General features: G+C 36.3%; 2 protein-coding genes, 1 long non-coding RNA gene and 1 pseudogene across 3 annotated transcripts; all 4 read right to left on the minus strand.

Moving 5' to 3' along the window:
• Positions 1–5,894: 5,894 nt before the first annotated feature.
• On the minus strand, positions 5,895–19,832 carry LOC128265742 (T-cell leukemia homeobox protein 3). Its single transcript, XM_053001947.1, has 4 exons — positions 19,510–19,832; positions 17,396–17,805; positions 11,273–11,501; positions 5,895–6,661 (listed from the first exon to the last, which is right to left on the minus strand). Exons 1-4 carry the CDS (start codon positions 19,680–19,682, stop codon positions 6,460–6,462), a joined length of 1,014 nt encoding a protein of 337 aa, XP_052857907.1. The 5' UTR covers positions 19,683–19,832; the 3' UTR covers positions 5,895–6,459.
• A 17-nt stretch (positions 19,833–19,849) lies between these two features.
• On the minus strand, positions 19,850–57,586 carry LOC128265750 (uncharacterized; annotated as a pseudogene).
• Positions 57,587–60,962: 3,376 nt separating this feature from the next.
• LOC128264332 (uncharacterized) lies at positions 60,963–74,759 on the minus strand. Its single transcript, XM_052999763.1, is given in 7 exon segments — positions 60,963–61,591; positions 61,645–61,856; positions 61,926–64,478; positions 73,262–74,136; positions 74,216–74,401; positions 74,404–74,545; positions 74,607–74,759. Coding segments are annotated over 7 exon segments (4,365 nt in total). The 5' UTR covers positions 74,682–74,759; the 3' UTR covers positions 60,963–61,269.
• A 1,463-nt stretch (positions 74,760–76,222) lies between these two features.
• Positions 76,223–76,893, minus strand: LOC128264339 (uncharacterized). The gene is made up of 3 exons (XR_008268710.1): positions 76,759–76,893; positions 76,504–76,698; positions 76,223–76,442 (listed from the first exon to the last, which is right to left on the minus strand). It is a non-coding gene; the product is annotated as an uncharacterized LOC128264339 (long non-coding RNA).
• Positions 76,894–144,179: the final 67,286 nt, after the last annotated feature.

Raw genomic sequence — 144,179 nt, forward strand, 5'->3', positions numbered from 1 at the left:
TTTTTTTTACTCCCCCGAATTTTTAAGTCACGAGTTGCAACTGTTTTCGATTATTAATTTTTAGATAACAAGATACAGGCATAGAGGAATAAAATTATTTCAACTGGTACCTAATTTAATAAAATATTTAATATTTTATTCAAGCTTTTTTTTAAATATTTCTTGATTGTAAAATTGTGTCAAATCTTTTTTACTTTTCGCCCCTTTTCCAATGTCACATCCCGCTAATGAGTTATTTGACAAGGGTTAGAATACGCTGATTATTGGCAAGAAAAAGGTTCTACTTGTAAGATTTTAACCAAAAAAGGATACTTAGAATTTTCACAAACATTTTCAAGGTCTAAGACCACACCCAAAAAAAAAAAAACTGAAAGTTTAGTTTTAATAAGTGCGACTTAAAAATAAGCTACATACAGTACAAAAGTATAAGTGTTGATTCAATACTAAATAATAAAACCTCGAAACTTTTTAGTTTCATTTCTATACCGAAGGGACTTAAACTTGTATTTAAATGCCTTGTTTTAAATCTAAAAAGTATTGTATTTTCATCTTATTGGTACATTTTTCATCCCCAAAAGCTTAAAATTCTTGAAACAATAGTTTAGTTTTTATGACAACTTTTTTTGGGTGCAGACATTATGCTATCTAAATCGGCGCATGACTCCCCCGAAAACAAAAACTAGAGCTAACAGATTGCGGACAACGGAATGTGAACCGGACAAGCTAATGACAAGTTCAATCATTAGTTTTCAGCACAAATGAGCGGCGTAGCCATTAGAGTGCTGTTAGTTGTGGGTTCCTCCCCAGTCAGACGACGCGGGCCATGTACAAGACATGGGTTCAGGGGTGGAGTGATTAGCGCACTCCGCTTACTCCATTTTTAAACTCATTTAGTGTAGCGTTTTTAACGACTTCCATACAGAGGAAGGGAGACGGCTAATGACAGTTGTTCGCTATTGTTTGCCCACCGGAACAATGGCCGCCCTGTTTCTTTTTTATAGCCGCACTCATATGCGGCAAACAAGCTCGTACGTTAGCTGAAATGGTTTTCTTTATGACGTTTTTACGACTGACGGTTTGGACAGGGGCACGCAGTAATTATAGAACCCCCGAGGTACACATGTGTACCTGTGAGTTGCGATAGCGACTCATATTTATATTTAATTTAAATGTCCCCCGATGGTCGCTAATTATTCGCTGTCACTGTGCGCAGTGCATCCGCAAAGCAGCTGAACAACCGAGTGACTGACAGACAGCGAACTGTCCAACTTGTTGTCAACTCATTGTGGCCTCATCTCGGAAATGACTGCCATGGCGCAAAGAATGAAAAACTAATTTGAAAAATGTTCTTAGCTCAAAGCTTTGCGGCTCTACTGCAGACCCATAATGTCTGCCACCGCCCGCCACTTGTGGACTTAACTCCTTTTCAATCTTGCCATAATCCCAATTGACACGTACATGTGCAGCCGGACGAAGAGTCCTGGCTCCGTCGATTCGGATCCGGATCCGGATCCGGGGTATTTGTATCTGTATCTGGCGCCTGTCTTGTTGACCAACCGCATTCGTTTCGAGCTGTTCGTTTGTATTTTTCACACTCGCATCCACTTTTTGACTGACACACGCCCGGTCACCCCATGGTCACTTCCAATTTGCCTTTTCTTTTCGAGGGCTTCAGTCCGCAAGGCTGAAAACTTTGGCTGCATTTCGACCAGTGTCCATTCATACAGTCGTTCAGATATTTAGGATTTGACCCCATTTCCGCCGGAAACCCGAAGGCGTTTCATGTTGTATTACACTGAGTGGACACAAAAAGACTGGTGTTCGGCCTCTCCGCCCAAGCGCCTGTCCGCAAGTTTGCTCAATAATCAATCAAACCTGGGACTTGGAAACCCAAATCGGGATCCTGGGGCAGCAGCAATGGTAGCCAATTAGAGGCAACCCCACATGCAATGATGGGACCAAGGATTCAAACGAATCGGAAAACGAATTTGATTCGTTTGTTAGCCGCTGGCCACAAAGAAATAAATCCAAGATTGCCCAATTAAATGCAATTTATGCGGATTTCCAAGTAGCCCAGTTTCTCCTCTATATTGGAAGCACACACTTAAAGAAAAGAAATGTATTTACCTATAGACTTACATTTTCTCTAAGCTTTAAACAACGTTTGCTAGCAAAAAGTAACCTTTTGTTTGGTAATTGTATTGTACATACCAACAAATTTCTTCACGAAAATTCTCGAATTCTAAGCAAGCGTAATTCTAATTGTAAACATTAATTATTTAACAAAATTGCAAAAATATAACTTTTAAATTACATTGTTTTAAATCAGACAGTTTAATGTTTTGTTTTTAGAAGTGCATCCTTATCCCCAAGCCCAGCAGCGGCGAATGGCAATTTAAAAAGGTGTCTCCGCTGAAGCTCAAATAAACAGTATTTGATCGGCCGGCGTCTGCAACTTTGTTTGACTCCGTCTTTTATTTCCTTTGGCCCGAGATCGTTTACTTCCGCACAGGCGACCACCGGGCAACTTGTAGGAGATGGAGCTAAGGTCGGATTCGGCTCGACCTTAGCGCTAATGTGACAGCGGCAACACTTTAGAGGCGGAAGATCCAAAGGATGATGCCTCTAAGTATAGGGATACCTGACCAGCGGCGCCTGTTTGTTTTGCTTTCAACGCAAAAACACGTAATATATTTATAATGAACGGTCTCGGGACATTCGCTCGCTAATTGTTGTTAGTTTTTCATGGGCCGAGCATATGGCTGATTTTTTACGTGTATGCCAATCATTAGCACGTCGAAAGGTATCCGGTTAAGCCCCAGGTTTCTATTAAAATCGGTCTTCGGGGTCGAAGCACCCTGCACTGTCAATAAACATCGATAAATCATCTTCAATGGTCTTCTTGCACCATTTAAGGGTTGTAACATTGCCGTTTAACTGAGTAACAAACCGACAAGCAGCCTTCCCTTCACATCAGATTTTGTTATTGTGGGATTTTCAAGCCATTTTATACTTATTAGTAGTTAGATAACAAGTTTTAAAATGTGTATTTATTACAATAAATTGAATGCTTAATAATTTTCTGTCACAAAATATTAATAACAGAAATTTTGTGAGTTGAAGGTGCGATCGTCATGTTTTTTTACCTCGTTAAGAGGCGTATATATATTATATATATATATATATATATATATATATATGAATGAGCAGAAATCTATGCAAGGCTTATTTAATTATGACATAAATCTAATTTAACAACAATTAACAATTAATTGTTTAAAACAATTTTTTATAATTTCAAATAATATACATAATCTAAACATTATTGGTTTTATCCATAGCTATAAGGACGCAAAAAAGAAATCATTAGGTGCATTTGCAAAAAAAAACACTAAAATCAAAATTTCCAAGTATGTATGTTCTTATGTCAATTCAATGTCCCAAAAAAAAAATTCTCAAACTTTGATGTATTTTTGACCAAATCTGAAAAAAAGTTATCATATAACTTTTTAATGCGTCTTCTTTGCGTTTGCTCTGATTGAACTCACAAACACCAGTAACAAGTATTGCTTTAAAGGGGCAAAAATTAATTTTTTGGTAATTTGTTAGAAATACATATAACATATCTGATAAAATATAAATAAGTTCACTTTTAAATATTCCCATTCATCACGCTGAGACAAAAAATGTCTGTGTAGGCAAAATACCTGGATGAATCGAAATGAATGGAAACATTTAAAAAGTTATTTACACTAATGATTATTAATTTTTCGTCAAAAAATTCGTTATCTGATATTTTATATGTTGAAGGTGCGACCGTTACGACTTTTTTACCTCGTTAAGAGGTGGTTTTGTTTGACACACTTTATAGGGTCGGAGATGTTGCTTCTGACATATAATACCCTCTGGAAGGGTATAAAATACCCGTTCAGCGATATATAGTATGTACCCGTAGCATTAGTCGTTTGGATGTTGTGGGCGTGTGAAATTTGGCTTTTTTCAGCCGTTTTCCCGGTAAAATGCTCTAAAAACCTTATTTGTTGAATATCTTTTGAACGGATTATCGATTAGAGATGATCGAGATGTCATTGGACGCGTAATTAAAGCCAAAATACAAGAGAGCCGCAAAAGCTCCTCCGGTCCCAAGAGCTCCAATATAAGGACAACATGTTTTCGGACTTCACCCCCAAATGACTTTCCAAAACTCTTGGTGTGCACAAACTCTTATAAAACCGCTACCTTTTGATTGCTATATTATTTATTATTACCCTTGCAGAGGGTATTATAATTTCAGTCAGAAGTTTGTAACGCAGTGAAGGAGACATCTCCGACCCTATAAAGTATATATATTCTTGATCAGCATCACTAGCAGAGATCTAGCCATGTCCGTCTGTCCGTCCGTCTGTCCGTCTGTCGGCCCGTTTCTACGCAAACTAGTCTCTCACTTTTAAAGCTATCTGCATGAAACTTTCCCAAAAGTTGTCTTTCTATTGCAGGTAGTATATAAGTCGGAACGAGCAGGATCGGACGACGAGCATATAGCTCCCATAGGAACAATCGAAAAAATAAATAAAAAAAATTATAACTTTTCTGTTTTTTTTTTTTTTAGTTCTTCGACATATAGTTATGGTTAAATATTTCTGAATTACGGTTTAAATTTCATCAAAATCGGACGACTATATCATATAGCTCCAATAGGAACAATCGGAAAAAAAATACAAAAAAATTATAACTTTGCTGTTTTTAAATTTTTCTATTAGTTATTCGACATATAGTAATGGTTAAATATTTCAAAATTACGTTTTAAATTTCATCAAAATTGGATGACTATATCATATAGCTCCCATAGATACAATAAAAATATATAAAATAACTTTATAATAATTGAGCTGCAAATCATCATAGCTTCAATGTTTTTTGACAAATACGCAAGTAAATTATAATTTTAATGTTTTAAAAATATTTAATTTTTGCAATAGCTGCAAGGGTATATGAACTTCGGCTTGCCGAAGTTTGCTTCCTTTCTTGTTTTCAATACAAGTTAAATGAGGACAACTCCTGGTCATGGTTTTGGTGTACAACAAAAAAAATGGTATTAGGTCTCCTTATAACAGTAACAAATTAAAAATAAATTAAATTTCTTTGTTTTAAAAGTCCAATAAGTTGCCTTTTTAAAGAAGTGACAATAACTTACATCTTTAAATCGAATCGACACACTTTACTTAATTGATTTCGTAATCGGCACAAAGCTGCACAATAAAATCAGCCTTGTAACTAAATAAATTCAAAGCAGCGTGCTGAACTAGAACTAATAACTAATTGTTTTGGTAATATAAATAATAATAATATAAATAAAATAATAATTATAATCATTATTTTTAAACAAAATTTGTGAATTTAAAATGAATAACTACTAGGCATCCATGCAGATCGGAAATATGGGACACCGACTTGAGCAAAGAGACGTAAAGGAATATTTTTACAGAGCGGAAAAAATGGTCATGGTGGCGAGGTCTATTAAAAGGTGCTGTAACAACAACAACAGCAGCAATATGCGAATCGAGATGTTTTAGTATTCTTGTTTTCTGCTGTCGATCGTTTATTTTCCTACTTCTTTTCTTATTTTGGTTAGGGTTTGTAAATTCCTTTTAGATCCCAAGGCCCGCGAAGTCAAATTATTTGTATGTATGCAAAGCCAGCAATTACGAGTAGTAAGCTTAGAGACTTGATTTTGATCTTGATCGATCTTTCCCTCTGCACTCCGAATTTCAAAAAAATTTCATTCGGTATATTAATAAGACTCACGATACAGAAAAAACGCTGTTACAATTTCATTGTTTGAGAATTTCATATGTTACACACGATTAAAAAGAACAATTTTAAGTTTATATTAATTGATTTAATTATGTTTTTATTTTCATTGCTCTTCTGATTTGCTTTTCAATAATCATACATGTAGTTAGGGTTAATAATTTATAATACTAGGTAATGCCATTCAACTTAAGCCTAGAGACAAATATTACAATTACAATACGATTCTATATGTATATAATTTTGTGTATTAAATATGTTATTACTAGGCGTGGCTTCCTAGCTCACTGCGACGTTTTGAGATGCGGTTTGCTTCGGTTGAACTGGCGAATAATAACTAAGAGTCTAAATGCAGGACTACGAAACACAAAACAGAAATTCAAGATTCTACACAAACACTTAAGCGCTGGTCCAGGTCCACCTCCATCTCCATCTCCATATCCCGAGTTCGGTTAAGTAAGCATCGCTACAGAGTAAAGCTAGGTATTTACAGTGGGGCCTCGAGTCGTAGCCCCCTCCTCCTATGTACAGTGCGAACAGTCCCTGTTCGAGTGTCCGTTCATCCTAAACTATGTACAAAGCGAAGTGTATCACAAATAAACCAGCTCCCGCCAAAATACAGGGGCCGTCCGGCGATGGCAATGGCGATTAGCACCCCGCCGCATGCGATCCCTCTGCCCACGGCTGCAGTCCGTGCAGAGCCGCCAGGGGCGCTCCGTTCACACCCCCCTGGGAGCCCAGGGGCGCCGATGGGGGGGCAAAGCCCTTGCTGATGGCCTCCGCCTGGAGGGATAGCATCAGCCTGTTCGCCGCCTGCCGCTCCGCCTCACGCTCTTCGGCCGTCTGACGTCTGAAATCGGAGGATAAAAATGAAATTTTAAGTGAGCTTGTTAGTTTTAGTTTGTGAGCAGTAGTGAGGCTTACTAAAAAATGGTTGATTTAAAAACCATATTTCGGCCTTTTTTCATTGAACTGAGCAAGAAAATAAAATGAGGGCAGCATTAGATTAATATACTCATCGTTACTTTCCTTAATCTGCCTTTATTCTCAAACATTTAAATTGACCTCACAACTCTTCTCTAAAGCAACAGATAAATTACTCTTGAAACTTTTTATTTATTGAAACAAGAATAGAAGCAAAGTTAAAGCAATTATACTTCGATTTGTAAGCCTTTGCTTAAATTCTGTAATCAGTGGCAGATTGACTACTCACGACAATCAATATGTACGATGGCCGAACTAATTTAAATTTATCTGCCTAATGGTATCGCTTAATGTACATATTTGTTTTGGAAAACGCAATTCTGCTTCTCACACTTGTTAAATGGGGCGAGGCGATACAGGAGCTCATCAAGTCATTACGTGGTTGGCCTATTAAGACCATTTAAAACTAATCAAATCAAATATGCTGACTGCCGCACAGGCACACAGGTCCATCGATTGTGCTTGTTTTTGTGGAAAATTAATTTCGTTCCGAGTTCGAGTTGCGTAAATTGCATTTTAAATGCTTTGCGCTTAAAAGGGATTTAGCCCGCTTCCGCGGTGCCCTGCCTTCTGATAAATAATTCAAGGAGAAATTGCACTGCAGATGCACTGACCCTGTCCCGCGTTTGCGCAGCATTTTGATCTAATTGTGGCCATGGAGCGCACCACCACCACCACCGCCAGACACCACCTCCTCCTCCACCGATACTCCATCCACCCCCGCAGCACTAAGGGTTGCTTGTGCGCCATCTTGAATATTTTATGAGCTAATGAGGTTCTTGTGTTGCCGACTAAAGAGAAGGGCGGGAAGGGTTGCTCGCATTACAACCACAACTAGACAAGGCGAGCACATGGCAGACATATATCATAATTATGGTTTAATATGCTTTCATTACGGGTTTCATCAGCGTTGTCATCGTTCAAACTATAACTCGCAAGTGAGCTTCATTTAAAATACATTAGCTTGGGTATTTAGTGCAAAGTTTTGGGCACACAAATCGGTATAGCTGGAACGTGTCCTTAGGCCTGACTAGTGGTTCACCCAAGGATGAAGTGTGTAGAGAGCTTACGTTTCCTAAAGTAGAGCAATATAGAGCTGCCTATAACTGTGTTTGCGTACAATTTAATTCAAACCATTTTCCTTTGTTCCTTAACAATTCAATTGTCTGCTTTGGGGTGCAAGTGAGTTATTATGCGCCAAGCACTTCGCTTTTACTTTTTCGGCTTCAAGCTGGCCTTATCTGGCAACATTTTTAACAGCTACCACATAAAAAATTCAACGAAAATTGATTAAAAACTCCAAAAAGGCCAGGCAAACGAAAGTGGCTCTGTGAGCTCGGATGTGTGCGGGCTTAATTCGCTATTCGGGGCTGAGAGAGACACGAGTGTAATTTATCTTCAGTCACGGAGCTGGTAAATGTAACAAACGCTTTACAAATGTTAAACGTTGGTCTGTTGGCGCCATCGCGTTGATGTCGAAAGTTTTTGTTGCCATCCGCGATAAGTAATGGCCTGGCATTAGGCTAAAATGTTTATTAAAGCTCGGCCCATAAATCTCCGAAGCTCCCCCGCCGACTAAGCGCTCACCAAGGCCCAAACTGTCGCCAACGGAGCCAGCTGCTGTTTAAGACCTTTCCAGCCACGTCCTGGTAATTAAAATCATTTCACACACTACACGCAAACGACGTCGGCAAGTCGACAGAGAGATAGCAGCCCCAAAAAGGTCCTGCGGTAATTATCCTTTAAGACATAACAATTTAGCCGGACCATCAATTGAGTGCCCAAGGCGGCCTCTCCGAGCTCCCGAGGGACTGGCGCACCGCAAACTTGAAGATTCTTTTGCAGGACACGTGCCGACGGGCCCGTCAGGATTGCAAGTTAATTTACAAATGGCTCTCGCCATCGTAATTAATTTTATTTGATTTTGGGGCTCTGCTCGCAAAAACTTTGCTTTCAGTCAAATTGATTTTTGCTCTGCGGTCAAAGTTGTTCCTGGCGTGTGTGTAAATTTTTAATTAGAGAGCTTTCAGCAGGAAAACTTTGCATATGCTAGGCAATTAATATGAAGTTCTCGCCCCGCCAAGGATTGGCAAGAAACTGTGTAAGTGGGAATTTTGGGATGATGAACGAGCGTGTAATTAAAAAAGGTTTAGCGTCGTCTTGATTTATGGCCGGGAAACTAATTGAATTATGTTCTCCATGTGGAGAGCCAAAAAAATAGAGCCAGACAAAAGTCAGGCTGGCCATTTCATTCAGAGACACAGGGACCCAGCGCCCGGAAGTGAGCTACAACTTTTATTTCCCTGCTTTGTATCTGTATCTGTACCTCTATCTGCTTTGAGTCTGTATCTGCGTTGGTAGATTGCTTCTTCTCGTCTTTTTGCTAAACACATTGTCAGACAGTGACAGGCAACAAGAGTTCGTTCATTTGGCCGCGCAAAATGTTATAAATTATTGATACCAGGTTGTTGTTCTTGTTGAATCGAATCGCTAGATAACACTCACTATAAAGACAATACTCGTAATGAGGCAATCGCCTTGTCGCAAACGAGTTGCTATTTATTAGGAGTTGGACAAGAGCAAGAAACAACTATGAAATCTTTATATGTTGCCTAACAGAGCTAATTATTCAAATTACTGGCAAATGCAGCACAGGGTGCATTAAGCCATTAGGTGGGCACATTACACATTCCCTCGATATTTACGAGTAGTGCCGACTCGTAATCATAGGATAATGTGCCTTTGCATTTCACTTAACCGCAAACGAGCCGTGCCAGAGGTAGTTGCCGTTAACAAAATTGCGTTTTACATCATTAATTTTTACGAGCTGGAATAGGCCCAAAATGGCTGATAAGCTGGGAGGACTGGGCTCTAAAAATACCGACGCCTGCTAAGCGGCAATTAACGCGGCTTAAGCGAAGAGCCGCCCGCTTTCCCTGCTCCCTTTCCTGGGAAAGTTGGAAACTTTGTCCATTTAGACGCCATTTGCCATCGTCATTATGATTGCCTGTAATCGCATAGGAACAGCACGACTGTCCGAAGTCATCCGCTTAAATTATTTCATATACAAATTGTTTTAGTTGGTAGTAATAAAATAGAAAACAGTTAGTTGCACGCAATATCACGGATCAATGACCAACTTAATTTGACACATTTATTGGTTGACTAATTTCAGTTTCGAATAATTTGTCATTTGTATGTTTAATGTGATTACACATATTTTCGAATAGGGGCCACATAAATCTCCATCTGTTGGTTTTTGTGCGTGCTAAATAAAAGACTAAGCTTGATCCTTACAATAGACAAAATATTTCCCAGTTTAAAATAAGATTTAATATTTCATAAGATAAATTGCGCCTGTATCTAATTTATTACTGGGACTTGGAGGTGAAATTGTTTTAAAACCTAAAATTAAAAAATTATTTTATTGGTTTACCGTTTAGTTTTAGTTATTTTAGTGTCAGGCTACTAATAGTTTACCCGAAAATTGTAATTGAGCATAAAAACGTTTGACGACTAAACTGAACATTTGCAGAAAATCAACATTTTTATAAGTGCTTTCGGGAAGATGATACTTGAGTTTAACTTGGAAAATTTAGCTTTATTATGTATTTAATCCTCGTAGTTAGCTGGGAGCTAAAAATGTCATAAAAAACCTTGCCAATTAGCTTGTTTAACAAGAGCGCTCTTTGTGGCTATGATATGCAACTACCCCTCAACAAGCATCGTATATAAACTCCCCTTTTGCTGGAGCTGAGTGTTGTTCATTTAATGTGCTCATGCATATTGCATGAGCCGTTTACTCCCCGTTTATTCGCCGGCTCTGTTGATCTATGGTCTAGTTGGGGTATTCCCAAGCAAGTATTACACTTGTAACAATCATATAAAGGATCAGTTGTGCATGAAATTCCTACGAATAATTAGTTTCTGAATTTGATTTGTGGATTTTCATCCATATTTCCTCATTTTATATGGATAATTTTTTAGACTTCAGTAGATTTAATATTTACGTTTTTATTTCACCAACTTCACTTTACATTTTTATTTCACCAAGGGTAATTAATAAAATTTACTCGGAATACTGTAAACTTTATTTTATGATGAAAACAATAAATATAATACTTTATCTTGTTTTTGCATGACTAATTTAAGTATAGAGTTAAGTTTAAGTTATTGTTAAAAAGCCTCTATCTATTATCCTCTAAAAAATTCATTGAATTTCATTGTTAGAGTATTTCCACTTCGGTTATCTGTCTATCCAGCTTTCACATATTCATTCTCAACAAAAGCCATTTGTGCATATTGTAGTTTAAAAAGGCATGCAAACAAGAAAAGCGGAGAGCATAGAAGAGGGTAAGTGTCAAGCTGTCAGCACTTTCCAACTCTGAAAAATGGTAACTGCGCATGGGGATGGGTATTGATTTTCAGCCTCTAGCCCGGCGGGGGTGCGCAATGAATGGGGTAACTCGGCACTCACCTCCATTTGGTACGTCGGTTTTGGAACCACGTCTTCACCTGGGCATCGGTCATCTTGAGGCCGCGGGCCAAGGCAGCTCGCTCCGCGGAGGCGAGATACTTCTGTTTGTGAAACCGCTTCTCCAACTCGGCAACCTGGATGCGTGTAAAGGATGTTCGGGGCTTTTTTCGCTTCGGCGGGGTGCGATTCTGGTAGGGATGTCCGATCCGTCGGGCAATCGGGAAGGCAGCTGTAATGGGATAAATGTGTGAGTACTTAATAAGACTCGCCTCAGCCCAGCGAAAGGCCATACATAAACAGCATTTTTTCCAGCATTGGTAAAACATTAGCTTTAGAACCGATATGAAATTCGGTTATATTCCCTGCTAATAAGTCTTAAAGTTCTTTAACATAATTTGAATACATTTTTATTACGTTACTCGTATTGAAAAAGGGTTGAAAAGTATTAACAGGTAGAAGGAAGCGCTTTGCACCATACAATGTTGATGAGGCTCAAAAGCCGAGTCTGTCCGTATGAACGTCGAGATCTCGGAAACTCAAACAACCAAGGGAATTGCAGATTCTGTAATTCTTACGTCGCGCAAGTTTGTTTAAAAACGGGCCCATGCCCACTCTAATGCCCGCAAATCCCGAAAGTCTGTCATGTCAGTCTAAATCATGTTAGACCTTAGTTATTGTGTGTTTGAGTCATATCTACCAGTAGACACAAAAATATTCAAAATCGAGCTTTTATTTATAAGTAATTGAGTTATAAAAACCTCGGCCGGCGCTCTGCCTGCGCTCTGCCGATGATCGCTGATGTAGAGAGGCAGAACGAAACAAATGTTACCAACAGATGGCGCAACCTAAGCCCCCATTCTTTGGTGGGGTAATATTTAGTTTGCTTGGTAGCTGAGTAACGGATATCTAACAGTCGACGAACTCGACTTCAGCGTTCTTTCTTGTTTTAGCATTACAAATAAGTAATTCAGAAGAAAAGACAACCAATTTTTCGATGATTAAGAATATTGAAGCTATTCCAAAAATTAAATATTCTTTAACACAAAAACATATTAATTAGTATGCCCATATGAAGATATGATGATTTTCCGCTAAATTATTCGATCGTTCTTGTGCCAGTTTTTATCGTCCGATTTTAAAAACGATTTTTAAAAACGTTAATCTGAAATAATACTCTATTACTATGAAGTATATTCAAATCAATTGAAATTTTCCTATTTTTCCGATTGTTTCCATGGGAGCAATATGATATATTATTCAATGAAACGTAAGCCGCAATTCTGAAGTATTAAACCATTATCTCAAAGAATATTACACAAATTTAAAAAAAAAACAGCGATGTTATAAGCTATATGATATATATGTTATGTAGCTATACGATTTATTTGTCTGATCTAAGCGATATTAAAACTGTAGTTCTGAAATATGTAACCCATTACTGTCTTAAGAGGGTCATCTACTCTCAGTTTCAAGAAATCGAATTTTTTTTTAAATTTATTATTTTAATCTATATGTGTCTCGGAATAAGTCAAAACTTGAATCTTTAAATAAAAAAAAACTTTTCAAATCTATGCAGTAAAACTTTTGTAATACACACTCAATTTCTCGACTCGAGGGAATAAGACCGCCTTAAAGAATAAAAAAAAAATGTTTAAAAAAACGTAGCTATTATCTTTTTCCATTTATTTTCCCGATTTGGGAGTTATATGATAAAGTCGATCGATCCAATTTGTTCCAAATTATACACTACCTACAATAAAAAGACAACTCTTGCGAAAGCAATATGCATAAAAGGTTGCTGAAATCTGAGAGATTAGTTTGCTTAAAACAAGACGGATGGATAGACGAACATGGCTATAAAGTTTGTTGGGTCGGAAATTTGTCCTTTACTGCGTTGCTAACTTCTGAAATCATTGAATCTGTAGTTCAGAGCGTTACATCTTCTTAATATTATACAGATAAAAACTTTTTTTCTGATCGGTTATTTTCTGGTATTTGAATTTTGTAAATATAAGAAAAACCTTTCAAATTTTAAATGCGATTAGTGCGCGTGCATCTGTATATGTCTCCCCTTTGTGCGGTGTGTGTCCTGGTGGGCAATTAGCAAACAATAAATTCCTAGATAACTAGCCATTTCCGAAAGCCGCTTCCGGAGTTGATCGGCGGCACCTGTGCGCCTGCGAGTACTTAGCGCTGCTGGCTACTCGATACCTGTTCGCTGTTACCTGGTTCCTAAATGACCAAACACTCGAGCCCCGCTGTGAAATCAATTTGGAGGCCGCTGACTCGCTGCCTAATTGCCAAGGATTGAGGTTTCGGGCGGTGGTCTAGCAGGAGCCCTTATCGCTGCCTTTTGTAGACAAAGCACGCGACATCCATTTCCATTCAGGCTGAGTCATAAAGTCGCGCTCGTAGGACGCATAAGTGACCCAGTGTCCAGTCTGCATCCGATTCGGAGTTTCGGTCTGGATCTCTGGGTCTGGGCGCGAAACCGTGGCTCAGCCTGCGCTGGCGCTGAACCTTTTAAAATTCCTGCCAGTCGCCGTTGTGTGTGCTTTGTTGTTTATTGGGTGCGATAAGGCGGGCACAGTGCGCAACAAATTATTAAGGCGGTCGGCGGGCGAGTCGCTGACAACAACACAACACCAGCGACAATTAGGAAACCGGCTTACGGACTTACTCCGTATCGGCGGATGAGGTCAAGCGAGCAGTCGGGGAGAAATTGGTTGGCCAGTAGTCGTTGAAGGTGATGGACAATCACCTTCTTCACAGCCAAACCAAATTTAAACTTATAGCTTAGACAGCAAAACTGATTGTTAAATTATTCAAAAGTATTAACACATTTTAAGCAATGGTTAAGTCAAAACCAAATTGATAATGGTCATAAATGAAACCAATGATAAACTGCTCAATCAATTCAAAAAGCTACTTTGCGTGTATTTCGAGTCGTTTGCAACAAATACAAATGATACGGATAAACAAAGTTGTTCTAAATTTTACATTCATTAACTGTTACTAACGTTTAGTTCACTTTATACTTTAATTTTGTAGATGAGCTTAAGGTCAAGTGAATAAAATATGATGAACGAAACTGGGTTGACTAAATTTTCAATATTGTAACCAAGTAAACTTGGAAAAAAAGCCTGATAACAAAATGTTTTTCTTTTTAATGTTTGGCTTATTTTATGAGCTATCAAATACTAAATATCTTTAAGCACATTTACACTTAGTACATATTTAATTTAAATTAATTTAAGGAAATATGTTGAGCATATCTAAAATACACCCAAAGAAATTACTAAATCGCAAACATGCAATGATTTGCAGTGCCAATTTGATTTTTTCCCAATCCCATTACCTTACAAAATTTTGTAAAATATGAAAACCATCCAAGCTTATCGATTTGAATCCGACCAACTTCCATTGAAATTGAATTATGTTTATGGGCGTTCGAGCTGGCGTAGGAAAAAGATGGGCGCTGGGATGTCAGAAGACATCAAATGTCGATGAATGAATGGCGGGTGCTAAGCTGACAAATCATGCTTCTTATTGCGACTTTACTCGCAAACCCTTTTCGGGCTTTTTCCGTCCCAAGAAAAGCCATTTTAGCGTGCTTGGCATACATTTTTCAAAGGCTTTCGAGGCATAGGTCGAGAGGGTTGCCGATCATTTGAATATTTCAGGCAATATCAATTTCAATAAAAAGCCATTTATCGCACCACATAAGCAGCACCCTTAGGATTTCTCTCCTTACCCGCAGCTCAAATGTGTGTATCCTTTAAGGATATAACATACCCGCTTAAAAGGAGGGATAAGGCGCATAAGCATAATTTTATAGCTTTCCCGGCACCCTTGCTCAGGCATGCTTATTTATGATGTTTTCGCACAAGCTCAAGTATCTTTAAGAATCACATGATGGTGGGTGTGTGGTTGCGGCCAAGAAGTCTCAACTGAAGTAATGCAAAAAGCTTTTAGCATGCATTATTGATGGCGGCCTACGGCTCGACCTGGTTTCCTCCCACTTGGTTATTTTGGGCTTCCTTAGCCTTCGACCTTTGCTAGTGATGTGCATAATCATAATTGCATATCAATACAAATTTAAAAACCCAAAATAAGACCAATACTTAATGACATATTTGGGGTTTAATAGGAATGCATATGGCTAGTTCTTCTGTGAAGCCAGGAAAAGTGTGTTTGAGGAAAACTCCGTATATCTAAGTCCCACAATTACTGACATTCGTGTCGGCAACCACAACTCCTGTTCGGATTATTATGGCCGTAATGAAACTGCATTAGGGGACTGAACGGCAAAAAGTATTTGGCGCCTGCTGTGATGTTGTTTTCCAAAAAATAACGAAAGTTAACATGAAATGGTTATTAATCATATGTCGCTAAGAGCCCAGGCGGAAAAAAGGAGAGTGCTTTGAACGGCGAGGAGGGAAGGGATCCGATCCGAGCCCTGGGCGCTCGTTTGTCTTGTTAATGAAAAAAGCCAAGGCGCCAGCTTATCAGCCACAAGGCAAGCGACACAATAAACACAACAAAACTCAGACGACGAAGACGATGTTGACAAAACGAAACGCAACGCAACGCCAGAAACTTGGTTCACCCGGCGGCCTCATAAGTGTGCCTCTCGGGTTGACTTGTCCCCTCCAACTGACTGATCCGATCCGGTCCAATATGGTACGATCCGCTCCGCTCCGATCCGATCCGATCGGATCCCCTCCTCCGCGCACACATAAGTATGGATATGCAGCCCTCGGATCGCTGGCATTCGACTGGCTAATTAAAAGCTGACCATGTCAGTTGGACTCAAATGTGAAGTGCGGTATGTGGCGATAAATAAGCCGGCGAAGACAGAAAACTCACTCGCTGAGCCCTGCGACCGCCCAATGCGTAATTAATTCCTTTTCGGGCCCAGCGCGAAATTAAAAAGTCATGTAAACCAGCTCATTAAAATAACTAAAAAAAAAAGAGCGCACAGCTAACCAAAACCACTGGGCGGATGTCGGCCATAAAAGCCCATCAGATTGCCGGCAGCGGGGCAGCAGGCAGAAGGCAGCAGGCAGTTCCTAAGCAGCTTTTCCACATGGCCGAAAAAGGCCCGAATATTATGAGTTATAGGGCGAGCGACCCGCAGGATCCGATCTCCCGGCTACCGAGGCGTAATAAAATCAACGCCGTCTCATTATTTCAAAGGTCTCGCGCTGTGCCCGTCGCTTGTAGCTACAAGTGAAGCTCATAATGTAAACAAATTAACAAAGGGAGCCTGAGGATCCACTCGTACGCAGATGCAGGGCCCGAGGCAAATGCACATGGGGCTCGGATACAGATGCGGATACAGATTCAGAGCCAACGACAGATACAGATACAGATACAGGTACAGGTACAGGTACAAATACAAATACAGCTGCGCTGCGTATGCAAATAAGAAGGCGCATCTCATTCCTGTGTCGCTTCTGGGCGGTGGCTTAGCGTTAAGTTTTTAACTTAAGCTGCGATTGCGCGTTTGAAGGCAAACATGTTTTTATACTTTAGCATCCCGGGCACCCAAGTGTGTGCGAACACTGGGGGAAAACTCTCAGTTTGAATTCCGAAGTAAAATTCTTGATTTTAAGGGCGGTCTTCCTAGCTTGGTGGGTGCTATTTTAAAGTGTTCACTAACTAAAACCTTATGCAAGAACGAATTCACTGTGTTCTCGATTCCGAACAAATTTTAGTTTACAGTTTTTACTTTCACAGAAGTGTGCCTAACATTTTTCTACTTTCTTGGATTACAAATTTAAAAATATATATTTAAGAAATTCTATCCGCTGGCTTCGATTAACTATAAAGCCTTTGCTCATTATTTTTATTCGATCTACTTTCACTTATTTGTGGCTAGTTTTTGAGATGAAAACCCTCGTTTTTCTTTATGTGTCTGAGTGTGTTGGCCAACAATGACATGCCGACAGGCTTGTTGCCTTAAAAGACTTCTCTGATCGCGCTTATTTCGGGAACAGTAGCAATTGCCACCGCGGGTCATTGGGTGAGCGACAGCGAGAGATCTCGACGAACATGGGCCACCGCGACATGGGGCCTCGACATGGCTTAGGGTTACCCAACCCCCAATCCTGCACTCACCTGCCAGCCGATCCTTAACCGCCTGATGGGCCAGCGCCGCGTGGTGCAGTGGCGGTAGCGCCCAGGTGAGCGGCGTTCGCTGGGGCGGCACCCGCAGTACATGACCGCCGGCCGCCGAGGGATAGAGATGCGGATACGAGTAGAGGGCCGCGGCGCTTCCGTACGTCGAGTTAGCGATGCTGGTGGCCAGCTTATAGGCGGCCAGGTCGTGGTCCTCCTGCTGGAGCAGCTCCTTCTCCTCGCTCTTTTCGCCACTGTTGTTATTGCTGCTGGAGCCGGGACTGCTGGTGATCAGGTTGTGACTGCTGTGGTGGTGGCTCGTCTCGAAGGGCTTGGATAGCAGGCGTGATATGCTGAAGGGCAGGTTCTCGCTGGACGAGGAACGCGTCTGCTCCGACTGCAGGGATTCGCTGGGGAAGAAGGCAGATGAGATCAGAAACGGGGCGAACCAACTATATAGAGGTGCGGGCTCATTAAAAAGTGTCGCCTGATAAGCCGAAAAGACTGAGAACATTGGCTATAATTAAGCATGCTGCAACGCGGACCTGTCTCGAAACCACTAACCAAAAGCCCACGCGAGCGGATAAGCCAAGCCATCAACATGCAGAACGCATGTGCTCTCCACTGCGTATACGCAACGCGGCTGAAAATTAAGTAATTATGCAAATGCTGACCGCCGTTGGAGGCATTTAATACGCACCCATAAATCATCAAATGCCTTCAACTGAGGCACAAAAAACAAGTCACGCACGACATTTGTTTAATATTTCCAAAAAAATAAAAGCCCATTTGGAACAGGACTGGAATTGTATCGGAACAATGACTTTAAATCGCCATGCACACACACTTTCCAAAATCAAAAGTTATGACCATTTGGACAAAACTGCTATCTGATGCTCTACATTCGGTGGAACGCAAGTTTTATAGCACTTTTATGGCGATCTCTATTAAAATGTTAATCCGACAAACGATTTCGTCTTTGTCTGGCGTCCAAACCGAAGATCGAACTAAAGATCGAACCTCGAATGGACCCAAAAGGACTTATCACAGCGCGTTTTTGGCGCCTTACTAATGTGCGTTTTATCGTCGCCGTCCATTTAAGCCCTTCCCATCCATGGACTATGTAAATTCAGGGAGTTTCTTTGTGACTTTATGGGACATTTTGACATGATTCTTTTGATGGCATTGTAGTCAATTCATTAGTGTTTAAGGGGTTTGTTCACACCGTTCTTCAAAGCGAACAACAGAACCAATGGAAGCAGTTAGCAACGTCTGCTTGACAACCTGTCGGCTTGTTACCCGCTTTTGTCGGTGGATAAGGGAACCGTCGAATTGGATTTAAAAATTTAGGATTTGTGAGTGTGAATGGAGAAGACAATAAAACAGTGGGAGTCATGAACACAAAATACCAATTGTTAATAGCTTTGCCCTGCTGGTATACTGATTTCAGCTTTATAAGGGTAATATAAAACACTAAACTCAAATTTCTATGCTGTCCTATGTTCTTCCTTACTACGAAACGTATAATATTTTCTCTGATCGAAAAAGCCGCTGTCCTCCACAATATATATTACAAGTAATTAAACGATATAATTATTTAAATTGTTGGCTGCGGCAATTTGATTCCCATATGAACAAGAAACTATTTTTATAAAATTAGAGATAATTGTCATAACAATTTGTGCAATTATAAATAAAAAAAATGCCTTTCACTCCATTAAACCATTTTGGGGAATTTTCATACGAAATTGTTTCAGATTATGTATTTTTCCATTCAGAAAATAATTATTGGTTTAATAAGCGTATCTCTGATAAAATACTTGACTGTTTTTCTACATTATTTTGAACCGAAACCAAAGATTAACTTTCCTATTTCGGAAAAAAATAACTGAAAATGGAAAGCAAAAATGGAATTTAAAATCTGCATAAGTTTTTTAGGTACTCTATAAATACTCTTTATAAAAGAAAGTCAAAAATAAAAAAGCGCACAATACTATATTAGGAGCGCAATGAAATTAGGCTCAAAAGCTCGTGAAAGTCTTTAACTTTTAAGAAGGGGCCCAAATCCCGGACCGATTTGAACTTTTCTCAACCTGGTTGCCCACAATCCTTACCTCAATGGCGTTTCGGACTCATCGTAACAGCTGCCACCGTCCATATCCACATCGGATCCGCTGCCGCATGACATCCGGGAATCGGAGTCCACGTCTACGTGGATCTCCTGCTCCTCCACCTCGACGCCGTGCTCGTTCTCGTGCTCGTGGTCATCCTCCTCGTGACTGGACATTCTTGCAGCTAGTGGCGCCAATTTGGGGCTCTTCACTGCACTTTAAACTTTAAATTTTTGGCCGTAGAGTGTTTGAACCATAGAGCACACACAAAATGTTTGATTGGTTTGGGTTTGGTTCCGCGTTTAGGCACGACCCGTTGCGGGAAATTCCAACTGCGAACTATGGATTCACGGATTACGGATTGCAAATTTCGAGCTGGGAGCGGACGCGTGCTGGCGGGCGAATACGCTTTTCATAAATGCAGTCAAATTGTGCCGACGGACGCTGCTCTGCTCTGCCCGCTGCCAACTCTCTGTCGCTTGTTGGTGGTTTTTGGCAGTTGGAGTGAGCCGGAAACAAGTCAAACCAGTTATCCGCCGCGACGCTGACGACTCTGCCGACTTCCTTCCTAATTCGGTTAACGAGCCAGTTTGCCAGTTTGCCAGTTTGCCAGCTTGTTTGAACCTAACCTACCATAATACCACCAGCCCGTCTCTTCTGGTTGGTCCACCCTTATGAGTGCCGTCCCACTCAGACCGCACATGCGCCTCGTTGCCTCTCGCTCGGGGAAACAGGTTTCGCTCTGCTCGCTGATGGGCAGCACTGGTCGAAAAGTGAGGCAGGGGGCGTGGTCGTGGCCAACTGCCATTGGTCGGTGGCCAGAGTTTGCCCCATGCCACTGGGATCCAGTTTCCAGCTGGCATTTGCGACGACATTTTAAATGGAAAACGTTTTGCTTTTGGGGTTTTTTATTAGATGAGAGCATGAAGAGAATGTATTTTTATTTTGATTGTGTCTATTTTCGGGTTAGCCAAGCGTTTCCACTCTGCCATTGGCCATCTCCCTTGCTCTTTTACGAACTTCCCCAGAAGTGCGAGTGAGTCCGCTGTACAGAGATCGAAGCCCCTGCCGACTCTTTCCTCGGGAAGTGCAAATGTGGCAGATTAATAGCACAATTGGAAATAGCGTTCTGTCAGCTTGAGTTCACAAAGCAGCGGATTTCGGGGGCAGGGTAAGTCTGCCCCTACTTCCCAATGTCCCTGACTTCTGAGATCTTTATTAGCGCAAAGTGTTCTACGCGCTATCGCTTGGCTTTTGGCAGGCGGCGATAGCGATAAGGAGGCCCGAGCTTAAGCCACACGAAACCAATGCATTTGCCGCTGTCGTATACCCAAGCCATGGAAATGGAAATGCAAATTGCTTCTTCGGCGAATGCATCAGCTCAGGCATTTTCCACAAGTTCACCCAATGGATTAATTGACAGTTTTTCTTGAGCACGAGCCATGTTACTTCTCGCCGGGATCTCAGGTGTTGTTAGAGCCGTCCTGGCATCCAAATGGGAATGCCTGGGATGCGTGTGTGGGCTAGAAGCGATTGCTTACTCCTTTTTTATCAGCAAAGATGCGTCTGGTTGTGGAATGTGCAGTAAGCAAATGAAGTGAAAATAAAAAAAGCTTGGAAAGTTAGTCATGATTAGGCAAATCAAGTTTTCGCATGTAAAGAAGGTTTGAGTTCTTTTTCATAATGTTTAATGTATGCAATTTGAAATTGCTCTAGGAAAAAGTTATTGAAGTTGTTACGCATAAATAACAAGTGGTTGTGGTTACTTTCTGTCCACATTTCATAAATTGTAGTTTATAACTGCAACATGACAAATAAAATTGGTTCTATGTTAAAAAAAATTAATTTTTCCCTAAGGTTTTGCATTAATTTAAATTTGCAGCCAAATCAAAAAACAAAATATTTCTTTAGGTACCATTTAAACTAAACTTTACAACTTTCTATTATTAAGTTTTCCTTCAAAAGTTTGTTTTTATACTCTGTTTTTACTAACTCAGTCTTTTATTTTATGAAAATCAACCAATTGTAAAAACGCACCGTTCACTTAGCATTTTAACAGCCTAGTCCTAGAAATAACGGTATTAAAAATTCATGCACTTAACTGGCCATGTTTCTGTGTCAGACACGAAAAAATCATGACCAAAAATGAAGAAAGGCAATTACTGCATATTGAATTGCCCACGCACACATTTACACAGACAAACACCAACAAACACACACATCTCAGATGAAAGGAATCAGGAAAAAGTCACAGGCGACCTCTCATTTCCCCTCGTGTCGCATCGCATTGTCATTGTTGCTTTTGCTGTTGCTGCTGCTGCTGCTGCTGCTGCTGTTGCTGGTGGGCCTTGTAGTCGACTAATTGGATTTCATTTGAGCAACAGCAGCGCAGAAACAATTGCCATAATAAAAACAACAACAGCCTCAATCCATGGCAATTGTAATGCAATTTTAATGCAAAACGAGAGGCGGCCAACATTTTTATTGCATTTTTACTTTTATTTCACATAATAGCAGGCAACAACAATAACTGCAGCGGCAGCAACAACAAGGAATTGGTGCTTGGTATGAATACGGAATGATGCCCAGACCACCACATCGCCTCTCCAAGGGCGGGGATTGCCGGAGGGGGTGGAGGTGGTTCCGATCCCAAGACAAGAACGGAGATGGCGATGGGCGGTGGATGGTGGATGGTGGCTAGGTGGTGGAAAATTAGTATGCAGCAGCGCACTGCAGTCGGAGGGCAGGGACACCAGCAAGAACAGGGAAACTGTGTAGCAACAACCAGAACAGAACTTAGCTTAAGTGTATCTATACGTACACTGCAAAGCTAAGTTGCAGAGCGGCGGCAGAGGAAGTAATAACTCAATAACCTCTAAAATAAAAGCCTTTGAACACTTTTCTGCCTACCGAAAGATATGGTCTAACAAGTCCCAGAGTAACATGACAGACTTTCGCGATTTGTGGGCGTTAAAGTCAGCGTGCCGCTGCGTAAGTATCTCTGGAATCAGCATGTCGAGTCCTAAACCTCTAGATTTTATAGTTTCCGAGATACCGACGTTCATACGGACGGACATGGCTAGATCGACTCGGCTATTGATCCTAATCTAGAATTTATATACTCTATAGGGTCCAAAAAACTCTTTTTTTTCCTATGCCTTACTTTTTAACGAATACAATATACTTTTTACCAAAAGAGTAACGGGTATAATAAATCAATAGATGGTATCGACGGCCAAACCACAGAAACTTACCACAGAAACTATCGCTCCAGAAAAATAATTTTTTCACTTTTTATATTTGAAAAATATCTTGCAATATAGTTCTGGGAACTTGCTGGAATATTCACACTGCATTTCCAAAAAGCACGAGAACGATCAAGGTAAGCTAGGAAGTTAAAAAATGTACTGGGACACAATTCCATTTTTAAAATGGGCGTAAATATGAATTCGATATAACTTGCATTGTTAATTAGCGTTAAATAGAATTAATATTTGGAATTGTTCTTTTTTTTTTAGCCTGATACTTTTGATATTATTGACAATGGCCAGTATCGATTTTCAAACCTATCGAAAGTGCACACAATCGAGGTTTCTCCAATCGTATATATACGTACAATGGGTGTCAAAAAAAATAAATTAGATGAGGTAGCGCTAGGTAATGCACTTTTTCCAATTTAATAATTCTCTTGGTTCTAGCCCAAGTACAAAATGAGCCAAAGGAAGTCATCCTATGCTGTTTGACTCTCATTTTGAATTTGTTGATTTGAACCTTTACAATTTTATTGGTCAAGTCGCGAAGATGAAATCGGACAATTGGGCGCCGTCACAACTGATTGCGATCCGAGCTCGTTTTAGGGCATTTTTATCACTTCGGCAAGAACTTCGGGCGACAGATTCTCGCACTCGTGTCGAGTTTGGTTCATCCAAAACACAAAAAAAAAATAAATTGGAACGGTTAAATCGGGCGATCTTAAATCAGTGCAAATCGCCAAAACGAGAGATGAGGCGACCCGGGAAAGCCGCCTTCGGTTGTTGGAACCGCATTCCACTATGATTTGGGTCGAAAATCGTCCTTTTCGATTATTTTGCGTTCTTCGGTAGTATAACGCTTGTTCACTTGCAGTCTACATATGTCTTGTCCTCTAATGTCAAAACAGATTTGACGTTGGCGGCCATATGCAAAAATAAGAGCATCTTCCGATAGGGAAGATTTGTATACATAATAAAAAGAACCAGTTTTGGGGCAAGGCAACGATAGTGTTGTCGAAGCTATGCACTCGTGTTTCTTTGCTTATAAAGTAAAAATGCCGTGAATTGTGGATAATATTTTTGAACTCAAATAATTTGAGGCTTCAGAGCTTAAAACTGGTGAAGAAGTTTAAAATAGGAAGGTATTTTGTATTCGTTAAAAAGTATGTAACAGGTAGAATGAAGCGTTTCCGATTCTATAAAGTATTTTATTTCTTAAACAGGATTAATAGCCGAGTCAATCTAGCCATATCCGTGATTTCGGATATTATAAAATCTTGAGATTTCGGGTTTGGCTTGCAGATTCTAGTTGTTCTCTCGCAGTGCAAGTTTATTTTAAAACGTTTAAAACGCCAAAACATGCCATGTCACTCTGGGACATTGTAGAGATTAGGTGATGGGCTGTATATATGTGTTTTGGTCATATCTACCGGTAGACAAAGATTTTACAAATCAGGCTCTTATTTTAAACGGTATTAAGTTAATCGGCTCTGCTCCAGTTTTCACTTCCGAAAGATTCTCATGGAATCTAAATTCCCTCTGTTAATTCTCTGTTAACTTCTGAATAAAACACTCGGAAACTCCGCCAAGAATTAGGATGAAGGATTTAGATCCGCAAGCACAGAAATTAATTGTTTAAAAATACTTTGCTATAAGTTAAAATGCGAATGTTATTATTACCGTACCTTTAATATTTTTAAAGCAATATTACTAAAAAACAAGAAGGAAAGCAAACTTCGGCAAGCCGAAGTTCATATACCCTTGCAGCTATTGCATTAATTAAATACTTTTGAAAACATTTAAATTATGATTTACTTGAGTATGTGCTGAAAAACATTGAAACTATGATGATTTGCAGCTCAATTATTAGATAGTTATTTTATATATTTTTATTATTTCTATGGGAGCTATATGCTATAGACGTCCGATTTTGATAAAATTTATACCAAAATTCTGAAATAATTAAACATTGCTATATGTCGAAGAACTAAACAAAAAATTAAAAAACAGAAAAGTTATAATTTTTTTTCATTTATTTTTCCGATTGTTCCTATGGGAGCTATATGCTATAGTCGTCCGATTTTGATGAAATTTAAACCGTAATTCTGAAATATTAAACCATTACTATATCTCGAAGAACTAAACAAAAAATTAAAAAACAGCAAAGTTATAATTTTTTTCATTTATTTTTCCGATTGTTCCTATGGGAGCTATATGCTATAGTCGTCCGATCCGGCTCGTTCCAACTTATAGAAAGACAACTTTTGAGAAAGTTTCATGCAGATAGCTTTAAAACTGAAAGACTAGTTTGCATATAAACGGACGGACAGACGGACGGACAGACGGACATGGCTAGATCGACTCTACTAGTGATGCTGATCAAGAATATATATACTTTATAGGGTCGGAAACGTCTCCTTCACTGCGTTGCAAACTTCTGACTGAAATTATAATACCCTCTGCAAGGGTATAAATATTTAGTTTAAATATAACATATAAGAGTTTTTAAAATTTATTTTGTGGTTGCGTTTTAAAATCAGTTCGATTCCAGCCTTCAGCATTTTTGCAAATTTTTGTCCGTCCTATTCTAGTTTCCGAAAGAATTTAGGAGAGAGCGTCATGGTACAAAAAAAAAGTACTTTCCTGAGACTTATTTTTATCAAGCCTTTTGTGTTCGTTTATGGCAAGAAATGTATTTAACCAAAAAAAGTTTAAAGTGGTTTTTGTTCTTATTACGCTTCATTTAATATACTAAATATGCAAAACGTATTTTGTGGGGATCTTTTTTATGGTTTTTGGCAACTCCGATTCTCAACACTACTTGTGAAAAGTTTACACCACTGCCACCAGAAGCTTCCAGCACTGGTTAAAAAGAGGCTTTTTTTGTGACGGCCAATGCTAGGTCCTTTGATTTATGCTTTAAATTAGTGTACCATTAATGCCATTAGCTGAGGTACAGCGGGCCAAATTTTGATTTAAAAATGTAACTAATCAAAGGCCTTTAAGAATTGCCAGTCAGCTAATTTTTTTTGGCAAAAAAGGGACCAAAGGGAAACTCAATGGCAAATCCCCAAATGGATAAGGAAAATCCGAAAATGGTATTAAATTCACTTTCGAGTAAAAACTGCAACAGACCTGTATAACTTTGTTGTTATTAAACATATACGACATAACTTATTTTCTATTAAGAATAAAAACATTAAAAAGAAAACACATTTTTGATTTTATAAAAATCAGCTTTGTCTTGGTATGATTAGTCTAAGGCCTGAGAAATTTAGGTGTAAGGCTTACAGGAAAATGACTGCCTCTTGCGTCGCTTCGACAAAATTATCTCAGTGTATTTCGTGTAACTGCAGCCTTAGTTTCGGTTGTATAAGTGCTTTTTCCGCCAACATTGCCTGGACTTGCCACTTGACTTTATTGGCAACTTCATGGAATATTCAAGAGCAAAGTTTTGCAGAAGGGCCTCCGAATAATACCGCCCCAGGAGCCGCTCCTGCTGCTGGCACCATTGCCAGTTTCATTTGAAATGCATTTTTATTTGGCTCATATACAAATGGCGGAACATTTGGTAGTGGGGGATGGGGTGCGATCCAGTCTGGTGTGACGCTGGGCCTTTCGGGGAGTGGCGCAGGGCACTTTAAATGCCAATACTGATTATGGCACCTCCCAACCTCCATTTTTTCCTCGTTTAGCTGTCTCACTTTTTCTCAGGATGTCGCAGCCGGGATTTTATTTGCGGTCAGGGCTTGGCTATTATTGGTGACAGTTTAACCTTTATGCGAATTTCTGTCAATTGCATATGAACCAGTGAATACTTGCGTGAATGGCAAAGATCTTCCCTTAACTTTAAAATCTATGAAGTTGTGTTGATTTTGGGATACATTTTCAAATTGTTTTTTTGGAAACGATTTGATTTAGTTTAAAAATAAAAACTATATACTCGTCATACTTTATACGAGTCGATTCAGCCATATCTGTGCGTCCGTTCGTCTGTCTTTTTTCGATAGCAGGTAGTATAGAATTCGGAACGGGCCGGGTCAGACGACTATATCAAATAGTTACCATAATTAGAATCGAAAAATAAATGAAAACCCGAAAAGAAGCAAGCTTCGGTAATATTTTTTAAAACACGTAAATTATATGCGTATATATTAAAAAAAAACAATCAAGCTGTGATTATTTTGACTTCAATTATTCAATTGTTCGTATGGGAGCTATATGACATCGTTTTCCGATTTGAATAAAATTAAAAGCGTAATCTGAACAATTAAACCATTTCTATGTCCAAAAGAATTTAAAAAACAAGTAAGAAAGCAAACTGAAGCAAGCCAAAGTTCATATTCCCATGCAGCTATTACAAAAACTAAATATTCTTGAAAACATTAAAATTAGCATTTACTTGCGTATATTTTTAAAAACATTGAAGCTATGATGATTTGCAGCTCAATTATTCGATAGTTTTTATGGCAGCCATATGATATCGTTTTCCGTTTAATAAAATTAAAAGCGTAATTCTGAACTATCAAATTATTAATAAGTCAAAAAGAATTAAAAAAAAATTGTATTTTCTAAAATATTTAACCATAATATATTTCGAAGAATTATAAAATTAAAATTACCCTTGAAGAGGGTAGAGAGAGAGAGTCGATCTAGTTATGTCCGTCCGTCCGTCCGTTTCTACGCAAAATATTCTCTCAGTTTTAAAGCTAACTGCATGAAACTTTCCCACAAGTTTTCTTTCTATTGCAGGTAGTACATATGAACATAGGAACAATCGGAAAAATAAATTTTAAAAATTTCAAGCTTGCTGTTTTATAATTGTTTTTTTTTAGTTTTCGACTTATAGTAATGGTTAAATATTTAAAATTAAATTTAATCAAAATCGGACGACTATAACATAGAGCTCTCATAAAAACATGACAGTATAGCTGCCATAGGAACTATCGAATATTTGAGCTGCAAATCATCATAGCTACAATGTTTTTAAACATATAATGAAATAATAAACCATTTATTTACATTGAAAAACAAAATACAAAATTAAGAAGCAGAAAAGTTATAATATTTATCCAGATTGTTCATGGATCTTATAGTCGCCCGATCGTTTCCACTACCTGCAATTGGATACTTTTGGAAGTGTTTCATTCAGATAGCTCAAAAATTGAGAGACTAGTTTACGTAGAAACGGTCGGACAGACGAACATGGCTAGGTCGATTTTAGAACCCTAGTAATGCTGATAAATAATGTATATACTTTATGGGGTCGGAAATGTCTCTTTTACTGCGTTGCTAGCTTCTGACTGACTATAAAAAAAATGAATAATCATTATTTCCACTATTTGGAAACTCACAGTAAAAGTTCTTTGAAAGTGTTTACTCTACCAAAATATTACTATTTTATATAATACAATATATTTAATAGATTTTTCCTTTATCTTGTATGACAACTTAAAGAAAGAAATCACTGTTGCTGATTTTTTGCGCTGGCTTGAGCCAAGTTAACAGAGACGTGGGATGCCGTTTTCTCTTCTTTGAAGCTAAAATACCTAAACGACACACTCTCCTGACCACAAGTCTGATTAATTATTGATGCGTTAATTTATCGCTTGGCAAATTGTGAGGCCAATTGACTAAAACAAAAACACACGCATTAAGCCAACACGAACCATTTTGGGCAGCCCGGCCTAATCGAAGTTAAGTGTGGAAAAACGGGTCGAGGTTCGGAAAACAATCTCGTCGGTCTAGGACCGGAACATGAGTTTTATTTCACCAAGGGAAGCGCTCTCTCTATGTGTTGAGGGAAATCACTTAAGTGAACACCCACCCAAACACTGAACGGTGACGGAACTGCCGTTTTTCTGGCACAAGCTCTTATTTAAACAAGAAAGCAAACTTTGGCAAGCAGAAGTTAAAATACTTTTTCATCGATTAAAAAATTTATAATATTCAGTTCAACGACTATAGTTTGATTTTTTTCTTATTTGTATAATGACAATAAGTCTGCGTCAATAGCGAACACCTAGAGAAAAATCATGGTAAATCCAAATTTTTTCACTCTGAATTAAACATTTTAGCCCCGAGGGGTGTTGTGTTTAAATCAAAGTGTGTAACATGATAATTTTTATTTTAAGTATGGAAAAATTAAGTTTTAAATTAAAAATGTTAATATTTACATCATCATGTTTATACCCTTGCAGAGGGTATTATAATTTCAGTCAGAAGTTTGCAACGCAGTGAAGAAGACATTTCCGACCCTATAAAGAATATATATTCTTGACAAGCATCACTAGGAGAGTCTAATCTAGCCATGTCCGTCTGTCCGTCCGTCTTTTCGTCCGTCTGCCCGTTCGTTTCTACGCAATCTGCATGAAAATGTCCCAAACGATGTCTTTCTATTGCAGGTAGTAGGTACGTAAGTCGGAACGAGCCGGATCGTGCGACTATAGCATATAGATATCTCATTTTTCGTCACAAAATCTGATATCAGTTATTTAATATGTTGAAGGTGCGATCTTTCGACTTTTTACCTCGTTTAAAGGTATTTTTGTTTGATATCAGACATTTTTGTTTGAAACATAGGCAAAGAACCCCAATATTGTGACCATGGTTTTTACAAAAAACTTTTACCTATACTTCAGTACTTATTTTTATTTTGACAAGACTTAAAGCTTAACTAAGAAGAACCAAACTTCGGCAAGTCCAAGCTTATATACCTTTGCAACTATTCCAAAAAATTAACATTTTTTAAAACAAAATATTTTGATTTTTTATGCTTTTATGTTTTACAATCAGTTATTTAATTTTGTGATCTGATAATAATAAAATAAACATTCTAAGACAATAAAACATTACTTTGTATCGAAGTATATTCAATTTAATTGAAAAACAGCCAAATTGTAATTTGTTTCATTTGTTTTCCGATTGTTCCCATGTATGATTTAGTCGTCCGATCCGACTCGTTTAAACTTCTACTAATAGTTTTAACACTGATAGGCTAGTTTGCGGAGAAAGGAGTGGAAAAACAATCGGATATGGCTAGATCAACTCTTCATATGATGCTGTTAGGGTCGGAAATGTGTCCTTCTGACTGAAATTAAAATACCACTTGTAAGGATATAAAAATTAAAGAGAAAGTTATCTGTCCCTATAGAATATTAAAATTTGAACAACTTCGTTGTTTTTAAGATATTTGCTTAGTTTTAAATTTAAATTTAAAACAATAACATTTAACAATTATTTAATGAAAATGTTTCTTTCTTTAACCTGAAACCATTTTTTTTAGCTTTTTCCTCACCAAATTGTTGGTGGATACTTTTAGGAGGAAATTCTTGCCTAGGCAGCGTTAACTTCTCCAAACTGAGAAAAGTAGCCGTTTTCGTTGCTTAATAACTTTCGAAACATTCACGCAGAATTTGTTATATACCCAAAGTTGAGAAATCTCAAGGGCTCTAAACGCAAAAAATTATATTTGCAAAAAAAATATAAAAAACATAAAAAAATAATTTTTAAACTATTTTATTTAGACCAATTATGTGCATGCTTCGTGATTAGCATTCGACAATACCTTTTTAATGACATTTATCACTTGTCTGTAGCTTTACTAGTTTTGAAGTTGTAGAAGAAACTTTGTTTATAACGACCTGCCCGACACAAAAAAAAATTATTCCAGAATTTTAAAACAAGTCCTTAAAATTTGTTGAAATTAAGAAACGATGTAGATAATTTTTGGGTTCATTCGACGCGTATTTTGAATAAAATTAAAACTGTGTTAAAAAAATTTAATATTTTATCAACCCAAGCTCTGTAACTTAAAAATGTTTCCTCAACCAATCAATTTTCCTAATCGATACCTTTCGATTGGTGTATTACTTGTCACGATCGGACCGTCACAGCAGCTTTTTATTTCTGCTGGTACAAAATAGTAGTCTCCTATACACACTACATGTTCTTTCGTCCATAGTGATTAAAATCGGACAACGATATCATATAGCTGCTTGTGAACATGAAATCATAAAAATTAGAATATTGCTTATTTAAAATATTTAATTTGTTGATATATATCAGATATTTTGTTTGTTGAAGCTGTGATTGTCACGATTTTTTTACCTCGTTAAAAGGTGTTTTTGTTTGATACATTATAAAAACGGAAATGTCTGCGTTGCAAACTTTTGACTGAAACTATAATACCCTCTGGAATGGTATACAAATTTTATTATTTATTGGGTGTATAAATAAGTTGGTGCAGTTTTTTGTACGGAAGTGGAAGCTTATTTTATAAATTGGTTACATTTTTAAGCTTTAAAGTATTGTCTATCTTTCTGGCAAATCACAGATTCCGCGTTGAAAGAAGTCTGGCCTTTTTTTTAAGATTCATGAGTCCATCCATTCTTGGACTTTATCGTAGTTTGAAAAGTGCTGGTCTGCCAGGCCATGAGCCATCAATCGGAACCGATGGTAATAGGAAGGTGCAATGTCTGGGCTATACAGAGGGTGTGGCAGGACTTCCCATCAAAGTGATTCCAAGTACCTTTTACCAAACCGACTGACAAGTGGTCGAAAAAACGGCGTTCTAGAAGCAATTGATAGGTAAGTTTCCGAACAGGCTTCCATTTTACTTTGCTACAATCATAAGGGTGATACTAATTAATTTCGCACCCACTCCCAACGCTGAAAAAGTCCTGCCTTTTATACAACGTCCTCAGGCACTTATACAAGCTAATGTATGTAAATACTTAATTTCATGTTTGTTGCATGTATATGGGTGTTTTTAATAAATAACTGATTTTTTTCACGCGCCTTGTGTTGTTTTTTTGGCGCACTTAACAAAGGATTTTCTTTCGTTCACCCTTGTGTTTTCCCACTCGCCACACTGTATCTTGCCCAATTTTGTGGGTGCCGTTAGAGCTGTTTTATAAATTAAATATGACCGTGCGCAATTCCAGTCCAGGATTTGTGCCGCAAACGCAAATTTGGCGCAATTTTCGGAGCCGGGTTAAATGGGTTTTGTGCGGGGAGCCTGGTGTTGATTGTGTGGGTAGGAGGATTTCGTTGGGAAGATTCTGATTGCGATTGTCTGAATGTGTGACACACCGTTAAGCAGATCATTTGTAGGCAGTTTTTGTACGATAACGATTACAATTTCCGCACATTTCTCTGGGATTGTGTGCGATTAGCTTCCAAATTAATAAATCATTCCTGGCTTCTTTACAATGGGGGAGTCATGATTTTTATTCTTCTAAGTGGTTTTTTGGTGTGCGATTTGACCTGGTTGATTTTTCCAGAGGGTGCATAATATGTAGGTCATAAATTCACTGAACAGGAAGTCGTGCTATATACCGAAAATTAATTAGTAAACAACACCAGTTTAATTAATATAACCATCAGGTACATCAGGTATTTTCAAGATTAAATATGGTTAAATATTCCAGAATTACGCTTTTATTTTGTCAAAATTGGGCGACTATATCGTATATACAAAAAAAAAAATTATAGCTTTTGCAATTTTTTAATATTTTTTATTTTTATATTTTTTGATATTTAGAATTACGGTTTTAGTTTCATTAAATTCAAACGACTTTAACATAAAGCTATGCAAAATATATAATCTTGATCAGTAGACAGAAAATGTTGAAAGTCTAGCTACATTTTAGAATTAATTCAGTAAGCAAGTCCCCTGTCGGCGCCTTGCCGCTGCTCTGCCGGCAAAACACTATCTTATGGTCATAAGATAGGGCCGTGGTGATCGCTTGTGTAGCGAGACAGAACGAAATATCTGGTGGGTGGGGGTTCTTCACGCTCTTAGCTTTTACACAGTGAGAATTCTGACATTCTCAGCTGAGTTGAATACAAGAACGAAACTTTTGAAACAATGTTCTTAATGTTCTCGAATCAAGTTCAATTGGTTTTTGTAATAAGAACGCCGTTGTAAAAACAAAAACATTCCGTTCTTAAAATGGTTGGACTAAGGAGTAAGTGTCTTGGAACATCAAACATTGGGTAAGATCCGGGTTTAAATCCCAGACATGGTAATCAATTTATTCTTTTCTAAAATGTGATGCCAGTATGGCGCAACCGACTAATGCGTCTACGAATCCAGAAACCTTTTCTGTTTCCTTTACTTATCAGTTTATGAAATTTCCCACTATACCAATTTAATACCAAAATTTTAGTTACTAATTCAATACGAAAATTTTCTTAAAACCTGAAGATTTGCGCTAACACGGTTTTAAGAACGAGTGTTTTCAGATTTAGAACAATGTTCTTGGTTTTTCTCTCTGTGTAGTGTTGACAATGCAGTTCGAATTGTTCTATGGGGTAATATGTATATATACAAGATGGCACATAAATAGATTCGACATTGTGATGTCAACTGGGCATTGTTGGACAGTTAAATGTATATTCACAATTAACATATTTTTATATCGATTGCATATATGTGTACATAACAACAATTCAAAGCAACAACAATAAAACGAAAAACTTCTTGATGTGCGGTGGAGTTGACCAAAAATCGTAAAAAAAAAAATTGTTTAAAAAAAATTTAAAATTTTTTACAATTTTGAGGCACAGATTGAATTTTTTGTAAAAGGCGATTCGATAACTACAACTTTGCCAATGACACAGACATGTATTTCTCTCGGTTAACGAGATAAAACCGTATCAAAAGTTTGAAAAGTTGCGGAAAAAAATGGATAATAGCATAAAATCTAATCCCAAACCAATTTGGCAAAAGTAATAATGCACAATTTCTAGTTCTTGTAAGTACTTTCTGCGGAGATTTTCACAAATTGGTTTCTGATTTCGAACTCGTTCAATGCTTTAAGCTTTTATTTGGCTCTCCGTTTTCGAAGATGCCCTCCATAATAAAAATTTTCCAACTTTTTATTGGGAAGTACATTTTTGTAAATCAGTTGTTGTACATGTGCAGGGTTGTACGGAAATATTTTTCCACATATGGGTTATTCTCTAGAAAAGTCAACCGCAGCCAAAAAATTCAAAGTCCATATATATATAAGTTCTTTTCACATATTTTTATATGGAATCTATTAAATTTAACTAATTATAGCTAACTTTGCTTTACTCATAACACTTTTTAAAAATTTCGATGCAAAATCGTAAAATTGCGAAAGTTTTGTTTTGAACATTTCTATTGCAGATTTTTTTTTGTAATTTGCTTAAACAGAGTTGTTATGCATTAATATTGGCGCTTTTAAGTCTTCGTTTATATTCAAAGAACAAAAAAAATGTAAAAGAAATGATGCGATTCTATCGCTGTCGCGTCCATCAGTGCCAAATATTCTTGAAAGCATTAAAGTAATGATTTATTTGCGTATATGTTTAAAAACATTGAAGCTACGATGATTTGAAACTCAATAATTCGATCGTTCCTATGGCAGCTATACGATATCGTTTTCCGATATGAATAAAATTAAAAGCGTTGTTCCAAACTATTAAATTATTAAAAAAATTGAAAAATAGAGAAGTTAAACTTTTATTTATTTGTTTTTTCTTTTTTTTAATATTTTGATTGTTTCCATGGGAACTAAATGATATGGCTGTCCGATTTGGATGAAATTAAGAACGTAAAATTAAAACATTTAACCATTACTATATATCGAAGAACTAAAAAAAATAAAAAAAACAGCAGACTTATAATTTCTTTTCAATTATTATTCCAATTGTTCCTATGGGAGCTATATGCTATAGTCGTCCGATCCGGCTCGTTCCGACTTATGTAGTTCCTGCAATAGAAAGACAACATTTGGGAAAGTTTTAAGCAGATATCTTTAAAACTGAGAGACTAGCTTGCGTATAAACGGACGGAACGGACGGACAGAAGGACATGGCTATATCGACAGTTCTAGTGATGCTGATCAAGAATATCCTCTGCAAGGATACACGCAGCTTTGAAATTATTAAGTAACAAGGTTGATTTTATTGCGCATTTTACTGTTTTAAGCAGCTTAAGATATTTCGCATGGTTAAGTAAATTTTGTTTTAACACATACATTTTAGTTATAAATATTACATTTTAAAAATGATTTTAATATAACTTTTTACATTTTGAATTTGTTGGCTATTTTAAAAATTTTGCAATGTAACTCTTTTAATTAATAAATATCTGTCGGAATGTTTGAAGGAATGTTAGTTGTTTTTACTTTTTTAAAAAAGCCATTAGACGGGTTTTTTTGAGTTTATTAATTTTAAAAAAACTTTATTCATTTTGAATTTGTTTGTTAAATGTTGTTAATAATTTGTACAGAAGACCTTAAATCAAATTTTTTATTAAAGTACACCAGTTCCATGACCAAAACCGAAAAACACAGCTCTGACCCCTAAAATTAAAAAAATTATTCTTGTCATTTTACTCAAAAAAGCTCTAGTAAGAATTTTTCTATCATCAAATTGGTTTAACACAGATTTCTACTTACTCAAATAAGCTTAAAATGCAAATTAAAAATATATGAAATGGATTGAATTTTAAAACGCTAAATAACTCCCAAGAAACGAATTTAAAAAAAAAAAAGCGTTTTATATCAAAAGTTGAGTATTTCCAAAAGATACAAGGACTCGAAAATATAAACAAACCTATACTGGCGATTTAAGAAAAAAACCGATAAAATGTAAACACAGAAACCTAATTTGGTCATTATTCCATAAATATTTAACTAGAAGAAAATATATTAAGAAAATGAAAATAGCACTTAAAAATACGTTTTTAACTATATAATATAAGAATAATTTTTTTCGCACTTACTTCCTTATTTCTCTAGAACCAAATGACTTTCTATAACGCTTAGTATGCACAAACTCTTTTAAAAACGATACTTTTAGATCGGACTATTCCGGTGCTCATCGTCACTACGTGGACGGCCGTCCACAGTGATATTTTACAAAAACTTAAGTTTTTAATATCTTGTTGACACATAAAAATAATTAAATATGCCACGCTTGTAAACGCCTAACTAAACACAACACGAGCTTAAAGTTTTCGTTTAAGCCTTTTTGACTCAAGCCTCCATAAAATGACTAATCAAATGACTCCACCAACGACATAGAAATTAAAAAAGCAAAATATGACATTTAAGTGCCGTAAAAATGCTGATCGTAAAAGTGTTTTGGTTTCTACAACCCGTTTGACTTTGATTTGCATATACAAATTGGCTAAATGCATTTTAATCGCCACGATGGGGCTAAAAATATTAAACCAAAACGTTCCTCTACTGTACAAAATAGTTATCTCCAAAAGTAAGTTGCTTAATTTGTTGGCACAGCCCGATCAGGCATATAAGTCCCTTAGGGCATTCGGCGGGGAATTGGGAATGGTTTCTGAGCGACCTTTCTACCTGCCTTCGACCCAAACAGTTAGGTACATAGGTATGTGTTATAGCCATGCACGCTTGCGTCATGTTGGACTTTTCTGAGATGCAATTTGCTTATCGACACTCCGAAAACGACCGGAGAAATGCGAGTCTCCTGGACTCGCCTTAATGATTTTATTGGTATGGCCCACGTTGACGGCGACGCCGTTGCAATCAATTAGCTTTGTGACCTGTTTCTCTACCTCTCCCACCTGCCCACCCCAGTTCTTTCTGCCGCTTGTTGCTCACTCTGTTATTCTTATCACTGTGACGCGCTTGTTCATAAACGAGCTGGAGCTGACACCGAAGCTACACTCCGAGATTTTGATGCGAAAGATTTTGAAATTCTCGGAGGGACGATTTTTTTTTTTTTATAAAAACGAGAACGGAAGCAAAGTTCGGCCAGTGGAAGTTTTAATCTTCTCTCAGTAATACAAAGATCTCTATGGACGACAGTACATGTAATGATTATGCGCACCAAGAGCGTGTGCATAGGAGACCACTATATATAGCCCTAGAACTGAAAATCTGCTGTGATAGTCCGATCGTAACGAGTAATACACCAATCGAAAGGTATCGCTAAATGAATAAGGATTGCATACCAAGACATTGGGAAATTAATTGGTTCAGGAGAAAGGGCGGAAAAAGTGACATACTAACCATTTTTTTAAGTGGAGTTCTTGAGCTTGGGTGCGTAAAATATTAAATTAAATATTTAAATTTTGTTCTTGCTTGGATCCGATCCTCCGTTCCGTGTTTTCCGTGTCGTTTTTTAGTTTCCAAAAAAATTCAAGGACTTGTTTAAGAATTCTGGATTGATTTTGTTTGTTTTGGGCAGGTCGTCACAAAAAAAGTTTGTTTTACGACTTTTTGAAAAACTAGCTATTAAGCGGGAAATCGCTAAAAATATTAAAACTGGTCACGGCTTTAATTCCAAAACTAGTAAAGCTACAGACAAGTGAAAAATGTATTGTCAATCGCTAATCACGAAGCATTTTTTTTCAAATTTTTTAATACTTTTTTACGTTTTTAGAGATTTTTTCAACTTTTAGTATATAACAAATTTTTCTCCATGAATGTTTTCGAAAGTTATTAGGCAACGAAAACGGCTACTTTTCTCAGTTTGGAAAAAATGAACCCTGCTTAAACAAGAATTTCCTCCTTAAAGTATCCACCACCGATTTGTTGAGGAAAATGCTATAAAAACATGGTTTCAGGTTAAGGATGAAAAATTTTCATTAAATAGCTCTAAGATATTAATTAATGTTTTAAATTTAAATCTAAAATATTATCTTAGTTTAAGCAAACTTATTTGAAATCAGATACCTTGAAAAAAAATGAGCAAGATGTAAGCAAATATCTTAAAAACAAGATCAAGCCATGTCCGATTGTTTGTCCACTCGTTTCTACGCAAAATAGCCCACCGGATTTAAAACTATAAGTAGTAGTTAAAAACTACTACTAAAACTACTCATTCAGATTCTATCGGGAAAATATATGAAAAAATTTTAATTTGGCTGTTTTACTATTGATTTGAATATACTTCGTTACAAAGTAATGGTTTAGTGTTGCAGAATTACGGTTCTTATTTTTTAATAATCAGACCACGATATCAAATAGCTGCTTGTAATTCTTAAAAGCATAAAAATCAAAATATTATTGCTTTAAAAAATTGTAATTTTTGGAATAGTGACATGGGTATATAAACTTGGAGTTTTGGAAGATTGCATACTTTTTGATAGTTAAGCTTGAAAGTCTAGTATGTTTAAACAAAATAAGTACTGAAGAATAGGTAGAAGTTCTTTTGTAAAAACCATGGTCACGATTTTGGGGTAATTTGAGTATATTTAAAAAAAAACTCCTGATATCAAACACAAGCACCTCTTAACGAGGTAAAAAAGTCGTGACGATCGCACCTTTAACATATAAAATATCTAAAATAAAATTTTGTAACGAAAAGGTGTATTTATTTAGTCGAATGCTTATTGATTTTTTGTCACAAAATTTGATGACAGATATTTTTTAACTCTTTAAGAGATGTTTTTGTTTGATTATTAATTAAAAGAAGTGTTATGTATACTCTTGGAGCTTTTAATTTATCTTGAGACACATGTGAACTTATTTACAGTGATATACATTATTTTAAAAGAATAAAAGTATCTTGCAAAACAGTCAATACACTAAGCAATATTATAAACTCATTTATTGATTCCTTTTATAAAAATAAAATTATCTTGCAATAACCCAATACACTAAGCATTATTAAAAACTCCGTTTTTTTTAATCCTGAACTCTAAATACCTAATAGCTTATGCTTAAAAAATATTAAACATAAAACATTTCTTTGTGTTTTAAAAAAATTACAGAAGATTAACTTTATTATTTTTCAGTGCACCGCCTTAAGCAATTTAAGGTAGAGATGCCCTGGAGTGGTTTTCATTCCTCACCCTTACTCTCTCATTTTTGATGCATCGATATGTGAGCGACTTGTATTGTTGTTTTTGTATGATTATTGTTATGGCGCCGTTTCTTAAAAGCTTTTTGCTCAAAACGTATTTTAAATGTTAATTAAAATCTGTCTTTAACAAATCATTAACAAGTTTTTGGTCGAGGTGTTAAAAATTTAATTTGAAAAAGAATTCTCGACATTCGCCTGGTACGACATTAAAAAGTCAGCCAATGTGCAGTAATTAATTAGTTTGCAACTGACACAAAAATAAAAATATAACATCATTTTTCAAATTGCTGTGCGAATTAGCGTTTTCCATTTATTTTTTCTACGTTTCTCCTTTTCTTCTTCGGTGTATAACAAATGAAAATTTTTATCTTTGCTGGCCGTTTCTTCCCAAAAAAATTATAATTGGCAAAAAGGATGTCGGTATGGTCGGGATCGGGCCCGTTCATCATGTAAAATGCTCTTCGGTTAAAATAGAAAAGCTCCATGGGAGATGGGGTTGTCTGGAGAGAAAGCATGGGGGGACGTGAGTCACAGTTCATTAATTTCTTATGGCCTCGTGCCGGTGTCAGCCGTAAAGCCTCGTCCAGGTGTTGGGAAATGCATTCAGCAGCCTGGAGCATGGTCTGCAGCATGAACATCGCCTGGGCGAACTGACAAATGAAACTTGTTTGCTCCTCCGCCGAGTCCCAAAGCTGTGGCAAGTGGGAGTTACACGAACTGCGAGTAGGACTGCAGCTAATGGTAATAGAACAACCTCGTAGTTGCACAAACCTCTTAAATATTTCAAAATGGCCGCCTTATCATTAGTGGAAGAATGATGAACATCGAATCAGAGGGTTCCCAAATAGGTGTGAAAATGAGTAGGCCCGTGAAACTCCATTCATTCATTCATTATATTTGCCATGGCTTAAGGTAACATTAAATTTTTCATCATATCTTAAGTGAAAAAAAACTTATGAATTTTTTAAAGATGAGTTCAACTGTATTCACAAGGCATTTCATTTTATGAACAGGCTATAAAAAAAAAACAAAGAACAAGAAAAACAAGAAAGAAAGCAAACTTCGGCAAGCCGAAGTTCATATACCCTTGCAGCTATTGCAAAAATTAAATATTTTTGAAAACATTAAAATTATGATTTACTTGCATTTCTGTTTAAAAACATTGAAGCTAAATTTGATGATTTGCAGCTCAGTTATTCGATAGTTTCTATGGCAGCTATATGATATCGTTTTCCGATTTTAACAAAATTAAAACCGTAATTCTGAACTGTCAAATTATTAAATAGTCAAAAAGAATTAAATAAAAAAAGCTACAAAATAAAAAAGTTAAATTAAAAAAAAACAAGAAAGGAAGCAAACTTCGGCAAGCCGAAGTTTATATACCCTTGCAGTTATTGCAAGAATTAAATATTTTTGAAAACATTAAAATTATGATTTACTTGCGTATATGTCTAAAAACATTGAAGCAATGATGATTTGCAGCTCAAATATTAGATAGTTATTTTATATAATTTTAATTTGTATAATTTTTTTTTTTTAATATATGTCGAAGAACTTATAGAAAAATTTAAAAACACCAAAGTTTTAATTTTTTTTATTTATTTTTATGATTGTTCCTATGGGAGCTATATGCTATAGTCGTCCGATTTTGATGAAATTTAAACCGTAACTCTGAAATATTTAACTATTTCTATATCTCGAAGAAATAAAAAAAAATTAAAAAACAGAAAAGTTATAATTCTTTTTCATTTATTTTTATGATTGTTTCTATGGGAGCTATATGCTATTGTCGTCCGATTTTGATGAAATTTAAACCGTAATTCTGAAATATTTAACCATTACTATATCTCGAAGAACTAAAAAAAATTAAAAAACAGAAAAGTTATAATTTTTTTTTATTTATTTTTCCGATTGTTCCTATAGGAGCTAAATGCTATAGTCGACCGATCCGGCTCGTTCCGTCTTATATACTACCTGCAACAGAAAGACAACTTTTGGGAAAGTTTCATGCAGATAGCTTTAAAACTGAGAGACTAGTTTGCGTAGAAACGGACATGGCTAGATCGACTCGCCTAGTGATGCTGATCAAAAATATATATACTTTATAGGGTCGGAGATGTCTCCTTCACTGCGTTGCAAACTTCTGATTGAAATTATAATACCCTCTGCAAGGGTATAAACATTTTTATTGTTCCCATAGGAGCTATATGATATGGTCGTCCGATTTTGACGAGATTTAAAACATAATTTTGAAATATTTAGCCATTGCTATATGTCGAAGAACTAAAAAAAAATTAAAAAACAGCGAAGTTTCTGTTTCTGACTGAAACAATAACACACTCATAGAAAAAATCAAGAATTTCGATGTCAATTCAAGAACGAACGATGTCAAAAGTAGGGTAAATTCGAATTTTTTTGATTCGAGAACGAAAGGCTATATTCAATTATAAATTATTCAATCCCGAAATTCTACTTTTTAGAATGAACGTCATCAGTCCAAGTTCTCAAAAGTGCTTGAAGAAAGTGCGAAAGTTGTTAATTTGAGTACGAAAAATTCTTAATGCACGTATGAAAGTTTCTTAACTTAAATTAAAAAAAAATTTTTTTTTGTCTCTTTCTCTTTTTTTTTTTCTCTTTGACTCCATATGAAATTAGAATGAAAGGGAATATGATAAATTGATATGTTAAGGAATCAGAAAAGCAAACCTTATTTTGTTTACTGCAAGTCGACCCAACCGGGATTCGAACCGAGGCCTTTGGATTCAAAGACGCATTAGTCGGCTGCACCACGCCCCTATAAGAATTCGAAGCAATTTGTTTGCAATCAAATAGCTTTTATTTGCTATACTTTTGAGGTCAACTAGATAAAAATTTAAATAAAAGAAGAACGTTAAAAAAAAAACATAAAAATCAAAAAAAAAAAAATTGATAACTTTGTCTGGGATTTGAGCTCGGGTTCTTAATAGCTTACCCAATGTTTGATGTTCCATTTTAAGAACGAATTGTTCTTGTTTTAAATTAATAGTTCTTGTGTTTTTGTTAAATTAATAATTTTTAATAAAGTTTACTGTTTTTAATAATTCTGATATTATTTACAAACACTATAAGCAGGGATAAAGCGAAAAATATCGTTTTCTGTATGTATTAAAAAAAAACATTTTAAAATATTATTATCAAGTATGACCCGTACTTATTCTGTACACGTTTGTTCTAAAAATTTTAAGAATTATTCGGCCGATTTTCAAGAACGTTCGTGCTAAAATTATTCGTTCTAATTTTTTCTGGGTGTACCCTCTGCAATTATACCCTTGCAGAGGGTATTATAATTTCAGTCAGAAGTTTGCAACGCAGTGAAGGAGACGTTTCCGACCCTATAAAGTATATATATTCTTGATCAGCATCACTAGTAGAGTCGATCTAGCCATGTCCGTCTGTCCGTCCGTCTGTCCGTCCGTTTATATGCAAACTATTCTCTCAGTTTTAAAGCTATCTGCATGATATCTTTCCCAAAAGTTGTCTTTCTATTGCAGGTAGTATATAAGTCGGAACGAGCCGGGTCGGACGACTATAGCATATAGCACCCATAGGAACAATCGGAAAAATAAATGAAAAAAAATTATAACTTTGCTGTTTTTTAATTTTTTGTTTAGTTCTTCGACATATAGTAATGGTAAAATATTTCCGATTTACGGTTTAAATTTCATTAAAATCGGACGACTATAGCATATAGCTCCCATAGGAACAACCGGAAAAATAAATGAAAAAAAATTATAACTTTGCTGTTTTTTAATTTTTTGTTTAGTTCTTCAAGATATAGTAATGGTTTAATATTTCAGAATTACGGTTTTAATTTCATCAAAATCGGACGACTATAGCATATAGCTCCCATAGGAACAATCGGAAAAATAAATGAAAAAAAATTATAACTTTTCTGTTTTTTTAATTTTTTGTTTAGTTCTTCGACATATAGCAATGTTTAATTATTTCAGAATTATGGTATAAATTTTATCAAAATCGGACGTCTATAGCATATAGCTCCCATAGAAATAATAAAAATATATAAAATAACTATCTAATAATTGAGCTGCAAATCATCATAGTTTCAATGTTTTTTTTTAGCACATACTCAAGTAAATCATAATTTAAATGTTTTCAAAAGTATTTAATTAATGCAATAGCTGCAAGTGTATATGAACTTCGGCTTGCCGAAGTTTGCTTTCCTTCTTGTTGAATTTTTTTTTAGTTCAGAAAATGTTCTTTTAACAATACATTTCTCCATTTCCAGTAATTTTAACAGCTAAAAAGGGTTTAGGTTCGATTATTTGTAATTTTTTGATGTAACGGCAAAAGCTGGGTAATATTTTACATGAATACTGACTCATTGAGAATACCATTTTAACGGCCATCCCATGCTTAAGTGTAACAAGAGAGAACGCTATAGTCGAGTTCTTCGACTATTAGATACCCGATACTCAGCTAACAAACTTCAAAATAAATATTCCCTCCCTTTGGCAAAATTACAAGCAAAGAGCGAGGACCACACCACCCCCCGCTACAACGACACTATCTTATGCAGAAGAGCTGCGGACCACACACGAAAATAGAGTTGGGTTGCTTATGAATGAGTGAACAAAAAAGAGTTGTTCAGTTTAATGAGTGAACTGAACATGTTCACAATTATTGATCTTTATGGTCACTGATCATATGAGCAAATGAACAACTGAGCAACTGAACAAGTGATTAACTGAACAACTAAACAATTCTTTTCGACGAATCAAATATTAACATGTAGCCATTTGTTTTCCCTTCGCAGAGGGTGTCTCTATGGACGGCCGTCCACGTAGTGAGGATAAGCACCGGAAAGCTTGCGCAAAGAGACTACTATATATACCCGCAACATTCGAAGTCAGCAAAGAACAGTCCGATCCTAATACATTTTATAGCAATCAAAAAGTATCGCTTTTATAAGAGTTTGTGCATACTAAAAGCTTAAGAAAGTCATTTGGTTCCGGAGAAATGGGGGTGAAAATCTTATATTGTAGCTGTTGGGGCCGGTGTAGCAAAAATGTCTACTTTTATGGCATGGCTGAATTCTGGCTTTAAATACGAGTCCAACAACACCTCAGTTATCTCAATTCGATCCGTTGAAAAGATATGCAATTGAAAACGGCAGTATACAATTCTTTTTATTTGCGAGCTATTGACATTACGCGACTTTTGATCTAAAACACATTTCTCCCTAAAAATTAGGTTTTGGGTGTTATTTAGCGGTTAAAAATACAACCTATTTCAGATCTTTTTAATTAGCATTTTATGCCTATTTGAATGATCCGAAATCTTTACTAAGCCAATTTGGTGGTGCAAAATTCTTATTAGAGCTTTTAAAAGTAAAATGGAAACATAAGCAAGGTTATTATAGACAAAAATAATGTTTTTTGATCAGGGGATTGAACTGTGTTCTTCGGTTCTTTCAAAGTCCACATAATATGAGGACTCATGTTTCTTTAATAAAAAATTTGATTTTAGGTCTCCTGCACAATTGATTAACAACATCTAACAAACGAGTTACAAATATATACAAGTTTTTTTTTACTCAATAAGGCAAAAAAAAACAGTAAATTGCTATTTTAGAAAATGTAAAAATAACTAACATTCCTTCAAACGTTCCGACAGCTACATATTAATAAAAACAAGAAAGGAAGCAAACTTCGGCAAGCCGAAGTTCACATACCCTTGCAGCTATTGCAAAAATTAAATATTCTTGAAGACATTAAAATTATGATTTACTTGCGTGTATGTTTAAAAGCATTGAAGCAATGATGATTTACAGCTCAATTATTTTTGTTCCTATGGCAGCTATATGATATCGTTTTCCGATTTTAATAAAACTAAAAGCATAATTCTGAACTGTCAAATAATTAAATAATAAAAAAGAATTTCTAAAAAATATTACAAAATAAAACAGTTAAATTTTTTAAAATTTTTTTTTATACCCTTGCAGAGGGTATTATAATTTCAGTCAGAAGTTTGCAACGCAGTGAAGGAGACGTTTCCGACCCTATAAAGTATATATATTCTTGATCAGCATCACTAGGAGAGTCGATCTAGCCATGTCCGTCTGTCCGTCCGTTTCTACGCAAACTAGTCCCTCAGTTTTAAAGCTATCTGCATGGAACTTTCCAAAAAGTTGTCTTTCTATTGCAGGTAGTATATAAGTCGGAACGAGCCGGATCGGACGACTATATCATATAGCTCCCATATGCACAATCGAAAAAATAAATAAAACAAGAAGGAAAGCAAACTTCGGCAAGCCGAAGTTCATATACCCTTGCAGTTATTGCATTAATTAAATACTTTTGAAAACATTTAAATTATGATTTACTTGAGTATGTGCTAAAAAAAAACATTGAAACTATGATGATTTGCAGCTCAGTTATTAGATAGTTATTTTATATATTTTTATTATTTCTATGGGAGCTATATGCTATAGACGTCCGATTTTGATAAAATTTATACCATAATTCTGAAATAATTAAACGTTGCTATATGTCGAAGAACTAAAAAATAAAATTAAAAAACAGCAAAGCTATAATTTTTTTTCATTTATTTTTCCGATGGTTCCTATGGGAGCTATATGCTATAGTCGTCCGATCCGGCTCGTTCCGACTTATATACTACCTGCAATAGAAAGACAACTTTTGGGAAAGTTTCATGCAGATAGCTTAAAAACTGAGAGACTAGTTTGCATATAAACGGACGGACAGACGGACATGGCTAGATCGACTCTACTAGTGATGCTGATCAAGAATATATATACTTTGCAAACTTCTGACTGAAATTATAATACCCTCTGCAAGGGTATAAAAAATTAGTACTTTGCTGTTTTGAAAATTTTTTTTTTAGTTCTTCGACATATAGTAATGGTTAAATATTTCAGAATTACGGTTTAAATTTCTCAAAATCGGACGACTATATCATATAGCTCCCATAGGAACAATCGGAAAAAAAAAAAAAATTATAACTTTGCTGTTGTTTAATTTTATTTTTTAGTTCTTCGACATATAGTAATGGTTAAACATTTTAGAATTATGGTTTAAATTTCATCAAAATCGGACGACTATATCATACAGCTCCCATAAAAAAATATCAAACAAAATCATCTCTTGACGAGGTAAAATTAACGTGACAATCGCACTTAGAACTCCAAAAACTTCTGATATCACATTTTGAGCCGACTATGTTGTTTTACCAAAAAAAAAATAGGTTTTTTATTTCATCAGTTATTTAATCGGAACAGAGCTGCACAACAAAATCAGCCTTGTTAATTTAAAATTTCAAAGCAGCGTGAATAAAAAAAATATATTTTTATTTTTGATAAAACAAATAATATTCGTCACAAAATCTGATAACATATGCTTTTGGAGTTGAAGGTGCGATCGTCACACCAATTTTACCTCGTCAAGAGATGATTTTCTTTTTATATCCTTGCAGAGGGTATTATAATTTCAGTCAGAAGTTTGCAACGCAGTGGAGGAGGCATCTCCGACCCTGTAAAGTATATATTCTTGATCCGCATCACTAGAAGAGTTGCTCTAGCTATGTCCGTCTGTCCGTCTTTCAGCTTTAAATCTATCTGCATGAAACTCACAAGAGTTGTTTTCCTGATGCATGTAGTACATAAGTCGGAACGACCCGGATCGGACGACTATAGCATATAGCGCCAATGGGAACAATTGGAAAAATAAATAAAAACAAATTATAACTCTGCTGCTTTTACAATTTTTTTAGTTCTTCGAGGTGTAGTAATGGTGAAATAATTTAGAACTACGGTTTGAGTTTCATTAAAATCGGACGACTATATCATAACGCTTCCATGGGAACAATCGAAATACTTAAATACAATTAAACTTAAAAATAATTTAACTTCTCTATTTTTTAATTTTGTTTTGAAAAATCTGTTGGAAATACTATTAATTTGATAGTTCGGATTTACGTTTTTATTTTAATTCTAATCGGAAAACGATATCATATTGCTGTCATAGGAACGATCGAATAATAAAGCTGAAAATAATCATGGCATTAATGTTTTCAATCATATACGCATATAAATCGAAATTTAAGTGTTTGCTTCCTTTCTTGTTCTTTATATTTTTTAAAGCCTGTTCGCCAAATAAAATGCCTTGTGAAAAGAGGTAAACACATCTGTTTAAATATTCCTAAGTTTTTTTAACTTAAGATATGATGAAAATTTAAATGCAAATATAAGCAATGGCATCTAAAAAATTTAATTTTAAGAGTCCCAATGAAGATATCTTAAGATAAAACTTTGAATGTTGTTATTTGTTTCAAACCTCGTTAGAAACGATACAGATATGCTTAGATAAGTCTATACTAACATTATGATATAATTTTTTTTTTATATTTATATATAAATTATATCATATAGCTTTTATGTGAACAACCAGTAAAATAAATTTAAAAAAATTATAACGTCGCTGTTTTTAAATTATTTTTTTTATATTATTTTTATATTAAAGTTTTTATATTAAAGTGACATATTTTACAACTAAGCTCTCAATATTATTTAAATTGGAAGGCTATGTAAAAGAGCTCCCATAGGAACATTCGGAAATATAAATGAAATATTTTGCAATAGCTTCAATTCTTCTTAGAAATCATTTATTTTCCCAAAGCATGTATAAAAGAATTAAAGAATTTGTTTAAATGTAAAAGGTATTTAAATGCAATTAAAATTTTATAAATGTTTGGCTTTTTAAGGCGATAATTTCTATCATCCAATCAAAGTAATATTTAGACAGAAACTAAATAATAAACTAGGTAAAATCCAAAATTTGTTGATTTTAGGAAAAATATAATGGAAAAATAACATAACATGTTTGCCTGAATTTATATGACAGACAAATTTTTGGAGAAAGTTCTCTCAAATTGAAAAAAAGATCAATGCAAGATGGCAACTTAAGTAGCCTCAATTAGAGGGAATTGAAAATGTAAGAGGGAATTGAAAATGTTGAACAAAATTTGATGGATATTTCCCTGCTCATTTAAATCAGTTATTGTAAAAATCAAAAAATGCACTCTTGGTCGTTTGGTAAACACAAGCGTAAAGATATTACTAAAAATGACATTGACATGAAATTTGGGCAGATGTCATTAACAGTCCTGCCAACTCAAGAAAAAAACTAGCCCGAAATGTTTGCCAACATTAGTGCACTAATAATATTAACATGTTATTGTTTTTTTGGTTTTTTACATCAAATTTACAAAAAAAACTTTAAAATATTTTGATATCAATGCATCGAAATGACGCATTTTACGTTTTTAAAGTTTTCAAGGTATCATAAATTGATACGGTATTTCACCCGAATGAGTATAATTTCTTATCAATTTTTTTCTGTGTAGCCTCCTTTAGCCACGGCATTTTCTGACGCCAAGACAATCCGATTGGCCAGCTTCCATTACACCCACGCTCCGCCGGAATTCGTTGTTACCGTCCTCCTGTCCACCTAATGGATTGCAAGCGCAGTTAATACCGATCGAAGAAGAAGGCACTAAAAGTGTGCCAAGTTGGTAACTCTAAACCAGATTAACGAACCGCGCTCGGGAGCAAGGGCAATTAAAAACTCAACCGCAACACCGTTGTTAATGACAGTCGGAGGGAGGGGCAGGATCCAGTTCGGTCTGAAGTTGACCACGTGTGACAAATTGACGCTTTTTAATTTTGCCTGCACCCACACCACTTAAAACAAAAAGTGCGACACGGATTCGAGCACGAACCCCTGTTTCTCAATTTGTTAGTTGATTGATGACTTCTTAGCGATTGTGGTTGTTCTTTGTGCTCTGTAAGGTGTTTCCATTTTGCATGCAAAAGCATCGACCTGATTAATTGTCTCGCACAATCAAGAGGGGTAAGAGGATTGAAGCTCTGCACTGGAAAAAAGCGGGTTTATGATCATTTAAGTAATTTTTTAAATACAAAAATACTTTTTTATTTTTAAAGTCGGCCAAAATTTGATGTTCTTAACTAGGGATTTAAGCCGAATGAAATATCTGTTTCGGTTACTATTACGGTTACAAACAATATAACTACTTTGATTACGATTTCGGTGTTTTAAAAATGTATATATACTGTACCGCACCAAAGCTTCAAATTTAGTTGCTTTTACATATTAACTTGTGTACGCTTAAAAACTTTAGATTACCAAATCATTAGTATATACTTCCCGACATTTTTTTTAAACTAAGTACACCAACTTAAATTTTTGACTTTGTCACACGAGTAACCTTTTCGGTAGGGACTGAACATTAACATTAACATTAATAAAAAACAAGAAAGGAAGCAAACTTCGGCAAGCCGAAGCCCTTGCAGTTATTGCAAGAATTAAATATTTTTGAAAACATTAAAATTATGATTTAGTTGCGTATATATTTAAAAACATTGAAGCTATGATGATTTGCAGCTCAATTATTAGATAGTTAATTTATATATTTTTAATTATTTCTATGGGAGCTGTATGATATAGTCGTCCGATTTTGATTTGAACCGTAATTCTGAATTATTTAACCATTACTATATGTCGAAGAACTAAAAAAAAAATAAAAAACAGCAAAGTTATAATTTTTGTTGTATTTTTTTTCTAATTGTTCCTATGGGAGCTATATGATATAGTCGTCCGATTTTGATGAAATTTAAACCATAATTCTGAAAAATTTAACCATTACTATATGTCGAAGAACTAAAAAAAAAATTTAAAAACAGCAAAGTTATAATTTTTTTTTATTTATTTTTTCGATTGTTCCTATGGGAGCTATATGCTATAGTCGGCCGATCCGGCTCGTTCCGACTTATATACTACCTGCAATAGAAATACAACTTTTGGAAAAGTTTCATTCAGATAGCTTTAAAACTGAGAGACTAGTTTGCGTAGAAACGGACGGACAGACGGACGGACAGACGGACATGGCTAGATCGACTCGCCTAGTGATACTGATCAAGAATATATATACTTTATAGGGTCGGAAATGTCTCCTTCACTGCGTTGCAAACTTCTGACTGAAATTATAATACCCTCTGCAAGGGTATAAAAACCCCGGATGTTTACAGCAAGCGCAGCCACCCCCGGAAATAGCTCAAATACAGTCCAGCAGCCCCACACCTCCACTCTATCATCGCTCGCCAAAAAAAGCTTTCACATGAGCTAAATTTTTAAACAACACTGTGCTACATTTAAGGGTTTTGATATAGTCGGGATGTACATTTTTTTTCATTTTCCAAATAGATTTAAAATTTTATAAAAACCAAAAAACTTATAAAACAGCTGCCTTGGAACCGATCGAATTTAATAAAAATCTACGTTTTTTGATAGTTTTTAACATTTATATCCTTTTAAATTTTTTTTTAGCTGAGACTCTCATGTAAATTAAGGAAAAATTACCTAAACAGCTACCTTAGTCCATAAGGTCTGTTAAATGACATTTATTAAGACCAACTTTAAGGTTACAAGTTCATTATTATTTCAATTAAAGAATTTTTACTTTAATCAATGAATGTTTTGTTGGATGTATGCCATAATGATTATTGAAGCATAAATCAGTCTTAAATCAAGCCTTTTTCGCGGTGTGCACTTTATTTAAGAAATTATGTGCATGTCTGGTTGCCGATAAGTAGCAGTCGGAGCTCATAATAGAGTTGAAGTGGCGCTTGGACTTGGAGCCAACCAAATCAAAATGTTAATGACACTCTTAAAACAGTTATCAGGGCAGGTCCCAGCCTCAAAAGGAGATCTGACTACTTGACCGAGCCTTTTAACATTTTTGCCATACCCATCCTCGACGTTGCTGTTAAGTTGTCATTTCCATTATGACCATGTCGCTTTAGCATTTAACAAATAGTTGAGACATTTACAAGCGGTGATAAGCGGCCAGCGGATCGTATACTTATCGTTCCTCAACTCACACTGGCATGGGCACTCCAAATGCTCGACCATTTTGTGTTAATGTATTTATGCCCGAGAGCTAATTGATGTCGCCTTTATGTGGCCAGGCAGCAAGGCTTGATATTAATTTGGACAGCGTATCCACGCCTGTCATGCATTAATCAAAGACAGGGGCCATAAAGCCTCATAAATATATGTTACATCTAGTCGTGGCCCACACAAACTCCAGTCTATTCCATAATTGCCTGGCGCTTTTGACATCCAACACGATAATAAGAGAAGACCAGTCAACGGCGCATCATATAGTTATTAGGAAGGCAACGAAGACACAAAGAACTTAGGACCGGATGTGGATGATGCGCATGGTCGGTTGTGACCGCGATTATTACGGAGTCTCGGTCTCTGAGCGACTGTATTGACAAGCCGCCAACCTCCGTGAATGAAGACCCAGAAAAATGGTAAAACGATAAAGCCAAGAAACACGCGGTCGTGAGTTCAACAAAGTAACCCATTGAGAACATAAGTATGCGAGGTATGATATACTGTGTTTACACTATAGCCATTCATGCAATCATATCAAGAAATGGGGAAAATCGGGTGTGTACAAACACCATATCATGTATTCGCTTACACAAATTTGAACATGAATTCAGAACAAATTCATGAAATAATGAGGTGCAGTCTACACTTTACACTCTTGGTATCTCTGCTTATATTATTGCATGCATTCGATTGTGTCGCATAGCCAGGGGCTATTTTGATTTCATGTTTCATAGCATAAACACAGTAATAGAGCCCAGGGAGAAAATTAAACCTCGTCAGTGGGGATTTTATTAAATTAAAAAAAATCGTACAGAGCAATTTGAAATCGATTTGTAATTGAAAAATTATCATTTTTGTCGAACATAAAAAATTTGTATATATAGTATAAGTATTACGGAAAAAAAAACAAGAAAGAAAGCAAACTTGGGCCAGCAACTATATTCCGGTTTTTATAACTATCAAGCTAATCGAATCGTCTGTTGATACTCATCAAGAATATATATTCTTTATAGGGTCGGAAGTGTGCCCTTTACTGCGTTGTGCCCTTCACCTGTTGAAGGCCATAACAAGATAAGACTTAAAATCATCACACAGAAATGGAGCGATAAGACTTCAATGGCCAATCCTCACCTTACCCACAGTTACCAACAATTTATTTAACTAAAATATAGAAAAAGAAAATTTTTCAATGGTCGTATTCAGCAGAACAACATGATCATTGATTTTTACGCTCCTTTTTTGCTGTTCATGATGGAAGAGTTTTTGCAACATGATCAGTGATCATACGCATTCAGAAGAACTATCGCAAGAAATCCATCAGAGATCAGTGATCATGTTGTTTTATTACAAATTAAAATACAAACCAGCAAGATATGATCGGAAAACCAAGATCACATGAGGACACGAGAACTGATAGCCAAAAGCAATAGGGATATCAGCAGGATTACTGCAGTCATCATCGGCCATTGGGCTTTGGCACGCACGCTATGAAGATGGGACTGCCGTGTAAGACGATCTGCAGAAGCAGATTCCTATATGAGGCAGGATGGTACTAACGGAAACGCAGTTACAACAGTTAAGGAGGGTGTGAATCAAAACGGAGCCCAGCTCTACTTGGAGATTTTAAGTCAGAACCTCATCAATTACACCAACACCATTTTTACACCATCCATCTCTAGCTAAAAGCACCAAATGAATCAGGCACACTTAAAATCAGGAGAAAGAATATTTCACAATTACGTTTTTAGTTTCATTAAAATTGACTTTCTCTATGGAAGGAAGTAAATGTAGTGACGATGTGCACTAGAAGAGTGTTTATAGAATTGAAAATCTGCTGTATTGGTCCGACCGTGTCGAGTAATAAGCCAATCGAAAGGTGTCGCTAAAAAAACAAGAAAGAAAGCAAACTTCGGCAAACCGAAGTTCATATACCCTTGCAGCTATTGCAAAACTTAAATATTCTTGAGAAAATTAAAATTTTGATTGACTTGCGTATATGTTAAAAAACATTGAAGTTATGATGATTTCCAGCTCAATTATTTCATAGTTCCTATGGCAGCTATATGTAATCGTTTTCCGATTTTAATAAAATTATAAACGTATTTCTGAACCGCCAAATTATTAATAAGTCAACAAAAATTTCTAAAAAATATTATAAAATAATAAAGTTAAATTAAAAATTTTTTTTTTTTATATTTTTGTTGTTCGCATGGGAATTTGATGAAATTTAAACCGTAATTCTGAAATATTTAACCATTACGACATATAGTAAGAACTAAAACAAAAATCAAAAAGCTATAGTCCTCCGATTCAGCTCGTTCCGTCTTATATACTATCTGTAATAGAAAGACAACTTTTGGGAAAGTTTCATGCAGATAGCTTTAAAACTGAGAGACTAGTTGCGTAGAAACCGACGGACAGACAAACGGACGGAGAGACGAACATGGCTAGATCGACTCTTCTAGTGATGCTGATCAAGAATAAATATACTTTATAGGGTCCGAAACGTCTCCTTCACTGCGTTGCAAACTTCTGACTGAAATTATAATACCCTCTGCAAGGGTATAAAAAGGAATTGCATCCTAAGACTTAAGGAAAACTGTTTGGTTAACTTAAAAATACGTTTTTGATATATCTCAAAATGGAAATTATTGGGTTTCTGTTTGTCAGTTGAAAAAGATTTTAAAGATTTATTTTAGAAAGCTACAGATAATTGCTATATGTAGTTAAATGTTTGGTTAAATATATTGTCAAATGCTTATCACGCTTCCTTAACATACCTAATCTAATGGAAGATATAGAATTATTTTATACTTTATATTTTTTTTTACACATTTTTGCAATCTTTTGTAAACGGTTCTAGCGATTTTTGCTTTACTTTTTACGTATGTATAAAGCCCCTAAGATTCCTCAAGTTTTGGTAAGTTAGCAAAATATGTTAACCAATATCTTAAAACAACAGAAAACTTTTTTATTTATTTGGATATCCTTGCACAAGGTATTATAATTTCCGTCAAAAGGAGACAATCCCGACCCTATAAAGTATATATATTTTTTATAAGCATCACAAGGACAGTCGATCTAGCCAAGTCCGTCTGTTTGTCCACCCGTTTCTACGCAAACTGGTCTCCCTTAAAACTTTCTATTGCTAGTCGAAACGAGCCGGATCGGAAGACTATATCATATAGCTCCCTTGGGAACAACCGGGAAAAACATGAAAAATTATAACTTTGCCGTTTTTCAATTGATTAAAATATACTTTTACACAAAGTAATGATTTATTGTTTCAGATATACGGTTGTAATTTTATTAAAATCGGACAATGATACAAAATAAAATCCAGATTTATGATGTTTTAAAATGTATTTAATTTTTGGAATAGCTGCAAGATAATACAAACTTCGGCAAAAGTATTTTGTTAAAATAAATTCGTACCAAAATTTTAAATAAAATTTTATTTTGAAAAAAAAACATGGTAATAATATTGGGGTACTTTGACTTTATTTAAAACAAAAACTTTTGCAATAAAATCACCTCTTAGCGAGGTAAAAATTCGTGACGTTCGCACCTTCAACATAACAAATTTCTGGAATCAAGTTTTGTGACGAAAAATGAATAAACATTCGACTAAATAAATACATCTTTTACACCTTCGGCACCCTGGGATAGAAACTGTAGGCAAAATACCTGGCTGAAGCGGTGAGAATGGAAGCATTTTAAAATATATGGATCCCATTAGAACAGTTGGTTTGCTTTTTTTTTTTCGTTTTTTTCGAAACTAAAAAAATGCTGCTTCAACAATGATTTGCCTTAAAACGATTTGCGCATAATCGGAACGAACTTAGTTTACGTAAACGAAAAAATACTTCATCAAATAATGAAAATCTTTTAATAAAATTAAATAATAATAAAATTAAAAAACTTACAAAGTTTGCTTTTTTGGATTTTTTTAGCTATTTTGAAAAATTCTTCCAAATATGAAATTCTTTCAATTAAAGTACAATTGGAAGGAAGAGCCGTTAAAAATTTGTACTAATTAAATGAATTAAAGATTATTTGTAAAAAATACTTTCTGTCCGTCCTTTCAAGTGGTTCAAGTCCACGACTAAAGTTTGCTTGGATCTGGCTAAAGACAATGTTGAGAGTTCAGGTCGGCATATGTACATTTTTTCACGTTTGTTTGGAAGAAGTAAGTGGTTAACTGAATTAAATGGAAGTGGTTTATAAAAGAGGGATATTCATATTGGAGGATTAAATTTGAATATAAAGATAAAAAGGTATAAAAGGGCTTATGGCAAAGGAAAAACACTTTAATTGTGTTTTTATTACTTTCGCTTATATATGCGTTTCTAAAAGCTCCGCACAAAAATCGAAGGCCGAGTACATGGATGCTTTGATCCAAAATAATTACTATTTAAACAAAAAACAAGAAAGGAAGCAAACTTCGGCAAACCGAAGTTCATATACCCTTGCAGCTATTGCAAAAATTAAATATTCTTGAAAACATTAACATTATGATTGACTTGCGTATATGTTATAAAACATTTAAGTTATGATGATTTCCAGCTCAAATATTTCATAGTTCCTATGGCAGCTATATGATATCTTTTTCCGATTTTATTAATATTAAAAGCGAAATTCTGAACTGTAAAATTATAAATTAGTCAACAAAAATTTCTAAAAAATATTACAAAATAATAAAGTTAAATTTAAAAAAAAAAAATTTGTAATATTTTTTTGTTCTCTGGGAGCTCTGTTATAGTCGTGCGATTTTTATGAAATTTAAACCATAATTCTAAAATATTTAACCATTACGACATGTATTAAGAACTATAACCAAAAATCAAAAGATAGCAAAGTTATAGTTTTTATACCCTTGCAAAGGGTATTATAATTTCAGTCAGAAGTTTGCAACGCAGTGAAGGAGCCATCTCCGACCCTATAAAGTATATATATTCTTGATCAGCATCACTAGGAGAGTCGATCTAGCCATGTCCGTCTGTCCGTCTGTCCGTCCGTCTGTCCGTCTGTCCGTCCGTTTCTACGCAAACTAGTCTCTCAGTTTTAAAGCTATCTGCATGAAACTTTCCCAAAGTTGTCTTTCTATTGCAGGTAGTATATAAGTCGGAACGAGCCGGATCGGACGACTATAGCATATAGCTCCCATAGGAACAATCGGAAAAATAAATGAAAAAAAATTATAACTTTGCTGTTTTTAATTTTTTTTTTTAGTTCTTCGACATTTAGTAATGGTTTAATATTTCAGAATTATGGTTTAAATTTTATCAAAATCGGACGACTATAGGATATAGCTCCCATAGGAACAATCGGAAAAATAAATGAAAATAAAATATAAAATAAAATCGGAAAATGAAAATGTTCTTCGACATTTAGTAGTGGTTTAATATTTCAGAATTACGGTTAAAATTTCATCAAAATAGGACGACTATATCATATAGCTCCCATAGAAATAATAAAATTATATAAAATAACTACCTAATAATTGAGCTGCAAATCATCATTGCCTCAATGTTTTTAGACATATACGCAAGTAAATCATAATTTTAATGTTTTCAAAAATATTTAATTCTTGCAATAGCTGCAAGGGTATATAAACTTCGGCTTGCCGAAGTTTGCTTCCTTTCTTGTTTATTTATTTTTCCGATTGATTCTATGGGAGCTATATGCTATAGTCGTCCGATCCGGCTCGTTCCGACTCATATATTACCTGCAATAGAAATACAACTTAGAAAGACAACAACTATCATGCAGATAGCTTTAAAACTGAGAGACTAGTTTGTGTAGAAACGGAGAGACAGACGGACGGATATGGCTAGATCGACTCTTCTAGTGATGCGGATCAAGAATATATATACTTTATAGGGTCGGAAACGTCTCCTTAACTGCGTTGTAAACTTCTGATTGAAATTACAATACGCTCTGCAAGGGTATTTATATATATATTTTTATGTTTATGAGATTTTGTTTTCGTTTTTTCCTGGGTCCAATTCTATGTCGGCTCTTTATTACAATGCATTTCAAGTGATAATTTCATTGCAAAGGCAATGGCAATCAAAACCTTCTGAAGAGCACGGCTTCGATTCCAGATTATTTATTGCAGTTCTTTTGAGATTTCAGTCCGACACGTAGCATCACCAAGTTAGGTGTACATCTTTGCGTAATTCTCACAAAGCGTTTTGTTTAAAATTGGTTTGGTTTTTTAAGATAATTTAACCGCAAACCGACTAAAACGATAGGCCCAGCCCCATTTGGGACCAACCGTTTATAAAGCCCAGGTTTGAAGTTAAACTCTGAGAAAGAACTTCAGCGCGATTTAACATACCCTAAAACAAAAACGAACTGAAAATTGGACACGGCGCATCAGGCAGGCACGTTTCGTATTAAGCAAATGCCAGAGACTCGAGTTATATCCAGGTTGAACCTGTGATTGGATTGGACTGGGACATGACGGCTATGAAATCGCCAAGACTTGGACATACAATCGCATTCACAGCGTACCAATTCCAAATAGCCATCCATCGTTTTGATCATCAACAAGTCAACGTCATCATCAGCGGGCGAGGGAATTGCTGATTGCCGCAAAATCATTTTTGCATTTCGAGCGGCAACAAAAGCTCTTTGAGCTGATGTTGATGAAAACGATTTTAAATTATTTTATTGCAATTGCAAAATTGTATTGCCCGACTGGTTTGCTTTCAGCTGTGCTTCCATGGCAGACTGAGTTCGGACTTACCGCAATGCCGCATGGCTATATCAATTTTTTGTGCTTTTTCTGTTTTATTGCTACTCCATTAAAATTGAATACACTTGTTTGTGTTGCTGTGTGCCATTTCTGTTGCTATTGCTTTTGCTCTGTAGGCTGTTATTGCTGAAAATATAATTATGGTTATTACGCTAAAACGATTGTGTTATTGTTGTTAAATTAAAAATTACTGATTATTCAGCATACAATACTTACAATACCCTTGCAGGTATTGCAAAAATTAAATATTCTTTAAAACATCTAAAATCCGAATTATATGCATATATGGTTACAAAAATTAAAGCTATGATGGTATGGTAGCTATTTTATATTCTTTTTTACGAATTAAATAAAATTGCAAGTGTAATTTTAAATATCAAACCATTACATTTTCCAAAATAATTAAAAACAAGAAAGGAAGCTAGCTTCGGCAAGCCGAAGTTTATATACCCTTGCAGATATTGCAAAAACTAAATATTCTTGAAAACTTTAAAATTATGATTTACTTGCGTATACGTTTAAAAACATTGTAGATATGATGATTTGCAGCTTGATTATTAGATAGTTCCTATAGCAGCTATATGATATCGGTTGCCGATTTTAATAAAATTTAAAGCGTAATTATGAACTTTCAAATTATTAATAAGTCAAAAAGTATTAAAATAAAAATTAAATTAGAAAAGTTACATTTTTTCTAATTTTTTAAAATATTTTTGTTGTTATCATGAAAGCTTTAAGTTATAGTCGTCCGATTTTGATAAAATTTAAACCGTAATTCTGAAATATTTAACTATTACTATATGTCGAAGAATGCAGATATTCCGTTAGAAATAATATAAAGAGTTTTGAAGCAACATCGAGTTTGGAGAAATCTCGCGATCAGGACGTCCAAGGGCATTAAATGACCGCGAGCGCATTCTGGTGATCGGCAAATTAAAGTTGGACCAAAAACAAGTGCATGGCATGATCGCCGCTAAGGTAAGGATCGAGTTCGGAAAGTAAATTTGTCCTCAGACTGTTAGAAGGGCCCTGTACGAATAAACGACCAGTGTCGTGTTGCTAGGCGAATATTAATTCCAGTTAAAACTTATTGAATTTAAGATAATCAGGCCAAGTGTGCCTAGACTTTTGTTGCGCCAAAAGAAGACCTTTTCTGTTTTAAGTTTAAATTGTTTTGAAAACATAATAAATGCATGTGTTGCTATGCCATCACTTTAGTTGACCACTGAATATACTACCTGCTACAGGAAGACAACTTTTGGGAAAGTTTCATGCAAAGAGCTTTAGAACTGGACGGGCAGACAGGCGGACATGGCTAGGTCGACTCTCCTAGTGATGCTGATCCAGAATAGATATTCTTTATAGGGTCGGAGATGTCTACTTCACCGCGTTGCAAGCTTCTGAAACTATTAAAGAAAATTTGTATGTTTCCCTCGTTTAAATATTTCTATGTTGCTTACAGTGTACAACATTTTTGAGGTATAAAACTTTTTTTTTGACTGCAATCTTAGCTTTGGATTCTGAAATTACTAATCGGTACTAGTTAAAACCCATTTCCGTTTTTTTGGCTTGTTATATTTGTGGTTTATGATGTCTTAAATTTTCAATGACTTACTTGTAAGTCTTGGTTCAAGCAGCGCTAAATCCAATTACTAATAATAAACGCAAATCGGAAAAACCAAAGAGTTACAACTTTTTTAGTAGCATAACAGAACGTTACGGTCATAAATAACAGTGAATACATGTTCAAGATCATGACGCGTAATGTAAGCAACCAGGAAAAAAAACAAAGACAGTATGCTAAAATAAAGGACATATTTTTGTGATTAAATTAACGGTCAACAGTAAAAAAAAGCAAAAACAAACTTCACGGTTTTTGAGTCTTTGTTGAATTGATTATGCGCTAAATTAACCCGTTACTCGTAAAGTAGTGTAGGGTATTGAGTAAAGCATTTTTTTTCTTGATAAGGATTATAAGGCGTAATTGTCCATGGATGGATATCTAGGGAAAGACCAAAAATGCGAATACACTGGAGTCGAGATACGGGTGGAACGTTTTACATGGAATGAACCCAGATTCTTTTTAGTGCAAATATCAGACGAGTATATATATATATTCTTAATTTAAGTTTTGCCGGCTCGAAGTCAAGGTTTTTTGGTGAAAAATTAACAACAACAGTTTTTTATTATTTTCGATACATTTCGGCTGCAACCGTCTTCGGGGCAACTATTAGGACATAAAAACACTTATTAAAAATAATTATAAGAACATACATTATTTACACGTCTTATTTTCTTTTAGAAGATGTCTGTATGAACGCAGCTCTCAGTGTCTGTTTTGTAGATCAGTCTTATGATTGTTGGTATGTTTATTATATGTGACATTTCTATGGTAATCCTTTTTCTTGTTCCAAAATTGTTGTTGCAACGAAGTTTGGCGAGGCGCCGCTGGTCTTACAGTGGGCCAAAAGTGCTTTTTTTTGTGTGCTGATTTGGTGCCTCAATATTAGAGCCGAATCGGCATCACATTTACCGGCTGAGACCTTGGCCATCAGAAGATTCCGGATTCCGGACTAAATGAATACAAATTCAACTAAATAAAGTCATTTTTAAAATATTCCCATTCGGAATGATGCGATATAAAATGCCTGTCTAGGCAAACACCTGGCTAAAGTGGTCAAAGTGAAAACATTTTAAAAGTGTATTTACTTAGTCGAATTTTCAAAACTTGAACTAGAACTGTAGAACTCTATCAAATACCCAAAAAGTATAAAATTATTTTTTACAGTAGAAGATAAATTACGTGAAATAATAAATAAATTGAAGGTTTACATGTTGTTATTTTATTTAGATTTGACCTACTTAATCGAGTTAAGTCCCAAATCCCGAATTTTACGCAATATTTTGAAATCGAACGAAAATGTGCAGTTTTTCATGATGGTTCTTATGACAGGTATAAGAAAGAATTGAACGATTTTAATAAAAGTTTAAACTTGGACTTCCTCGCCCCAAACATAGCATATAGTAAGAACTATATAGAGGCACAATTTACACACAAAAATGTGCCTGTGTAGACAAAAAGCTTTGTTGGAGCGCGACGAATAAAAAAATTTTAAAATGTGAATTTATTTAGTTGAATGCTTAATAATGTTTCGTTACAAAATTTAGATCAATCGTCACGATTTTTGTGTTTTTGTTTGATTATATAATGTCAGAAACAGCAGTTAAAATTTGTTTTCCATTGCACCTATGGGAGCTGTATGATATAGTCGTCCAATCCGGCTCATTCCGACTTATATACTACTGACAATATGAAGGAAACTTTTGAGACAGTTTAATGCAGAGACTAGTTTGCATAGAAACGGACGGACAGACAGACTTGGCTAGATCTATTTTCCTAGTGATGCTGATAAAGAATATATATACTTTACAGGGCCGGAAATGTCTTTTACTTCTGTCTGAAATTGTAATACCCTCTCCAAGAATATAAAAACACTAACAATCAATTCATCGAACACAAACAACGCACCCTATTAAAATCGTGGGTCCACTATGAACGTTACGCATCTTCGTATTGAAGAGTCTTTGGTAAAAGCATGCAAGACCTTCTATTTAACATAAGTCCGATTTGGTTTCTACAATACATCAAAAAATATAAATTAATTTGTTTGGTTTTTGAACATGTTAAGGGTACTTTAATTTCAACAATTGTAAAAATAATATATTATACTTTGTGTAAGAAATGGTATCCGTGTGACTTCTCAAGGGTACACAGTTATTTGGACTTCAATAAATTCGTAAGGCAAACATGTATTGACAAATTTACATAATTAACATTAGAAAATAAAATCAGTTAAGGATTAACAATTAAGACATAATGCGTTTCATCACAAATTTATAAATACGTTGACACTTTTAAGTGGCCTCATTCTTAATTAACTAAAACTACATCATCTTCATCACTAGAAGTGCTCATGGCTTGCAACCGTCGTCGCTTGCTGACAGGTGCTGGTGGCAATTTACCTTGTCGACGCTGCTTACGCCTGTCCTTTAGAATGCGTTCGGCCTTCTCAAGAGGACATTCAACAACATTACGGTCCCCTTCTATGGTTGAACTTTCATCGTCAACGACAAAGGAGCACTGCAAGTACTGAGAGGAATCATCCTCCACTGGTTGAGAGAATATGTAGGATTCGTCACGATATACTCGTGGAGGGGGCATTTTGAAGGCACCTGGACGATGAATGGGACTCCTGAAAACCAAATTTCTTACTTTATGAACAACTAAAATTTTACAGCTACATACTTCATTGCTTGTAAGTAAATGGCATGAGTGTTAGTGTCGTTATGGTCGTCTTCATCGCTCGAAACTATCACGGAATCCTTCAAATATGTGCCAATAGTGGTCTCGGCTTCCTCCTCATGTTCGGATCCGCTTTTATCAGCCTCATCCAAAATAAAGGAGTTAAATCTATTTCGTTTATAACGAGGTCTTGGGGAAGGCGTGGATGTGTCAGACTAGAAAATACGATACAAATAAATAATGCCAAACAATTTCATTTAATTTTTACAGATTTAGGTAAATACCATTTGCGTATCGGGAATTTGGTCGCAGCCATCAGCTTGGGTTTCCGCAACCTGCGGCTCCTGTTCCTCCTCCTCATCGGAGCTTATGACAATCTTGCGCTTTAGGGGACGCCGTACAATGGGTGAATCCATTTCGTCGTTAGCCAATGCGTTTGAAGTGTTTGAAGTCAGACGATGAAGCGTCTCGGCAGCTTTAGCCAGACGCCCGCGTCCTCGCATGCGATTCAAATATAGATCAAATATACTTGGGGACTTATCTGGGGTTTGAGGATTAGTGCGCTTTCGGTTTTCTGGCGAGTTGAGGCTAACTAAAATTGGTGGAGTGCGAGCCAAAGCTTTTCCAGCTGTCTTTGTTGCCAATTTTGCGGCCAGAGTTTTGCGTTGAGGCTTCCAAGGCGACAAGGAATCGGAGGCAAAGATATCTGGGGAAACGTTTCGCGAATTGTTCTTAGATTGAATCACGTGAAATTGGTTCTCTTTCGTTTCTATATTTGAAGCCAGATTTTGTCTCTTCTGCTGGTTAATTAACACTAGTTCTTCTGCCATTGGCATTTGAAAATCTTTCAACCCTTTTAGCTTTTGATGACTTATTAATTCAACTTCTTCTTGCATCGGCTCTAGAAATTCTTCGGACAGTAGCTCAAACCCATCATGACATGTTTCACCTATCTGGTGGGTGATCAGCTTCCCTGTATCTGCTTTGTGGTCTACCAAATTATTAAGCTTCAATATTTTTTTCTGAGAGATTAATTCAACTTCCTTGTCCATTGGCTCTAAGAAATCATCTAAGTCAATATGCAAATCATCAATTGTGGTTTCTGCGTGTGTCTTTAGATCTGAATTCGGCGCAGCACTGACCTTTGCTTCTTCCAAACTCAATGGGTATATTTTGCTTTCTACAACGGTAGAGTTTAGTTTAGATTCTAATATGGAGCCTTCACTGGGAGTAGGAGCTGATGTTTCAGCCGCTTCAGTCTTTAAAACTGACTCACTGCTCATTAGAGAGTTTAAGCGACCTAAGTTGTCAAACAAATCGATGGCTTCAATCCGGGAGTTGAGTTCTTCCTCCTCCTGTGGAAGTTCTAAATTCTCTCTGTTTTCGTGTTTTACTCTCAAAGGGGTTGAGCTAAGCGGCCCTGCATTTGCAGCAGAAAAATTTAAATGCTGACTCAGGTACACGGACTCACATTTCACCTCATTTTCCCGTTCCTCCCATTCATCCTCTGACCAGGAGGTTTCTATACCACCTAGTTGTTCATTTACTGTGACTTCCAAATTCCGCAACTCTAGCTTTTCCAGCAGGTCTTGCTTCAGTTCGAAGTTGTCAGAGTTAAGTTCTTGCTCATCTAAACCCTCGAAAATCTTATCACAGATGTCAACAAACTCTCTTTCCCTCTGCTTATCCCGATGGTTCCTTAGATCTCTGAAGGTGATCTCTGCCACACTTTTCTCGTCTTGTAGCATTTCCTCTAGCTTGTCACTTCCATTGCATATATCCAAGAGCAGTTGATAATTGTTTCTGGTGCGCTGTTGTCTACTGTTTAAGCGATCATCGGTAATATCCAAATGGCTCTGGACCTGGATTTTTGAATGTGTTTCCCTTAAGAAGTTGCGGTTTCTCTCCAGCAAATAGAGCTTCAGTGGTCTGGGTAGGTGCTCATCCTGCAGATGGCTTATAAGGTCTTGGGAGTCTATAATCAATGATTTTTTCGACTGCAAGAGTCGAGTAAGTTTTCGAAGGCGTTGCACATCTTCCTGACTGCCAGTTAAAGTTGAGCTGGCCTGAGATTCAATGAAGAAATTCTTCATATTAACACTGTGTCGGAGAACTTGCTGTTTGACCATTTGCTGAGAAGCTTCGCTCATTTTGTAGGGTTGCATTCCCTCAAGGATTCCTTGCTGACTTTCGGAGGGATTTTTTTCCTTGAAGTACTTCATCAGGCTGCCAGACTTTACAGTTTTTTGCTTTCGTTTCCTGACTTCTTTAGGCTCTGCAAAAGACTTGGGCTTGGGCTTTTCTTCAACAGCCGGCTCCAAGTGCTTCTCTTCGCATTTCGGTTGAAATTGTGATGGCACCATTCGTGGGTTATGTTCGTAGAGCGACGATTTCACGACAGATGAGTTTAATAACTTCCTGTTGACCAGATCCTTGTTGGACAAGACTTCCTTCAGCACCTGCTGTTCTCGTCCCTCGGTTACCAACATAACCACTTCTCCGTTCTTCTTCCTACCAGTGCGTCCAATCCTCTGAACAAATCTTGTAGGATTGGAGCTGCAGATATCAAAGCACACAATCATCTCAACCTCGCCCACGTCGATGCCCTCCTCTCCGATCGACGTGGCCACCAGTACGTTGCTGGTGCCGGATCGAAAGTCGGACATAATCTGCAGCTGCTGTTTCTGGGTGAGAGAGTAGCTGGCTCCAACCGTGCTGCCCTGGCCAACAAAGCATCGCGGTCGAAGCACCGGCCTGTGTTGGAGAAGTAGCCTGTGGATCAGCATCACGGACTCACGGTACTCGCAAAACACAATTGCACGAGACTCTGCATTCGACTGTTAAATATTAAAAGAGATTTTTAAATTTATCTTTTTTTTGAATCGAATCTATACAATTTATATATTTTTAACTAAACATATAAAATATTACAAATTTTGCAAATATATTTATAACTATACAGAAAGGGGTACTCTTTGGTAAACAAAATTTCTAAAGATTTAATTCTCTAGCGCAAAAATTGGCATTTAACCGTATGGTCAGTATGATTTACATTCGATTTTGATCAAACTTAAGGGATATTCCGAAATACAAAAACAAAGTATAAGAAAATATTCTGTGATTTTTTCTAAAATCAAATTTTTGGCAAGCCGAAGTTCATATACCCTTGCAGCTATTGCAAAAATTAAATAATCTTAAAGACATTAAAATTATGATTTACTTGCGTGTATGCTTAAAAGCATTGAAGCTATGATAATTGTCAGCTCAATTATTTGAGTTAATATGGCAGCTATATGAATCGTTTTCCGATTTTAATAAAATTACAAGCGTAATTCTGAACTGTCAAATTATTAAATAGTCAAAAAGAATTTCTAAAAAAAATTACAAAATAAACAAGAAAGGACGCAAACTTCGGCGTGCCGAAGTTCATATACCCTGGCAGCTATTTCAAAAACTAAATACTCTTGAAAACGTTAAAATTATGATTTACTTGCGTGTATGTTTAAAAACATTGAAGCTATGATGATTTTCAGCTTAGTTATTCGATAGTTCCTATGCCAGCTATACGATTGTTCCTATGGGAGCTAAATGCTATTGTCGTCCGTTTTTGATGAAATTTAAAACGTAATTCTGAAATATTTAACCAATACTATATCTCGAAGCACTAAAAAAAAAATTAAAAAACACCAAAGTAATAATTTTTTTAAATTTATTTTTTCGATTGTTCCTATGGGAGTTATATGCTATAGTCGTCCGATCCGGCTCGTTCCGACTTATATACTACCTGCAATAGAAAGACAACTTTTGGGAAAGTTTCATGCAGATAGCTTGAAAACTGAGAGACTAGTTTGCGTAGAAACGGACGGACAGACGGACATGGCTAGATCGACTCGCCTAGTGATTCTGATCAAGAATAAATATACTTTATATATAGAATATATATACTTTATAGGGAGATGTCTCCTTCGCTGCGTTGCAAACTTCTGACTGAAGTTATAATACCCTCTGCAAGGATATAAAAAGGGGTTTCCTATAACAGCGATATAGAGTATAACAAATATATTTGGAATATCGAATAATTTAAAAAGGAGTTACACAAGATGGCTTGCTGTGTGTATCGAACCACACCCCACCACTTTTTGTCTGTCATTAACCTATAAACTTCAATAAGAGTCACTGCGTTGAAGGAAAGAATTTATGTACCAACAAAACGCGATTTGCGGGAAGGACAAATTTTTTGCTTTGATTTGATTAACTTGAAGGAAACTTATGGTGATAATGCTCCATCAATTTCAATTTCTGAGTACTGCTGTAGACGATTCAGAAGGAAGACAAGGAAAGGCCTAGTCAGCCAAAAAGTTTGAAGATGAATGAATGGAAACAGTACTGGACGAGGGTTGTATTCAAACGCAAAAAGATCTTGCGGAATCCGTGCGAGTGACTCAATTAACCATTTCCGAACGCTTAAGAGCAGCAGAATTTATACAAAAGCTGAGAAATTAGTTAGCGTATATACTGATGCCAGAGCCGTAAAAAAAGTTTTGATAACTGGTGTTGAAAAATGAATTTAATTCGACAACCTGAAGGTACAAAATAATATATGGAGCCCGGGCAACTAGACAAAGCAACTGCAATGTCGAATATTCATGGTGCAAAAATAATGCTCCGTATTTGGTAAAGGGTGTAATCTTTTATGAGCTGTGAAATCGGGTGAGACGATCACAGGGGACCTCTGTCGTAAAAAATTGATCCGTTTCAAGAATAACGCCCAAAAAATGCAATTAGACGCGAGTTTATAAATTTTCATCCTGACAACGCTCAGCCTCATATCGCAAAACCAGTTGAAACAAATTGGAAAACAGTGGCTGGGATATTTTACCTCACTTGCCGTGTGCAGAATACAAAAAATTGGATTCTAGCGATGAGCTAGAATCTCCGAAACAAGATAGCCCATATCGTACTTCAATGTTTTTTTACTCGTAGGGTAAAAGGGTATATTGTATTCGTTGAAAAGTATGTAACAGGCTCAACAGCCGATTCGATCTAGCCATGTTCGTCTGTCTGTCCGCCTGCCCGTCTGTATGAACGTCGAGATCTTGTAAACTACAAAAGCTAGAGATTTGGGATTATTGTAGCATGCAGATTCTAGTTTTTCTTACGCAGCGCAAGCCCACTCTAACGCCCACAAATCGCAAAACACTTAACACGTGTTGCTGCCGCTTTTCCGCGCCTCTGCTCGGCCGCGGCATACCGATAATCGCTGCAGTAGAGAGACAAAAAGAAAGAACTGTAAGCGGGGGTGGAGTTGCTGCACACACTTAGCTTCTAGTGTTGTCTATGCAGTTCGATAGCTGACGCCATCTAAACTTCGATTGTTTTGTAGGAGGATAACTTAGATTAAAGTTTTTTGGCTGGGTTATACGGGTATGACACTACATTGTTCGCCTCATTCATTGACGGATTCATTGAAGCTCAGAGACAGAGACAACTATATGGATACTGCTTGAGATTTTTAACGTTAAATTCAAACTTTATTGTTTTGTTTATTATATTGTGTTAATCCCGCTAATTATTACGTTTATTCAGTTTTAAGCCTCGCTTTTTTTTCCGATTTGTCCTCAACTTTAATGAATGAGCAAAATTGTACTTTTTAAATACAATTTTGCATCGATTGATATTTTTATACCAAAATCCGGATCATGTTTTTAACTATCGGGCATCGCTTCTGACAATTTTCCTCATTCATTGCTCATTGGTTGTGTTGCTCGCACTTGACGAAAAAAAAATGAGCAATGAACGAGGACAACAATGTAGTGTAACGGGTATCTAATTGTCGGAAAACTCGACTAAAGCGTTCTCTCCTTTATTCTGCGCTCTAGTATTTTTCCCTATGATATTTTTATCAGTGTTAGTAATTTACGGTTCGACCAATGTGCTAGTGGGATGGCTTTGGGGGCGTCGAGCTGAAGGCTACCGAACGGGTCGCAGGTTGCGGATAGCAAAAGCCCTGCTGAGCCCCGGACAGTCAGGCTGCCGCCTCTGCCAAAAATCACACACACCCCCACCAATCGTCTCACCTGGGGCCGGACTAAGGTGTCACTCGGATCGTGCCGAGAGTCTGTCCGGCTGGGGGCCCGAGTTATCAAATAACCCAGTCTCGAACGGTGGGCTCAGGCAAGTGGCGAGTGTCTGTTCTAATTCAGGCTTACCCGGGTACAGCGGATCTCTGCCGGGCGGACCTGTCCCTTCTCCGCAGCTTCTGGGAATTATTGTAGTTATGGAGAAAGCAAATAAGAAAATTAATAAGAAACAAGAGGCCGACACTCTTAAAAAGTCAAAATGCGCTACCAACGCCTCACCGGCCAGCGCCAATAGGCGCCACGTCCACTCCTGCCAAGAGCAGCTTACCCAGCAGCCAGCTGACCCAGACAGCTCGCCGGGACCAGCAGGTGGCTTCCACCGGAAACGGGACGACTAACCAGCCCTCCACGTCCGGGTGACAGCCAAAGACGGGTCACATGGTGAGTACGAGGGCGAAGGAGTTCGAGAGGTTGTCTCTTGGGCAAAGGCGGTTATCCCAGACTTTGACCTTACAAAGGTGCCCGGAAACACTTATAAGCGGGAGAAATCGATGGAGAAAGTGCAGCCGTCCAGCAAGAGGGCCAAGACCACAGACCGGGGCGCTTGGTGCGAAGAACACGATGAACGTCGTTCTCTTACTTAATGCCCAGTGCTTAGAACCCCTTGAAGCGCTACAAAACGTTGTAAATTACGGGTTCGAAAAGCCTTAGCTCCGGATCTATGTCTTGGACAAATTGGCGGCCAACAACCTGGCAGTGAGTACGAAATGGAACCGGATGAAGAGACGAACTATACAGGCTGTGTCAACCGACACAGAACTTGTTGAGTCCCTCAATTGTCTGCACACTCTAGCCGAAACCCAAAGCAGATTGCCAGACGTTCCAGAGGAGATAGAGGCCAACCAGCCAACCAACGCTCCACGTGATGCAAGTTTTGCAAGTTAACTTGCACCACTCAAATGCAGCCACATCTGCCCTCCTAATGCACCTGGGGACAGGCGCAACAGATGTAATCCTCATTCAAGAACCTTGGATAGTGGGTAACAAAATCTGTGGACTTAAAACCCCCAGATAAAGTACATTGTAAGTGGTAAGGACAAACCCAGGACAAAGGGGAAGTACAAACACAAACGAAAGGGGCGAGTTACTTTTTGATTATCTCTTACAATCAAACTCATATATCAGCAATAAAGGTAATGACCCGACCTTCATCACTACGACTAGAAGGGAAGTTCTGGACATTACTTCATTCTCCGAGGCCCTGATTGACCAAATCGAGAGCTGGAGGGTTGGGGATGACCACTCCTTCTCTGATCACCGTTACATTGAGTTTACCATAGACGTAGTATTCCCAAACTCTACAAATATAACCAATCTTAGAAAAACTAACTGGGGTTACTACACAAACACCCTAGCCACCAACTTTGAGAACCTCAATCCTTTCGCTACCAACACCCGGGAGGAAAAAGAGAAGATAGTTGACATCCTTACAGACACCTGCGGTGAAGCCTTGAAAAAAGCCTGCCCCACTAGGAAAGTCAAATCTAACCATAAACCCCCATTCGTCGTGCTGAGATTAAAAATGCCTGGATGATTTTAGGTCCAAACTGTGAATTAAAGATATGATATTTAATTTTTTTTAAATAAAGTTATAAAAACTCATGTCCACCAAAACAATACTTTAACCAAGAGTCCCATGGAGTTCAAGAATTCGTTTATTTAATTTTTTAACTTCTTTTGCTAGGATGTGATTGCCGTGCCCCAAAGTTTTTTTCAATTTTTAAACAAATCAAAATACAAATAGCGTAGGTTAAAAGCGTGCAAAATAAGAATATTTATGATATTTTATAAATATATTGACGGATATATAAAAATTGTTCGTAATAAAACTTGAAAAAAAAATTTTCGCTAACCAGTTTCTCAGTTTTAAAACTTTCTGGATTACAAACTAGTATTGGTTATTTAAACTGGACAAAGAAATTATAAACCTGACAAATAAACGACCAAAAAGTTCATATATTATATACATATATTAAATTTTTGCAAAAGCTGCCAGGGTATATCAACTTCGGCTTGTAAAGTTTGCTTCTTTTAACATTAATATTTAATATTTTTTAATAAAAATTAATAAAATTTTGTTATTTATATTAATATATGTACTGTTAGATTACACAATATTTATTTTGTGTCCTCAGCGAACTTGTAGGTATCGAACATATTCTTTCTTGTGCCTAAAAATCTCACAAATTTCCATTTTTATACCCTTGCAGAGGGTATTATAATTTCAGTCAGATGTTTGCAACGCAGTGAAGGAGACATCTCCGACCCTATAAAGTATATATATTCTTGATCAGCATCACTAGGCGAGTCGATCAAGCCATGTCCGTCTTTCCGTCTGTCCGTCCGTTTCTACGCAAACTAGTCTCTCAGTTTTAAAGCTATCTGCCTGAAACTTTTCCAAAAGTTGTCTTTCTATTGCAGGTAGTATATAAGTCGGAACGAGCCGGATCGGACGACTATAGCATATAGCTCCCATAGGAACAATCGAAAAAATAAATAAAAACAAGAAAGGAAGCAAACTTCGGCAAGCCGAAGTTTATATACCCTTGCAGCTATTGCAAGAATTAAATATTTTTGAAAACATTAAAATTATGATTTACTTGCGTATATGTCTAAAAACATTGAAGCAATGATGATTTGCAGCTCATTATTAGGTAGTTATTTTATATAATTTTATTATTTCTATTGGAGCTATATGATATAGTCGTCCTATTTTGATGAAATTTTAACCGTAATTCTGAAATATTTATCCATTACTATATGTCGAAGAACTTATAGAAAAATTTAAAAACACCAAAGTTATAATTTTTTTTTATTTACATTTATGATTGTTCCTATGGGAGCTATATGCTATAGTCGTCCGATTTTGATGAAATTTAAACCGTAATTCTGAAACATTTATCCATTACTATATCTCGAAGAACTAAAAAAAAATTAAAAAACAGAAAAGCTATAATTTTTTTTCATTTATTTTTATGATTGTTCCTATGGGAGCTATATGCTATAGTCGTCCGATTTTGATGAAATTTAAACCGTAATTCTGAAACATTTAACCATTACTATATCTCGAAGAACTAAAAAAAAAATTAAAAAACAGAAAAGCTATAATTTTTTTCATTTATTTTTATGATTGTTCCTATGGGAGCTATATGCTATAGTCGTCCGATTTTGATAAAATTTAAATCATAATTCTGAAATATTAAACCATTACTAAATGTCGAAGAACTAAAAAAAAATTAAAAAACAGCAAAGTTATAATTTTTTTTCATTTATTTTTCCGATTGTTCCTATGGGAGCTATATGCTATAGTCGTCCGATCCGGCTCGCTCCGACTTATATACTACCTGCAATAGAAAGACAACTTTTGGGAAAGTTTCATGCAGATAGCTTAAAAACTGAGAGACTAGTTTGCATATAAACGGACGGACAGACGGACAGACGGACGGACAGACGGACATGGCTAGATCGACTCTACTAGTGATGCTGATCAAGAATATATATACTTTATAGGGTCGGAAACGTCTCCTTCACTGCGTTGCAAACTTCTGACTGAAATTATAATACCCTCTGCAAGGGTATAAAAATTATAACTTTGCTGTTTTTTAATTTTTTCTTTAGTGCTTCGAGATATAGTAATGGTTAAATATTTCAGAATTACGTTTTAAATTTCATCAAAATCGGACGACTATAGCATATAGCACCCCTAGGAACAATCATAAAAATAAATAAAAAAAAATGATAACTTTGGTGTTTTTTAATTTTTTTTTAGTTCTCCGAGATTTTGTAGTGGTTAAATATTCAGAATTATAGCATATAGCTCCCATAGGAACAATCGGAAAAAAAAATAAAAAAAAAATTAACTTTGGTGTTTTTAAATTTTTTTTTAGTTTTTGAGATATAGAAATGGTTAAATATTTCAGAATTACGGTTTCAATTTCATCAAAATCGGACGACTATAGCATATAGCTCTCGTAGGAACAATCGTATAGCTGCCATAGGAACTATCAAATAATTAAGCTGCAAATCATCATAGCTTCAATGTTTTTAAACATACACGCAAGTAAATCATAATTTTAACATTTTAAAGAGTATTTAGTTTTTGAAATAGCTGCAAGGGTATATGAACTTCGGCTTGCGGAATTTTGCTTCCTTTCTTGTTTTTCCAAATTTTGAATGACATAAATGTTTTTTAAATCATTGTATGACTATATAAAATATAAGTTTATTGTTGTTGTGTATGTATGAAATCAATATAAAATTAAGCGATGTCATCACAAACTTATTGACAAACAATCACCTAGGTGCCTGGCTCGCACTTAAAAAATACTTGATGGTGTTTTTGATTTTGAGTCACCCACGAGATCATGAAAACCAGGGCAATCGAGTTCAATGGATGTTGACAATTAATTTATTTTTATTTTGATTTCATACTTAAAATCATTTCATTCAAAACAAAGAAAAAATATATATATTTGTGACAATTAATAAAAAATGGTTATTTTTTGCGATTTTGTGGAACAAGGACATTTTTTTCCGGTAAGTTTTTTCACGTTTATTGTTTTCCGAAGACAACAAAAATATTTCTCTCGGCTTACGAGTTATAGCCGTGTCAAACAATCGAAAAAGTTTAAAATATCAGTTTAAGCAAAAAAATATAGACAATAGCATAAAATCCAACCCTGAACCAATTTGGCAAATGTAATAAAACAGAATTTATAGTTTTTTCTAGTTCTTTTAGCAGCGATTTTTTGGCAGAAGTTTGCAACGCAGTGAAGGAGACATCTCCGTCCCTATAATGTATATATTTTCTTTATCAGCATCACTAGGAGATCTAGCCATGTCCGTCTGTCCGTCCGTCCGTCCATCTGTCTGTCCGTCCGTCCTTCTGTCCGTTTCTTCGCAAACTAGTCTTAGTTTTAAAGCTATCTGCAAGAAACTTTCCCAAAATTTGTCTTTCTATTGCAAGTAGTATATAAGTCGGAAGTAGTATATAATTCTTTTTGACATAGATATACTTTGATAGTTCATAATTACGCTTTTAATGTTATTCAAGTCGGAAAACGGTATCATATAGCTGGCATAGGAACGAAGGAATAATTGAGCTGAAAATCGTCTAAGCTTTAATGTTTTTAAACATACTCGCAAAAAAATCAAAATTTAAATGAGTTCAAGAATATTTCATTTTTGCATTAGCTGCAAGGGTATATGAACTTGGGCTTGCCTATGTTTGCTTCCTTTCATGTTAAAAATTGGTTCAGAATCGATGACCGTAAAAATGTTGCACAGCGCAATACATTGATCATTTAAAACAGATAAACGAAAACTACTCGCAACTGGGGGTAACCCTTATAAATCAAAGGAATTCAAATGCATTAATACAGGGGTTGCCAATGACCTACATACAATATTTTTAAAGACTAACATAAATTTTATAAAATACCTTTTACCGGCCATTTCAAATTTATATCCTCAATACTTACCTCAAAATGCTGGAGCAAAACCTGACGCAACTTTTCGTACTTGGCGTGACCAAAGTCCAGATCCGCGGGCAACGGAGGTACTTCTCCGTTTGTCATGGTATGTGTGGTGTAGTCTAGCGGATTGGCACCCAGTTCAAGCCGCACCTTCTCTACCAAATTTCTTAGCTCACTGTCTCTGGTCAGAACAAACTTTTCACGCCCGTCCTCGTCTGCATCAAAATTGTTGACAAACACACGAAGACCGTGCCGTTCCATTAACTCCAGTGAGTGGTACATGCTGATGCACATGGCGAAGCTTTCCATTATAATGTTGTGATCTGGATGGCGCTGGCCCTGCGCCGAGCGTTCGGTAAAGGTTTTCTGCTCAAAGAGCAAACTGTTTTTGCTGATGTTTCCCTTGTTGCCTCTGAAAATTTCCGCTTCAATAAGCCTGCGCAGATAGGGCTCGATAATCTGCAGCAACCTCTCCCTTGGCTCCAGGATTCTCTCCTTTAAAGAGACCACTATGGTTCGAATAGTCCGCCTGTGTATGTAGGGCTGCACGTCGATGGAGTTGTCCCATCGCACCTGAAGGTTGGATATGTAAAGATTTTGGCACACTGCGGCCACATCCTCCATGGTTCTTCCAGGAGTGGCGGACAGGGCGAGCATGCGGAAGTTCCGGTTGCGCGCCATCAGAGAGTCGGCCACTTGGGTGTAGGCATAGCGACCTTTAGCCCGGTGGGCCTCATCCACCACCATCATTTTGATGGAGCTGAAAGGAAAGGTGGCTCCTCCATCCGCATCCAGCATGTCGGAGTGCACCACCTGGGGGGTGGCAAAGAAGACCCTCTTGGTGGCCCAGAGCTCAGCCCGTTTGTGTCGCGGGAGTTGTCCTGGAATCACAAAATAGCTTTATAAGTGATTGTTGGGCAATATAGGTTATCAGACGGTAAACCCCCGATTTTAGGTCACCTGTTAGCTGCACGGTATCGGTCGATGCGAAGGGCATGATCCTCTGACAGGCGCTTATCTGCTGGGACACCAGGGGCCGTGTGGGGGCCATGAACACAATCTTTCCTTTGGGATACCACCTGTAGAAGTTGTACATTAGCACCGCCGCAATAAAGGTCTTTCCCAATCCCGTGGGAAGCACCACCAGGTGTTTTTGAACAGCGCCGACTGGACGATACTCTGTTGATAGGTTCGCAGGGGCAGATTTTTCGGGTAGATCCAGTTGTGCCCGGTGGACACATCGAAACCCCCGCAGGTTTTGTCTGAACTTCCATCGCCGTCATCGTTTTCCTGGAACCGCGAAAGTGTTTTGTGAGCGACTCCTTACAGGAGTAAATACCGGGGCAAATACCTCGATTTTCTGCTGTTCGTGTACCGCCAAGGCCGCTACTAGTTCGTCGTCGTCATCGATCCAATCTACATCCATGATGGCACTTTATTACCGACAATAAATGTAAATATGGTTTTTTTAAACGCTGCATTGTTTACAATAGAGCTGGGCAGTGCTGTTAATTTAGCTATTTCCTCGCTAAATATATTGAAACTATCGAGGGACTATCGATAGCATCGATGGTTAGGAGCCAGCTTTTACAATCGATGGCTTGAAAACTATCACGATAATATCGCCCACCAGTACACATTACTAATTTTTTTGTGTTCTCGTAGCAAAGCGGTAAGCTAATTTGAAAAAAATGTAAAAACCAACATTTAAATAAATCTTTAAAATTACTTTTTTCTTTTGCAGAATAATGAAAGTGACAAGAGAATGCTTGCGGGCCGGCGACATCAACTGAGTCCGAGCGTTTGTTTCCAATAGCAGGCTAAGTAATTTCGGAGTGCAGAACAGCTTCAAAGTCAAAAGTTGTCGAACAACTTCTGTTTATAAACAATAATTTGAGGATTGCCAATTATGATCCCCTAATTTCCTTTCCACAGAGATCCACATCCGTTGAACGGAAGTTCTCTTATAAGCAATTCACATTACAGTATTTTTGGGGGAACGATGTGAAGACGGTGATACTTCAATTTACATTTGCCTCCTGTAACAGAAGTTACATACCCTTGCATAATTAATTGCATTAATTAAATACTTTTTAATACATCTAAACCTTTCTGTTAACCATTTTTTTTTATTTAAATTAGATCAGCTCGGGCTTCCATTAATCTTTTAAGTTGGTTTTCAAGTTATTGAATGGAAGAACTCAGAGGGTCATTTTAAAAACATAGTTTCCAATATGGTTACCGTAACATCTGGAGTGTTTCAGGGTAGTAATTTGGGCCGATTGCTATTTACTTTATTCATCAATGATCTACCTTCTGTCATAACACATTCTCGAGTATTAATGTATGCTGACGATGTTAACCTTGGTTTGCCCTATCATTTTTTTCAATGGGGTTTCGGTTTACAATCTGGTATTGAGTTTTTTCAAAGTTGGTGTTTATCTAACGTCTTAAATCTGAATTGCCTTAAATGTTACGTTATGAGTTTTTATAGGGGTACGCCTTCATTTATAAGCTATTATCTTTATTATACTGGACCGTATAAATTTGGTCACCGATTCAGGAGTTCTTCTTGACCCTAAATTAAAATTCGACTGTCACATAAAGTCTACTTTTAACAAGGCTATGAGTGTTCTTGGGTTTATTTAGCGATAGTCAAAAGAATTTGACGACATAGAATTGGTCAGCCGCTTAACTTTTAATTAGCTTTTTAAACCAAACCGCAACTACCAACAATAATTGACCACTATGCTAAAAGGACCCACGCTCGTGCTTGATTTCGTTGGGCGACTTGTTTGTACTCCTTATACTGCATCAACGTTCAACAAATAAAACATTTTGAACATATGCGTATGTGTTTAAAAACATTGAAGCTGTGATGATTTTCACCTCAATTATTCGATCAAATAAACATCACAATAATTAAAATAATATATCTATTTTTTTTAATAGCGTCAAATAAGACATTCCAAAATTGTCCTTGGTTTTGCACTGATGCTCTAGTGTCTGCTGCTGCTTCTCCCTTTGAATTTCGTTCCTCAACTCATGGTGGTACTTTTTTGCACGTTTGCTCGTTGGTTTTACAGTTGACGGCTCTTGGATGGTTACCTCTTCTGTGTCCAACTCTATAGGGTCCTCCTCTGGCGGAAGGATGTTCTGCAATTCTAAAAGAAACAGAGGCCTTTTCCTTCTCCTTTATAAAAATCAACCATAACAGATTATTATCGAAGCAGCAGAGGTTGACTTACTTGTACTTCCTTGTGAAGTTTTAAATTTTGACCGGATTTCTGTCCAACCCACGTCAAACTACTGCTGCGTAATGGTCATGGCCTTCATTTGGTTGACATGGGAGTTCTTTCTAGTACCTCTTGAATCCTCTATGTACTAGCTCAAGACTTCCAATTCTGGTTTCCACGCCGTGCGGGAAGATGATCGCATTGAGGCTAGAACGTGAGAGGGGAGCTGTTTTATTATAAAATATAACAATTTTAAAACTAACTTACCTGCTCCAGTGCCCGGCATTTTGGTTGTGGATGACAAAACATACCAAATATACTGGGTGAAACAGAATGAGATAGGAACAGCAGACGTTTTGCCTTTTCAAAAAGTTTCCAGTTAGTCCAACGTTAAAATTTGACGGACTATTTTATGCGATAGTAAGCCGATATTTTTCCGGTGCAACACCCTCTTTTCACGCAGTCCAACCATGAAAAATTGTTTGGATTTTTTGAAGATGTGAAACTCTGATTTCCACAGAGCACTCCCACCATTAGCCTTCCGATAACAGCTGATCCGGACAGCTGTGGCTCATCAAAACATAAACAAAGATGGCTGACCTATTGAGTTTGACGTTATATAAGCTTTTAAAAAAAAAATCTGGCTTATATACTTTGTGGTATTTTTTTATTTAAAAACCGTTGAGTTGTTGCAAAATAGTTGAAGCGACCCATTCACACAGGCACCTGCTGATGAAAAGACAGCTGATCGGCCTACTAGAAGTAAACAAACGTAAAAATAAGAAGAGAAAACAAAATTCAATGTTTCCGCCACGCAAAACTAAATACATTTTTAAAGGTTTTCCTCTGCTAATGATTTGTCCACAGATGTTGGCCTATGACGATCCATTAATTTCTGCTGCATTTCTCCATATTTGTACATGAGTACTTTTTTGTAGGCTGTCCATCTTTTTGCTTTGCAGGTCAAATAGTAGTTAAAGGGATCAGTCAGTTATGATGCATTTACGCATTAATTAATTAATTTTTGCTTGTTTTGTTTGTTTTTTAAATTTGTATTGCTTACATTCTGATTTTCCTGTCTGTTCTTATCGATATTTACACCACCGATATAAGCTAGCAGATATGTATCATGTATCAAAAAAGGTAGCGTACTATTTTTACGCTCTTTTTTTGTTGACCATGATAGAACAACTTTTGCATCAGTAATCGTCTGCGTTCGTCAAAACTATCGTAAGAAATCAATCAGTGATCAGTTTTCATGTTGTTCTGCTGAACACGCCCAATATTTCATATTATCGAATAACATTCGTTCATTTAATTGCATTAACTGAATTTAAATCCGCAGACTTGGCCAAACTGCATCTCCATCTCAGAAAAATCCCAAAATTGCCAAGTAAAAATCATCTAAATTCTTTAAAAATACTAAATCTCTACAGAATTTACAGCTAAAGCCACGTACTCAGATCGACTAATAGCCTGATTCCATTGCCGCATTAGTGGACTTTTAAATGTGCCTGATTCCATTGTCGCATTAGCATTTAGCTAATGCTACTCCGACATGTGAGTGGCACGAGCAGCTGATCTGGGTTTGTTTACTTTTGCATTTTGGCAAATCCAAAAGAAATTAATTAAAATTAATGAACATGAGTGAGTTTACTAAAATCTGTAATGGTCAGCAGGACATCTATTATGCGACCGAGGCATTTGCCAACTTGGACGACAAGGAAGGGAAGCTGATTGCGTTGTTATGACGGGTTTGCAATGGAGACCACCACAGTTTCCAAAAAGGGCTAGGATCCCCGTATATGTGGGAGTTATTTAATGCCAGAGATCCAGCAGTAATGCATTGTGGTACTGCGAACAGAATTTGCAGCGTGCGCTTTAGTTTTCAGTCATTTTTATACAAAACAGATTTTATATTCAAAAGACATCAAAAATTGCGCCAACCTTGCATATAGAAAACAGCTGTTGTAGTGGTGGCACATACAAAATATCGTTCAACATCGGTATTTTCCGGTATTTTTTTTTTAAATGTTCGGGGCGAATGGTTTTTAATCGCATTTAAAAATCGCATTTATTTTAAATGCGGCATTTAGCCTTATGGGATTCCCAGTGTAAATAAATGCCCATTGAGCTAAATGCGTTTTAATGCGCCAATGGAATCAGGCTATAACCGATGTTTTGTTCTTACAGCCTTTCTATCAGTCCGCTGGGCTTGTTGACAAACGGTAAACAATTCAAATTTAACCCGCCAGCTTGCAACTATAATTTATCAAAACAGCAAAAGTGGCTTATAGCCTGATTTCATTGGCGCATTAAAACGCGTTTAGCCTAATGCGCATTTATTTACACAGGGAATCCCATAAGGCTAAATGCCGCATTTAAAATAAATGCGATTTTTAAATGCGATTAAAAACCATTCGCCCCGAACAATTTTAGAAAAAATACCGGAAAATACCGATGTTGAACGATATTTTGTTCGTGCCAGCTGTTTTCTATATGCAAGGTTGGCGCAATTTTTGATGTCTTTTAAATATAAAATCTATTTTGTATAAAAATGACTGAAAACTAAAGCGCACTCTGCAAATTCTGCTCGCAGTACCACAATGCATTACTGCTGGATCTCTGGCATAAAAAAACTCCCACATATACGGGGATCCTAGCCCTTTTTGGAAACTGTGGTGGTCTCCATTTCAAACCCGTCATAACACCGTAATCAGCTTCTCTTCCTTGTCGTCCAAGCTGGCAAATGCCTCGGTCGCATTATAGATGTCCTGCTGAGCATTACAGAGTTTAGTAAACTCACTCATGTTCATTAATTTTGATTAATTTCTTTTGGATTTGCCAAAATGCAAAAGTAAACAAACCCAGATCAGCTGCTCGTGCCACTCACATGTCGGAGTAGCATTAGCTAAATGCTAATGCGCCAATGGAATCAGGCACATTTAAAAAGTCCACTAATGCGGCAATGGAATTAGGCTATTATAAATGGATCGGGAATATTTTGTCGTCAACATTGTAATATTGAAATACATTTTGCTGAGTTTTTGAGTTTTTCCATTTTTTGATCCGACAACTCCAACCTCAAAAGATTAAATTTGTTATTCTTTATGCCGGGGCCTGGCGTACGTTCGCTCAGAGAAATCTGGCAACGCTTTCTTAACTTTTCTGTTTTTTTTTTCGTCGATCTGAGTACCGGGATGAAAAAAGGAACTGACGAAAAATGTACGCCGGTTATTTGTCTCTCGCTCTCTCTCAAAGCTGGGGTACGGATTTCGTACTAGGCTTAATACTCGCAACAGCGAGTTGTAGCGTTTTTTTTCGGCTCTTTCTATCACATGTATGTAAATCTTATGGTAGAAAAACGCGCTGAAGAATTTTTTCCCTGAAGCAGAAAAGCCGCCTGTCTGAATAGGCTTTTATGACATGAAAGCAATTGAATCAAGTTTAATATCATCACTAACGAGGTATTTCACAATTTATGATTCGATCGCGAGTGTAATAGTGTTTTCCACAGAGATCCATCCACCTTCCACCATCCGTTGAAGGGATGGTCCATAAGGCTTTGCCGTTCCAAAAACTTCCCAGTTAGTCCGACGTTAAAAATTGACGGACTAAATAATGTGATAGTTAGCCGATGTTTCCGCGGTGCAGCCCTCTTTCCACGCAGTCTATCCCTGAAAAACCGCTGGAATTTTTGAATAAAGTGAAACTCCGGTTTTCACAGAGCACATCCACCTTCCACCTTCCGATTTCAGCTGATCTTAACAGCTGTAGCTTATCAAAGCATAATCAAATATGGTTGTCCTGTTGACTTTGCGTTTTGACGAGCCACAGCTGTTCAGATTAGCTGAAATCGGAAAGTTGATGTGCTCTGTGGATCTCAGAGTTTCACATTTGTTGAATTTTCCAACCGTTTCCACAGGGAATCACATAAGGCTAAACGGCGCATTTAAAATAAGATCATTCGCCCCGAACATTTTTGAAAAAAATACCGGTAAATACTAATTTTTAATTTCGTTAGTGCCACCACTATAGCAGCTGGGTTTTTATGCATGCATGGCGCAATTTTTGATTTCTTTTGAATATAAAATTTGTTGGCGTAAAAATTACTGAAAACAATAGCAAGCGCAGCTAATCCTGCGTCACTGCTGCATCTCCGACAGGAAAACACTCCCACATATACGGGGATCCTTGCTCTTTTTTAGAAACTGTGGTGCTCTCCTTTGCAAGCCCGTCAAACAACACCATTAGCTTCCCTTCCTTGTCGTCCAAGTTGGCAAATAACTCGGTCGCAATTTTGATGTCCTGTTGGGTACTAAAGATGTCCGTATCATATTCATGATTTTTAAATGAATCGTTTTGATTTGCGACAATTCAAAAGTAAAGTAACCCAGATCATCTGTTCGTGCCACTCACATGTCGGAGTATCATAAGCTAAATGCTATTGCGCCAATGGAATCAGGCACATTTAAAAAATGTACTAATGCGGCAATGGATCAACCTATTAGTTACCATCAGAATTTTCGGAATTTTTCTAGCTTTTTTCAAATGATAGCTTAGCTTTTATATGACCCAAAGTGTTGGCAACACTGGTGCCATGAAAACAATCAATTAATGTAAATAATGGATCGGGTGATCACCATATAATCCATCAAAGCTCAACATCAGTGGATTATAGGATTATTAGCAGAGGAAAAATTTTCCACTTGCGAATGTCAAATTTTTATTTACTTTTGGTTAAATATTCATGTTTTTGGCGGCAAAATTGAATTTTGTGTTTTCTTCTTCTTCTTTTAAGGTTTGTTTACTTCTAGTAGGCCGCTCAGCGGGTACCTGTGTGAATGGGTCGCTTCATTTTTTTCGCTACTGTGTGCAGACGCTATTAAACTCATATTTTATAATATAGGTTTAATTTCGTATTTTAAAATACGGACTTCGTCGGAAAGGTAAATGCTGTTGTTATTTTCGGTCGATAGTGGTGATAGTTTCTCACGATAGTATATCGATATTCCAAATATCGAGTAAATATCTAGTAAACGTCGAGTAAACATCGGTAAAAATCTAAATTTTGTAGAGTCATGAACTTTAAGGCACTTTTCCCTTATCTCTATCTGCCTATACCAAGCCTATGTAAAAAAATAACATCTAGCCAGAGACGCAATGACGTAACGAAGCCACTCAAGCTGCTCACCTCCTCTTGGCCCAGAAGTATCTCCACCCACATTAAAACCAGGATGAACTGCACTCATTCGTATATACATATGAGAGCAATAGTGGACACGGGGGACTAGGTCATGCCCTTGAACGAGGTTTTTACATTCGTCAAAAACCGACAACAAACAAGAAGTTATATACCCTTGCAACTATTGCAAATTTTCAGAACCCATTTATTTTGAATTTTATCCTCGCTAGACTTGAAAGGCGGTTATTGGCAAATACCCATGCCACAGGATATTAAACCGTATACGGCGTTCACAGTCTCTGGCCGGGGTCTCTTTTAATGGCGTGTCATGCCATTCGGATTGCATTCCGAAGCTGCTACGTTTCAATGCACCCAGATAGTGTCATCGGGCCTGAACTAGATCCATTCACGTTTGTATATATGGATGGCATCTTAGTGACTGGGTGAGATATATAGCTGAACATACAGGAAATCTCCAAAAAGTAGTAGAGTTTAAGTAGAGCATCAGGGGCCCTGGGGCAATGAGTAAAAATGGCCGATAAGAAGGGGCCCTGGGGCACGGCCCCACCTGCCCTGCTCAGAGCAGCTAACCTACGAACCAACAAGGACAAATGCTAGATCTTCAAGAGGAAACTCAAGAATCTTGGTCACATGCTAAGTGAAGATGGCTACATACGGATCCCGATAAAGGAACAACAGTAAGAGAGCTCGGCCACCAACTTCTTTGAAGGAACTAAGACGATGCTTAGGTATGGAATCATGGTAGCGTCGGTTCGTACCTAACTGTGCAACAATCGTTCAACCGATGTCTAAGCTTCTGAGAAAGAGCACCAAGTGTCACTGGGATACCGAGGCCGCATTCGACGAGCTAAAAGAACTTGTTACGAGTGCCCCCCTCGGGCTTGCTCAAACTTTGATCAGCGATTCACAATCCAGACAGACGAGAGCGACGTTGGATTAAGCGCAGTATTGGCTCAGGAGACAAGAGGAGCAAAAAGAGAGGTCGTTTACATCAGCCGCCTGCTGGAGAAAGCTGACGAGAACTATACCACGACCATGAAAAGAGTTTGGCAATCGTAAGGGCCATTTGAAAGTGGCGATGATATCTCGAAGGATACGAGTTCACAATTATTCCAGATCATCTAGAATTAAAGTCCACATGAACGTATAGCTCGTTGGGCATTTGAGTTACAACAGTTTCGATACTAAGTGATGTAAAGAACAGGATGTCCGCACGTTGTGGCATAAGCCCTGTTCCGGCAACCAGCTCACGGAAGAAGACGAGGAAGCAAGAAAATTGTGAATACAGAAACGAAAACAAATCTTGGAACGTCCATATGTCGTTTATGAGAATGGGCAAATGTATCGTCGCCTTAGGACCTGACCAGATGACGCAGATTTTGTGCCTTGGCAGTTGTGTGTAGCTCACCATCACCGGAGACGAGTACTGAAGGAGTGTCTCGGCACCCAATCTGCAGTACACCTTGGCTTACGGAAGACAATCTAACGCGTTGCCTCGAAGTGTTACTCGCCCGGGATATAACGAGATGTCATAATGTGTGTTCCAAAGTGCTTAACCAGTCAAAGATTCAGAAACAGAAGCCAGCGGTGCATGTGTTGACTCGACGAATACAAGAACCCTGCTTGACGTGGTGTGCCGAATTTGTGGGACCCCTACCTACAGGTTACACAACACTGTTAGTTTTCTTCGACACTATTGCCAAGTGGGTCGAACTCAGCCCTGATTCATGCATTCCGCAAGGGTATTCTTTGACATTTTGGAGTCCCACGGGTGATCGTGTGCGACAACGGAACACAGTTTATGAGCCGTGCCTTTAAGAAGAACTCGGATGTGAGTCTCAGTATGCGGCCCATATTCACCCCAGAAGAATCCCACAGCGGGCCAACCGCAGCGTCAAAACTATGATCGCACAGTTTATTTAAGGCGAAAAGTCAATTGGGGACAACCTTTTACGAGAGATGACATTGGCAGTCAACTCTAGCATTTCAGATACTACAGACTTCAGCCCCACGTTTTTTTAAGCAGGGCCGCGAACCTAGGACCAACATGATAAATTATTCGAGGTCGTCAGAATCATTGCTGAGCGGGCAAGAGCCGACTAGGTGCGCCACTATGGCACCCCGTCTTATGATCACTCATGTTAGTAAAACAACACTTAATGTCAAAAGGATCTATGGCTTTGCGGCGAAGTTGGCGACGAAATATGACGGCCCGTTCCCGGTCCAAAAGTTTATATCGGCGAATATCATCTCTCCCCCCGCCACCGGTGTCATTCCCCTCATCCCGCGTGCTTTGACAACCTAGGGAGTGGAAGGATTGGGTACCGCAACGTTGCCAACTTCTGACTGAAATTCTAATACTCTCTTCAAGGGCTTAAAAAAAATTTGTAGCCTAAACTCCAAATGTTAGGTCACGAATTTAAAATATGAAAAAAATGTTATTGAGACTTTGGTAGAACTATAATTTTTTAATTTGACTATTGAATTGGACATTGAAATCTATTGAAATGCCCATTATTTTATTTTATTTATTATTTTTGGACGTTGTCCACTTTAAAGAAATGGTACTATACAAAAATTTTAAGTGTCATTATGGAATTTCAAGGTTTGATTACTGGTGGATTTAATCGATTGGAAAAGAACTAGCTAATAAAATAAAGAAAATAATCAATCAAAAAGTAAAAGTCGAAAATACAACAACAAATTACAATGGCAACAACAACATAACAGACATAGAAACAAAATAAGTGTTTCCCTCCTACCTACAGCTGCTGAAAGAAAAAAAGATTAGGTTGCATTTTACAATTTATTTTAATATTTTAAATTCACTATGTTGTTTTGCACTCCGGACAAATTGCAAATTCGCTCTATTCATTTAATTTTGGTAATTTTATTCATTTAATTTATAATCACCTGATCGTAAAACCGGGTTTCGTCCGAATAGCTCAAAATCTATTTTTTATTGGCCAATGTCTGCTTTTTGGATTAATTTAATTTTCGAGATGCAAAAAAAGCCACAACATACTTAAGGTATAATTACATGTAAAAAATAAGTATTTAAAGAGTGCGTGTAATATATTTCATGTAATATATAACGGGATAACGGGAGTGATGCCGTACATTTCTGTTTGTGTAGCAGCAATGTCAAGTGGCGCTTAAAAATCCAGTGTGCCGCGGTGTCCCAGATGGCGCCACTGTTGCCAGTTTAGATACAAGTAGAAACTTTACGCTTGTTTTCAACTTCAAATAAAATTGCGCCATTTACAACACTGTGGACCAAATCGAGGTAAAATTTTACATGCATATTGCCGGCATTTCCAAAAATGGTATAGCATACTCTTAGGCATCACTAAACAAAGGGCTTGTTGGTCTTTTGATGTGTTTGCATTCTTTTTCACGTATAATATTATAAAACAAGAAAGGAAGCAAACTTCGGCAAGCCGAAGTTCATATACCCTTGCAGCTATTGCAAAAATTATATATTCTTGAAAACATTAAAATTGTGATTTTCTTGCGTTTATGTTTAAAAACATTGCAGCTATGCACAGGCTATAAATAAAAAAATAAAAGTCAATATTTTGATTTTAAATGTACCAATTCTTATTTATAATTGGTCTAGCTATTTAAATTTATTCATCTTTTTGTTTTGCTCTATCTGTCCTCTTCAAGAATAGCATCGAGAGCATGATATTCATTGGGTATTTCAGCTCTCTCTCTATAAAAAACAAGTTGTTTTGCAACAAAAAGTTTATGTAGTATGTGTTGTGTTTTGTGTAAATCAATATTGTATTTAGTACATAATTGTGGGCTTTCTTGGTTTGTCTTTTCTGTGTTTGGTTAGAGTTTTAGTTGTGATGGCATTCTTCGGCACAAACAAATATTTTGTATAATATTCTTAAGTATTTAAAGAATATAAGAATGTTTAATTCAAGTGCCAAAATTTGCCGAAAGGCTTGCAATTATACGAAAAGGTAATTTAACCTAAATTTAAAAAAAACACGTGCTTCTGCTGTATGTTGTAGTTTGTTGCCGTTTTTTGGTTTGTATTGTCGGTTGTTGTTATTTTTGCGTTATGTTTTGTGTTTATATTCTTTTCTTTATAATAATAGCTTATTTTTTCCTTGGGAGTGTCAATTTTCACGATTGCGTTCTGTTCTGTGTCGTATCAATAAGTTATAATTTTTTTTTTCCGATTGTTCCTATGAAATCTATAGGATATAGTGGTACGATCTGACCAGTTCTTGTCCTAAATATTTATAACAAAATCTAAAAAAAATTTTTTGTACAAGTTTCAAAGCGATAGCCCCTCTAGAAGTATTTATGACCGAGGCTCCCATACAAGACCACTGTGCTATCATGATTTGCAGCCCAATTATTCTATGGTTTCTATGGCGACTATATGATATCGTTTTCCGATTTTAATAAAATTAAAAGCGTAATTCAGAACTGCTAAATTATTAATACGTCAAAAATAATTTTAAAAAAAAAGGTAGTCCAGACATGGACTACGGACTACGGTTATAGGAATTCGTTTTTTAATTTAAAATATTTTGTATTGGTTTACTGGACTTTTGAAATATCATATGTGAATCATATGACATGTGTATTAAGTTCAAAGAAATATCTTCTGCGACATAGCTAACCTACCCTTGAATTCAGATTTGATTCGACCAATCCTTGCTCTTCACATAATAAAGAAAAATAATAATTAGCACTCACACACACTGCCCGAAGTTTGATGGAAAATGTATGTAAATAGAAGCAATCTCATTTAAAAATCTCTACCGACAGAGCCTAATGCGCATTGACCGTGAGTGAGGAAACGAAGGGGGTACTCACTCCCACAAGCAAAAGCACCATAGAACGCTCCGAAAAGTAATTATATCGCATTATTTGTCATTCCGAGCAAATGAATTGAAACAAATTTAGTGTGACAAATGAATTGTTCACTTACATGGGCGTACGTGTGTTTGTTCAGAGGGGGGATTGGTCCGGGTAGGGTGGCCCTGGCTGCGTAATGTTGGCAGCCACTGTGAGCGGGGACGAAAATACCCGCTGGTTCACGAGACACACTCAATTTGCTGGCTCTCTAGTCAATTTCATTTCATTTGCATGAAGTTCTCCCTCTGTTCGCTTGTGTCTCTTTATTTAGACGGTATATGGGTGTGCTTGCTATCTGTGGGATATCAGTCCGCCATAGGCATTATGCCTTTTGCCTAATTCAGCTTTATGAGCCATGTCTAATTACCAAATGAATTGTGCAATTATTTATTTTTGTTTATTAATTGGCTGCCGCTCTAATGAGCCTAATGACCAGATATCTGAGAGTAGATACTCGTATCCTAAAGGCTGATGTGATGAGTCAGAGATTATTGCCATTGCTTGCCCGACATGGGCAACATAAATGTCTTGACTTATGCGGCACTGATGCGGTTTCCATACCCTTATCGACTTAGCTTCGACGACACCAAGTCGCCAAATTACAAGTCTTTGCGGTTGGCATCATAACGAGCACTTTCCATACAATGTTGCCGAAGCGGAAGCAGCCAGCATGGAAACGGGGCCAGAAGGGCGCAGACCCATTTATGCAAAGTGCTTTCGGCGGGAGGTGAGTTTTAAGAGGGGTCTTTAATGCGGCTTGAACGCTCACTACAAGAAACCGCGACTTGAAAGCATTTAATTTTATATATTTTTTGGCAGAATCAGTTTAAATTGTCTCACACTTTACACTTTAATTATGTTTCTTCATAATAATATCCGATAAAATTAAATTTCTTTACACCAATCCAAAATATTTTACACTAATTCATACACCAATCCTAAACTTTTCATTTTCTTCAAATTTACATAGGGTTGTTATTTCTGCAGTGTTTGCTTACAAAGCATTCAGAATCTGTGGCTCTAAAAGGGTGTATCTTTGACTCGTAAATGAGCGATGCCTCTGTGGCTTGTGCAACTCATTAGCACTTATTAAAAACAAGTGCTGGGCTCTCTGGCGGAAATGGGCTGGCGACAGGCAATTGTTGCTAGAATAGATAAGTAGTATTTACCTCAATATTATTTAAGACAAAGAGCTTTCCATACAATAGAATACAAAAGGAATACAAAATAAAAGGCAAAAATACTCAACCCAACTTTTTATAAAACACTAACATGAGTAACGAGGAGGAAAACAAATGTTTTAGGGCAGCAGACTCTTTGTGAAATCGAACTTTTTGCGTATTTGTGCTTTACAAATACTCGTCGTACTGAATTCTATTTTTAAAGTCCTTGAATTTGATCATGAATTTATATATTTGCTTATTGGTTTTCAATTTTTGTCAGTATATTTAGATCTTGAGACATAATGATCATGTTGGTAAACAAAAATAAAACTAATAGGCGGAATCTGGAACGCAAGACATTTAAGGTATAGCGTGTAAGATGTTATAGTTGCTCGTAGGTTTCCCGACCTGGGAGCTCATGGGAGCTGGTTTTTCATGAAATTTAAACCGTAATTCTGATATATTTAACCATTACTACATCTCGAAGAACTAAAACAAAAAATTAAATAGCAGCAAAGTTATAAAGAAAGGGACAGACGGACATGGCTAGATCGACCCTCCTAGTGGTGCTGATCAAAAATATATATACATTACAACTTAAATAAAGCAACATTATTAAATATAAAAAAATATAGATAAAGAAAAAGAAAAAACATTGAAAACGGCTGGGCCAGTTCGTTATCAATATTTCAACAATTGTCTGCCGAAGTTGCAGTCGCAATGGTAGTTGCTTGGTCTAATAACTCAACGGCGCGTGTCGCAACAGACAAACAAACAAACTAAAAAAAAAGTCAAACAAAGCCAAATGCAGCTCAAAATGGCTGCCAACTATCTGCCATATTTGTTTCACCGGTTGTTGCCGGGCAATAATACAACATTACGATTAAAAGCCACCACCCTATTCTTAGTGAAAATTTTGCTTGTGAATAAGGTTGAGAAACACAGCAAAATCAATTACACACAAATACAAAGCAAAGATAAATAAATATAATTACATTTAAATTTTCCAAAAAGCTGAGTTTTCCTTTGATACATTTTCAGAGGTAATTATAGTTTCAGACAGCCCCACAAATAATATATTTTCTTCCTATTTTACTTTTAAATTATTAACTAAATTTAGGAAACTAACTCTTAATTTGAGAAAGATTTTGTACAAAGTCAAGAATGAATTCATGTTGTACCAAGACTTAATTTAATAAAAATTAATTAAACCAAAGATAAATTATGTATGAATTGTACTTCAACTAATTGGAAAATATTTAAAAAAATCCAATCCATATAATACTTTAATCAAGACTTAGTTTCTGGGGAATACTCCAAACAAGTAGAATTAATAATGATCGGTGTCTTGTTTCAAAAGCTACATTTTTATATCCTTGCAGAGGGTACTATAGTTTCAGTCAAAAGAGTCAATGTTCCACGTGGATTGTTGAGGGCATTGAACATCACTAAAATTTAAAAATAATGATTATATTTATTTATTTTTTTAAATGCTAATACACTCAAAGAAAACGGCATAGCAAAATTTAACATTAAAATATTTGAATGCATCATATTTTTTTAAAACATAAATGTTAGAAAAATTTACTTAAAATATGTTAATTTAATTATTAACATATCTTATTAGTTTGTCTATTATGATAATTGTCGATTTCAATATATTTAATTTTTTAACTAAATTTTTTCATACTTTAAGTATGATTAAATATGTAAATGCTTATTTTTTATATTTATCTTATTTATTTTAATATTCTGTTTTCTTAAATCTACTTTTCTATAAAAAAACAGAGATAACGCCATATTTGCCCTACTATTAGGTACCCGTTACGCAGCCAAAAAACTTCAAACTAAGTATTCCCCAAACTAAGTATTGCCAGTACATACTTTCACGATTTTCGGGCAGTATACTTTTCAATACTCTACGAGTAAAGGGGTTTGGCTCACCATCGAAACTTTTGGTTTAGAAAATTCATTTTTTGTATGGTATATTTGAAGAATATTTGGACTGTATTGCGGTATATTTCTGGTAACTTTATTGAATTTTCAACTTTCAGGTCACAAAGCGTTTTTAAAAAGTTCGAGAAGGATAAAGGTTCGCTAAGAAGTTACAAAAAAAAATAATGGGACAGTTGGCCTGCACACCATGACGAAGCTTTTTATGAAAACTCTATTTTTAAAGTTCATGTAAAAATGAATTCGTAATAAATTGCTCTATAGTGTCGAAAACAATAAATTAAGAATTTTGATTTGTTTTTATTGATATTTCGTTATATTTTTTTTTTTTTTGAGGCAGAACAATTTTTGATGCTATCGATAGTGGCCACGATTGATAGCCAAAACTATCGATAGTGCACACTATCGATGTTTTACCTACCCTAATATGTGCATAAGTATGTAGATAAGAATTAATGGAGAAATTAAGATGTTTAAACACAACAACTGTATTGCAAGACAAAGTGCAATTTTCAATTTGTTATTAAATCATTTACTACAGTATATTGAAAAGTGAAATTTGCAGGGTCATTATAATGCTGGTCAGCCATAGCTTTTTAAAAATGGGAGAAATAATAGTAGTATATAGTGCCCAAAAATTTTGCTTTAAATGATATTAAAAATTAAATATTCTCATAAATACTTTTTAAACCGAAATTACAACCCATATGACCAAAAATCTGCCTTTTGCCTTCGGTTTTGATGTTGTGAACCCAAAAAGGCAATCGGAAAATCGGACCTTTTAGTTTTAGGTGGTCCACTTGGCAGATTTTCAATCTTAAAAAGACTTTTGATTCCAAGAAAAAAAATTTTTTTTCGTTGTAGAAATAGATAGGAGATAGTTTGACTTTGAATACATATTCATTGACATGGTCAATGGTTCGAGCCGGAGACATTTTTTTCTAATTTGGTGATTCCAGTTGTTTGGGCTACATAAATAAAGCGTCAAACATCAAATTTTCGTATTCTATACCGCTGAAGTTTCGATAGAGAAAACTAACTTACGGAAAATTATATGTTATCGTTATGGATATAAAATTGGTGAGAATGCCATTAATTACAGAAAGAACGCGCATTTCGTAAAGTTTCAGTTCAAGTGCAATTGAATAGTTTTGTAGCAAATTAAATCTACAAGTTCGAAATGCAAAATAACATTGTTTTAACATATGTTCATACGCATTTAAATAAGCACTGCTGGTTTCTAAATTTTAAAAAAATAATTTTTTAAAAACGCAATTACACAAGATATGTATTTTCATGATCGGTTTTTCGGTGATGCGTCCATTTCAAATTGCAGTAAATTTAGTTCGTTTAAACAAGAATTTCATTAAATTGTAGGCATTGAAAATATTTTAAAAGAATGACAGTGCGAGAAGCTTAAAGGTTGTTTTGAAAGTACGATTGAAACCAATATACAAAACTTTTTACCAATTAAATTTACAGCAGAACATCGAATTAATAAGAAGTCCATCTAATTATTGACGGAGGAACACCTCAAGGAAATAGTTCCCAAAAAACTTTTTAGAGAGCGTGTGCCTTGTGAAGGCTATCCAGTTCACATGCACACTCCTATGGATAAAAACTATGTTATTTTATTACTTTAAAACAATAAAAAAAAACAAGAAGGAAAGCAAACTTCGGCAAGCCGAAGTTCATATACCCTTGCAGCTATTGCATTAATTAAATACTTTTGAAAACATTTAAATTATGATTTACTTGAGTATGTGCTAAAAAAAAACATTGAAACTATGATGATTTGCAGCTCAATTATTAGATAGTTATTTTATACATTTTTATTATTTCTATGGGAGCTATATGCTATAGACGTCCGATTTTGATAAAATTTTTACCATAATTCGAAGAACTAAACAAAAATTAAAAAACAGAAAAGATATAATTTTTTTTCATTTTTTTTTCCGATTGTTCCTATGGGAGCTATATGCTATAGTCGTCCGATTTTGATGAAATTAAAACCGTAATTCTGAAATATTAAACCATTACTATATCTCGAAGAACTAAACAAAAAATTAAAAAACAGCAAAGTTATAATTTTTTTTCATTTATTTTTCCGATTGTTCCTATGGGAGCTATATGCTATAGTCGTCCGATCTGGCTCGTTCCGACTTATATACTACCTGCAATAGAAAGACAACTTTTGGGAAAGTTTCATGCAGATAGCTTTAAAACTGAGAGACTAGTTTGCATATAAACGGACGGACAGACGGACGGACAGACGGACAGACGGACGGACAGACGGACATGGCTAGATCGACTCTACTAGTGATGCTGATCAAGAATATATATACTTTATAGGGTCGGAAACGTCTCCTTCACTGCGTTGCAAACTTCTGACTGAAATTATAATACCCTCTGCAAGGGTATAAATATAAAAAGTAATACTAATAAAACAAATTTAAATGTATGTTTTAGGGCATAAATATCCTGAAAATCGGGCTGAGGTCAAAATAACTGGTTAATTTTTACCTAAATTTATGGGCATCTTTGATTGGTTTTTTAGGTCGTAAGTGGCCTAAATTCGGACTGGGAGTTTTATCAAATTTATAGGTCGCCAATAACCTAAGACTTAGGTCATTCTTTTGTCCTCAATTTAAGGTCATGAGTAGCTTTCATTTTTCAGAACAATTTTGGTTGTATATAATCTAAAATAAAGGCCTTTTTTCTTTAATTTTAGGCTAAATATGGCCTGTAATGTTTAGGTCACGGATTCCTTCAGGCCATAAATGGTCTCTTTTTGTTTTTTTTTAAATATAGTCTACTTCTAATAAAACAAGAAAGGAAGCAAGCTTCGGCAAGCAGAAGTTCATATACCCTTGCAGCTATGGCAAAAATTAAATATTTTTGAAAACATTAAAATTATGATTTACTTGCGTATATGTTTAAAAACATTGAAGCTATGATGATTTGCAGCTCAATTATTATACCCTTGCAGAGGGTATTATAATTTCAGTCAGAAGTTTGCAACGCAGTGAAGGAGACATCTCCGACCCTATAATCAGCATCACTAGGAGAGTCGATCTAGCCATGTCCGTCTGTCCGTCTGTCCGTATGTCCGTCCGTCTGTCAGTCTGTCCGTCTGTCCGTCTGTCCGTCCGTTTCTACGCAAACTAGTCTCTCAGTTTTAAAGCTATCTGCATCCCAAAAGTGGTCTTTCTATTGCAGGTAGTATATAAGTCGGAACGAGCCGGATCGGACGACTATAGCATATAGCTCCCATAGGAACAATCGGAGAAATAAATAAAAAAAATTATAACTTTGGTGTTTTTTAATTTATTTTTTAGTTCTTCGAGATATAGTAATATTTAAATATTTCAGAATTACGATTTAAATCGGACAACTATATCATGTAAAATGTTTTTAAAATGTAACATTTCTCTTTTTAATTATATTAAAATCGGAAAACGATATGATATAGCTGTCATAGGAACTATCGAAAAATAAAACTGCAAATCATCATTTCCTTAAAGTTTTTAAGCATATACGCAAGTAAATCATAATTTTAATGTTTTCAAGAATATTTAATTTTTGCAATAGCTGCAAGGGTATATGAACATCGGATTGCCAAAGTTTGCTTCCTTTGTTGTTGAATTTGATTTTAATTCACGATGACAATTAAGAATAAGATAACTTTATGCGATCGAAACTGCCTTTTGGGCTTATCGAACTATATAATTCTAAGCGAAATCGTAGTTGATAATAATAAAAAAGTGGAAAATATTATATTTTCTTAGCATAGAACCGCAAATTTCATTAGCTAAATGTGCCGAAAATTGCATTCAAGCCTTTGGTTAACTCGTGTCTGCGGACAGTTAGTAAAATTTGTATTAACAGCACCTTCAGAATCAGATACCTCGGACTCATTAGGCCACGCCCTTGCTGAGCCACGAACACTTCGCACTTTCACAAACACTAACAAAAGGATGCGCCGCTGTGAATCAACAAAATTAAATAACAAATTGGTCAACACAATTTCATTATAAAGGCAATAGCCATCTCCGCGAGGAACACATCAACCCTTCATCAGATTACGTGGCAGCTGCAGGCGCCGCTGGCCAGTCGATGCTCGAATCGATTATCCCGGCCAATCCTTTTGCATACGTGCCGCACCTGTTGTCATGGGTTATTCGGGCAGCTCTTCTAAGTGCTGGCTGCCATGCGATCAGATGGGATCGCCATCACTTGATGGCTATCGACTCTAATGGCGTCCAGGGCATTAAATCGGCCTTCAGCTCTAATGGGCTAAGAAAGAGTTTACCCTGGAAATTGGACACGGCCAACAGGACATGCCTTTGCGGGGAAAGCACGCATTTTCGATCCGAATCGGTGGCTGGTAGGTGTGAACTTCCAAAAACTGTGGCCGTTGCATAATTATATGCAATTTGTACTGAATGCACTACCAGGGGTCCTTAAGGGTTTTCCTAGAAGGCCATGCTACCGAATTACCTGCTGCGTTCTCTCCTCTCAACCGGAGTGATCAAAGAAAAAAGGCCCGCCTATTTGCTCATCATTCGTGGGTGGGAGTCTTTTTTCGGTAAACAGCTGACAAAAAAAAAATAACACAAAAAAAACGCATTTAGTTTCGGAATTCATAATTTTCTAATTTATGTTATTAGCGAAATTAAATTAATTAAATTTACAATGTGATATTGACCGGCAATTAATATCGTCAAATGTCGTCCGCCTCTGCTCAAACTAGTCTCTAAGATTTCAACTTTTCCAAAAGTAATAGGTCTATTGCAAGAAGTACAGAAATCAATTAATTTATGGTGTCAAAATTTAAGCAATTTATTAAATTCTTTTCGGGCATCTATATTAGGAAAACTATCTTTTTGTAATATGTATGGGAAAGTTGAAATCGTTATCTAAAATTTAAAAAAAAATGTTGAATGTAATTTTCTGAATCAGCAGTCCAGTCCATCTGCACCAGAAAATCAAGGTTTGGTCGCTGGAGGATTTCGTCGATTTAAATTTGTAAGCTCAATGTAATTGTTTGTCTATTATCATAATTCAGAATAAATCGATATGTTATTTTTTAACATTAAATGAAAGCATTTCATTTACGAATTACTTTCATGAAAAATAAATGTAAGCCTGAACCTTCTAACTTGTTAGTGACCAAAAGAGGCATAACTATTTTCTTTGTTTTTTTGTTAAAATGTCTAAAAATATCCTCAATGTGAGCTCTTAGGCAAATTGGAAACTCAAAATGAGTACATCCTCAATTTTTAAATTGTCGGAATTTTTTCTGTGTGGAATAATTAAGTAAAACCAAGCGTACTTTGAATCCGCATTTTATATCGAACGCGTGCTGGGCACCACTAACTTGACTTTAAGCAGTTAATTAGCAGTCAATATCACGCACTTCAAATCGTCCAATTAATTTACTCTGTTACTACGGCTAACTACGAGCTATAATTTTCCGTTTGGCAATTACCTGGCTCGCAACGAAGTTGCACTGAAGTTGACGGCTTCGTTTGTTGCAGTAACGCCAAGTCAGTTGGGGCCGACATGCAAATCAAAATCACCATATTGCATGTGGTCGTACTCCCCCAAAGCCCCCAATTGGTCTAAGCCTGGTCCCGATTCCCAGCGCCTAATGATAGAGCTGACGGGCGGTGCAGTAAACGTCAAAACGTCAAGCATCTATTAGCCTGATTTTTGCATGCGTCGTAGCTTCCGTCTCCGTCTAGGTTCCTCTCCCTCTGTCCTTCGGCCCTTTAGCATACGAAATTGGCTGAGGGCTATACTCTTATACATATAATCCTACCACATATGTAAATAATGGAGTGCACTTAAAAAAATGGGTCAGAGGCAGTCGTCTTGAAAAGGTATTAGTTATATTACAAACTCATTAATATATTATACATAAGAAATTTAAAATATGAAAACATAAAAAAAAGTAAGTTGTTGTAAACTTTTTCAAAAAAAGAATAAATCTGATGAGTGATGTTATTTCAGTGAGTGTTTATTTTAAATGTTTTTTTCATTTATAATGTTGTGTCATTGCTAGAATCACAAGCTTACAAAGCTTAAAATTAAACCGAGTTTGATGCAAGTGAACCCCAATTACCAATAAAGCTCTTCCTACCAACGATTTTCGGAGTGCAAGTTTCTTGCATGTTGCAAGCTATTTTAAATCGCCTAACAAACCCGTGATCGGTAACCCCTTTCTCCTCTTGTCCAGTTCTCATCATCGACTATGTTTGTTCGTTAACATTCTGGGCTTAAATGCCATGTTTAGGTCTTGCACGCGCTCACAATTTTTTCGTAGTTACAATATTTAGTAAGTTAAGGCGTTTTTCTGTTTTGTCAGGGTGTCTTCCAAATTTGTGTCATGTGCCCGTGCAATTTATCGTTTAATGAGAAGGCGTTCGTTGGTCATTAAACTGCAGGCCCCTCAAATCGTCAGCAGTCAGGCACGTAATTGTGACTCCGCTCTTTTTTTTCAAATTTTCGTATAGCTGCTTATTAATGCCGCTGCTCTATGCAGCTCGTAAAGTCACTTTCGTGTCACTTCAAAGCCCCGCTTTGTTTTTGACTGAATGAGCCTAAAGAGCTTCACTATTTGGATGCAGTGTTAGCAAGAATGCCAAATCGATAAATTTGTTTGCCCAGCAAAGTCATATTCGTAAAGACACTGAAGAGTAAAAAAAAGGTGTATTTCATATCGGAATAATCGTTTTGATGAATTTGAATTTAGTTTTTAAGCGGTAATTTTAATTTGTGAATCACATTATCTAAAAAATGGTTATTCCTAATAACATTTTTAGCGTTTTGGTTCCATTTTATTATCCACATTTGCTGTAATTAACCACAATCAAATAGAAGCATTATCCCAATTGCGAAAGTAAAGTCATTAAAACGAAAATAATGGTTCATATTTACTTACACAGTGATCCACACACCAATTAAACCAATTTAAACTATTGCTATTTTTATAATTTTGGTTTATTTGGCGCTGAACATTGCCTTGCAAAACGCAAGTGACTAGCTAATGGTATTTTCAAAATCACATAAATAACAACCACAATTAATTTGCATGCAAAATACCAAAGTGCCGAATGCGAAAGGCATGTGAAATGCAATTAATTCAAGAGCGCTAAAACCACAAAGGCCAACACCCACAACAACAATGGCAGCGGCCAGGGCAACAAAGTGGTAACAATAATAAAAGATAAACATAATGACAGCGTTGACGTTGCCGCCGCCATATTTGAAATTGTGCCAGAAAATGTTGCTGGCGGTGTCGGCCGACGTTGCAGTTGTAGTCGCATTAATTATAGACCCGGCAAGTCACAAAAGTATCTTATTTTCCAAATTACACACGCTAAACAAAATGCCAGCTCTATTCCCATTTCCATTTCCATACCCCGGTTTCAATTCCAATTCCTTTTTTATTTCCAATTCAGTCTCAACTGCCATTTAAGTTAAATATTTTGTCTGTTTGCTGCATTTAAATTGGCGCATTAGTTGGCTTAATGTATTTCTTGGCTTGCACTTAATGCAGCCGTAACCTGAACAAGACGAACCACCATGACGAATGACAGTCACTGTGAGAAAAATAAAAGGGAATTTCAACGTAAAAATTATAGTAACGTAAGACATTAAAATACATTTAAATCGGTTAATTGGCGGCATTAAACACGGCGTTAGAGATAAAAACTACCCAAGTAGGGTAATAAATTACACTGCGCATGCGATACAAAGGTATTAACAAATATTATTTCAGTTTTTAATTCCGAATTAGGTTATATATTTATACAACAATTGTTTATCAATGATTGTTTGCTTTTAGTTTTAGTTTTAGAAAATAATTTTATTTGTTTTCCAGTGAACTTCTTTGCCACTGTAGCTCCTCGTGGCCTGAACTGAAACTGGCGGCATGGGTATGCAGATGTGGTGCCCCGCCCACTTGGCCATTTCACTGCATGGTCGCCTGGGTTTTTGTAATTCATAAGCTCGACGGCGTCTTTTTGATGTGTTCGTCCGTTTTGGCGCATGCATTTGTCATTTGGCGGCTAAAGTTTTCCTTCAATTACACATTGCAACGATATAATAATGACATAATATGGCCAAGATTTTCGAAAGAGGTAATGCAAATGGTTCTTCGGAAACGCCAAGCACGAACAACCGTCCTGTAGTTCTTGGATTTCGGTTCCAGTTCCAGTGGAGCTGCTCTCGAGTTGTTCCAGCAAGTTTGGTAAGTGCAAGTGGTAATCTAGAAACTGGCCGCTTTGATTGGTCGGCCAGCTGGCCAGGCGGCCATTGTCTTGACTCAAAAGCTCTGTCCGAAAGGCTTAGCTGGAAATTTGTTTATTATCGCCTTGCGTTTTACACGGCCGCAAAGTTGGTAGTAGTACAATCTGCAACACAACGTTGCTGTAGTATAACCTAATGGAACTTAATACCATAGTAAAGTGAAACTAAGGCAAATTGTTCGTAAACGGACTTAAAAGTGATAAAAGTCGACGAGCGATGACTGAAGTCTCGCTAAATGTTCGCAAATTGACTTAGAAAACGTTTAGTGAACAAATACCGGTTTACATAAATATTACTTTAAGTTTAGTTTTTACTCGCTTTTAAGCCCGTTTGCGATGATTTCTTGTCTTGAAACATAAAACTTTGGTACCTATGGGCGCTATATGATATAGTCGTCCGATCCGACTTATATACAACCTTAAATAGAAAAAACAATTTTTGGGCAAGTAAGAATCAGTAACAATCAGCCTTAAAACTCAGAAATTAGAACTATCTAGCTACTGTCAACAGCGAACTGCTTCTTAGATAGATACACAACAATATATAAATAAAAAACAACATCTTTTTTCCTAAATTAAATAAAATTTCTAAAATAAGGAAAATATTTTCAGTGTTTTAGAAAATTTTTCTAAACAAATTTTTTATACCCTTGCAGAGGGTATTATAATTTCAGTCAGAAGTTTGTAACGCAATGAAGGAGAAGTTTCCGACCCTATAAAGTATATATATTCTTGATCAGCATCACTAGGGATATGAATATGAATTTTTTTTCAATTATTTTTAATTTAATATGTTTTTCTAAAGCTGCCTGTTCCTAATTTTCTATATTTGTAGGTAAAACAGGACCTTACTTTAAGAAAATAAATACACTAGCCTCTTCTAAAATTGTGCAAAAACGACTTTCAATTTAAATAAATTTTTACATGTATAGAAATCTACTTTCTATTATATTTTGTTGTATACTTTTCTCTTTAAATTCCAATATGGGTTTGTGCAAAGTTGAATATGATGCCAGCGTGGCGCAAGCTGCTGATGCGTTGGTTCTAATCCATATTGAGTCAACTTGGCCCGAAAAGTATTTAAGGTTGTTTGTCCCTTTCCTTTCATAACATTATAATCTATCGTATTTCTATTCCTTTTATTCCCTTCAATTAATATAATATAAAAAACATATATTACAAAAGGTACAAGAACGCTAAAATATAGAAAATAATTTCCATGTTTTAGAAAAATTTTGCCTAATGTTTTTAAAAACTTCTTTCTGTATTATAGGCAAAATCACCATTAAATCCGAATCGTAGGCGTTTTTTAAAATCATAGGCGAATTTCTATGATTAAACTGGTATGTGAATTTGAATTTAAGAAAAAAAAGTTTTTAAAAAAAAAAATTTCAAAAATCCGAGTTCTAGCGGTATGCGATGGCTGGACTACGAAGCCGACTCCCAAGCATTTTCTAAAAATTTCCTTAAATAATTTTTCTTGAAACTCGAGCTTGCCTTTTCAATGAAAAAAGGTGTGACTCTTGAGCACTGACAATGACAAAATGCTTTAATTTTAACGTAAACAAATAATATAACCCGTCGCTTATAAATTAAATTTCGATCTAAAAACAAATAAAATTAAAAGAAAATGTGTCTGAGAACAAAATGCTTGACTACAATTATTATTATGTATTTGAGGTTTCTCGTTCTTGAAAATTTGTACTCAAACTGAATATTTGCATTGAAACTGAGAATTTTTGGTCTTGGATCTTTTTTGAGTACATTTTCTCGAAGGCAACTACGTCTGCATGTGGTTCTGCCCTCAGGGTTTGCTTTATTTTGCAGTCATATCAACGTTAAGAGAAACTTAATCAATGTGTTAATTTAGTCATGTGTATGCCTACGTAAATGCCCCCTGTCGTAATTATCAAGTGGTGTTAGTCATGTGCCAGAGCCCAGTTTGAAGCTTTCTTTTCCCAACTTCCAGGTCCTAAAGCATGTCGGAAAGCTCGTGATCAACTAACTTATTTTAAGTTGAGTCAAATGCCTGATTTGAGGTGAAACGAACATTTTGTTGGCAAAGACAAACAAGAAAATAAATCAATTAGATCGACTTGCTTTTGGTGTTTGTCTAATGGCTGGCTGGCAAACTAGTTGCCGACTATTTTTGTGGCGACCGCGTAAATGAATTTTTTAAAGTTTCACCAATTAGCACATTTGTTTATGGTAATGTCGGTAGCGCGTCGATGTATTGTATTTGCATAAGTATTAATAGTCGCCCAAAGGTATCGCCGAGCCACAATTCAATTCGCACATTTCAAAAATATCACGTCGCCGCGGCCACAAAAAGCCGCTAATCAAAATTAGTTAAAACCCACTTGAACCCATTTTAGCGTTGCGCAAATCACGCCCCAATCAGGCCCAGTCTCAGATATTGTGTTTATTATATATTATATCCCAGACCGGGGCCTGAGGCAGCATTCCTCAATTAGACGGCCCCCCAAAATTTCGAGTCACTTGTTTTTATGCTCTCATATGAGTTTCATTAGCAGCCAGGCCATAATCAAGCTAAACAATTAAGCCGAAACAATAGTCATATTTGAGCCATGGCAACAGACGTACAAAGCCAGAGCCTCAGACTGTCAACTGCTGCGAATTAGCACTAATATTTATCATTTTGGGTAACTAGAAATCATAACCCAATGACTGGCGGACAGGCGATTTACTGTCGGTACCAACTGTACCCTGAAAACGGCGAAGTGCTTGGCCTGGGTTATTTATCTGAGTTTTATTCAAAATAATTAATGACTGCTTAATAAAACCAAACGTCTCGTATAATTCCAAAGAATTTGGCAGTGGTGCGTGCAATGAGCAGACGGGGGCGTTACTTCCACAGGCTTTCTGCTTGGCTGGGGCCCTGGGAATTGAAATCGGACTAGGAGTCGGACCGATCTCCGATCTGCGATCCAATCGCGCTGCCACTTGAAATTCATGAAAAAATATTCGCTTCGCGTCTGCTTTGGGTTGCAATTTGTGACATCCGGCCCAGATATGGAAATGGATATATGTATGTCACCATGGGACATACAGCCCCCGATATGTTTCTCCGCTCTTAGCTCTGCTAATTGGACTGTCAGCTTGGATCTGCTTTTGTTTGCCGCATTCAACTGGCATTAATTTCACATTGGTTAGCTTTGACCAAATACGGGAATCGCCAAGCAAGATGGCGATGGAGCACATGAGGGGGACGGAGAGCTACCGCATTACACTGCCAGAAAGTGGGAGCCAACTTGATGATTCCAGCTACCCTGGGCTGTTCATTTCAGCTTTATAGAGATGTGTTTTTGGTTTAAAATAAGTTATGACACCTTAATAGAATAGTATTTACCTAAGGGGGAAATTTTAAGCGCAAATAAAATAAGCTTCAGATCGCCTGTAATAAATAAATTTACAATTAATGTTATTGGTGCTGCTAATACCTATTATATCACAAGCAAAATATGGATTTCACGTTCAAGGCTAATTAAATATTATTTTTATACCCTTGCAGAGGGTATTATAATTTCAGTCAGAAGTTTGCAAAACAGTGAAGGAGACATTTCCGACCCTATAAAGTATATATGTTCTTGATCAGCATCACTAGGAGAGTCGATCTAGCCATGTCCGTCTGTCCGCCCGTTTCTACGCATACTAAACATATAGTAATGTTTAAATATTTTAGAATTACGGTTTAAATTACGACAAAATCGGACGACGATATCATACAGCTCCCATAGAAATAATAAAAATATATAAAATAACTACCTAATAATTGAGCTGCAAGTCATCATAGCTTCAATGTTTTTAAACATATACGCAAGTAAATCATAATTTTAATGTTTTCAAAAATATTTAATTCTTGCAATAGCTGCAAGGGTATATGAACTTCAGCTTGCCGAAGCTTGCTTCCTTTCTTGTTTAATTTTTATTTGGTTCTTCGACAATTAGTAATGATTAAATATTTCAGAATTACGCTTTAAATTTGATCAAAATCGGACGACTATAACATAAAGCTTCCATGGGAACAATAAAAATATTAAAAAAGAAAAATTAAAAAAAAATTTTAAAATGACATTTTTTTAAAAAATTCTTTTCGACTTATTAATAATTTGACAGTTCAGAATTAATTAATTTTATTAAAATCGGAAAACGATATCATATAGCTGCCAACTATCGAATAATTGAGCTGTAAATCATCATAGCTTCAATGTTTTTAAACATAAACGCAAGTAAATCATATTTTTAATGTTTTCAAGAATGTTTAATTTTTGCAATAGCTGCAAGGGTATATGAACTTCAACTTGCCGGAGTTTGCTTCCTTTCTTGTTATCTACTGCTATCTCTTACTTGTTTAGAGAGTCAAAATTGATAATACAACCCAAGCCATTCATGGAAACTATACCATTTCCGATGAATTTCTTTCAGCCACTAACAACTTTTGATCTTCTCTGAAGTACTTTCCTTTAGCCAAGTAAATAGTATGCATAGTTTTCCTCCGTGTTCACGTCCAAAAATCGCTTAACCATACGCCTCAGTGGTGTGGCACAGTTCTTAATTAAGTGTCATTAACTGAAGGATGTAAACGCAATTAGCGCCGAATGGATGTCAAGCGAATTGTCAGAGATACAACCCCCTTTCCGACCCTTGAGGGGCTGTATCTGGCAGATACTCTTGAGATACTCGCACTCCCCCGAAAACAAGGGCGGCGCTGATGCTGATGTGGCATGGCCGCCGTTTTCCGAGTGCCGTCTGCTTAATTAGTCTGCGGTCCCAAGATTCCCCCCAAAGTTCCCCCCTTTTCCTGGGGTCCCAATGCATTTAAGTCGCATTTAATAAAATCAAAATCCATTATGCGTAATTTTGATTAAAACATTGCCTTGCGGGCTGCCAGAGAGTGCTCATTAAATTGTCACGCATGTTGTGCGTTCATCCCGCCACCAGATGAGTGCCGACCAGAGGGCGGCAGCAGCGGGGGCGTGGCCGGACGGTGGCACTTTGAAGTGACACTTGCCTGACATGCAAGTTGACAGTTTGCATGGCGGCATGACACTCTTCACACGTTCCTTGATTTTAATAATAATCCGACGCACCCAAAACAACTCTTACCACTTCCCGCCCGCTCGTTCTGATTGGTCTGCATTTTGCTGGCGACGTCACCTCAGTCTATTTCCAACATCTGCCGGGGTGGCGGTGGCTATAAAGGGCGGCGGAGGGACTTCGGAAAAGCGATTTAATTTAATTTTTATTGTTGACATAAACGTAATTGTCAACCCATTTATCCGCATTAAGTGTTGTGATGCGTAAGGACAACAGCAGCGCCAAACAGCAACACCAACAATGTCGACTACGAAAATAAGAGTAGCAACAACAAAGCCAACATGGCGCCGAACCAATCACAGTGGGCACACTTGGGAGTATTGTGGGCAGAAAATTATTTGGTGGCAAAAGTTTTAAGATACACCGTATTTTAAGAATTCAAATTCTCAATTTCTGTACGTTGAAATTTTGTCTGTGTACATGCTCGAAGCTCGGCTGGTTTATCTATTCAATTCACTTTAATGTTTATTGTTTTCTTTTTTGGTGGTGCCTAATAAGCTTAACAACTATTTGAACTTTTGAAGCTTTTACAACAGTAAAATAACCTAAAAACAGTTAAGTCTAAAATGATTTTTGATATTTAGCCTCCAACATATGTTTAAAAACAATGAAGCTACGTCGATTTTCCGATGCATTTTTGATTGTTCCTATGGCAGCTATATAATATTGTTGATCGATTTGTATGAAAATAAAACCGAAATTAAATACGGGGCTTATTCGTTAAAATTGAATCAAGAAGGGAAGCAAACTTCGGCAAGCCCAAGTTCATATACCCTTGCAACTAATCCAAATAATAATATTCCGATTTTTATGCCTGTATGTTTAACAACATGATTTTCGGTTAAGTTATTAGATCGTTCCTATTTCAGCTATATGGCATCGTTGTCCGACTTTATTAAAAGTAAAACCCTCATTCTGAAATAATAAACGTTACTATGTATGGTTTGTTAATGTAAATACATATATGATATGCTTGTCCGATTTTTAAAAAATAATTTTGGAATATTCAAAGGATTTTGGGGAAGTTCATCTAGAATACATTTTTACTAAAACGGATGTTCGCGTAGAAAGGGATGTACGGACGGATGGACGGTCGGACACGGCTAGATTGATGCTGCTAGTCATGCTGATTAATATATGGATATATATATATATATATATGCGTTGCAAACTTTTCACTGAAATTATACTACCTTCTTAAGGATGATAATTAAAATGTAAAGTGTCATTTTAAATAAAAGTATTTTTACACATATATAGTAAACTTATGAAATCGGAGATTTTTTTTTATAAACTAACATGAGTTTGAGTTTAAAACACCCAAAACATACCACTGTGACGATTTCGGTTAGGGGTAGCATCCCCTGACGGCAACTTAACCGCTGGCCACCTTAGCGGCGTGGACGTAAATATTTACTATTTCACACACCGTAAAATGAGTTTTACTTTATCTGCCTTTGTGGTTGTTTACCAAATGCGGGATCTTCAAATATTTTCGTTTGCTTTCGCTGGTTATTTATATGCAAGTCAGGTCCTATCCGAACATAATGGCGTCAGGAGCGATTCATGTGCCCATCAACACATCAATCGCCTGGCTGGTCACTAATGGAAAATCCAACGAACAGCGGGCTGGTGGCAGAAAAGCCACCCCTTTGGGCTTGGACTGGTGGATGATTTAACTGTCGGCTGGAAAATGGCTCAAAGAGGCTTTAAGCGACCGTCACATATGCCCTGAATTAATCGACTTGCGCCATATTGATTGAATCGAAACATTAAATTGGTTAAATTTTTAGCCGCTTACTTATTTGTTTTAATTTGCAACTTGGGGCTGCCACATGCTGAGTTTTGAGTTTCCGGTGGGAACGGCACGTGGCTTTGTTTTTTATCCGGGGGAATGGGACTGACTCATGTTACACACATATATTCACACAAACATGGGAGCTATTGGAGCTTTTAAACGATTACTTCACGTAATTGCTGGTATGCAAAGTTTCCTTGTCCTCTAATGGTGATGTAATCGCATATGAAACTGATTCAGCAAAGATCATTTACCAGCGCCTTGCCCTGCGCATTGCCTATATTAAAATCTAATTAAGCACAGTAGGCACGCAGTTAGCCCTGAATACAACTGCGAATAATGGTTTTAATGAAGGGTCTTTGGGGGTTCAAATAACTTTGAGTTGGGGGAATTCGAGTCTACTGTTGCCTTGTCGTCTTACTTAATAAAAGTTGCTTTAAAAGGAATAGAAATAGAAATATCTTAGAAATTCTAGAAATAGAAGAAGAAATTAAAATATAATAAATAAAAATAAATTCAGATATTCCAAAAATTAATATTCTTTAAGGGTGTCTTCTACTCTTGAGGAGAGAAATTATGTGGTTATTTAGGGAATATATTATTAAGTTCAGAGTCTTGGAATGTGCTTTTCAAAACACATAAAAATATGGAGTGATCCCGCTTAAGTCCAGTTTTGGCGATTATGTTTTCCCGAGGCAGTTTTTTTTTTTCTATTTTGCTTTTAGCAAAAGTTATGCAACAATAAGTAAAAAATTCACTTATTTACGTAAATTTGTTTTTCTTATCAGGGGCTAGAAAAACTGAAAAAAATATATATTCTTGACCAGCATCACTAGGAGAGTCGATCTAGCCATGACCGTCCGTCTGTCCGTCCGTCCGTCTGTCCGTCCGTCTGTCCGTCCGTCTGTCTGTCCGTTCGTCCGTCTGTCCGTCCGTTTCTACGCAATCTAGTCTCTCTGCATGAAACATTCCCAAAAGTTGTATTTCTATTGCACGTAGTACATAAGTCGGAGCGAGCCGGACCGGACTACTAAGGCATAAAGCTCCCATGGAAGCAATCGGAAAAATAAATGAAAAATTTTAACTTTTCGATTTTATATTTTTTTTTTTTAAATTCTTTTTGATTTAATAATAATTTGACATATCAGAATTACGCTTATAATTTTATTAAAATTGGAAAAAGATATCATATAGCTGCCATAGGAACTATCATTGTTTTTTTTTATTGTGTTTAAAGCTAAAATATTTATATTAAAAAAAAATATTGTGTTGAAAATTTACAAATTTTAATTTTGCAAGAAATATATGTGGAATATTTTGACTGTGAACTTGAGATGTTGCGACGAATTGACGAATCCCAAACATAAAATACATGCAGTGCGCTGACGCAGTTACAAGCGGTCTTTCGTTTTGCCGCGCCTTACTCATAAGCGTTAATGCCACAGTGCGAAGTCGTCTGGCTCGCGAACGGGAGGCCAGGGTTCGATTCCCGCCGGCGGGCCGACGGTCGAATAAAAATTTGGTATATAGAAAAAATGTATAACAAATCTCAACATGCTGAAATACAAATTCATGTTTTAATTTTTTCTTATTTATATAAACATTTTAAACGTTCTTTTACTTTTTTGAAAATTTGTCCTAATTTGTATGGTAAGCTGGCCTACATTTGGACATATTTTTCTAAATTCTAGAAAAGTTTCCCTTGCCTCGAGGGCTTTTTGCCCTAGATTTTAGAAAGAAACGCCATTAAGTTAAAAAAAATAGGCACTAGAATTTATGGTGGGTTGCCATAGATGACAATTTCTTGTTTTTATACCCTTGCATGGGGTATTATAGTTTCATTCAGAAGTTTGCAACGCAGTGAAGGAGACATCACCGACTCTATAAAGTACATATATTCTTCATCAGCATGACTAGGAGAGTCGATCTAGCCATGTCCGTAAACAAATCTAAAGTGGAAACGGAAATGAATGTTTACAAGCTCGAAAACAAATTAATACTTCAAAATTATTATTAAGTGTTTGTTTAAAAAAATGTTTGAATTATTTTAAAATGTAATGAAAATTTATTTTTTGAAATGCTTTCGAAATTTTAAAAAGTTTTGTTTGCGTTTTCTTATATTTTGCCTGAGTTTTTTGAAGCTTAGTCTTAGCTATTATATATGATTTTTTCATGTGCTTAAATTGGAATCGCATCATGGACCCACCCTCTTTTTCTCAAGGAAACCAATTTTTTTCATCTAAAAGAGCAAGTAAGCTCTCAACTGAAACAAAGAGAAAACCATATAAGGCCTAAGCCTCTTTCTATGCGGCAAACCTTTACTTATAGGGCGTTGCCGTAATTAATAATTTAATTAATAATTCATACACGCGCTGCGAACAAATGCTTTTCTATATAAATCCATACTTCATTTTTTGGTTGCTTTCGTTAATTGCACAAATTCGTTTTGAGCAGTCTGTTGGTGGACTTTCTTTGGTGACCCCACCAATTTGTTGGTAGTTGGGGAACGCAGGCGTCAAAAGCGGAAATTTGTTTATAATCGCCGTTGGCGTGTGGTAGGGCCCGAGAATGGCTATGTTTAACCCAAGCCATATCAATTTCCTAAATGATTCCGTTGCGAGACCTAAGCGCACCAATCAAGACCGAAACCAAATTGATACATTTCCCCCGCTCGTATCCATATTTCAATTTCTGGGTTCGTTTCTTGATCGGTTTTGTTTTTTTCTGGCATGGAACTTACTTCTGGGTGTTCCATCGGCCATATGACGTGCTACTTTCTTTGCTTCATTGTACGTTAATGTTTTTAATTTGTGCGTTTTGTAATTTTCCCTGCCTTTCTTTAATAAATTTTTTATTGTTTGTTTGAGTGCCAGTTTCTGATGGCCATTGAGCACGCTCCGCTGGCATTGTAAAATGTATCTATTAGGCATTGTATCTATTAATGCGCCCTCTCCGTCTTCCTTTCTTAATTTCTATTTTTTGGTTGTTGGCAACCAAGGGAACCCTTTGTTGAACGTCCATTGTTTTGATAAAGGATTTCATTGGGCTAATTGCGCGTGGCCGGTGCCAGGTAAACTGCTGCTTGAAAACCGCAACGAAAATGCACGGCCGGCATGGTAGCGTCATTAGAAAATTGTTTTGCCAAATGGTTTTTAAATTGTGTATGCTCTTAATGCAGCCGCTTTCTATTTGGCCAACTGTTGTCTGCTAACCGCTCAAAATGAGTTAATCTCCGACTTGTGGTTTCGTCCCCGACCATTTTTGGGCCTGTCGATCTCGCCACCGATGTCGTGGTCTTTGATTGACGTCATTTAGAGGGGCAAAAGTCAGGCAATTAACTATGTTTAGATCGACTGGTACCAGTAGAAGGATGTGCTAATCAAAAACGATGCGGGCCAAATCAGCCCCTCAACAGCGTTCGTCACAAGCGCTAAAAAATTTCTGCTTATATACTGCCGAAATATTTGACTTAACGCCATAAATATTTACGAACTTTAATAAATCGAAAGCTCGCCTCCAAACTAGTTTTCTTACTCATCAATCGGCCATAAAGACGGAGTTTTCAGAAGTAATTCAATTAACTGAAAAAGCCGTCATTAAGGCTATAAAGCGCCCTCGAACACATATATCCCGTGTAAGTAGCCCATTGGAGACCCCATAAAACAGCACAACAAAGTAACAGTCACACCTTAGGGCGGTAAGATAAATGAGACAGAGAGAACCCATCGTTTCAATCAAAGATGTATCCGTGATGGGGCTAAAAATGAAAACATTTAAAATATGACTTAAAAAACAAGAAAGGAAGTAAACTTTGGCAAGCCGAAGCTCATTTACCCTTGCAGCTATTGCAAAAATTAAATATTCTTAATAACATTAAAATTACGATTTACTAGCGAAAATGTTTAAAAACATTGAAGCTATGTATAATGATTTCCAGCTCAATTATTTGATAGTTCCTATGACAGTTATATGATATCTCTTTCCGATTTTTAAAAAATTAAAAGCCTAATTCTAAACTGTCAAGTTGTAAAAAAAGTTAAAAGAATTAAAAAAAAAAAATTTGAAATTTTCAAAAGAGTCACATTTTTTTTACATTTTTTGTTTTTATATTTTTATTGTTCCCATTGGAGCTTTATGTTAAAATTGTTCGATTTTGATAAAATTTAAACCGTAATTCTGAAATATTTAACCATTACTATATGTCGAAGAACTAACAAAAAATTAAAAAACAGCAATGTTATAATTTTTTTTTTTAATTTTCCGATTGTTCCTATGGGAGCTTGATGCTATAGTCGTCCGATCCGGCTCGTTCCGACTTATGTACTAACTGCAATAGAAAGACAACTTTTTGGAAAGTTTAATGCAGATAGCTTTAAAACTTAGGGATTAGTTCTCGTAGAAACGGACGGACGGACAGACGGACATGGCTACAACGACTCTCCTAGTGATGCTGATCAAGAATATATATACTCCGGAACTGTCTCCTTCACTGCGTTGCAAAATTCTGACTGAAATTATAATACCCTCTGCAAGGGTATACATTTTTAAAGACATTTAGAAGGTTTAAAGTTAAAATCAAAAATTGCCATGTCCATGTCCATGTCCTGTCGGTTTGTACAAAAATCATGATAATAAAAAAAACGGTTAAATACAAAAAATTAATGGTGCAAAACAAAAAGTCACATTTAATTATTTGAAGTACAATTTTTTTTGCCAAGTACTTTTTTTTTTGGTACTTGACTTACATGTTTTTTGTGTATATACTTACAATTTAAAATTCATTTTATACACAGAAACAATTTTAGTAAATAAATAAAATGATGCAAAAAATTCTCTTCTCGACGTTGATTTGAGCCCGCGACCGCTTTCACAATACAAAACGCTCTACCTATTCAACCATGCCTGTTTCTTGACCTTACCAAATTAACTTTTGAAGACAAGTATTTTACATTTGATTTTGATTTACTTAAATTCAGTGCGATTGTTTTTAAGTGTATATATCTTTGATTTACTTCAGAGTTCAAATTTAGCTACGATTGTCCAACCATATTTTTTATCTTGATCGAAATTTGATTGGCTCAGCAGCAGACTGCGCAATATTATTAAATTCTACTAAAATACAAAAAAATCTTTCCCAATCCGATACTCAGTTGAAAAGTTATAAAATTTATTACAATAGATTTTATGGACATTTCTAAATAAAAATGAAAAACGATTGTTCTACCACATTGATAAAAACTCGCTAGCTAAGCGGTAAAATAGCTAAGTATAGATAAAACTATATCTTTTTCACCACCAGCGACTCTGAACGAATAATAAATAAAAATACTCGCAACTTAAATTTTTTAGAAATCTTAAGACATTTTACATGATTTTTGGGAACACACTCTCCGAAAAAACTTGGCTGGAAATTTATTACTTTTTAGGAGTCTCCGACAGAGTTGAGGTAATATATGTTCACGCAAATCCGCTTAGTCGTTGTGCCCATCAAAAAACAGCATTTGGGGGCCATAAACACGGAGCGCTAAACTGTTGCGGCTGCCGTCGGTGGGCATCGATTGGTTTTTCGGTTCTTTGGTGGTCGTCGATGGATTGTGACCGCCGACTACCGTTTAAGTTTAATGTAGCTCTAGCCCCCAGCATTCTTAATTTTCATAAGCCAATAACGTTTTCGACATGGGGCTTTCCCTCTAAACAATCGATTCAAACTCATGATTCAGGAACAAATAAAAAAATCAAATCAAATCGATTTAATTCTGCCACCAACCGCGCTTGCTCACAGAGATTAAATTCCCACCATCAGATCAAGATGGTGTGGTATTAGTTGTTATGTTTAAAGGATGCAAACACTGAAAAATTGTTTGTTCTGATATAAAGATAGTTTCAAAAGGTATGTTTTTATACCCTTGCAGAAGGTATTTTAATTTCAGTCAGAAGTTTGTAAAGCAGTGAAGGAAACATTTCCAACCCTATAAAGTATATATATTCTTGATCAGCATGACTAGGCGAGTCGATCTAGACATGTCCGTCTGTCCGTCCGTCTGTCCGTCCGTCTGTCCGTCCGTTTCTACACAAACTAGTTCCCCAGTTTTAAAGCTATCTGCATGAAACTTTCCCAAAAGTTGTCTTTCTATTGCAGGTGGTATATAAGTCGGAACGAGCCGGATCGGATGACTATAGCATATAGCTCCCATAGGAACAATCGGAAAAATAAATAAAAAACAAGAAGGAAAGCAAACTTCGGCAAGCCGAAGTTCATATACCCTTGCAGCTATTGCATTAATTAAATACTTTTGAAAACATTTAAATTATGATTTACTTGAGTATGTGCTAAAAAAAAACATTGAAACTATGATGATTTGCGGCTAAATTATTAGATAGTTATTTTATATATTTTTATTATTTCTATGGGAGCTATATGCTATAGACGTCCGATTTTGATAAAATTTATACCATAATTCTGAAATAATTAAACATTGCTATATGTCGAAGAACTAAACAAAAAATTAAAAAACAGAAAAGTTATAATTTTTTTTCATTTATTTTTCCGATTGTTCTTATGGGAGCTATATGCTATAGTCGTCCGATTTTGATGAAATTAAAGCCGTAATTCTGAAATATTAAACCATTACTATATCTCGAAGAACTAAACAAAAAATTAAAAAACAGCAAAGTTATAATTTTTTTTCATTTATTTTTCCGATTGTTCCTATGGGAGCTATATGCTATAGTCGTCCGATCCGGCTCGTTCCGACTTATATACTACCTGCAATAGAAAGACAACTTTTGGGAAAGTTTCATGCAGATAGCTTTAAAACTGAGAGACTAGTTTGCATATAAACGGACGGACAGACGGACGGACAGACGGACATGGCTAGATCGACTCTACTAGTGATGCTGATCAAGAATATATATACTTTATAGGGTCGGAAACGTCTCCTTCACTGCGTTGCAAACTTCTGACTGAAATTATAATATCCTCTGCAAGGGTATAAAAATTACAACTTTGTTGCTTTTTAATTTTTTTTTTTAGTTCTTCGACATATAGTAAAAGGTAAATATTTATAATTACGGTTTAAATTTCATAAAAATAACATAAAGCTCCATTGAAACAATAAAAATATAAAATTTTTTTTTTAAATATAATTTTTTTATTTTGTAATTTTTTTTAGAAATTCTTTTTGATTATTTAATTATTTGACAGTTTAGAATTACGCCTTTAATTTTATTTAAATCGGAAAACGATATTATATAGCTGCCATAGGAACTCAAATAATAGAGCTGGAATTCATCATAGCTTCAATGCTCTTAAACATACACGCAAGTAAATCATAATTTTAATGTCTTAAAGAATATTTAATTTTTGCAATAGCTGCAAGGGTATATGAACTTCGGCTTGCCGAAGTTTGCTTCCTTTCTTGTTTTTTTATATATTTGTATACCCTTGCAGAGGATATTATGATTTCAGTCAGAAGTTTAAAACGCAGTGAAGGAAACATTTCCGACCCTATAAAGTATATATATTCTTGATCAGCATCACCAGAAGAGTCGATATAGACATGTCCGTCTGTCCGCCCGTCCGTTTCTACGCAAACTAGTCTCTCAGTTTTAAAGCTATCTGCATGAAACTTTCCCAAAAGTTGTCTAGCAATTGCAGGTAGTATATAAGTCGGAACGAGCTGGATCGGACGACGATAGCATATAGCTCCCAAAGGAAAAATCTGAAAAATAATTGAAAAATTAATAAATTTTGCTGTAATTTTTTGTTTAGTTTCTTCGACATATAGTAATGGTAAAATATTTCGATTTACGGTTTAAATTTCATCAAATCGGACGACTATAGCATATAGCTCCCATAGGAACAATCGGGAAAAATAAATGAAAAAAAATTATAACTTTGCTGTTTTTTAATTTTTTGTTTAGTTCTTCGAGATATAGTAATGGTTTAATATTTCAGAATACGGTTTTAATTTCATCAAAATCGGACGACTATAGCATATAGCTCCCATAGGAACAATCGGAAAAATAAATGAAAAAAATTATAACTTTTCTGTTTTTAATTTTTTGTTTAGTTCTTCGACATATAGCAATGTTTAAGTATTTCAGAATTATGGTATAAATTTTATCACAAATCGGACGTCTATAGCATATAGCTCCCATAGAATAATAAAAATATATAAAAATAAATATCTAATAATTGAGCTGCAAATCATCATAGTTTCAATGTTTTTTTTTGTAGCACATACTCAAGTAAATCATAATTTATGTTTAATTTATTTTTATTTTTAGTTCGACATATAGTAATAGTTAAATATATATTAGAATTACGTCTTAAATTTCATTAAAATCGGAAGACTATATCATATAGCTCCCATAAAAACTAACAGACTAGTTTGCGTAGAAACTCTATATCGCGTCTGCCTTGGATTGATTAGAAGTATTTTTAAAATATTTAAAAAGATCGAAAAAATAAGGGTAAAAACATTTTTGGTTTTCTAGTCGACGTCATTTTGTTAATTTTAATATTTTTTTTGAGTGGTCTCCCGATAGCTGGATCTTGATAAATGAAGAAATTGTTTGATTTATTTTTTCTGATCTCTACAAAGACGCACTGAACACCCCTCTCCAGCGGCGTTTATTATCGGCGAACTTTGTTTTTCTTCTTCTCATTTTTATTTTATATTCTCTAATTGTCAAAAAAAACTTTTACAAAAATGTATATTATAAATGTTTTTGGTTTTTTTATCTTACTTGAAAAAGGGCCCAAAATTCAGGCCTCTAGACCAGAATACCCCTTTAATATATAGTCATTTCTTGCTTCAGAAAAATTATTTTAGTTTTATGTAATCTACTATTATGCTTTTGAGCTTAATATAAAAATTATACAAGACTTATTCCGGGGATACGACCAGAGCCCGAACGGTAAAAGCTAAGGCAGCCCAATTTTTCGTACATCATTAGTTAAGGGACCTAGGTTCCGCATTAGCATCGGATATGCCGCCCAAACAGCTGATAACAGATTTTAAGAGTAAAATAAATAATTAAATTTTTATTTCAAGAAAAATAAGAGGAAGAAATGGAAACATTATCCAAACAAGAAAGAACGCTATAGACGAACCTATTAGAAACCCGTTACTAAGATAACCAAAAATAAATGAATACCATAAATATGCCCGCTGAAAATAATCAGGTTTTAGGTGGCGCCATCTGCTGGAAAATGTACATTTATGCTAATAACTTCTAAAATAATAGTTATTATACATAAAATATATTTTTAAAACTCTATAAATATTGACCAAATAACATAAGTACACTCATCGAAAAAATCAAGAATTTCGATGTCAATTCAAGAACGAACGATGTCAAAAGTAGGGTAAATTCGAATTTTTTTGATTCAAGAACGAAAGGCTATATTCAAGTACGAATTATTCAATTCCGAAGTTCTACATTTCAAAAGTGCTTGAAGAAAGTGCGAAAGATGTTAATTTGAGTACGAAAAATTCTTAATGCAAGTATGAAAGTTTCTTAACTTAAGTTTTTTTAAAAAATGTTTTTTTGTCTCTTTTTCTTTTTTTTCTTTTCTTTTTGACTCCATATGAAATTAGAATGAAAGGGAATATGATAAATTGATATGTAAATGAAACAGAAAAGCAAACCTTATTTTGTTTTGTCGACCCAACCGGGCCTTTGGATTCAAAGACGCATTAGTCGGCTGCACCACACTGACATCACAGTTTACTGTGTACTACGCCCCTATAAGAATTCGAAGCAATTTGTTTGCAATCAAATAGCTTTTATTTGCTTTATTTTTGAGGTCAACTAGATAAAAATTTAAATAAAAGAAAAACGTTTAAAAAAAAAAAAAACATAAAAATCAAAAAAAAAATTGATAACTTTGTCTGGGATTTGAGCTCGGGTTCTTAATAGCTTACCCAATGTTTGATGTTCCAAGACACTTACCCCCTAGGCCAATCATTTTAAGAACGAAATGTTCTTGTTTTAAATTAATAGTTTTTGTTTTTTTGTTAAATTAATCATTTTTAATAGAGTTAATAATTCTGATATTAATTACAAACACTATAAGCAGGGATAAAGCGAAAAATATCGTTTTCTCTATGTATTAAAAAAAAACATTTTAAAATATTATTATCAAGTATGACCCGTACTTATTCTGTGCACGTTCGTTCTAAAGATTTTAAGAATTATTCGACCGATTTTCAAGAACGTTCGTGCTAAAATTATTCGTTCTACTTTTTTCTGGGTGTAGCTAAATAACTGGCGTCTTCCATTTCTCAGAGTGACATGATTTACTTTCGGGTCTTGTGGTCGTTAGAGTGCGCCACATTTTGAAAAAAAAAACTATTGCTTAGTGGTGCAAAAATAGTGTTTTCTCGTGTGCTTTTATAGTTTCCAAGATCTCGAAGTTCATACGGACAGACTTACGGACTGAATACTGGATCAACTCGGCTATCGATCCGGATCATAACAAACATTCTTTCAAGGGCCCTTTTATCTGTCAGATACTTCATAGACTTCTAAAGAGTTTAATAAGAGAGTTTAATAACAATCAAAAGAATATTCAACAACATTTGGTTGAGATAAAAACATAGGCTTGTTACTGCATGGACTCTAACTAAGCCCATTACAAATGTTTTTTTTTTTTAATGTTGTAAACAACAAAACAAATGCGTTCTTAAGATTTATTTTAGTGAGGTCTAATAAAAGGTTAAAATAAATCCAAACTTTTCTACACACGATCACTCTTTATTTAGAAATAACATTAATGCTTTTGTAAAGGTTTTTCCTCTAATCTTTGTCGATAAATTACTCAATGGGGTAAGCAGAGATGAAAACATTGAGTCATTTATTACCTAAAAACAGTTTGATAAAGCCATAGCCAAATAAAAATAACAGGAAGTTCAATTCCCATTGATCAGTTTTTCGTAAATTGATCAATGCGCCCTAACGCTTTGCATCAATGATTTTGAAATTCTTTTTTGTCTGTTTCCTTTTTATTAACCGCAGCCCAAGATGCACAATGTACCTGGTAGGTGTTAAGAAGGTGTTATCCTTTAGCGCCTTCGCTTTATCACTGACAAAGGCCACAAAAGGCCAGGATCGCCTCCTCCCTTCTGCCCCAGCCCTCACATAATTGCAACCCGGTACCCGCAAATACAAAGATGAATTTACAACGCCCGCAGGGATACAAGACGGCAGAAACGAGGGCCTACAGGGCCATTGTTGGCAGTGCCAAAGTGCCTCTTTGTGGCCCCATAATGAACGAATTCCATTAAAGATTTATGCCAGTTTGATGATGCCGCACAAGGATCGGCTAACAACGCCCCGACATCGGATTGGTGTGCGGTTGTCTTGATTGAAGGTTGATTTGTTGCGTTTAGTGGCTCGGACTGCCTTTTGGTACCTGGTCTGTTGTTTTGATGGGATTAGCACACGTGTTAAACACGTGGTGGTGGTGGGCAAAAAAAAAATAGTTACACTCAGTAGAACCCAAAAACCAAAATAACCTACAAAATGTTGTCAATAGTTTTATTTTAAGAAATCTATCAAAAAGATAAATAATTTATTTTTTTTCTTAAAACGTTCGTAATTTTTGTGCTTTTTAGGTAATTTTAATTTTTTCGGAGTTTTTCTTTGCTTTTAATTTTACGGTTTATTATAATCGGATAACGATGTCATCTAGCTGCCATGGAAACGACCGAAAAATTTAGCGGAAAATCGTCATAGCTCCACTGTTGTTAGTTAATATCTTAAAAAATTATATATTCCGAGTTATTAAATTTTAAATGAAGATATTTTTAGGCTCTTTCTTGCGAATTGCAAATGCAAATAAAGTTAAAAATATTAAAATATTTTAAATAATGTGAAAAATATCACCAAGTTCAGATATCAGCATTACTAGGAGGGTCGATCCGTCAGTCCGTTTTAAAGCTATCTGCATGAAACTTTCCCAAAAGTTGTCTTTCTATTGCAGGTATATATATACATATTTTGGAAAATCCCGGATCGGACGACTATATCATATAACTTCCATAGAAATAATCGGCGAACAAAAGACAACAAATTATACTTTTCTGTTTTTAAATTTTAGTGATGGTTTGTTATTTTAGGTTTACGGTTTAAATTTTATCAAAATCGGACGACTATATCATAGAGATCTAATGGAAACAATCGGAGCATTAAAAAAAAAAATCAAAACAAAATTCTCAAATTTTCAATTTTGTTTAAATTTTTTCACTCATTTTGTGTTATTAAAATCGGAACACGATATCATATAGCTTCCATAAGAACGATCGAATAATTAAAGTAAAAATTTAGATGTTTGCAATAGCTGCTAGGGTACATAAGCTGCAAGGGTATAAAGACGGAAAATTAATCGAAAAATATTAAAATTGAATACAAAATACTTGGAACTATTTTAAAAATTTAATACTATTTCAAATTATTACAGAATCTTAAATTGGTCATTCACAAATTGTGCGTTGATTCATAGACAGTCGGCATATTTGAGACATCAATGATATGCTCGACCCGTTGGTCAGTCTATCCACACAACGAACAACAACTAAATTGCATTATATCAATATCGATTTAATATTGGGTGTGAGTATTGTTGGCCTCGACGGCGGCTTGTTAAAATCCGTTAGCTTTGGAAAGTTTCCGATTGTTTGAGCTATATGCTATAGTCGTCCGATCCGGCTAGTTCTGACTTATATACTACCTGCAATAGAAAGACAAATTTTGGGAAATTTTCATGCAGATAGCTTTTAAACTGAGAAATTAGTTTGCGTAGAAACGGACGGACAGACGGGCGGACAGAAAGTCATGGCTAAATCGACTCTCCTAGTGATGCTGATCAAGAATACATATACTTTATAGGGTCGGAAATGTCTCCTTCACTGCGTTGCAAATTTCTGGCTGAAATTATAATACCCTCTGCAAGGGTATAAAAATAAAATTTTTGTGCACCCAGATCCATTACCATCGTATCGCAATTCAATGTTTAAACGTCGCAATTCATTTGGTCAAATCAAACAAATCGTAAAAGGCAAGCAGTGCGCGAAACAAACGCAGCAGCAAAACGTGATTGGAGCCACCTTAAACTGACGCCAGCAGGTCGGCTTTTCCCATTTCCATCCCGTTCCCGGCTTAAACCACCAATTTGCAGCCATTTTGTAGTCTTTTTGTTCACCAGAGGTGCCAGTTTTTTTTAGGATTTTCGACTGCGTTTAAAGAATCTATAAATTAGTTACTTTAAATATATGTCATTTAAAAGTTTTAAGATGCCTTTTAAAACTGCTGCCAAAACATACAACTTTATAGAAGTATAAGTAGTTGTTATTTTCCAACATTATTAACAACCACAAAAGTTTTCATAGGAGAGTATACTTAATTATTTCATGATAAATCGACCACTGCGATCCAAGAAAGAATTTTAACAAATTTATTCAATTTTCAGAAGTAAGAAAATGTTAAGGAACATTTTAAAAATACATTTATTAAAGCAAAACTCAATAAAAGTGAATATTAAAACTTGCTTTACAACTTATGACTATAAAAAAATGCACAAAACCTTTTTTTCGTTCGTAAGAAGCTAAAATGAGATTTTATGTTTATACTTAAGCTTATCACGCTTTTGTTAATATAAGCTTAAAGGCCATTATATATATATATAATATATATATATATATATATATATATTTAAACTTAATTAGCTGCAACAAGACAAATTTGAAAACATATTTGAATTTGTTTTGATTATAAAGATGTGATTTATTTCAATCTGTAATCTCAAAAAGAGACGGAAAGTAGCTGATTTGGCATCACTGCCTTCCACCGCCAGCCCACCAAGCTGTGTGGCCACAAAGTGATTTGATCTTTGCACCAAAGTGGTAATCCGCATCTAATAATGTGAAGCGCTGCATTCGGCGCACGATCTCCACCAGGTTGGAAACGAAGTGGCTCCGGGGCAGAGACCTCCCAGTCTGGCGGATCCCAGCCAACTCCGTGTGCAGCCCGAAAGTTGATTGGAGTCAACGATGGAGTTATTTGTACGATTGCCAGGGCCCCAGATCCCAGATCTCTTGGCCCGGCTTTCTGGACTCTGGGCCATCTGCTATCCGCTGCTTTGTTGGCCGCGATCGAAGCGCACGTTGATTGTGTGGCGCGAATAACAACAAATTATATGCGTTGCGCATAATTGAGAAATATTGAGACATTATGCACACAAAAAAATGTCAGGTGGCGGTAGGTGGGAACGGGGGGAGTGCAAGCAACTACCCACAAGTTTTGTGTTTGTTTCTAAATGCAGCTAGATCTGCAAGTAATGTTTGCTGGATCACAAGGATCGCCAGCTTATATCTTCGATAACCACCGATAGCACTAGACAAAGATAGGCATAAAACAAATAAGTCAATACATAAAAAATATGTATAATTTGTTTTCAATTAAATTTGCTATTTATTTACGCAAAACACCATCTTCAAGATACCATAATAAGCTATAAATATACCTGAAGAACCTTCCTTAACGTCTTAAATTAAATGACGATTCTTAATGACGATTCTTAAGCTCAGAACAATTTTCCCAAGTGTATGGCGAGAAAGCCGGAGAACGGTGATTTTGTTTCAAATATAAACCACTTAAATTATGGCGCAGCAAGATCAACATTAACTCAATGCCCAGAGCGACCTACAGCAGCGATTGAAATTGAACCGATCCACAACGATATCGATGCCAACATCAATCAGCAAGCGAGTGAAAGAGCGTGAGTCAGGGGAAAAATAAGCATTATTGTTGTTTGCTCATAATGAAATTGAGAGAGTCTGTCATGCATATTTTACGCATACCCGACAATGCCCGGCCATTTAGTGGAATTAAAAGCAGGGGCACACCCACACTCGCGGCCGCCCATGGAGCCAAAGGGGGCCAAAAGCGAGATTGACAAATTGAAACGAATGTGTCCATTCACTTGGAAATGTTCATTAAGCGGCACTCCCCCTTTCGGGGCGGGGCCGGTGGGCGGCATCATAAAGCGAAGCAGGACGCAGGAACTTTATGACGCCTCACCTCAAATGACGTGCACATGATTGCCTAACTGGCAACTCGCACTTGACAAGAAACTCGTCCTCTCCCCGGCCAACCCCATGGCTATCCTCTTGAAATTGAAAATTCCTCATAGTCATCAAACCCATGACGATGTGACATCGTCCTCGTCCCGGTTCTTGAGCATAAAAAGCGTGACGTATTTGCGCTTCCATTTGCACCTGCATTCATTATCCTGCGGTGGTTGGCATTCGTAGCTAAGCCTAGCAGTAGTAAGTTTTTATGTCCATCGGAGAAGAGGGTTGTCTGGTGTGTCGCATAATATTAGGGCTGGAGTCCGGAGTCTGGACTCAGCGTACAAGTGCGCGTTTCCAATGCAATTTAATGCAGTCAAGTGACTTAATTTGTGTTGGCAAAACTTAATGAACCTGAAATTTTCAACATTTATTACAATGTATGTACTTTTTTCCTTACCGATTCGGTTAAATTAGAAAGTCAAGTGATTTATGAACGTGCCGTGACTGAAAGTGAAGTATCGCCTTGCCCGCGAATTGGAATAGATGGGCAGACAAAGGTGCTAGAAAAGTCCTTCAGCTGCACACCAAATAATTAAAAATGTTTTTTATTACGTAAACATGCAAAATGAAATAAAAAAGTAAAGGTCTTGGGTCACAAAATTTGATAGTGAGTCGATCGTCACTTTTTTACTTCGCTAAGAAGTCTTTTTGTTTTATATCAGAACATCTTCAATTTACACCGAAAAAAAATTGTTACGATATGCTTATATTTAGGTGTCCATTTGACCTTAGTGTGTGTGTGTTTTTTGACCACGAACAAATTTTTAGGCCCTTGTGCCATAAACCAAATGTCAACGGCTATATATATTGTATAATAAGTAAACAATTTTGGTATTGCAATATTTGCAAAAGATTAATAAAAAAACTGTTTGGTTTAATTTTGTAATGTATTTGTATTGTATTGTATTTAGACCAACTATTTTAAGACAGCGTAGCTAGCATTTGACTTTACCTTTTTAACGAGGTATAAACATTTTCTAGCTGATTTCCCGCCAAACTAAATGGTTTTTCAAAAAGACTTGCAACGGATCCAGACAAGTTTTATGTCTTACGACGCGTATTTTCACAGAAATGTAATACAAAATTTAAAAATGTAAGTGAAAGAAAAAGTTAGTATGCAACTTTTTAAAAAGTCCTGGTATGCACACCTTATTCTCGATTGGTGTATTACTCGTTGCAATCGATCGACCTTGATGCGCATCGTCACTACTTGTATTGCGGTCCTTAGTGATAATAGTCTCCGCGTCAAACTCTTTAAATGCAAGTCGTCACTACGTGTAATGCCGCCCCAGTGATTTATTTTGTTTTACCTATGGGCTTATGACACTACTTTGTTGTTCATTGCTCATTTTTTGCCATACTTGACGATTCCAATGAGCAATGAATTAGGAGAAACGTTAGGACCGATACCCGATAGTAAAAAATATGAACCGGATTGTGGTATAAAAATACCATTCGATAAAATACCACCGAGGCCGATACATCAATGAGCAAATTTGTATCCAATCACTTATTGGAGTTGACGACTAAACGGAATGAAAAACGAGGCTTAAATGTATACGAAATATTTTTTTCTATTTAAAAGTAACAACGGAAAACCTTTAAGCCTTAAAAATAGCGTGATAAACACAATATAATTAACAAAACAATAAAGTTTAAATTTAACGTTAAAAAGGCAGTGAACTTTAGTAATAAAGTAATCTCAAGCAGTATCCATAAAGTTGTCTCTGGCTCTGGGCTTCAATGAATGAGGCCTAGTACTCAGATCGACCAACAGTTTTGCCAGCGTAAAAAGTTTATTCTTTCTGGTGTGACCAAAGTTTTGGTCGACGAACAGTTTCGCCAGCAAAAAAAATTTATTCCTTCTAGTGATTCACCCGAGTTCGTGTGCTTCGGTCCTACTGTCAATCAGCTGGGCTGGTTGATAAACACATTAATTTGAGAAAGAAGAATCGAAGAGTACAATTTGGAATTGGAATGGTGGCAGGTACGCGGCTTTCTTTTCGCCAGGGCCTGACAAACATTCGTCAAGAATTCATCCCAGACGTCTGGCAACGCCCTGCACATTTGTAGTATTTTTTCCGTCGACCTGATTATCGACATGCTGGCGTACGGACTTCGCCGATCTGAGTACTAGACTTAAGCAAACAATTTTAGCTTAAATTCAATTTTTTTATACAAACTAGGGCTGGTAAAACAATCGATAGCATTATCGATATTATAGATAGTCGTACAATTTACCAAAAATCGATGGGTTGGACTCGCCATCGTTTAAAATATATTTTTTATTATGGTATATTTCAAGAATATTTAAAGTATATTGCGGTATATTTCTGAAAACTTGATGGAATTTTTACCTTTCAGGGCATACTTCATTTCCAAAAGGTTCGAGCTAGGCTAAGAAGTTAAAAGAAACGTTGTGAGACAGTTGGCTTGCAGACCATGGGGAAGCGTTATGTGACAATTTCGATTTTAATTTTTTAAAGACTAAACATTTTTCGATACTATCGATGATGGCCTCCATCGATAGTGAAATCTATCGATGATTTACCAGCCCTAGTTTAAATGACAATAATTTTGGACTCTTTCCACCTACACAGGGATTACTCGTTCATTAGACCCAACGACGCTTAATATGGCATTGCAGTCAGCAGACAAAATAGCGAGAAAGTTTAATTGCAGGCTATTGCCTTGGAGAATGAGAAAACTCCTTAATTACAGGCGAAGAAAAAGGGGAATTTCTTGTTGGGACGGAAGTGCGAGGAGTGCATGACGCATGCGCGAAATTGCTGGGCACAGAAGAATTGCAAGAGTCAAGGTCTGGAACGTAAGTTCCGTCTATTGGGTTCAATTGCGCACTCATTATGTAAAGTAAGGAATAAAACTTCTAGCTTAAGAATTAAGATATCTTTTGTTGATATCTAATATTAAGGCTAATACAAAGGCAATAAATGTTCTGGCCTTATTTACGGCTAAATAACAAAAAAAAAAAAATTTATAAATGGGCCAATACTAAAACATTCTGATTTGGGTCTTATAGGAAATGCAATATAATAAAATAATAATATTAATACGTTTAAAAACTATTAATATAATTATGAATAAAACTAGGTAGAACCATTAAAAACCAATTGATATCCTATTTCGGGGACATTTTTTTTTGCTGTGCAGGCCCTCAGCTCGACTTCGATTCGGGATCCCATCAACATCAGCCTCGCGTTAAAAATCGATGGATTGGGCTCCGGTAACTACCGACCGTCGTCGTCACTGTGGTCTCGGCAACTTCTCTGGAGATCGGCTGGCTAACTTGCGATTGCCGCGGCGAAAGATCAAAGCTCGCGAAAAACCACCATCATCTTCTTAAATGTGGTAATTATGCCACACATTGGTCGCCTCGATGCGAACCGATGTGATGCGATCCGAGATGCGTTCAGAACACAGCTTTTGCTGTGAGGGGCTTGAATTCCTCTGGGTCTTCTCGTTGATAAAGTAAGTGGCCTTGTTGGGGATCTCGTTGTGCCGGTGAAAGCTTCGCAGCAAATTTTTATGCCCTTCCCTGGCAAAACATGGCCGCCGGCTGCCAAGTTGCACATAGCCCCAAATTTGGGTTTAAGTAGCCCGGTATCGGATTGGGCCCTTCATCATAACTCAGCTGTCAGCTGCATGTCACTTCTGCGGCTACCGATCGGTGTCCGATCGGCTCGACAGCACTTTGAAATTGTAGAACGCAATTAGTTGAAATATTATTATCGACACGTAGTCTCCTACAGATCGGTAGGAGATGTTAATGGGGCAGAGGCTTGCGGTCGCTCTACAATTTGCCTTAAGTGAGGAAATTCATTCGAGTTAAGCTCTTTGACCGCATATTTTTCTCCAGCAGAAAGATTTCTCCGGAACACAAGCCAGAACATATGACCCCAAGTCGAAACCCCAATCCGAAAGCGACTGAAAAGCTGCTGACAAAAGCTGTCATGCACAATGTCGGCCACAGCCGAGTCGCTATTTGAAAGTCAAAGTGCACCATTAACTGACGGTAATTAGTGGCCGAAGGCAGTATATTATGTAAAGACACGGGTCTGGCAAACGGTAGGTAAACATTGATTTTTCAAATATAATTTTGCTCTTTTAGGAGTCAAATGACAAATTAATTAAACTCATTTACAATTATAATAAAACTAAAATTAATTTGAGTTAGGTATAAAAGCGAAAATTTAGTAAAGTCTTTAAAAATGAACGATTGCTTTGTGCGGAGCCAAATGACGAATAAATATTTTTTTTTAGAAATTTCATTAAGTTTGAATTAATTAGAATTATATTATTAGGGCCAAGATTTATAAAAGACTTTTGAATTAAGTTGCATCACGTTTAAGTACTGGAAAATATTTAATAACTTTTAGTAAATAAAGTTTTTTAATGGTTAAGAACTAGATTATTTTTTGGGTAAGTAAAAACTTTTTTAAATTGTATAATTATAAAAAAATTAAAGAACAACACTGAAGTCTGTAATAATATATTTTCAAAAACTGAAAGCCCTTTTTTTGGCCCGCCATTTGGCTTAATTGTCTACAATGCTCATACACCCGTTCATTGTTGATTTTAATTAATTTGTGACTGTCCTAAAATCGGGCCAATTAATTAGAATGGGGCTCTGTGATAGATTGGCTCTATCAGCTAAAAGCTGAAAGCCAAATGCGCCGTTATCGTTAATAATATGACATTATAACTTGGTTGAATTTATGTCTGGGCTACATGTAATTTTTACCCTGTTCAAATTATACCACTGCTTCAGACTTCATTCAGGTATTGATATTGAAATGAGGAAATGTCACAATGGCATTCGTCTACCATGCGAACTCACTTCATTAATTTATTTATGAGACGACTGGCACATGGCACTGGCACAACAGAAAATTACACTGAAATTATAGCCACAATTATTTTAAAATTGAATGGCGTCCAATTACAAGCGAAATGAAATGCAGATGGCATCGAGATACCGTTTTTTGGCATTGGGTTTCTGGGTTTGGCGTACCGAGCCCGGATCGGGAATGGAACCGAAAGATGATGTGGAGGCGGTAGAGGGTAAAAAAAGGAGCAAAGACCGAAATAAATCCAATTACGTGGCTGCGAAGCGGTGGATGGGCGGTGGATGGGCGGTGGCCGTGTCAGGACGTAAGTTATTATCCTGCAATTAATTTGGCTAAATGTACGCGGCACCTCTGCGAACTATCCAGCGCTTCTATTGCGCCGACGCCGTTTCGCAGGTTTTGATTGGTTGCGCAGCTCATCGTGACGTCATTGTTGCAAGTGGCAAGTAAGACACGCCCGCGAGATACAGCCTCAAAGAGAAAGAGAGAGACAAAATCGTTTGGAGAGAGCGATGGAATTATTTGGTGTTGCTGGTGGCCCAAAGTTGAGGCCCACTTGCAACACGTTCGATGTGATGTTCGACGATTGTGAGTGTTTTTAAGGGAGAATCAACTATCTGATTTTGTAAATATTTATTGCTCACTGTGCACTTATTTAAATCCAAATAAATAATGCTTAAATGATTAAAAACTATTGTTGAACATAAAAATAATCATTGAGCTGATAGCTAAAAAATTGCTTAAGTTGGTTGTACTGGCATTTTAGAACGGTTTGTAAACATATATAAATAACGCTGCACGCAAATGACCAAATATAACCAAATTATAAGTTTTGTTAAAATTTTTGAATTTACCTTAACTGTAGAAAAATGTTAAGTATTTTAATTGCAGTTCATATATTTTTATTTTCATCCAATGCAGTTTTTAGTCATTTTAAATATTACATTTATAAAAAAAATAGGGTCCTAAAATTCTTTTAGTTAAAAAAAGTAAGTTTAAGTAAGTGATGTCTTCATTTGCACTGAGATGAATGAGATGTTTATAAAGTAATACTATTATCAACACTATTAAAAAGTACAAGATGGAAAGCCATAGTCGAGTGCCCCGAAAACTTAGCGCTTAGAAAATAATCCGGGTTTTGGTGGCGCCACCTTCGAACTTTATTGTCAAATTTAATAGCTTATAAAATAATTGCTCTATTAGAAAAATTGTATATGAGTCGATATATATGTAATATATTGATCGATTAAATAAAGAAAGTTTAATAACTCGCCTCTAACGATTTGCGGGAATTAGAGTGGGCGTGGCCCCACTAAAAAACATGTAATTTATAGTTTCCGAGATCTCGACGTTTTTCGGACAGACAACAGACAGACCGTCAGATAGACAGATGGACATGGCTGGATCGACTCAACTACTGATCCTGATCAAGAATGTATATGTTTTATAGGCCGGAACTTTCATTCTCTTCAACGAATATAAAACATTTACTCTAAGTAACGGGAATAAAATGTAGAAATAAAGCAGGCATTGGACTAAAGTCTCCCGAATGCAAAGCTAACATTCTTACCGATGGACCATAAACAAGTGAATACTGCATTTTATTAAATTAAATATAAAATTAAATGTGGAACATGGTACGCACTCAATATAACAGAGTACCAAGTTGATAATTTTAGTTCACGATTCCTTTGTAAAAATATAAAATCTTGCTCTGAAACATTTTCAAAGTTCTAGTTCATACTTTCTCAATTTCTCAATTTCCTCTCACCCATTTTGGAAATAAAAGTCCTAAGGTCCCAGTCACTAATTAATCTGAAATCGTAGCTGGCCGATGTAGCGCCCACACTTGAATGCCCTCCGATCCGATTCGAACCGAGTGGATGGCCACACACATTTTCGGGACCATCAAGCAAATTAATTTTTTGGATTGGTCGCCCATGAGGCTTATCAAAAATGGTCGAAAGTCAAAACCTTTTAGGCAGGCTTCCCACTGGCCAGAGCGTCTTGGGTGGCAAATTAAAATTACATTTTTCAAAACATCAAACTCTGATGCCCAAATTAAATGTGAGTCCACTTAATTCGAATTAGTTTAATTTACTTTTTCTTTTCTTCCAGCGTTCCTTTTGTTGTTACATCGATTTGTTGATGTTACAAATGGAAAACTACGGAATCGGGGTTTCAGGTGAGAAGCTTCATTGTCTAGGGTTGCGTAGCCAATTTTCTTGACAAAGGGAATCGGAATTGGCACAGGTCTGGGTCTCTGTATGTTGCTGCAGGGAAAACTCATTACGGAGCGTGTGGTAATCCACGGCTTGCACAAAGGACTCGCATTAGGCACACGTAGTTAACACAAGGACTCGAGTCCTTCTTCATTCTCGACGTTCGTGGCTAATAGAGTGCAGGGCCGAGGACCAGGACCAGGCACTTTAGTTTTGGTCAATGCCTTTCACACCTACGATCCGCTGAGCGTGGAGAATCACAAACGAGTGAGATAGAGAGAGCGATTCGTCCTTTACATCCTTTATCTTTGATCAGTGCCGACTCACACAGGTGCCGCTAAGCCCGCTTAAACCCCGGCCACAATTAGCCGTTAATACGCCGGAGAGATTTATAATTGTGTTAAAGTCCCGCACTCAGTTTTCATGAGAACGGTTCGATATCGATCGGACCCCAAGACCATTTCCATTCCCATTCCCATTCCCATTCGAGGGCGTTGCTGTATTTGCTGTTAAAATTTTAGGCTAATTTACACATTTCCCTACAACAATCGCAGAGCGCATCGAAAAATGTGGCGTCACTGTGTTAATTGCTTCCCTCGCCCAGTCATTGCACCCTGATCTATCTGCATCTGGCCCCCAGAAATCACGCCCCAAAAATTAGTCTCCATTAGCCGGGACACCTAAAATGAAAGAGTCCTGACCCCAAAGAAATAAAATCATTCAACTGCTTTCAACGCGGAAGCAATAAAATCTCAAATTACTTTTCGTTTACATCCTGTGCGGGATGTTCTCACTGTATCTCCCCCAGTACCAAAATGTTAAATGATAATGATAGTAATTAATTTTCCAGCACCCAAGCAATGAGAGGGGGGTCTCTGCTCGCAGATAAACAAATAAAACATTGTCGACTCGCAAAAATGCCGCTGGGTGCCATTAATTAAGGAAATCCCCCGAATAAACTGTGGCGAATTCTTATCCCTTTTCAATTTCAGCAAACTTTTTCCTGTATATCAGTCTGTTGCGCCCACACAGAAGTGACGCCGTGATTTATTGCCGGGCTCGTAATAAATTTCTTCACTCCAGGTGATAACACATAAATCAATCCATTAGTTTTTGCCCACTCGCATGTATCATCGACTTCGATCTGTTGACTTCGGACTTTTGTTTACTCGCGGGGTTTCTTGAGGGTGGTTTTGCCTTCTTGGGATATCGCTGGATTCGTTGCGCAGCTTTTTGGCTTGGCCGAGGGAGTGACAATAAATTATTGGCATGATTAGTCTGAATTTGGCTTGAATCCGGCAACACCGGGTTCCCACAGCGCTGGGAAAACAAAGCTTCCCAGCGCGAAAATTGAAAGAAACCAAGAGGGAGATTAGCCAACTTCGAGGTGACAAAATGATGGGGCACAACCGAATGGAACGCCCGAGGGTATGCAGCAATTCAAATGCCAGTCCACTCGGCACAACACAGGTGGCAATGTGGCCATTATGGCTAATGGGCAAAAGGCCCTCCGGCCAAATGAGATAAGCCAACAAGAACAACCGCACTGGCTCGGAGCGATGCGTTAAAGTAAGCCATAAAAAAAGACAAAGCCGTCATTTTTCTAATGAACCAGCAGAGGAAAACGCTGAATGACGACTTTGGCCAATCACGCAGTCGCGCCGAACTTCAAAGTGAGTCGAAAGGTTTGAGCCGCTTAACGCATCCAATGGATACCATGCGAGCGAGAGGTCTTGGCCAGCTTTGATAAATGGCCAGACAGGCGTACAAAGTGGAGAATAACGAGCGAAAACAGTCCAAGGCGCGAGGTAACGAGCTTCGCAGTGTGTGTAACTGTAGCTGCGTCTGCGTCTGCGAGAGTGTGTATCTCGGGGATTCTGTGTATCTGTGTATCTGAGTATCTGTGCGGCCCAAGCTGGCTTAATCATATTGCCTGGCCATTGGCCAGTCGGCGGCGCAAGATCAAAGCCGGCTTTGGCTGTTAGAAGCGACTAGCTTGGTGGTCGCTCTGGGCTTTGCTGCCCCGTCCTCCTCGGCTAGAATAATTGGCAGGTAGCTGTGCGGCGGCATCCGACCAAATGACATGCCAATGGCACCAACAAACAAATAAAAGCCAGCAAAAAGCACTCTTCCTGCGGCGGACCCCCCAACACCAACACCAACACCACCACCATACCACCATACCACCATACCACCAAATGTGATATTTTCACATTCCCATGACATTCTGCAAGATCTCTCAGCAAAACGCCAGCGGAAGTGGCAAAATGAGTGGCGTTTCAAGACGCCGCCACTATTTGGGTGGATTGGTTATATTTCGCTGGCAAAATGCGACACAAGTGACATGCAAATCTTTGTCAAATTAAAGTCAGTCATTCGGCGCATGGGCTCCGAATCTGGGGACCCCGGTTGTCATTAGCATAACTGTCAAAAAGCCCAGAAGAGGGGCCACATCAAAAGCGTATGTTGCCCCCGACACGCATTGCTGCCAAGCAGACAAATGTCAGCTAAATAACTTCGCGGCAAACATTAAAATAAGAAGCAATCAGTTTTTGTGGGGGATGATGCGATGAGAAAATTAAGAGGCAATATATTAAGATATCCCTTTTTTACTGCTCAAAATTTTTCACGAAACTGGGAACTAATATTCCATAGGGACAAGTTTGCGTAGAAACGGACAGACGGACAGACATGGCTAGATCGAGTCTCCTTGTGATGCTGATCAAGAATATTTATACTTTATAGGGTTGGAAAGGTCACCTTTTCTACTGCGTTGCAAGCTTTTAACTGAAATTATTGTAAACTCTGCAAGGGTTTGAAAACTGTTACCTAAAAAAATTTTGAATGTTATTTCGAATCATTTTTTTTTTAAAGCCAGCTGAGAAAAGCCACGGTGAAAAATTAAAACTATTTTACAAAGAAAGTTATCCCCGAGTAAGCAACACTTTGATGAAAACACATTGACAAATGATAAGGAAATGATTATAATGAATGGAGTGTTTTAACGATGTTAGAATAAAAGTAGGCTGTAACAATAATTGATACGGAAACTCCGGAGATTTTTTGATAATTAAATTATGGCAATAACTAATAATGTTTTAGTAAGGGTCGGTTTTAGGGTCGACAACGTCTCTGACCAAAATTAATATTAAACAAGAAAGGAAGCAACTTCGGCAAGCCGAACTTTATATAACCTTGCAGCTATTGCTCTCTTTAAAACATCTAAATTTCGATTTATATGTGTATATATTTTAAAACATTGAAGCTATGATGATTTTCAGCTCAATTATTCGATCGTTCTTTTTCTTTCTTTGAATAAAATTAATAGCGTAATTCTAAACCATTTAATTGTTACTATATCAAAAAGATTTTTTTTTAATTAAACAATTGAGAAGTTAAATTTTTTTGGTTTTTTTTTTATATTTTGATTGTTTTCAGATTTTAATGAAATTTTAACCGTAATTCTGGTATATTTTACATTTACTATGTCTCGAATACAAAAAATTGTCGTTCATAGCGATTGTATTCTCCATCGTATGAATGGTATTTTCTTTTTCAGAAGTTTGCAAAGCAGTGATGGAGACATTTCCGACCCTATAAAGTATGTATATTCGAGAGTCCAAAAAATTTTAACTTTTCTGTTTTAATACCCTTGCAGAGAGTATTATAATTTTAGTCAGAAGTTTGCAACGCAGTGACGGAGACATTTCCGACTCTATAAAGTATAAATATTCTTGATCAGCATCACTAGAAGAGTCGATCTAGCCATGACCGTCTGGCCGTCCGTCTATCTGCATGAAACTTTTCCAAAAGTTGTCTTTCTATTGCAGGTAGTTCATAAGTCGGAACGAGCCGGGTCGGACGACTATAGCATATAGCTCCCATGGAAACAGTCGGAAAAATATATTAAAAAAAAAATAATTATAAAAACTATAATTATTATAATTATTAATAATTATTTAAATTTCATCAAAATCGGATGACTTTAACATAAAGCTCCCATTAAAACTATTAAAATAAAAACAAATTTTTTTAAATGTACCTTTTCTATTATGTTATTTTGTTGAAATTTTGTTTTTGACTTAGTTTTCGACAGTTTAGGATTAAGCTTTTAATTTTATTAAAATCGGAAAACGATATCAAATAGCTGAAATAGGAACTTTCGAATAATTGAGCTGCAAATCATCATAGCTTCAAAGTTTTGAAACATATATGCCAGTAAATCATAATTTTAACATTTTCAATAATATTTAGTTTTTGCAATAGCTGCGAGGGTATATGATCTTCAGCTTACCGCATATAATTAAAAATTTGGATGTTTTCAGGAATATTTATTTCTTTCGATAGCTGCAAGGGTATACAAACTTCTGCCTGTCAAAGTTAACTTCAGTTAGCATTATAATAAAATAAATAATAATTTTATATAATAAAAAAATAAAAAACAAAACAAAATAATTACACCAGGAAAAAGTCTTATACAAATCCGTTTTCATTTGATTTTGAGACTACTGCCTTGGTTGACCTTTCGGACAATTTTTCAATAATAATAAATTATTTTAATATTTTAACAAACATAACATTCAAAAAAAAAAACTTTTTTCGGTTAAACTAACAATTTTAAAATTAAAAACAGAGTTCACAAGCTATCGGTATTTCCAAGGGATGTTCCATAATTTCGGACACGGAGACTCGGAAATAGGATTCCCATTTCCCAGACAGCACTTCCTGACTTTAAAAGCAGCCGCCAAGTGGCGAAAATGAAGAACATCCTGACGGCTGCCAAATAAGCAAGTGCCACCAAGGATGCAGGGCAATTAAACAAACACAAGCGAAGATACACTGTTGCACAATCAAAATTTACTTGCAACGCCCTCGAGTGGCTTAAAACAACAAATAACGCCATCAAACACCATCCAGCTAACGACACATGTTCTTTCCCACAGCCGATACCTTTCTCCATCATCGTACCGTCAGAGGGACGTGGAAGAACAACAAATTGAGGGATATTTATAAACGTCAAAATAGGCAAAAGTCAAGATCCCTTGAGATATTTTATGGCCACAAAAATGAACAATTCTCACCGCCATGGAGCTCCTTGACCAGGTCCAGAGAATGGTATGTGGGACTGGACACTTGTCAAAGGCGTGTGAATAGAAACGTCAAACAGCGGATGGGGATGGGGATGAGGATGATGTGGATAACTCGGACTCGGACTTGGAATCTGTACCGTAGACCCGCCGACGATTTCACACTCACCTCTTTGGGGCGCAATAAAAATTAAACGGTAGCTAGTTAGAAGGCATTTTTAGATCTGTATTGTATTGTTTGCATTGATTTCGGGCGGCACCGGGGTCTATCCGTTTTATGTGCCATATTTCAATTAACAAACATGAGTTTTCCTAGAAACACGTAGGCGACTGCGACGGCGGCGCTTTTGAAGCCAATTTCGACCTGGGAAGGTTCCTTCCCAGAAAGCGGATTGCCACCGGACCCGGGGGCGAACGAGATTTGGCCCATGTCCCGGGTGCCAATGCTTGTGCTAATTAAAGATCACAAAAATGTTAATTTGTGAATTTGTTCCGGGGCGGGCGATGAGGGGAATCAAAATCAATCGCAATGCCACACATATGCGAAAAGCTGCCACATCACGATCATCGATTGCCCATTAGAACCACTACTCAGATTATCGATAAGAACTGGCCTTTTGATTGATGGCTCTCGGTTCCGCATCTGCTCGCTGAAAACTGTGCCATTCATCACGATCACGTCGATTGTGGGGCCAGCAAATAAATTACAAGCCAATCACCAAAAATACATTGCAAAAGACAAAACCGGGCTGTAAATTAAAATGTTTATGCGGTTAAATTATAGCGCTCATGGCAATGAATATTCATGACGCGTTCGATAGCGACATTTTAATTTAAATAAAAATAAATTAAGGCATCTTGCCTCTCACTAATCAAATTAATTAGTATTTACCTTTGAAAGAAACCGAAACTCGGCCACAATAAATTAGAAAAAGCGATAGAAACTAGTGACATCACCCTAATGATTGACCATATAAAACTAATCACAATTAATTTGCCAAGTGGACCAAACATTTGGACGAGCTGCAGAGCTGACAAAAGATAAATTTCCAAAGACTTTACATAAGTAAGTCATAAACTATATGTTCAACAAGAAAATTTAGTAGTTACTTTTAAATACAGGGAAGTCCAATGCTGGAAATAAGCTCTAGGATTCACTTCGATAAATAAAATAGAACAGATTAATAAAAGTTACATAAGCTACACACACTATCCCTTATGCCAAAATTTAGTTTCGTTTATATTTAATTGCCTGAAAAAAACGAACGACACTAAAAGCAAAGATGAAATTTATGCTGCAGTTAGCGTAAAATCATCTTAATTGCAGCACGGTAGATAAATGAGATGGTTTGTCGTGCTGCAACAACGGCAGGTTTTCATGCACTTGCACCAAAATATCATTGATTTTAATTAATGTTAATGATTTAACATGTAGACATTAAATATATGCAAAAACAAGAAGGAAAGCAAACTTCGGCAAGCCGAAGTTCATATACCCTTGCAGCTATTGCATTAATTAAATACTTTTGAAAACATTTAAATTATGATTTACTTGAGTATGTGCTAAAAAAAAACATTGAAACTATGATGATTTGCAGCTCAATTTTTAGATAGTTATTTTATATATTTTTATTATTTCTATGGGAGCTATATGCTATAGACGTCCGATTTTGATAAAATTTATACCATAATTCTGAAATAATTAAACATTGCTATATGTCGAAGAACTAAACAAAAAATTAAAAAACAGAAAAGTTTTTTTTTTTTTCATTTATTTTTCCGATTGTTCCTATGGGAGCTATATGCTATAGTCGTCCGATTTTGATGAAATTTAAACCGTAAATCGGAAATATTTAACCATTACTATATGTCGAAGAACTAAACAAAAAATTAAAAAACAGCAAAGTTATAATTTTTTTCATTTATTTTTCCGATTGTTCCTATGGAAGCTATATGCTATAGTCGTCCGATCCGGCTCGTTCCGACTTATATACTACCTGCAATAGAAAGACAACTTTTGGGAAACTGAGAGACTAGTTTTCATATAAACGGACGGACAGACGGACAGACGGACGGACAGACGGACATGGCTAGATCGACTCTACTAGTGATGCTGATCAAGAATATATATACTTTATAGGGTCGGAAACGTCTCCTTCACTCCGTTGCAAACTTCTGACTGAAATTATAATACCCTCTGCAAGGGTATAAACATGATCGCCGCCACCGCCGGCGAAAATATATTCATCAGACCTCATGGTGGATCACGGGATTTGCGTGTTTTCTTATGGGGAAAACAAGCGAAATTTTTAATATGAGCTGAAGAAACCAAAATTTTAAAAGTTTTGCAATTGGGTTTTAATTATGATTAAAAGAAGTATAACAATTATAGTGAACGGTAAGCGGAATAGACAAACTAAACTTAACAAAGTTGTAATACTTTTAAATACCAATTAAAGTTTAACTCATGATATATATATTTATATATTAATTTATTTTCTAAGTTCTATCAGATTAAATAAGTTTCCCCAAAACTTTGTTAAAAATGTCATAAAATAAAATAATCATTAACAAACTTTCCACTTCGTCTAAGGTTTTTTTTTACTAATCCTTTCAATTAACCAATATCGTGCCATTGCCATTGCCATACATTTGCTTTCCGTTAATTGCTATTTCAGGATCATTTTAAATTGTTCATCCTCTTCCTGATTTTGGACACGGTGCCAATCAAGTCCCTGCAGCGTCCTCAATGCGGCAAATGACATAGGTAAAACTTACCCTTCTGTGGAGTACTCATGGATTTAATAGAGTCATAAATATGAACTTCAAATTTCCATCGCCCAGCTGCATTTGCTGGCGATTTCACGCTCACCGTCCATTGCCTTTGACTTTCTGGCACATTGTCTCCATAATATTTATTGAGTCCTGGCGGCAGAGCCCTCGAGGCTCTAATGAGTTTTCAATTAAGTGTGACATCGGCATTGTCTGTGCCGTGAATCAATACGAAAATGTAGCCCCGAATGACTACAGGAAGCATTTGGCACCTCAGGGAATTCTAAACAAACCCTCTCTTACAATTTTACTCGAGTGGCGTGAATAATTTTTTGCATTGAAATGCCACAGCCCCAAAGTTGTTCACTCATCTCGCATGCGCCAAGTTGCAAGCCTAGTGGGAGCATCAAGAAACGCGTTAGTCAAGTTAATCTAGCTAGATGCGTTAGTCAACAGCCCATTTCAGTGCCTTAGCACTCGCCCTTTTCATATTAATGCATCTAATGAGCAATAGAATTAAATGAAAATGCCACAACAGGAAAAGCCAACAAAAAAGACAGCGACAAAGCTGGCAAGAAATGCTATTGTTGCAATCGCCTTTTGCGGTTGTGCTTCCCAGGATTACACCGAAAAAAAGTCGAGTAAGTCCAGTCTTAGACTGCCAAGATTGATGCCACACAGAAAAAAGGTAAAAGCCGCAGCGTATTAGCCAACAAATTCTTACATATTTTAAAGTGAAGGAATCAAACCTATTTTAATTTACACAATTATTATAGGAGAGCTGTTGAGTTTTCAAATCAAATGAAAATCACTGTGGACGGCTGACCACGAAGTGACAAATAGCACCAAGGGTATAGCATCGTGCTCTTTACTTTTCCAGCGGGCCGAATAAGAAATTGTATAAATTATTTTTAATGATAATTTTCGTTGCAAGTTTGATGCCAGAAATTTGTGTTGATAGAACGATGGCGCGATTCTTGGCATTATGAAGGGGACAGCCAGAAAACACAAATTGTTTGCTGGATAATTTTAAATAGACAAGAAAAGGTAAATTTTAGAATAATTTTCACCCTATATTGAACGTTCTTAAGTTTTTCAATCAGGAAATAATCAAGGATATGAGTTGCAAAAGTCCGATTTTTTTCTGTGTATCTTGCCACAATTTTTTGCTGCCAAGAACGAAGCGCGCAAATCTGGAGTCGCTGCAGCTTTAGCGGCTAACTTGAAACGCGTCGGCATCCTTTGATCAGTTCATATTATAAAATACTATGGTCACGCCTTAAAGGCATTAAACGAGATGGCGCTCGGCTTCACAAGCATACACATGCGGATGCACAGATACAGATGCAAAAGAAGCTGCACAGAGTGAAGAAATAGATTCCCCCCTTTGCAAGTTCTTTGTTGCATTGGCTTTTTCTTGGGCAGAACCAGATCCAACTCATCATGTTAAGGGCAAAACCTGATGCGAGTTTAGATCGGTGGAGAGAACCCATATGGTTTCGCAAAAAGAGAAGAGGGGAACCAAATAAAGAAAAAGCCTTCCTCGCTTCCTGCCAACGTCTCCCGATCGAGTTTGTGGCTTGAAGCCGGACCTCGGGCAGCATCGCAGATGCAACGTCATCTTGAGAGGCGCACGGCAATCAAGCATTGCGGTCTGATCCCTCACTTACTCCGACCCTCCGACTTGGCCAGGTCTTAACGCTCTCGGGGCGTTTCGGACCACCAAACGAGCGAGTGCAACTCAGAGGTGTTTGAAATGCGCTTTTTAACTGCAATGTAGTTGATTTGATATCCATACGTCCTTCAGCCCTTTCACGTCTCCACTTTTTAGCAACAATGGCAATTACATTTTGAATCAAGTCAGGGAATACCATTTTAGTTCGGATAATTAACATAAGATTTCGAGAGTGAATCATTATATTTTAATTTTATTTCAATAAAACGGTATAATTTTCTATAGGTTCAATATAATTTTAAAAGGTCTCAAAATATACTATTTTTTTCAAAGTTCCATTTGCATACTCTTGCATAAAGTTCTTATAGTTTCAGTGAAAAGCATGCAACGCACTGAAGGAGACGTTTCTGATCTACAGCACCTGTAGGAACAATAGGAGGAATAAGCTGTGTTCGCTGTTTTTCAATTCATGCGAATACACTGCGAGGTATAGTAATGGCATACAGCTTATTATCATATAGCTGAAATAGGAAATATTGAAAAATTCATCGGAAAATCAAGAAATCAATGTTCATTGTTTTAAATTATATATGAATAAAAATCGTATTGGAATGTTAAGGTTAATAATTGTTAGATTCGTGAATGTTCCATCTGCAAGAAAAAGTGATGAAAATTTTTTCGGTTTTCAGGCGTGTATTTTTTTAAGAATTAATTTATGTAGTGGGATCTTTTAGCATATTAATTTATTTTAGGAAACCTATCCTTAAGACATGTATGGGAAAGCTAAAGAATGATCTATTTACAGATAAGCAGAACTGGAGTTAAAAAATAAAATTGCCATGAAAACAGTTGAAAATCGTTATCTACCCTAAAAAAAAAATACCATAAAAAAGTGTTGAGTGTCATTTTTTTAATCAGGGAGTCCACTTGCACCGGAACATGAAGGTTCGAGCTCTGGAGGATTTCATCGATTTAAATTTGTAAGCCAGTGATATTTATACCCGTTATTCGTAGTGTTAAAGGTTATATTGTATCAGGAAGAAAGCGGTACCGACTCTATAAAGTATGCATATTCTGATCAAGATTAATAGCCGAGTCGATCTAGCCATGTCCGTCCGTCCGTATGAATATCGAGATCTCGGAATCTATAAAGGCTAAGATTTGACATGCAGATTCTAGTTATTCATACGCAGCACAAGTTTATTTTTAAATGTGACCATAAGTCCTCAGCGACCGCTCTGCCGCAGCCGAAATTTGCTTTCTTTCATGCTAAAAAAAAAAAACAAGAGAGAATGCTTTAGTCGAGTTTCTCGACTATTAGATATCCGTTACTTGGCCAAACTAAGTATTCGCCCTACAAAACAATCAGAAATTAGGTGGCGCCATCTGTCAAACTGGATAGCCAACAGTTGAAGCTATGTGCGTGCAGCACCCCCACCTCCCGGTAACAGTTCTTTCTTTCTGTCTCTCTACTGCAGCGATTACCGGCAGAGCAGCAGCCGAACAGCAATAGAGAAGCTGCAGAAGCGAGGCAGAGCGGCGGCTGAGGCCTTCATAGCCCTATAACTTCTAAAATATTAGCTCGATTTTATTTTTGGTTTATCGATAGATGTGACCGAAACGCACACAACCTCCGGTCTAATATGTCTCAGAGTGACAGTACATACTTTCACGATTTGTGGGCGGTAGAGTTGGCGGGGCTCCGTTTTGAAATAAACTTGCGCTGCGTAGGAAATACTAGAATCTGCATGCCAAGTCCCAGTTCTCCAGCTTTTATAGTTTTAGAGGTCACGACGTCTATACAGACGGACAGAGGGACAGACAGACGGACAAGGCTAGATCGACTCGGCTATTGATCCTGATCAAGAATATATATACTTTATATGATCGGAATGCTTTTATACATACATACTGTTACATACTTTATTTTTTTTAAATCATTTTGTTTTAGTTTGATGTAGCCATGTTTATGACAATTAGTTCTCGATCACTTATCCAATAAGGACCGACCGGCAGCGAAAAAGTAAAACATTGTTTCCTTTTCTCCTTCACTCAAGCCTTCGATATGGGACTCGGAGTAAGAGCTACTGTAATTTCCACTCGCAATAATTATGTTAAACACAAGTCTCAATATTTGAGCAAGCGACACCCCAAAAAAAGTGCAGTCCAAATGAACCACTGAACCGCTTGTTTGAGCACAGCCAACGCAAAAGTCAAAGACAAAGAGACCGCTGATGCCACTTTTCTGTTTTTATTTTCCTTGGCTTTTGTAGACCTCGCGGTAGCATCCACAGCATCGACAGCCTCATCAAAGCAGCCGCGGCTGTGGCAGCGGTGTAATTATCACACGTCGGTCGAATCAACGAAGCCACGCGCATTCTCGTCCAAGTCTATTAACTCAATTAGGGGGCCAAACGCACAAATATTTGTGTGCGGCATTCAGTCGAAAAAGTATCCAAACAGAGTTTTCTATCGCATGTAAATACGAAAAATCCTCTAGCTCTTACAGCATCATTGTGGACGAGCACGGGGGCCAATATTGACACAGCATGCTCGATGCTTATACGCAAACAGAGTCAGTGTCAGGGAAAAAATGTTGATCTTGGAAAGATTAAAAGAAGATATTTAAAGGAAATATATATATTAACTACACCCTGATACTGGTTTAGCCCAGAAAATTGTTTAATTTAATAAAAGTGTGATACACATGCATTATTATTTTATTATTTTCATATTTAAAAAACATAAATTTATATTTACAACAAAGTATAAAAATATTAACAAAAATTTAATACAACAAATTTTAATTTAAAGATTTTTAAATTAAAAAAAAAAAACTTTTTTGTAGCTTACGAAAACAATTTCTTCGTTGCAAATAAAAAAAAAAAAACAGAAAATAAAAACATTGGCATAATTAATAATACCTTTAAGCATGAGACAACATTTACTTTACCAATTAACAAACCTCATTTTGTTAAACTACAACTATGAGGTACAAGTTACTCAGCTAACAAATTTCAAACTAATTTCCCACAAAACAATCGGGGATTAGGTGGCGCCATCTGTCAAACTGCTAGCCAATACTAAAAGCTAAGAGCTAACAGTTTTTTTTTACTCTGTCCCTCTACATCAGCGGTCACCACGGCCGTAACTAATGAGCATACGATAGTGTTTTGCCAGCAGATCAGCGGCTGAGCTGCAGCAGAAAACTTATTAACTCAGTACAGTTTGTACTTTTTTCTCTTATTATGTCGATAGATCTGACCGAAACACACATATATAGCCCAATAGCTTATCTCTAGAGTGGGCGTGGCCACGTTAACGCTGCGTATTCCAAATTTCTAGATTTTATAGTTTCTGGGGCCTCGAGGTTTATACGGACGGACCGAAAACCAGTCGGACATGGCTAGATCGACACGGCTATGGATCCTGATCATACTTTTTGACGAGTACAATTTCCCCTTTTACTCTTCGAGTAACGGGTATATATTGAAATCTAAAATTTTTATATTAGATAAGCCAATTAAAAATGTTAATTATTAAATTAACACGTTTTCAGTTTATTTTATGTACGTTTATGTTTGAAAATAATATCTTACATTCATACCTTTTTGTTTACTTAATTTTGCTTTGCCATTTTCTCTTGGTCTACATATTTTAACGTATTTTTTAAATAACTAAAACATTAATTACGCTAATAATCGGAATACCATAAAATAAGTAAGAACAAATCTTTTTTTTGATTAATTTAATATAAATGTTTGCTTTTCAGATTAAAAAAATAAAATATTTTTTTTTATGTGTGGGGCTGCTCGCCCGGATCGAACTAGTCTGCTGCGGATCGCTAGGCCCTCTCACAGCCGGACAAAAAACCAGCAACAGATTGAGACGAAGGCACAAGCCCCGAAAGCAGAAACGAAGATGAAAAAGTTAAACATTTCAATTTGAGCATCGCTTTAATTAGCATGCGCTTGTTCATTGTTTTCCGTTTTTGTGCTTTCCATCGAGCGTCTGATTTCTGGTCTCGCTATTGGTTTTTGGCTTTTAGCTTGATTAGCGTGCCCAACGGAGGCTGCCCAGCTTGGCTCGAAAGCGAGGCCTCTTGGCCTGGACTGTGGATTCGAGTCCAAAGCCTAGAGGAGAGCACTCGCTTTGTGGGTGGCCCCTAAACGGCTTACTTCCCTCTGCTACTTTTTCCTCTGGGCCGCCTTTTGTTCGAGCATAGCTTTCTTGGCCATGCCGATGATTACTGTAAAATTGGCAATGTTTAATGGTCGCTTCAGCTCAAGTGTCTTTTGTGTCTAACTACTTTTCTCTTTGATGACTTTTCTTTAATGCCGTTTTTTATTTCGGCATAAAACGTTTTAGTCGTAGTACTTTCTCTTTAATTCTGGAGCTAAAGGCGGAAACTTATTCCAACTAAGCAGTAAACTCATGACTAAAAGTTGATAAAAACAAATTGTACTGATGGAAAAGTAATTTTGTTTTTGTTCTTATTTTTATTTTTTTTTCTTACTTTTTGTTCTAAAACATTTAAAATAGCCGCGGCAGAGCGGCGGCAGACGACCTAATAACTCTATAACTTTTAAAATAATAACTCGATTTTGAGTCTACCGATAGATATGACCAAAACAAACACACAGAGTCCAATAGCTTAGGTCTAACATTAGAGTGGCGTGACAGACTTTCGCGATTTGTGGGCGTTATGTGGGCGGGGCTCCGTTTTGAAAAAAAGTATTTTAAATCACAAATATCTAGCTTTTTAGTTTCCGAGATCGCGACGTTCATACGGACAGACAGTCGAACAGACGGACAGACAGACGGACATGGCTAGATCGACTCATATAATGATCCTGATCTAAAATATACATATATACTTTATAGGGTCGGAAAAGCTTCCAACCTGTTACATACTTTTCAACGATTACAATATACCCACTTACTCTACGAGAAATGGGCTTAACTACTAAGAACATTACAAAATAATTATCTCTTATATGTATAAATCAATAAATTGTATTTAACTTTAAAACCCTTTGATTTCCTTAGCTGCTAGCGATAAATGATTTTAAAATATTTTTTATACAAGCAGTGTGATTAAACAAAACTGTATAATCCGAGTTATTTTTTTTAGCACAACCATACTCGTTTTATAACGAAACCAAAGGACTAAAATTTAAAAAATAAATATCTTTTATATTATCAATATAAGCTTAGATAGAGTTATTTTAGACTCATTTGCTACTTCAGCTAACTCTCAGGCTTTTTAAACAATTTTTGGTTAATCCAACACACCCAAGATCATTATTGCCTTAAAGCTACCGGTACTAAAATGTTATTCGACATGCCAACCAGTCGATTCCAATCTCTGAGTATTTATCTGTCGCACAGGCGCAACATTAAGTGGCAGTGGCAGGCATTAGTCAACGCTGCGTGGCTCGCTGGCTGGAAACCGGAACCGTGGCATATACAGATCGCTTGAGGCTCAGGACAAAAACATAGCTATAATTATTTTAGGGAAGCTGTAACTGTGGGCTGTGGGTGCCGCCAGTTACAGTCATGTCGTTGCTATTGGAGCTAAGTGGTTTTTAACAACAGACTTAATACACTGACTATGAAGAAATCGGAGTGACAAGACATATATGTATAAGCCTACATACACAAAATAATAAACCAATTAAAATGGTCCAACAGATAAAAGTTGGTTGGATTTACAAAAATTTACTGCATCGCCCCATCCTCTTGAGCCTCTAATCAGAAGATCATCAAATTGACACCTATTATGTGGCAAACTGTACTTTGAAGTGACAAGATGCCATTATTCGCTGCCATATTCTAACGATCATTGTAGGGTCCATTTGACATTTTTCATTACTAATATGAACTCGATTTAAGGAATTCCTAGGATCATTACACACGTTACTCGAAGAGTAAAAGGGTACGGAAGCGTTTCCGTATAAACTTCGAGATCTCGGAAACTATAAAATATATAAATAATTAAAGGAATATAATTTCTACAACAGGAAAAAAATCGGCATTGATTCAAGAAAATCGCCTACGAATTTAAGTCAATGGCGACTCGCCTTTCATTTTAGAAAATATTTTTCTTAAACATAAGGAAGGCCTTTTAAAAACATTACATAATTTTCTTAAGTGGATGGCAAGTAACAATAAATTTGAGAAAAATATTTCTTGAATTTAGAAAAGATTTCTGAACAGAACCAGGGCGTATTTTTTGTCTCAGTTTAACTACCTACCAAGCCCTTTCTTTATTCAATGGTTAATATTTCATGAAATATTTGTATTCCATTAAATATTTGTTTGCTATTATACATTTTATTTTATTAAATGCTTACATTTTATAATTCATTTAACATACAGAAAAAACTTTTAGTCAACAAACAAATATTATTAAGAACAAGAAAGGAAGCAAACTTCGGTAAGCCGAAGCTCATATACACTTGCAGCTATTTCAAAAACTAAATACTCTTGAAAACTTTAACATTATGATTTACTTGCGTGTATGTTTAAAAACATTGAAGCTATGATTCTTTTGCAGCTTAATTATTCGATAGTTTCTATGGCAGCTATACGATTGTACCTATGGGAGCTATATGCTATAGTCGTCCGATTTTGATGAAATTTAAAACGTAATTTTGAAATATTTAACTATATCTCGAAGAACTAAAAAAAATAACAAGAAGGAAAGCAAACTTCGGCAAGCCGAAGTTCATATACCCTTGCAGCTATTGCATAATTAAATACTTTTGAAAACATTTAAATTATGATTTACTTGAGTATGTGCTAAAAAAAAACATTGAAACTATGATGATTTGCAGCTCAATTATTAGATAGTTATTTTTATATATTTTTATTATTTCTATGGGAGCTATATGCTATAGACGTCCGATTTTGATAAAATTTATACCATAATTCTGAAATAATTAAACATTGCTATATGTCGAAGAACTAAACAAAAAATTAAAAAACAGAAAAGTTATAATTTTTTTTCATTTATTTTTCCGATTGTTCCTATGGGAGCTATATGCTATAGTCGTCCGATTTTGATGAAATTAAAATCGTAATTCTGAAATATTAAACCATTACTATATCTCGAAGAACTAAACAAAAAATTAAAAAACAGCAAAGTTATAATTTTTTTTCATTTATTTTTCCGATTGTTCCTATGGGAGCTATATGCTATAGTCGTCCGATTTTGATGAAATTTAAACCGTAAACCGGAAATATTTTACCATTACTATATGTCGAAGAACTAAACAAAAAATTAAAAAACAGCAAAGTTATAATTTTTTTTCATTTATTTTTCCGATTGTTCCTATGGGAGCTATATGCTATAGTCGTCCGACCCGGCTCGTTCCGACTTATATACTACCTGCAATAGAAAGACAACTTTTGGGAAAGTTTCATGCAGATAGCTTTAAAACTGAGAGACTAGTTTGCATATAAACGGACGGACAGACGGACGGACA

Source organism: Drosophila gunungcola, chromosome 3R (genome assembly GCF_025200985.1).
Source record: "Drosophila gunungcola strain Sukarami chromosome 3R, Dgunungcola_SK_2, whole genome shotgun sequence".
In the NCBI taxonomy this organism is placed as follows: Eukaryota; Metazoa; Arthropoda; class Insecta; order Diptera; family Drosophilidae; genus Drosophila; species Drosophila gunungcola.

What these genes read in the sequence shown, in the direction of transcription:
- LOC128265742 (XM_053001947.1), bottom strand. Translation starts at nt 19,682, where the DNA reads ATGTCCAGTCACGAGGAGGATGACCACGAGCACGAGAACGAGCACGGC. An exon ending in GGTTAAGGATCGGCTGGCAG is followed by an intron (nt 11,502 to 17,395) that starts GTGAGTGCAGGA and finishes ATCCCATTACAG; the next exon opens with CTGCCTTCCCGATTGCCCGA. An exon ending in AACCGACGTACCAAATGGAG is followed by an intron (nt 6,662 to 11,272) that starts GTGAGTGCCGAG and finishes CTCCGATTTCAG; the next exon opens with ACGTCAGACGGCCGAAGAGC.